Here is a 121,747-nt window from a genome sequence, read left to right as displayed (position 1 = left end):
TATGAGCCAGGAGTTCTCATTTGCGGCCCACACACTGACACAGCATCACTTTTTTTGTTCTCACATGTTCACAGTTATAAAGCCAACAGCAGTTGCATGGCAGCTAAAAATGAGTGTATTTCTTCTCGATAAGGTGCTACACAGTGATACTGCCATGCATATTTTTTAAAGCTAATCTTTTTCTCCATAACTTTGATATACAGCAGATTCAAGCTGGGTTTCTCATAGGTCCTCTTTTTCTGAATGCCCACATAAAAGAAAACTAATGAAATATAGAAAAAAACCTCTCATAATGAGCATGTAGAGCTTAATAATAGAAATGTGATAGGCAGTACTGTTCATTGTGTGACTGATAAATACCTGGAGAAAAATTAGAAGCAATGTCTAAATTTGAGGGTGCATTTTTACAGCAAGTTTCATATTTTTAAGCAAGATGGACAAGTGAATTTTCCACAGAACATTTTGGTGTTCTGTGAAGTTTGCCTTTCTATATAAAGAGCTCATCTATATTTGTTTCCCACATGCTTCCAAGAATGATGTAGCATCTGAAATTAAAAATATTTTTCAGTAACTATCTTATGAAGGCTATCCCTGCTGACAAACAGGAAAAGGAGAGAATTTTAAGCATGCATTTTTGCAGTTGCATGAAACGGCAATTTTTGAAGACATTGTAAATCCCATATACTGTAAAGCTGGAAAACATTTAGTTTACAAACAGGCACAGGAGAAAAGCATGTGAGGGAATAAAACACTGCCATGTTCAACAGCTATTGAGAGGCAGCTCTACTTGTTGCCAGGAGATTTTACCTTTTTTATGTGGTTATCTTTTGTGGATATAAGTTCTTTGGATTTGCATGGGTGATTGAGGAAGAGGCCTCAGAAGCTGAAATCTGGCTTGCTGTCAACAGAGCAGTTTTAAATTTAAGCACTGAATCAGTCAAAGTGCAGTTTCGCTCCCACACTAGTTCCCTTCTTGCAGAGTGAGAGCAACTGGAATCAGATTACCTAATGGCTCAAAGGGGCACGGGTTGAATAGTTTGGGCCTAAAATTTAATCGCCATAAAATAGTTTTTCTTTATTAAAGGCCTGTTCTTGGGATTATTAATATTACCCTTATTATTGTTGAGCACTTCATTAAAGGAATGTTTTTCTTAGTAGCTGCAAAGAGGCCAACCTGTTTATTAAATTGTCCTACTCCTACTCAGTGGCTCCTGTGCTTGCCAGTTTTAGGTGAAAGGTATGCAAGATGTCACTATGTTGCCAGATCATGTAATGGTCATAATTTTGCAGGAAAGTTACGTTGCACCAATGCAGAACATACTACTGTGATTTTTGGCCAAGGGATTTATTACTCCTCCTCTTGTAACAGAAGTAACAGCTTTGCAGACAGGAGCATCTAAACACAAGGCAGACAGAAGAGCTGGAGACCCTCCAGCTCCCTCCTCTCTAGGCCACCCTCTCACCTGTGGGTTTGGATTCTCTCCTGCTTGTCTCAACTGTCACACAAGACGCGATTACCTACTTTTTAAAACAAATTTAGTTTGTAAAACTCAGAAGAATCTCACCCTGATAAACCAAAATAAATAAATTTTGAAAATCAACCCCCAACCAACCAACCAACAAAACAGAAGATGGAGCCAGAGAGCAGCTTTTAAAGCAAATTGCCAGAGAAGATGGGGAATTCAGTTTCCTCCAACTCCTAAGCTTCCAGCAAGACTGCGGATGAGGAATTGGAGAAAGTCTCCCAAGACTCTGGTGCGGTACAAGGGCATGGAAAGTGGTTCCACAGTGTGTGAACGCATCAGTTCAGAGCAGCGCTTCTTCTTCCCAGAGGTCTTCTGTCATCGTCCTGTACATGAATCCATCAGCTGCTATTATTGCTTATAGGCAGGCAGCCTAATTCTGCTCTATCAAATCAAAGGAGTGAAAGGCAACCCACATCAAGAAAATACAAGCCAAAACTAACAGAGGGAAGGATGTTTCATTTAGCATGGTGGCAAGCCAAAACACGGAGTAAGAGAAATGACACTAAGAAACAAAGAGGTGGTAATATTAATTCAAATATAAAGTAAGCCGCATTTTCCAGCTTGTTTCTCACTCCGTGTTACGGATGGAACTTTCTTGCAAGAAAGTTCAAATAATACAAGTATACCATACTAGTAACCACACTTTCTACTGATGCAGAATTTATGAAAAAGAACCTTAAAAAGAAGTGGTCATATGTATTTCCTTCCATGTAATTTTTATGATTAACTGCAAAAGGCATACACCAAAGGAGCATCATATAATTCTTAACCTTACCATTTTTTGAATGTAGAAAAAGAACTGAATAAGCTTGCTTTTCTTGGCTTCAAATTCAGTTACGAAGTCATCTTGCTTTTGGTCCTAGCAATGTTTTAATCCATGCAATTTAACCTGAAAACTATGACAGAAAATGAAAAAAATCTGCTAAGAAGTATTTGTAAGGTTTATTTTTTGTTGCATTTTCCTTTTTTTTTTCAATTATATGGGGAAACACTTTTCTAAACTACCCTAATTTTGCTTCTGTAGGTACTTATTAAACTTGATGTCTACAGCGATTCTAACTTGAAGTCTTTTAGTCCGTTACTTTTTGTCATTAGGGGAAAATTGTTTTTTAAGTTTTTGACTGAATTGTGGCAATGGTAGATCTGGGAGAACACTCAGGTCTTGTTAGTAATTTCAATGCCTTTTCCACCATTACAACAATATTCTTTTAGCGTGTCAGGTAGAATGCAGGAGGAAGCTCCAGGTGTCTGTCTCACTTTGAAATCTTTCTATTTCTTCTCTGATTCCCTTTCTCCTCTCCCCAGTTTTCCATGCATTACTTTTTGTTCCCTCATTCACAGCAAAACTGCTTTTGTGTGCAGTAATTTCCCAACCATATTTACCAATCTTATAAGGGAGAGAGAGTAGAGCACTGACCTCACATTTAGACACCTGGTAAAATGATGTACTAGACCTCAGGACACCTTTCTATTATTCAGATGCCTTCCTGGTCTTGTGGAGGAAGTCACTGTTACAGATAAGCTTTAAAACATGCCCTTAAGATTTTTATCTTGACTGGCTGCTGGAGCCTCTCTTGCATTGTGGTTTTGGTTGAGTTTTTTGGTTTTGGTTTGGTTCTTTTATCCCCAAGGGTAACTTATTTCCAAACCTTTATATAAAGCATGTATTTGATTTCAGCATATTATTATTTGGCTTTGGTCCAAAATGCATGTCCCCTTTCAGTGTTTTCCTCCAAACAGTGTCTTAAACCCTGAAGGAATAGTGCTGGACGTGAAACCTGAAACTGTTTAAGGATATAGGAGAGACAAGGTTAATAGGGAAATGTAATATGTCTCAATAGGCAACTGAAGAAAATACAGCCAATTTGGGGGATACGTAGGAGCTACTTCCAGTCCTGTACACTACGCCTTTGCCTATCAAGACACAAATTTTCTCCATTACTTGCTTCCTTAAGGGCCTGTTTGGCAAAGAGTATTCTGGGTCTCCCAAGAGCCAGCAGTCTCTTGTCTCCAGCACATTTTCGGTCTCCGTTTAACTGTCAGCGATGCACAGTGCCCAGTCTTGAATGCAAGCAACTGCAAAGACAGCAGACCTTGCCAGACTTCATTTTTAAAAGACGTTTTTAGATACGCATCCATTCTGAAAACTATCAAGTATATGGGCATCTTCAAAGAATCTCTCACATGTCTCATCAAGTAGTGAGACAAGCATTTCTCTCTGTAGGTCTAGCCTAGGACCGCAGGATCATCCATAGCAGTAAGAGGACTGGTCTTTGCCTCTATAGTAGTAGTTCCCTTCTAAGAATTGTGAGAAAGAGATGTTATCTAGCGCAATCACACATCCTCTGGGAAATAGCTTGAGACTGCAGATTCATTTCCTATAAGCCATTATACAGCCATCGGCTGTTGCTGACCGGACCTTTCCCTCCACAGCACACTTGTGAACCTCAAATAGTTTAGTTGAGTCTTGCAGATACTGCTTGTTTGTTTAGTATAACACAGATTACTAAACATTGTGAAAATGTTGTTTCTGCCCCAAAGAATTTACTGTATCTTTCCTCTGTTGCCTACACTTACTACATAGGCAACATAAGTGCCGAGCAGGCAGTCAGGATTTTTTCTGTTGCTGACATTGCTGTATATTACTCACAGAGAAAAGGTAAACTTTTGATCTTTGAATTTTTCATACCTGAACTCTTAAAAGTCTCCTCAGTTTTTCTGCTGATGGGCAAGAGCACTGAATTTTTTAATGGAGAGCTGCTGCTCGTCGGCTTAGTGTGGGTAAATTTAAAGTTACAGCTGAAATAACGCTTTCCAATCTGCTGACGACTTCTGCGATGTAGGACAACAGTTGAGACATTGAGCGTGATTTTCCAGAATCTTTTGAGACAGATTATGAAAGTTTGGCGTATACCTCAGGAGGAAGTGCTTTGGAAGTGCTTTTTCACTGGCTTTAGCACAGAGCTTGGGGTAAGTTATCCGACCTTCTTGGACCTCAGTGAATCCGTCAGAAGAAGGGAGTGAAGAGTAGCATCTTGCTGAAAACGAGCTGCTGGAAGTCTGTTGCATTTCCCTTGGGAATAAACTCTCCGACAGTGAATTTCTACTGCCGTAGAAACTGCAAACCTGCTACAAGGCCCTGCCTGCCCGAGGCTTCTACCGGCCTTCACCTCTGCCTGGGCTGGCCCCGTGTTCTATTTCACCCCTTTTCAACACCGAATACTGAAATCCACGTAGAAATCTTTCAATCATGTAAACCTTGCATGGTGCAGAACGTACTACAGAAAGTTTAATGCAAGTTTGCTGTTTTGTGACGGCAGGAATCCCGTCTTTACCTCATGTGCTGACCATCAGTCCCAAGATAAACTCGGACAGGAAAAAGTAATGTAAAAAGAGGGAAGAAATCGCCCCTTTTAATCTTTGCTCCCCTTTCTTTCGCAAATGGGTTGACAGCAATGTGCCTGCAGGGCGGACAGCGAGGCAGCCGAACCGTGCCAAGACAGGAGCACAAGGCTCCTCTTGTCAGAAGCAGGACGCGTTTACCCGGCTGCCCCCTGAGGGGTATTTGCGCTCGGCCCGAACAACGCACACCCCTGGGAGAGCGGCCATTGAAGGAGACGTGTGTTTAAACCGCCGTCTGCCCGAAGGTTTTCCCTCGCAAAAGCGCGGTGCCGCAGCCCGGTCGTATGACATGGCGGCGGACGGCCGCCATTTTCCTCCCCTCCGACCGCTGCGCCCCGCCCCGGCCCGGCCCGGCTCGGGGGCGGTGCCGCCACCGCCTCCACCACTGCCCCGCTAGTTCCTGCTTCCCAGGGACGGCGTCGCCCGGCTCTGGCAAGTCCCTCCTCCGCCTCGGCAGTGCGGGCCGCCTCCCCCTCGGCCGCAGCCTCCTCCGGCCGCAGCGGCGTGCCCACCAGCCCCGCGGCGCCCATGGCGGCGGAGCCTCAGCCCAAGGCGCTGACTCGCAAGCCCCTCCTGCTCAACAAAGTGGAGGGCTCGCAGGAGGTGGTGAACATGGCAGCGATAGTGCCCAAGGAGGATGGGGTCATCAGCGTCTCCGAGGACAGGTACCGGGAGCGGGCGTCCACAGGTCCTGTGGGGCCGTAGCGGTGGTCTGTCACCTCCCGCCATCCCCGACGAGGGATGGCGGGAGGTGACAGGTCCTGCAGTGGTGATCCACCACCGTCGCCGGCGAGCGGTGGTGGTGACGGACCACCACCATCACTGACGCGACGGGAGACTCCACCACCGGAGTCCAGGCGGGTCGCGGTGTTCCCGCATGGGGACGTGGCTTTAGGCGGCCACAGCTGGTCCTGGAGGAGAAGGAGCTTGGGACGGGGGTCTCCCGCTTGGTGTCCATCTCCTCCACCGCCGTGTGGGTCAGGGCGGTGGGTGGGCTGGGGCGCTGCTGAAACTTGCAGGACTTGAGTGACTTCTTTAACGTGGGTAAAATGGGATCTGAGATCGCCTTCATCACAGGAATTGCCGGGGGGCGGGGGGCAGACTGTGGAGATCTTTGACCTTGCCTAAAGGTTGCCGTGGCGTTGGCTAAAACAGTAGTTTTGGTTCCCTTTTCCCCTCTCCAAGCGTTTCTTGGTAATTGTTTAAAAATACCATGTGTCAGTGATAAGATCTTGGAGTTAAATCCCGTGTTGTAAAGCTGCCAAAGAGCAGAGTGTTTTCAGGCCGTTTTGCCGGGGTCTGAGGCTGCCCAGAGGCAGCTTTGTCTCTTCTGAAAGAGCTCAAACTTCGTTCAGCCCTGCAGCCGGAGCTTCAAAACTCCATCCTGAAGGTGCCTTCCTTTAAAGCAAGAGCTTATTTTTCTTGCGGAGTCCGTAAGTAATTATTTTAAGCAGAGTTTCTTTGCAACTCGGGTGCATGGTGTAACCTGTGTCCCCAGCTTGAAAGACAAATGTTGCCCAAAATGTGTGAATATGTTTTGATTCTCAAGGGTTTGTGGGTTTTTTTGGACTGTTTCTCTTGGATGCCTGTTATCCTGTTGAGTGTCTGCTTTTATATCTCTGCTAGCTTTCTGGAAAACTGTCAGTATTTCTTTCATCTTGTTTTTGTCCTCACTGTGAGTTACTCTTCAGCTAGTTGTCAAATATGTGCAAATTTAAGATCATTTAAGTTCATCTAAGCTGTGGTCTTCAGGTGAACTCTCTTGCATCATAGCAAGAGAAACTGAGCTACATAAAACAAGTACGCTGTCACAGGGACTTAAAGCAGAGTTTTATATTGCTATGTGTTCATGATTTTATTGTCTTTACGGTTTTTATGTATTTGTTGTGAAGCTGAATAAAGCTTCAGTGTGTTTTTGCACATTTAGTTTGTTAGGCTTGCTCAGCTGTTTCTTTTTCTCTGTAGTGAAGTATTCCTGAAATTCACTTGCTCTCATATAGGTCTGTCTCTCAATCTCTGCCTCTCCTCTCATCTCAGAAAAAATAAGTAGCTTCTGCTGTTTTAGCACATGTGACTTGTTGAGAATAGATTGATTTTCCAAGTTGATATTTCTATGTAGAGAAAGGGATTGATCAGAGATCTTTGTTTCACCAATAACTGAGATGTCAGGTTCAAGAAACAAGTGGTGAAGTGGAAGCCAGGGGTTTCACACTAAGAAACTTGCTAGTTCATAAGCAACCATCCCTATTCCTTCTCATCCCAGGGCAAACCCCTGGTGTAGTTAGGTCCTGCTTGCTGACGAAACTGGGTGAAGAAATCTGCTGCTAGATGTGCTGATAGATACCTGAAGTTTTGCTCATGATACAGGATAGCTCTACAGACACTAAAATACTGTAGTAAGCCTGGAGGTTCCCAGGCTATTTTCTGACTGAAGGAACTAACCAGGTAATTTGCCTGCTTGTGGGGCTGGTTTGCAGTGTCTTTGAGATGCTATAAGCTACGATCGTGCCTTTTATTTCTTTAGGCATGAAGAGGTTGATTAATGGCTTTTTCTTTCATTTTTCCACCTGCATTAGCATTTTTATTGTAATTAAAAGGTTCAGAGTCTAAAACTTATTTGGAATAGCAGGCTGGGAGTTAAGCTTGGAGATTTCGGGATACCTGGGGTGAAAGCAAAGTTTACCAGATTTTCAATACCTGTGACTTATGGTTAGGCTTGTGCAGATCCTTATGGTACCTTTTCCTGTTTGGACCTGCCTCCTAGTGTTACTGTTGACGCGGTTGTTTAATGGCCTTGGAATGTGGAGAGCTTTTAGAGATTCCTGGAAACTGTAAGGGATGGTTCAGGAGATGTTATCTGTCTTTTGTTAGTGTTTCCCAGCCTGTGATATGTACTGCTCATATGAGAGAAATGTTCTGAAACTTTTGCAGGGAACTTCAGCTGGAATGACTGTCCATCTCCAGCACTTGCTTCAGGCTGGGGAGGACGGGTCTTCTGGAGATGAAGAGGAAGGAGTTCTCCGTTGGTTTGCTAGTTAATGGCTGAACATATATATCATTGTTGAAGTTGCTAGTAGTCTTAACATACACAACAACTAGATACCACTTTAAAGGTTTTCTTCAGTGCATGATGTGGCTCTATACCAGTAAACTCTTCAAGGCGGGAGCTCCATCTCTAGTCTATTTTTATGACACCAGTGGTTTTATTTGGTTTTAAAAGCCACGGAAGTGGTTTCAGCTATAGCTTGCAGACATAGTCATGCATTATGTAGCCCTGAATCGTTGTATTTGTACATGCATGCACATATTTTAGGAAATAAAATGAAAACCAAGTGATAATAGAGAGTGTGGTTATTCCTCATAAAGGATGACATAGATGGAGAAAGAAAGAATCTCATGGCAGGGCCAGGATGGAGGGGGGGTGGGGGCAGGGAGGGGTGTGTACATATTTAGCTAGATTATCTAAACTTTACGTAACCTGCAAGGTTGGAGTTTCTCTTCAGTGTGCATCACCTTTGTGCTCTACATTTTTTTCCTCTTCTGAATCCTAGTCAGTCATGTTAGTTGAATGGTGTGCATTGTGTCCTAATCTTAATTAATTTGGCTGATTCCTTTCTAGGGTAAAACAGTCTGAGCCTCTATCTCCTTACAGTACAGCTGGTGTGCATTGGAAGGGATAACATGTAACTTTTTCTAAGGAAAGGGGATGCACCTGTCTAGGCAGGTGAGAGTTAAAGGAGTGGCAGCATTTGTTATCCAAGAATGTATAAATCTGATGCAGTAGGGCTATAAGAATGAAATTATTAGCTTTCATCCACGCTTTTTCACCTGCCAGCAAATGGGTGGAACTAACAGATACATATATCTGAACGTGTAGAGTCTTGAGTGATCCATAGCATTGAGTACCCTAGGTGCTACGTGTGAAGCTAAAATGGGATTTTCCTAATGTGCACAGCTGGCCCTAAGTTGTCATCAGCTTCCTGTGTGTTAAAAGCATACACTACCTTTTCAAAATTGCCGAACATCCTTGTCTTTTGTTGACTTCAGAGGGAGATGTGGGTGTTGGGCATGTCTGAAAACTAGGTCACTGGCATGTCAAGTTGAGACATATCAACTCTGTGCTCCAGAGCAGATTTAGTGTCATTAATCTTACCTGAGCATGGGGATACGGTGGGAGAAGTGCACTGACTCACACAGCTTTCAGTTCTGCTTGGGAAATACATTTCTGTATTTCCCAGGAGCCTGCCAGTGATGTGAGTGCTCATTCAGCTGGGTGTCCTATGTGATGATTGTGTGTCACCGTGCAAGACTGGCAGGAGGGGGCTAGGTGTCATCGTGGTAAACCTGCGCTTTGCCACTAGCCATCTTTTTTTTCCACTAGCTATATTGTAGGCGAGGAAATCTTAGACACGTGCTGGTGTAGGAAACTTTCCTGATAATTATGAGCTCTGGTCTGTGCCCTCTTTTGGGTGGGAGTTCTGTGCTCACTTCCATGCTACAGAACTTGGAAATGTAAGTGTTGCAGTCAAGAGCTGTTCTCCTTAAAGTATTCATGGGAGGTAAAAGTTTTCATAGTTAACTGAAAGTGGTCAAAATCCTCTCCATTTAAAAAACAGACATTCTAGTCTCCTAGAAGGTGACAAAACCTAGGAGAAAAATATTTATGCCATAGGATTTTTATTTATTTATTTATTTATTTATTTATTTTAAATAAGGGAACAGAGACCTTTGTTTTCTCCCCTACCTCATGTCATTTTAAGTTCTTTTTGAACTGAGATGTCTCAGCTTCTTTATGGATTGCTGTATAAACAGTGAGCCTGGATGGTTTGTCATGCATGTGCATATTGGTATCTTCATCTTACAGAGGGAAAACTGTGCAGAGCTTGTACTGCCAGGTTTGAGTTACAGTTTGAGGTTTTTAAATGTAGATATGCACTTCAGCTGTTGTCCAAGGCTTGTCTTCTGGGTAGGTTAACTAGCAGATATTAGGGGGTACAAAAAATGAATGACCATCTGGTGTAGGTGAAATCTCAACTTTGCTAAACTAATGGTGTACTAGGAAAGGGAATGTGCATGTGTGACAAGAAATGTGGGGGTTTTCTTGTCCAGATCCAGAACATAAAACATACAGCATTATTGTTCATGCTTGTGAAATACCTCTAATGGAAGGTGGGATTCTTCACTCAGCACTGCATCCCAGCAGGATGCGAGGAACTGCCAACCTGTTCGTAAGCTCCTTGGGTTTCCTTTCTCCTGTGGTGGAGTGGTAGAGAGTGATTTCTTTGCAGAGCTATGGTTTCAATACAGGTTTGTCATTCTCATCTAAGCACAGAGCTCCGTCACTGACAGCTGCTCTGCTTTGTGTGTGGCTGTTGGTTTGCAGCAGAGGTGCAGGTGATGCAAGAACTGATTTTGATGCTGGCTCTCTGTGTATGTTCATCAGTCCAAACCTGTAGGTTTCACACCCAGGTTATTGCAGCATAAGCAGTAGTTCAAGCAGCACAGAAGGTGTGGATGCTCTTCGCAGGTGTAAAAAGACATGTCCCTGCCTAAAGGTTCTTTAAATCTTTATAAAAACATCAGTCACTGATCAAATTGTTGAGAGGAAATGAAGGAACTCTACATGAACAGTGCAAAGGTTTGTAAGAGACGTATTGCTGGAGATGCAGCTTGTTTGCTCTGAATGTTTTTTTAAATGCATGTGTTGCAACTTGATGACTGTGTTTGGAATGAAGCTCAGGGTGGAGGTTAGTGCTGGCTGTTTGAGTTAAAGAAGTGGATACTGGCAAGAGGTTTAAGAGCAGACAGAAGGTCCAAAAGCTCTTGGAGTCAGAAATTGTTGCAGATGTTGAAAAGCAACTGTTCTTGATTTGACTAACATGTATCCTGTTGAGATGCCAAAATCCTGGGAGTAGCACATAAAATGTTTTTCTGAGTACTTGTTTGGGATGATAAACTCTACTTAGTATCTTGTGGCAGACCTTCCAATGTATTTTTTTTAACCCCCTGTGGCCCTTCGTACCACCAGGAGTTGACTTCTTGAAGTTTGCCAAAGCACCTTGCCTTATGATGCTCTCCCCCGAGTACTTAGTATCAGTTAAAGATTTAAAGCACAAGCATTTAGTCTTGCCTTGCTGATTTGAGTTATCCTTCAACTGCTAGCTCATACAGGTCAATGCACTAATTGGTGCAACTCCTGCAGTTGTATTAAGTTCATGTCTTAACTGCAAGGTGGCAGCTGCAAAAATGTGATATGATGTGGCTTTGGACCACGACTTGTACAGACCCAATTTCAGCAGCAGAATTAGACATCAAAATAGAGTGGAACGTTAGATGCCCGAGTGTTGTAGAGTCAGAGGTGCGGTGGTTTTTACTTTACTCACCTCTGTGTTTTAGAGATTATTCATATCTTACAAGCTTTATTTGGAATAAGAAGAGCTACTCAATACATCTTCCGTTTGCCTTATGGCAGCCTCTTTTTCTGCCGGTTGCTGAACAATGCTCTTGAGTTGCAGCAAGTTTCAGGATGGAGCATCCGCCTCCCATATTAACCAGTTCTTGTTTTTCTTCTTGTCTTCCCTGACCCCGTCTTAATTTCACTGGCATCTGCTTACACAGAGACTGGCTCTCTCATCAGCGTGTCTTGTATCTGTCAGGCTTGGTGACCTTCCCCTGCAGCCTCTCCAGTTCTGCAGCTGAACAACGCTCCTCGCTGAGAGGAGACTGCACAATGCCACCTCTGTGTGTGCCCTGCGCCCCTGGAAGAAAAACAAATGCTGATTACGGATTATGCGGAACACAGAGACAGCATATAAGTAAAAATGTACTGTTGCGGGAAACTTGTTGGGTTTTCTCCTAAAGCTAAGGATGACTAGAAGAGGCAGTGATGCTACAGAATTAAATGGCTGCAATACCTTAAAATAAAGGTATTGCAACAGTTTTGAAGCTAGCAGGATAGTTCAGTAAGGCTGGCTTTTCATTGAGGGTCACTTAGTGAACTGAAGGTCTCAAACAGCAGGTGAAGTTGTAGCACAACAGAAATTTGTCAGTAGCTTGTTTGACCTACCTTGTAGGATTTTGGTTACTGAGGCAGACTCTTCTTTTCTTTCCCTCTCTCCAGCTGCACCGGTTCCTGCATGGTATCTGCTGACAGTGACCTGTGCACAGGTTTCCCAGCAACATCTTTCAGCTATGTGATAACACATGCAAGAGAACTGCTGGAAAGTGGCACAAGTTTTGTAAAATGTTGTTTGTAACAGCCTTAAGAGAACAAATGGGAAGGAGAAAATGGGAAGGCGTAATGCAGGCACACTACTGCTCCTCTGCTCAGGAGCTCTAAAAGCTTCATAAATGACGTGCAATGCCCTAAGGAGAGCAACTGGCTTTTGCACAAGTTTCTTATGTACATCACTGTGTTCTTGTGCCCTGTAACCTCTCAGACATTGGAAGGCCGTTTGCATTAAAGCCCCCCAGAAACCATGTTTAATTGCCTTGCCCATGGTGCTTCTGTCACATACCTGTCAAATATGATTCATTTTATATAAAACTCTGCCAGTATCTGCGTGTATTTGCCCAGAGATTTGATGAGAATTGCAGTAGTCCCTAGCATAGTCTGTTGCAAAGACAGGAGCAAGAAAAACCACAGCTGTTTCCCTTCTGCATATGGCGTGAGGGAGTGATGGATGCAGCCGTGGTGCCGCAGGATGCGGCAGGCTGGGGTGGGGCACCATGGAAGGGGACGGGAGCAGTGGCCGTGGGGTGCTGAGAATAGCCACAGGCAGCGGGATGCATCTTGTTCAGCAAAGCCTTGTCCTGCATGGGTCATCTTAGGAAAGAGAAAATAAAACTTCCTTCTTTATACTTCTGTGGGGTGAAGTATGAAATGCAGTAGATGGGGAAACTATAAAACAAACATCTGCACAGGACCAGCACGTACCCCAGCAAGTAGGTTGGGTGAGTGGCTGGAACAAGCCCGGAGAAGAAAAAGGACAATTTTGTGAAAGGAGAAGCAGGAGAGGGCAAGTTTACAAAGCAGCCCTCCAGGGATGGAGCTTTACATAATCATGAAACCATATGCATCTCTCAGGGTTCTTCATATGTCACAGTCTGTCTGCCTGATGGCTTGAAACTGCATAAATAATGTTCAAAATGGATATTTGGCCATCAGGAAGCAAGTAAAAAATTTTGCAAATTAGACTGTACTGAGATTTTAGATAGACAAAGTGCAGCCTTCATCCTCATAAAAGGGAGAACAATTGTGGAGCCTGGGTTAAAAAAAGTTGTGTTTTAATTTTTTTCCTAGTCAGGCTGCAGGAAATAGTGTTGTGTAACTAACCTTGGCCAGACTTTGAACATATGGGCTTTGCTTGTCACACCATGTGTATTCACCACTTAAGTTTTTCAGGGAACTCTTAAGGTTTTGAGCACCGAATCGAAGGCGATGCCAAAGCACAGTTCTGGGTAGAAGAGCACTGCTGTTCTGCTGCCAAGTTTACTAAGAAGTTTGATCTAAAGTTGTCTTTTTTTTTTTTCTCCAAATCCTGTACTGTTCCCTCTTACTGTGAGGTAAAAGATCGATGTTCTTAGCAGGTTTTTGAAATAACGGTAGTGATTGATCAGCCCCAGAAGGCAATGCTTTTGACCTTTACAAGTCTGTAATAGCAGTTTCAATAGGAGTTGAGTCCCATGGAGAGAAATCTAAGAAAAATCTGTCCTAATGTGAATTGGCCTATTTTGCCACTAGGTTGAATTATCTGGATTAGAATTATCTGGATTCAGGTGATAGAGCAAATACAGTGCCCTGCCTTGAAGGGATGTGGAGAGAAGATCCTTGCCTATGTTTAGAACATGACAGATAATGAGATTTTGCACCTCCAGCAGAGAGTGCAAAGTTGATAAATTTACCTTCGGCTTCAAATTCACTTATAATAACAAATAAAGGCTTAATTGTATTCTTAAGCAGGTGGTGCATCTGCCTCGTGGAATACTTTAGGGTCTTAAAGTAAACAGCTTTTTTTTTTTTTTAAAGCTCTAGTAAGGTCTAATCATGAGTTGGTGCTAAAGGTTTTACTTTAGCTTAAAAGGTAATAAGGTATAGCAAAAACATAATTACATTTATGCAAGCTAATGCATGCTAGACAATGGGAGATGAGAGAGGGTTTTGCAGTTGGTTCAGATAAGTGGTACGTATCCTCTTAGTACAATAGTTTCAAGATTTAGATGTATAGGTATCAACAGTCTCTGACTTCCACGCTATCCACGGCTTGGAATAAAAAATATATAGACAGTGACTGAAAAAGGAAATCCAGTAGGTTTATTGTGATGCAAGATAAGATGAACCAGGAGAGCACTGAAAATTAGTCTGTTCTGTTGCTTGCTTTCTTGTTGCTGTTTATGTTTTCTGAAGCAGAACAGCAAAGCTTATCTTATAAATGTCTCCTCTGATTTGGACACTTCTCCAAGAACATATACACTGAGTTTTCTTCCCTTGCAGATGTTGGCTGAATATAGTGTTGAACTCAATATTCTGTAAGGTGTTTTGGGGCCAGTTTATTACACAAAGATCTGGAAGGGACTGACTTTTCATTTAAAACAGTAGCCTCTTATCTCTCTTAAGAGACAAGTCCTCATTAAGTATTTTGCCCCCTTCATATATGTTGGAAACTTCAGGAATCTCAGTGCTGTGAAACTGGAAACGGTGGCTTAGATTTTATTTGTAACTAGTTTGCACTCAAGTCACTTATGTGCTGAATTAGCCTCACTTTTAATATTTTCCGCTTGGTACTTAGTGTTATTAAGCTGCATCTTCTCATTCCCCTACTCCGTCCCTGTTTTCCTGTTTGATACAAGGAAATTCTGCCCCCCCCCCCCCAGTTCTGTGTTTTGCTAGAGCAGATGTGGGCTATGGAGTCAGCCAATGAGTGGTTCAAATTGACATTGCGAAGGCCTCATGTTTTCTAGTAGCCTGCGCGTGGCACAGGATGAAAGTAAAATCTCTAAGGTGACCATGATCTCTAAATCTTCTGCTTTGATGGTAAGGACATAGCCTGTGGTCCAACCTAGCTTTTACTGCATGCAGGGTTGACTAAAGACAGCTGCAGCATTTTGATGTCAGGGGAAACACCTCTATGTGGTGTCTTGGCTGGACTTGCCTTTACTGGCTCTACTTTATTGGCTGTTTCAGCAGCTTCACCAGCAATAAGCTGCTGCCAAAGGCCAATTGCACTTCTGCCATTACTGGAAGTCTCATGCCTGTCCTGTTCTCCAACGTCACGCATGCAGCCCTTGTGCCTGCTCTTGTCCTCTTGGTCCCATTGCTTCGAACTCCTGTGGCACAGGAGTCCTTGGTCAGGCTTCAGTGTAGCCTGCTTTCTGACAGCCAGGAGCTCAAGGGGAGGTGGAAGGGCCTTTGCTGAAGAGCCCTGCATTGGCTTCCAGAGCTGAAGGATTGTTTTTAGTGTGCTGTGGTAATGGTTTTCTTCATCAGTACCTGCTTCTGCCTGTACTAAAAGCTAGAGATCAAAATAGAGCAGTACGGTAGGTGTTAACGGGGAAAGAGAGGACTAAAGCTGGCCCAACATGAATTGTGCTGAGGGTGGGAGGTGAGAAGATAATGTATCTATCAAGTCAAAATTGACACCTTTGGCTTTATTGTACCCAAAGCCTGGACTAAAGTTATTTAATGACCGGAATTAAAAAGTTGATGCTTTTTGCTGAAGTGAAATTATACATTTTATTCTGTCCACTGAGCCCTATTTTATGTCCCATTCAGTCAGAATAACTATAATTAAGCTCCAAAAGTGTGTGTCAGGTCTATCAGAGCCTTGCCTTAGTAGCTGAGGCTTTTAGCCCTGTCTGATGAGCAAAAGCCTGTCTGATATTACCTCATGTTTTCTAGATCGCGTTGTATCTGAAGTCGGGAGTAATAGTTTTTGAGACTGCATTAGCTGCCATTGACGGCTAAGAGTGGACATATGCTGGACGTCTTCAGGCAGGAGAAAGCAAGAGAAGCAGCTAGCCTGAGAGTATCAACTGTGATGGGCGGCAGACCACTGTACTTGGCACAGCGTATTACATAGCAATGGCTGGTTACACAATGTATAGGTACTAATCCATTTCCAAAGAAGAGCACAGTCTCTTCCCTTCAGGAAATGAATCAGACTTCATAAGCAAATCTCCTCTTGCTAACTTCTGCAACTGCCAGTAAATGAGTGGGAATACATAAATCCATCTTCATGCTTTCAAAATATCAACTAGGAAGTGATCCTGCTGGACTTCAGCAGGGACATCAGCTCAGACCCATACAAACACAGAACTTTCAGGTTCATGTTCTGAGTCCCATTGTTGCTAGATTTATTTGTAACCAAAAAGCAAAAGCATGTAAAATTTTGGAGAGCATGCTATGTTGCTTGGAGTCCCATGGCAGGCTGAGCTGTGAGGCACTGGCGGATGAGGAGCCCTGTTGAGTGTGGTGGGCTGTTGCAGAGACATGCCCTCAGCCTTGCTGTGGGCAGAGTTTCTGCAGGCTGTGGACATTGCTCTGGGGGACATTTGGGATCTCTGTTGCGTATCCCCTCATCTTCCTCTCTGTACACTCTTTATCATTGCTTGTATGGTGAGGGAGCAAAGGACAAGCAGAAAGGTAGGAAATCCCATGGTAGCTTGTGCTGCCACTTTAGTTCCAAAGTTAATTTTGGAGTGAAAGATTAAAAGCAAAGGTAGGTTTTTTTTTGTTAAACAAGGAATGCTATAAATGCTGGTGGTTATGGTCTTTAGGTTTCCAGTGGTTGACTCTTCCTCAAATACTTTGGCTAACCAATCTTAGATATCAGAAAAAGCAGTAGGAAAAGGGAGTTATGAATGTACTGATTGTTTAAAAAAAATTTATATGCTGTAGTGCCTGAAAATGTGTGAACTTTATCTGAATTCTGAAAGTTTCTGTGATTTAGGATGTTTTTACTCCTCCTTTCCCTCCTCCTCAATAGGTTCTTTGGTAGATAAGAGATAAACTTGGCGAGGTTTTCCTTAATAAGTTTTCATTAACAGGAAACGAAGCCAAGGAGTCTCCATCTCTGACTAGTTTCATCCACAGCATCCTTTTAGTCACAGCTTATATTCATCTTTCTAAAAACCTGATGACTTAGAAACTCTTTTTTGAGGAATCAGGAATAAACATCGTTGTCTGCTTTTTATGAGGTGTGAACACACCTGAATGAACAACCCAAGGAGTGCCAAGGTTGAGGTGACCAGCAGGAAGCTTGGCTAAACCTAACAAATGGGTTGATGTGCCTCGGTCAGTGTCTTCCATGGTCTTTCCTGTGCTCTACAACTGAGCTTGTGTTCACATGCACTTTTTGACACGAACAGACATTTTTACATAGTTTAAAGAGCCAGATTCTTTTAGAAACAAGTATAATTGTTATTCAGCTCTTAATCACAAAGACAGGACTACTAACTATGTAGGTAAGTATTTTGTATACAGTGTCATGTGGGAGAAGTAGGTAAATAACCATTTTGACAAAAATTCTGGATGCGGGTAAAGCAAAGGACATGGGTAACTGCTTAGTGATCTGTGTTCGAGAGTGTTGCATGTGGATTAAAAAGTGCAAACAGTGGTTTCCAAAGGTGGTGTGTATGCATGTATTGACACCTCAGACTCAATGGTGTTCTTCCAGAAATAAATGATACTGCCTGTGTTTGCAGGCGTGCTCCTAATTTGAAAGCCAGGCGTTGTGATACTGTGAAGCATTATCCTGGCAATGGTCATCTTTTTGTTCGTAGTTTGATTTCCCTTTATGGCTGTGCATGATGACTGTAGTTAAGCCAGAAATTTCTGTTTATTCAGTTGCTGGCCAATACCTTTACTCTGACTTCAGGCTAATAAAAATGAAGGGTGGAAAATGGCAAAATATGGACCACCTTGAGATATTATTGCGGTGTGCAAGATAATGAGAAAGGAGGACTCTTGTGAGCAGAAACAGAAAATCCCTTGTTGTTCCGACTTTCCGTTTCTTCTAAACAAGCCCCGTATTGCACAGGGTGGTGTATGTAGGGCAGACTTCAGTGGGATCAATATTGTTCCTCTTTTCAACGACTGCATGAATCATCTGGGAGAGACAGGCAGCTGAACCCAGGGCCACTTGCTATAATGACTGTGTTTCTAACGAATTAAGTAGCATGAGGACATGTATTCAGGCACAGAGATCTGGCTGGCTGTACTGTATGGTTCGTTGGTACCAGGCACTGCTGTTGCCATGAGCCAATTCCCACAGTGTCAAACAATTCCCAGACAGGGTCTGGGAGTCAGCTTGGACCAGGGACCATTCCTCGTACACAGCTTGGATGCAGCTGCTGGTTTCTATGCCAGGTGGCCTTTCTGCCAGAGACTGGTCCCAGCCCTGTGTCATTTGTCAATACAGGTGTGTTTCACATCTCCAGGCCACCCAGATCACGTGGCTGTCCCTGCTGGTGGGGAGTCAAATTTGCCTATGGGAAATTGGTTCTGTGATTTAAAAAACAAAAACAAAAAACAAACAAAAAAACCCCACAAAAAAACCAACCAACCAAAAAAAAAAAAACCAAAAAAACAAAACCAAAAAAAACCAAAAAACCCAACCCAAAGCTGCTAGTTTAAACAAGACACAGACCTTAGAAGTGGTCTGCCTGCCTAAACATTTCTGCTGGTTTGAGATCTGTAACAATAAGTTTAATAAAAAGTCTGAATCTGAGACCAAAAATAGCTTGAGATTCTTAAGGCTGACTTCAACCAGATATCCAGGGGAGGGCAGGTCTCCCAGGGCCACAATACTGAGGAGAAATGCATGCACCACCAAATTCCTGCGTGGGACATCGGCCAGCAACCCATGAGGCCACAGCCAGGGTTGGAACCCAGCTGGAGCACAGAGGTGGCACTCGTTGCCTCTGTGGCCATGTCCTCCGGTCAGACCACTGTGTTCTCTTGCTGCAACTCCATAGGCCCAGGCATTGGACCTGTAACCTGTCTGAGTACATCTCCTCATGTTCCTCAACAGCCGTCAAGATTATTTGTCTCCATGAGCCTTTGTTTCTGACACCCAGGGATGTATCTCTGACTGGGTTGAGAAGCACGTTGTTTCATCATGTCCTGTAGGTCTGGGAGACTGGACGTGGATTTCTTTACACACCAGCTTGTTCCCTGCTTACACGGTCCTAGGGTGACATCCTTACAGTGGGCTTGGTGCCAATGCAGCTGCACTGGAGCTGCTCCACGTACTGCCAGTAGAAGAGTCCAGGCTTCACTTCTGGTAAGTGTGACAGTCCCTCTGCTGTTTCAGGCCAAGTGAAAGCTTTGGTCCTGTATTTTTGAAGTCATAGAGCTAAGCTGTAGTAATGCCCAATTTTGAAATACAAGCCACTAATCATCTACCCCTTTGAAACACATATATAGTTGGGTGTTATGTGCTGAAGAGAGAATTCTTCATTGAGGTGATCCAAATATAGAGAAAAGCTTGGAGAAGATCAAGGAAGTCCAGAGACCCTCTGCAGGGAGGCTTTACCTAAACTTTTCATCTTTGAAAAGACCTTCAGTCATAAAAATGACATTTCTGCTCCTTTCAGTCCCTAAACTACTTGAAAGAAATTGAGCATACAGTTGCCACAGACCTTACTTCAAGCATTGTTTTCCACACATACATCTTTTCATGTAATGAATGCTTCAATAAGATCTTTGATGTTGCTGCCAAATGACTACAGAAAACTCTTAACAGGATACGAAGGTTGTATTAAAGCTTCAAGGTGGACAGAAGATAAGAAACTTTCATTTCCTAATAAAACTGGTGATGCCACAAAGGAACCAAGAAGAGGAAGTGTGCTACTTCAGTAGCTTGTGAGCTCTCTACCTGAGAAAAGCATAGGAATCTTCAAAACATGTTTGCAGTAGAAAGCACTGTACAGCTAGAGATGCTTGTTCTGTAACTATGACGTAGGTCTTTCTGCCTTGTCCAGTTTACCTGACACTGATAATGTAACAGAAATTACATATGTCGTTGGGGCAAAGGCTTGTGGAGAGAAAGTCTCTCTTCTGTCGTCTTGCATAGCTTATTTTTGTACAGGCTGTTTCCATTTGGGTAGTTGGTTGAGGATTAGGATTCACACGGTATTTATTTCAGTCGGTTTTTTTTTTTTCTTTTTTTTCCCACCTCTTTATCCACTAATGTGGGGACACTGATGTGTCTCCCATTAGGAAGAAGTAGTAATTTACTTTTGCTTCAATATATAAGCAAACACTAAAATTATTGGGGTTGGTTTCATCCTGCTCCGGGGTCATTTGAGAGTTTTACTGCTGACCTCATTGTGAGGCGGATCAGATGAGCGTTCCAGAAGCGCAGCTGATATTTGCATTACTGGGGAAGTACATCTACAGCTGCTGCGGTAGGCAGGAGGATGATCGGCATCCCTTACCTGTCACTGACACACTAAGTGGGATGGGGCAGTGGTGGAGTCAGAAAATATGTGTTGGATGTAGCCTTGTTGTTCTGACACTCTTTGGCATGGTGCTACCCCACGGCGGTTGCATTCTCCTCCCGCTCCTGAGCTTGGCCCAGATTGCTAAGCTGGGTTTTGTGTCTTGGAGCCAGGCTTTCCAGTAGTGAAGACTGTTGGGTTTTCCTCATCTTTCATGGTGCGTTATTGTTCCCTCCTGCATTGTGAGGAAAATTATATATTCTAGTTTGGGTTTCTTGTGTGGAATGTCTTGTTATAAGAGCCTTCTGTGTTTACTCCTTTTCTACGAAAAGTTTCTTGGTAAGTTTTTAATATCATTTTGACTGTTCTCAGGATGGTTGGTCTGAAATTATCCTCTGGTATGCATCCTCTGATACTAAGGAAATTGTGTCAGATTATTTTAGCCCAGCTCTAAATTGTTATAAGGTTATTATTGCTTTTTTAAGGTCCAAGATAAGAGGATCAAGAAAGCAACAAGATTTCTTTAGAATCATGTGTACTTTGAATACTCAGGGCGCAAAGGTTTTATAGCAGTCTTTATAGTATTTTTCTACAAAATCTACTGCTTTTGCTGAACCACAAGATTGCACTTTCTCACTCTGGACTCAAACAGAAATTCTACTCGGCCTCCATTGCATCAAATTTTATGGAAACAACAATTTTAACCAGATACTAAGAGACAGAGGCAGATTTGGAGTCAAATAAACTTAAATTATGGATAGCTATCAATTATGCAGAAGTAACATGGAAATAAACAGAACAAGATGTTTAACTTGGCTCCCCTTCCTCCTATGCAACTAAATTGATATTGTTTCCTGAAATCACAGATCGGAGTGACACTGGTGTTGTCATTTGGCGACACATTATGGTTATGTATTATCTGAAAAAAATTAGGCAATTGGGGGGAAAAAAAATCAATTGCTGAAGCTGAAAGTAGAAATTGAAAGTTTCTTTGTAGAGGAAGGGAACATATGATCATCCATCCTCCTTTGCAGAGAAGTTTAATTCTTGTTGGTGCATATCCAGTCTCGATGTTATGTTTTTAACTGCTGTTGAACTAGTTGCTGTGGCTTTGATAAGTTTCTGTAGTGGTTAGTTGCTGTTGCAAGAACTTAGCAGGTACAGGTGACTTCTGAGTCTCCTGGGGAGAAAATGGCCAGGCTAATGTCCATCCTACCAGCTGACTCAGCATCAACTGCTTATTTAATTATCCCCCCCTGCCCCAACTCGTATTTGAGATTTGATTCTGGGGAGGGTGGTGTCAATCTCCGCATGCTCAGGAGATCTTATAGCCTGCCTTGTCCTCCTAGTTGACTGTTCTTACAGCTAAAGTGTTACGGAGTAAAAATGGGTGTCAGGAGGTGAGCATTTGGGAGCCAGGTGTTTACACAGTCCCAATTAGGATTGCAGGAGTATGTCCAGGTCTGTGGAGGATGTGGGATTTCACACACTTGGCATTTTGCGTTGGGTGGCTTGAACTGCCATGTTTAACGAAAGTCCCATTTTTGAGTACCTACCTCTTCAGTAGGAGCAACGCTCCCAGACCTGGGCCCTTACCTTAGACCTGCTGGTGTTTGGTATCCCTGTCCTTAAGTTCTCTTGTGAAGCTGGGTTACGGCGCTGCTTTCTCTACCTGTCCAGGACTGATTTGGAAGGGTCTCAAACATCTGGGTTTTAATTTTGACTAATAGTAATATTTTGTAAATAATCCATGAACAGGACCTAGTTTGACTCTGTGGTGTGTGTTTACTTATTCAAAAGCTAAGCTTCTTTGAACCAAAAAAATGTTTTATTCTTGAGACTCAAGCTGGGGAGGGAACAAGAGGAGAAACTTGTGAAGAGCCAGTGCTGAGACTTGAAACTTTCCATGAGCATTTCAGAGGAAGGCAATTGAAGTGAAACGTTTTCTCTCCCTGAAAAAATATACAGTGAAAATGTTTTATTTCAAGTACAAATTTTGCAGTATGTGGTTGGGAAAAGATCACTTGAAACTGAGTTCAGATAGTCTGCATTGGTCATGACTTCCTTTTTCAAACTATCGTTTATTTTCCTCTATGCTTATTTTGCAATGATAGATAGTGAACCTTTGTTTGCCTTAAATGCCAAAAAAAAAAAAAAAAAAAAAAAATCCTGTTAACAGGAAACTGATAACAGCCTAATGGATTTAGTGTCCCAAGTAGCACAGCCAGAACATCCTATCTGAGGTACCAAGGTAAGTGGAAGTGCATTATCTGGAGAAGCCTTAATGTAGGAAACAATTTCCATGTTAGATATTTGGAGGTTGCTCACAGGGTAATACTCAGGTGTCAAGTGCAACTGGAAGGCTTTTCATTACCGTCTCTTGACTCTTGACACCGCCTCAGTGCTTCATAAATACAAAGTGTGAAGCTGGACTTCTCCCTTCTGGGGTTGGGCTGACTTCATGCAGACTTCTTGATACCCCACCCCAGTAACTGGGATGTATGGAGAGTCTTGAGGTTTGAAGGGTTCATCTTCAGCCTGTTGCCTCAATTTGGATAGATTATTACCAAAATACTGTGCTGTTTCAGTTTTCTTCTCTAGGGATTACCGAGCCAGCTGCTCGCTGCTGTCCCTACTGCAGGCTTTTTATCATTCATACTTTATAACCTGTTCCCTACTGCTTATTCTTCCCATTCATGTTTTATCTCTAACACAGCTCCTTTCAACTCACTCTCTCCTTTCCTCACCTTCCTGTTTATTCATTCTTTTGGTGACCCTGTCTTATCAATTAGAAATTCAAAAAAGGACAGCTGCTTCCTTCCTGCATGAACTCTTGGAGCAGCTGCACATCCTAATGCTGACTGCTGTTAAATACTAATATCAAGCAGTCGTCTGATATGAAAAGTTAAAATGGGGCAGCTTGGATTGGGAAAAACACTGGCACCAGAAATCTGATTAAAATAATCTTGAGCATTGGTGACGTGAAAGGTGTTTGGCATGTTTAGCAGTTTTTATTTGCCAGATGTTGTCTTCTGAAAACCTGAAGTACCCATTGTATCCTTCTGTGTTCCAGCAGCTCCTTTCCCATCAGCAGCCCATAATAATTCCCAGTTTGTTAATGGATTTTTTAAACATGTTTAAATATTATTAAAATGCATTCAATTGTTTTGAGTAATTGAGAGATGGTGAATGTGTGATGCCTTTCAGGTGATGGGGAGTGGGCTGGGATGCTGCAAGCAGTAGAGAAATGGAAATCAAATGGGAAGAGATTCTTTCTTTTGCAACGGAGGGAATGGCGGTATTTGCCTTTGCCTGATCGTTTCAAAGCCATGTTTGACTTAGTGAGGAAAGAGACAACAGCTGCTTGAGCAGGTATGTGGGCTACCTCTGCAGTTGCTTGAGGGTGCACAAATGCTGAAGGCTTGTTACTGCCAAGGAGAGGTGACCTTGGTAGCCTGGTATCTGCTGGTTAACAGGTGTTTCCTGAAAACAGGAGGACTGGGATGCAGAGGGAGTATCTGCACCTTTCACACACACATACGCATCTAAAGCTTATGTTCTTGCCAATAGCATGAGTATTTTTAAAAGGCCAAGTCTTCAGGACTTGCAAATCACTGTCATCCCTTGCTGAACCAGAGTGCTGGAGCCAGAACTCTGGGGAGAGAAATAGTATGGTTCAAATGTGCATAAAAATGAAGGGTGCCAGAGGAGCAGACAGTGTGGGATGACTGGGAGAACTGATGGGAAAAATTTCTCTAAGCTTTTAAGTGCATGATTTGGAGTTTACACTACTGGACTGTCTTTTTGGGTCCTATGTCTGAAGTAGGGGTTACTGGTTGACCACTGGGAAAGCTAGGATGTAGATCCCCAATGTTCAGTGGCATCTAATTAGCATGTAGCTGCCATGCCATGAGCTTTTTTTTCCTTCTACAGACTACAGAAATATTTTCCTTTTGAAAATTTGATCAAACAAAACTATTAAATGCTCTGGCACAACAACAAAAAAAAGTCAATAGGAAAAGCAAAGACAAACCTTGGTCTTTCAGACTTATGTGAATGAAGCATTTTAAAGGTGCAGTGCCAGGGGGGAAAAGATGCATTTGTGAAATGATCTGGTTGTTGCATTTCTAAGAGCCTTTGTTAGCTTGCATTTATTTATATGGTGCAGCACAGATGATGAAAATTTGTGTGTATTTCCAAAACAACCCTTTTGTTCACTGCAGTGTTCAAGGTCATAACTGTTCTGGGTTTTTCTTGTAAACTTGCTATTCCTGTTTATTGGCATGATTTAGAGCAAGCTGTCCAGCTGATCTGTTTTAGGGGCCAGACCCTGTCCACAGGACAGCTCTGTCTAATCTCTTCTCCCTCTTCCCCTCCAACTGGAATAAAAATTGATTATAAAAATTGTTACCTGCTACTGGCCTCTGAGTAAATTTTTAAAATACTGCCTTTCGTGTGTGCTACCTCCCTCCGGGTTCTCAGTAGTTGGGACATCTCCGAATTAAGTAAACTGCTATAACTGCTGCAGATTGTTAATGATTTACATTTCTTGATAACTGCTCACAAATTGTGTATTCCAAAGCTCACTGTGTGTGTTTGATAAGAAGACACAATTCATTTGTATTAGATATGACATGTGCAAGAGACTTACTGGACTGTCAGGTCGTTCCACCTGGATGTTTTCAGCATGTCTCAGATACCAGAGCAGGAGAGTGGGAGGAGGAACTGCTTGACACAGCAGAACACACATGGATTTTGAAACCAAAAGAGTGGGCTTTAGTTTGTGGGAAGTGTATCTTGTGGCTTGAGGTAACTGGATGTATCGTCTCAGCCTTTTTGCATAGTAGCTTAACTGTCTGCAAGGAAAGCTGTTCCTCCCCTCCCTGCCCTCTGTGTAAGAAGCAATCCTGTCTGACCTGTGAATAGCTGAGCCAGAATTACAAACCTGATTTAGCGTTTCAGGCAGTGCTGAGCCTGCAAGGCAGCAGGATCATAAAGGACCCTTCCCTTATGTACTGCCTTTACCCATCTCAGCTCATGTTTTTCCCTGGCAGATGCTGTGATCTGATTTTACGCTTTAACTAATAGCACAAGGATTTACTTGCCCAATGGGTGGTCTCTAGCTGTCTTCTACCTTGTATTACCATTTAAAATCTTGTGTCCTCTGCCAAGGTCAATGATAGATCTAGTCTGCTTTAATCTGCTGCCATCCTCTGCTTTCAATGGCCCTCCAATAGCCCAAAGTCATTATTTCAGACACCTTCTTCGCACTGTCCATGCCTGTGTTAACTAATGGCCTCCTGCTGGAAGGCAACATCTCTGGATTAAGTGGGGTGGAACAAGCTGTGTTCATGTGCATGCAACCCCTCTGCACGTAACTCAGGCCACTGGGCAAATATTACTTAACTCAAAGATTGGCGATGTGTGATCTTGGTTAACACCAAGTTATCCTTTCCTAAAAAGAAACCATACGAATCATCCTCTTGTTGCTAGTAGAATAGCTTATTATCTTCACACCTTTACTTTACTTTAACAAGGATTGCCTGATTCGCTAATAGTAGTAACAGGCACAGCACCATCCTGACTGTGATAGGGGTGGGTGGTACAGTGCTTACATGCAGCATACGCTGTCTCTGATGGTGTAGCACAGTGGATGATGTACTCTTCATACCTGCTGTGCTGCTGTTGTAGGCCAGCTCTGTGGTACGTGTTATGAAGTGGTTTGCATCTGCTGTAATCTCCATATCTGTCAGTGTTCTTTTATGTGAGCTCAAGAATCCTTACCTGTCTGAATTCCGGCAGGCTGGTGCAGGAGCTTATTGAAAGGAAGGAATCCTGTCTTTATTCAGGATGGGGAAAGCTGATCAGCTTTTTCCAGTGGATGTGTACAGTTGCTCAGTAGTTAAATCAGCAATGATATAAAGTCCTTGCTTTGAAAGTACTCTGCCTCAAATCGCTGATTTCTGTGAATATATAAATATTAAGACCTTTATTGTCATCACCATGCCTAATAGCATGACCTAGTAAGAACTTTCTGCTTTTGAATTTCAGGATGTTGCCTTTCGTATTAGCTTGGAATAAGATTTAAATGTGAGGGGTTGCAAAACAGAGGCAGATCAGCTGAGCTGTTTTTTTTTCTCAAGACCTCAACTCTGTTTCTTCCAAGATCAGACTGATACTTCCTCTATGGATGGCAGCAATAAAGATCTGGAGAATGCAAGCTGAGACAGCATCTGGACAGGAATTGCAGAGGACTCTTCTTGTAACCCTCTAGACAAAAATAAGTCTGTGAAATAAGCTAGTAACAAGGTGCTAGAAGAGGGTTTCTAATAATGTTTGATGCTTTTGCCATGAACTGGAAGCTGTCCCTTATTGCAAAGCAGAAGTTACCTATAAGGCAATGACAAGATAAATAAACAGTAGCTGCTACAGGCTTTACGGGTTTGGTGGAGGGGTAGCAGTCACCTAAGCAGTGGCCTCCTATCGGACACAATTCCATCAGATGTCTTTATTGTCATACACTGTAATATATTGCACTGTTTTCACATTCAAATAGTGTATTTTTCCATACCTGGGGAGGGAGTTGGTTGTGTCCTCCCTACACTTATGTAGTAGATGTGGCTTTCCTGTCCCATCTTCACAAGGAGAAAGTGTGTTGTATACCTTCAAGATTTTCTGTGGCCCATGATTGCCTCTGCCTATTTCTCTCTTTTATCATTTTCTTTCTACCTCTCTTTGCCAGGAACATGTGGTTCTGGGATTGCCCTTAGAAGTTGTAGCTGGCAAATCCTCTGTTCCCTCCCCTACCAGTGCAGTCTGCTCCAAATTAGCAGATAAGCTGATTGGGTCTGGAGAGATGTGAAGAACTGCAGGAGAACATAGTAAGTGGACAGCAGTGTATTGCAGAGAAAATCTAATACTGATAAATATACGTTTTTCTCTCATCCATATTTTGTAAGTTTCTAAATCATGCCAGTGTGAATAAAAAACATGTAAAGCTGCTGCCAAATAAGCAAACACTGCTAGGGTATGTACAGGGAGAAGATGGATAAAGAAAAGAATGATAATGCTCTTATAATTCATCAGGTTTGTCTGTGTCTGGATTGCTGTGTTTAGTACAGAAGATGCCAGTTCAGACAGGATATTGTCTCATTAGAGGGACTGGAAGACAGGTAAGGAGAACAGGACACAAGAACAGCTTTCCCAAGAGACTGGAAAGATTGATTACCTTAAAGAGGAAGCATGTAAGAAATGATAGGAGTATACACAGCAACTAATCAGGGGAGAAAGTAGAGACAAAAGAAACTTCTAAGCTTGTAACACAAGAGCAAGAGGATGTTCATTGAAATTAACAATTAACTACCTTAAAGATGATAGAATAAAATTAGCACAGCATGGAGTTTGATGCTGAAGAATGGGAAGGCTGTAACGAGGTTATATGAAAGAAGTAGCTGGATGTGAAGAGGGACGACACGTTTGAGATGAATTTTTTTTAATAATAAAAGCAAAAGTTTAGGCTTGTGATACAGATTTGAAGACCCTTTCTTTTCACTTGTGTTGATTTCCATCTTCCTATGGAAATGCAGAGGTGACAAACTATGACTGTCTTGTAAGCCCTTGAAATGCCAGATCACCTCTAAATTACAGAATCAGAGCTCTGGGCTTTGCTGGCACCTCACGACACTCTCCTCAGTATGTGTGATAAGAAGAAATCTGAGAACCCCTGGCAAGGCACTTCAGGGCTGCAGTTCCTTTGCAGCTGAAGAGCAAACCTTTCAGGACAGGGTTGGGTTTGCATTGCTTTGCCCTCCTTTCTCCGTCCCTTTTTGCTGTCACTAAAGCTGCTAGGCTTGCTGCTTTCCTTCCTGGAGAGTACCATGACTCCTCAACCAAAGCTGTCCTGCTGGGTCAGAGCAACAGGGTGGCTTCTTGCCTCCTCTAGCAGAGCAAAGCAGGTAGGAGAGAGTTGGGTTTGTGCGAGGACGGTGAAAACATCTCTGAGTCAGGCTGCCCTGAGAGGAAAATAGCAATGAGCAGAAAAGCTGAGGGAACATTTTATCACCCATGAATCATTGTTCAAGTTCAATGGTAAACTGGAGGAACTGGAAATGGGATTCCTCTGCAGAAAGTCCTTCTCAAAGGAGAGCATTTCCAGAGGCGCCTTGCTGCGGTGCAGAGTACGCAAATACATTCCAAGGAGATGTGTTTGCTGTCTCTGGAAAAACAGTGCCATAATTGTTCATCAATATTTGAAATACAATAGCCTTTCTGTTCTTAGAGAGGGTGTTTCAGTAAGACTTCAGCATCTACAGCCGCATGTGACCGGCTGATTGTCCTATTTGTCGGCTAAGGAACTTACCTATACCATAGCGGTGTGAGGGTTGGGTTGGGTTTGGTGGGTTGTTTGTTTGGGGTTTTTTTGCACGAAGTACAAAACCAGAGAAAATAAAGTGAAAGTTCACATAGCAACAGAAATAAATGTATAAATTGAGAGATAACAACTTTATGGTAACTGCGGATGTTGGGACTTAACAGCTTCTTGCTTGGAAAGGGGTTCATTTGCATCGGGATATGATTGATGTTCTTCTCAAATCCAGGAAACAGGTTTTCCCCTACAACTTTGTGTTGCATAAATTAAATGTTGGGTGCTTTCTGACTGAGTGTGATAAGTATATTGTCAGTGGAAAATAACACTTTTACAGGTTGTGCATGCTCTTGTCTTTTTGCAGCTAGAACCCTATTTTCCTTACACTAAGTTTCTCAAATATCTGCAATGAATGGTTATACTGTTTAATACATCAAATATCCTCCAAGAAGCAGTGAAGTAGTTAATGATTTAATTTAGTCTTTAGCAATGGATGATGCAGATGACTTACATCCAGAAATTAAAACGCTGACAGAGAGCATCATCCTATGGATGTGGAAATGTGGGTTCCTTCCCCCGCAGTAAAGGCATAAATTACTAGATGCTGCAGTGTATAGTTAACCAAGGAAAACATTTATATGAAAAATAGATTGAGGCCTAAGGGCATGACTGTTTGAGCCAGGATCTCTTGTCTTCCTCCGTATCCCTTTATTACTTGCAGACTTTTTTCTTCTGCATTCATCTCTCCTCCCAGGTGCTGTTCTGTTTTCTTACTGATGTCATGGTATCATTTCAGACCAGAATGGCAAAGAAGAGTAAATCCAAGGAAATTCTTTCTGCTCCCACATACTAGCGTTTATGTTTGTTGTAAATTCCAGCTAGGGACTTAATTTAGTGTTTGGGATCAAATATCAAACTCTTCCTGTAAATTAACCTATATATGAATACAATTTCTAAGAAATGTCGTGCTGGTGTTATGCATATTGAAAATGGATAGGTCCAGATTTCGCTTCATAGATTCAAAAGCATAAGCTTACTTTTTCATCTGTTGAGTAATGAATTCACTTTTATGTAGAGTAAAGCATGCAGAACTTAAAAATTGTCACTAACTTAGTTGATAGCTCATTGCAGCTTTGGAAAAAAAAAAGTGTTGTATTCTTCTGGACAGATGTTCCTACTGGACAGCTGGAAGCGGGCTGATGGCCTGGTACATTCTCGTTCTTCACCTTTGCTATGTGGACAATTTAGAGGGGAGCCGGAGAGTTGCTTTCTTGCAAATTGTTGATCCACTAGGTATTTTTAGCATGGTTCCACTGAGTCACTTATTGCATAGCAGGCCTGTATTTTAATCTAATGAGGATCTTTCTAATAACTTCCATTACTGAAACTTTTGAATGTGGGAAAGAGGTGAAAGTAATTGGATTGCAATGATTAAATCATCCAATGCAATTACCTTCAAAAGGTTGTCTGTTTATGCTTCCCAAATGCAAACGGGAATCAATCAGTACAAGAAGCTGCATCTGTTCTAGAAGCACATTTGGTGGGGCGTAGGCGGGTGAGGTCTGTGGGCAAGAGGGAGGGATGAAGATCATTTTATTACCCCAAAGCTCTGTAAGGAAGACTGATGCACGGGTCTTAATGAGGGAGATAATTTTAAGACTTTGCTTGAAAAAAAAATCCTAGTGTGATATAACACTTGTTGTCTAATAATTTCCAAAGCTGTAGGTTGATGCTCACTGAGAACTCCAGCCCTGCATTTACCTGCATTTGCAGATAAAATTAGCTTCCCTACAGCATTTATGCTGGAATGTGGTGTACTCACTGCACTGCTTTATATGATGCATGATGAGCAGTGCTAGTAACCTCAAGGTAACACAATATTTTTTTCAGTGGTTGTGACCTCTGGTTCATTTTTTGGATCTCTCTTTACTTGCCCAAAGTTTCCGCAGTGGAAAATGGTCAGAATCTGATTTTGGTCCAGTGCCTGAACAGCAGAGCATGCACTGCTTCTAGGCATATGTGCTCGGGTAACTGGAAAAAATCACTGAACTGCGTGGCTCATTGTCCAGAGAACTGAAAAATGGGTGGAAACTGTTTCACAGCTGAGTAGTAAAACTGTTGTGTTGCTATCATTTGGTTTTGAGTCATTAAAATCCATTTCTCCTGAGATTGTCTCCTGTGAATCTTTGTTTTCTAGTCACTTCCCACAAAATACCCAAAAAGCCCTCTATGTAAACCAAAACTGTGTTAAATAAAGTGGTGTCTCTCTTAGGTCTAAGTACCACTGATGGTTATAACAGTTTTTCCTTGACAAACCCGTGCAATTCTATAGCTGCATATAACCTACCAAAACGTTGACATTTTCCCTGTTATGCAATATGCATTTGCATTTAGTTTATGGCAGCATGAATTAAATGAGGAAATATCTTACAAAGCATGGTTTGAGTTAGGATGTTGCGTAAGCTCTGTGTGAAAAATTCCTGCCTTTCAGTCTGTCTGCCTGATTACTTGGCATACTGTTTTGTGCAATGTTTTTTCTGTAGATAGATGGTAATTGTACAGCACTTTAAATCTGTAGTTTCTTCCCTAGTGTACCTTTACGCTGAGCTTTATTCCCAGACTTTTCCACTGTGTTCCTTCTACGCAGAAAGGAACTAGCAAAGTGCTCTGCAAGATCATTAACCTCTGAGCTTTGTTTGTACAACTCTTCAGTAGCTCATTCCCTGTCTTCACTGAGGATGTTGCCTCAAAATGAGATTATTCATGATCAAAAGTTTTATATTTTATTTTTTGTAGGATCAGGGTCTTTCTCTGGGGTCCATGCCAATAAACTATACTAGTGACTCTTGAGAATGGATGAGGCAAGAGACATTCATAGGGGAGGATTATGAAGGAAACCAAATAAGACTATTTAGATTTAATAAGGATCATCATCAACGGTAGCAAAAATCAGATTCGTTGTCAGCAGTTGATGGTTAAAGATGCCCATGAGTGAACCCCTTTGTGCGTTTCCCCCTACCCTACTCTTTGCACCAGGCTGTAGAGTTGCTCCTGAGGTCCCTGTTCAGCATCAGGTGGGTGCTTGCATTGTAAATTCTGCATCTGGCATCATCGTTTTGTGGCAGGAGGAGAAATGAGAAGTCTGGACTTTTATCGACCCCGTCTGACAAGTGCTGCATGGATCATTATCATGGAGATTGCTGTAGTGATGAACCTCACCAAAAACATTCTCTGCTAGCCTAGGCATGGATAAATTCAAAGCAGGGGGATTTTATATCACTGGATGGGATTGACAGTGCCCTTTAACATTCAAGGATTCATCAGACTTCTTCCCCCAGTACAGTTGGTGCCTATGCAACTACTACCAGATCCAGCTGGGTCCATGCAGTTTTTGGCATGCTCCCTGTGCTGGTCACGTCTAGGACTGCATGCAGCCATTATTTGGTTTGGCTCCCTTGCAGCTGTCGTGTCTCTCTGGTGCTTCTGAGCTTTGTGCATAAGGGTTGCTGGCCTGGTGGCAATGGCAGTGGCATTTTGGATACAACAGTAGGATGTCAAAGATGTTGGCTGTTGGGAGCTGGCCCAGCTTCCTCTTGAAGCCGACCATACTGCTCCTATGGCTTTGTTGCAGGGCTTGAGGCATACAGAGTGTAGAGTGCAATTATTGCTCAAAGGGCTTTTATTTTATAGGAAGCATGATGCTTGAGTTACAGACTGAGGTTACAATGAAGATATTGTATCTTCTAGGAATGCCCTGACGTAATCGCTGCTAAGAGAGAACCTCTCTAAAAAAGCCTGTTCTTCAAAACTCTTTAATCTTTTCCACACGTATTTTCTCCCCTTTTCTGAACTAGTAGCTCTTGCACTTCGTTTTAGAAACTGAACCTACCCTTTTTTAATACGAATGAACCTTGAACAGATCTACAGTGAGGTATACTGTATACAGCTGTACACTGTCTCATAGTCATAGAAAAAGTCCAGTGAGTAAACCCTTGACTAGTTTGTTTTAAATTGCACATTTGTTCATCAAAATCAGTGAAAATGAAATAGAACCTGAAATCTGCCCCAAAATCATAGGGTTTATGCAGAACCCTCCGTCAGATTTGTGTGATGGGCTTTGTGGGGACTAGCATGGGTGAGCCTGAGAGACACAGACACACACTTTCCTGGGTCTTTGGGGTTGGCTTTGGGAGTGGTGATAGTGTGGAGGAGTTGGGGGTTTGGGTTTGTTTGTTTGTTTGTTTGTTTGTTTCAGGAGGACATAGGATGAGAACCTGTTAGATAAAGTCCTTTTGGTGCCTGAGGTTTCGACACTCTGTTATTAAATTTCTTTTTGTTTTCCCTGATACACAGGCTGTCTCAGAAATCAGTTCGGGTTTTGACTTTTGCTTTCATATGTTTTCTTTCAAAATTTATCAGAGAAACGAAACTCCTTGTTGCTGGTTCCAGTACACTGACAGGGGTTCATGAGCTGCCACTGAACATGAAAGATCTTCAGAAAATCCCAGTAGCAGCTCATGTCATTAATTGGTGGGAGCTAGAATCTCTTCACATCCCTTGCCCAGAAAAGTCCCCCGAGAAGTTGGGGGGTTTATAGTACTGTAGTGTCTTTAATGTAGTTGTTAAATATTTTTCCTTATCCCACTTCTAATGACAATGCCTCTCTGTTAAAGGCAGTAAAACTGTCAGTGCTGTACATGGACTTCAAATGCTGCTATTGTCATGTTTATTTAATGACAGCAGATAAAGCTTTTGCTGTTTCCAATGCAGTTATTTAGTTTCCAGAGAGACATGGCTTTTGAATATTTCTCAATTGTCTATTATTGGATATTTAGGAACAGGCAAGATTTTTAATTTTTTTGTTTCAACAGTAAAGAAGACTTCAATATATTTATGGTGAGAATATGTGCTAATACTGTATTAGTTATGCCTGAAACCTTACAGACTGCACTAACCCTGGATATAGTATTATCCTAATCTCTTTTCTATAAATTAAATAGCTAGATGAGCATTTTAAAGACTTGTCCAGAATAGTTTAGTGTCTTTCTTTTCCTATTTGGAAACTGTTCTGTAACTGTGTTAAATTGGCTCTCTGGTTAGGACAGCTATCAGAAGGGGATGTCTTTATTTTTAACCATTGTAATGTCATTTGCACTGATGACCCGCCTCCCTTTCCCAAGGAGCAGTAGTGCGCATGGGGCAGGCATTGCTCTCTGCATGAGCCTCATACAACTTAGAGAGTGACAGATGAAAATTTCTGTACCAGGTACTCACTACAAATAGGAATAAAACTCATTGTGAAGCTTGTACTGGGTTTGATACTTACCCCTCTTGGTACCTTGGCAAGACAGGAGATCAAAAATACCCACAATATATGGTCCAAGGTATAAAGAATAATGAGGAGTATGTTAAAATGCCATTTAAAACAATTTCCTGAAGCCCAAGAATACCTACAAAGTGTTGTAGTAAACTGTATGTGTTGAGGGTTACCTCCGCTCTGTTATACAGCTGGCATATGCCTGGGGCATGAAGGCGATAGTGCATTACACAAGTGCACCTCAGCGAAGATAAATGTTTTGAAAAGGCAGGAGCGAGGAAGGAAAACATTCACAAGCAGGACAGGAGGGATCTGTTGTGGGAACTGATATATTGGATTTCTTCACTCACAATTAGAACTGGTAGTTTTATGGATATTCTGGAGGAGTGAAGTGGAATAGGAATAATGTGTTTCTCTAGGTAATGGTGGTGTTGGATCTCCCTACAACAGAGTTGACAGTATTGCAACACGCAGACATTCTTGGGACAACGCTTAGACATGTCCAATATGTCTGTACTCTATGTAATGCCAGTATGTTCTTTTCCCTTTGCCTTAATTTCACACAAGGCACCAAAGAGAAAAGACGAGAGCCCTGCCTATGAGTCAGTCACAGAGACTCAACTTCACAGCTCCAAGCGACACTGAGTTTTCCAGCCGTGAGATGACAAGACGCTGAGGTCAGACTAGGGATCAAGTAGAGAATCTTGCATCCTGCCTGGCAGCATTCTGCAGGTGTCCATTGAGCATGCTGCAAGCTAGGATTTGTATGAGCAAAATGTCTTTATCGGAAAGAAGATACCGTGGCACGTACCGCTGCTTGAATAAGTTTCTGTAGATGGTGAAGCGCAGAGCTGCCATGCTGAGGTGGATATGCTGCTGTTGACATAGGCACCTCCATGAGTCGTAGTTGCTCAGCTGAAGCCTACCTCCTGCACAGCCTAGCAGTGTGTTTGAGATGTGCCGGTACAACCACAGCCACCAGGACTTGAGACACACACTCTTGAGCATAGCAGAGATAAGCCATTTTTCTTTTAAAATATACATTTTCACATCCCCTTAATATATGAAGACGTAGCCTGTCTTTTGCGTGGTGCAATTACTTCTGTATAGCCTGTCTCATTTAAAAATAAATCATTTCTGTTATGAAAAGACTAGAAGAGCATCCATCGATTTGACAGGTTTTAAAAATCTTTCCAAGCCAATTCACTGGCAACAAAATGAAGGGGCAACAAAATGAAGGGACAACTCATTTCCTTGGTGATGCCAACTCAATCACTCTAGAGCAGTTGAAGACCGGATCCTGACCTGGGGTGGGTGCCGTGTTTAAGTCCAGTAACCATACAGCTAGCAAGTATTCTTTGTGACATATATCCTTAAAAATCTTATTTTTGTTCAAGAAAATCTTTCTTCTAAGACCATTTGGCTTCTCCCAAGTTCAGCTGTTGGTGCAGTTTGTTCTTTAGCCCAAATCTACTTTGAGAAAAAGTTACCCAGAAAAGTTTAATGAACTGAGGTGAGTTTTTCTTCTTTCAATAAAACGCCTTATCTAATCCACTGATCTTAAGAGAAGAAAATCATGAGTCATTGTTTTCTGACACGAGGAAGAATTTTTACGTTTACGTCAGCTTCTATGTAGATATCGGAATTCCATTATAATACTTAACATAACTTTCAGATGCTTGTTTTGAAGATATGCATAGTAATCGTCCTTAATTTAAAATAAATTGTTTATGAGATCTTTTGTTTTCCTTTATTTAAAATGATTTACTGGGGAGATAAGTATTTCTGTAATGAGTTACATGAACTGACTCGCTGGTTATGTTCCCTTTCACACACCTTAGAGTTAGATAACATCTTTTCATAGTCTTTTTATTCTTAGAATGCTTTGTTTCTCATTTTGCATGACTTAGTCACTGAATGGAAATATATTTGACAATGTAAAGAAATGAGCGTACTGTGTGCCTACAGAAGAGGCTTACACTAGTAAAAGTAGTTTCACTCTTAACTAGGAACCTTCACCAGGTTTGGGTTTTTTTTTAAACTTAAGCAGAAAATATTTTTTTTGTTTTAATACCATTCATCTAACAGTCTTAACATTGACGTAATTGTCAAATTAATTAGTAAGTCTGCAGTGGCTACAGTTTAAAAAACAACAACAAAACCAACCCAAAGCATCCAAATTATTGCCATTTTTGCAAATAAAATTGATTTTTATTTCCCGCAGCTTTTGAAAGAATTTTTTCTTGTACGTAGTCCTGTTTTAACAAGCAGAATTATCTGTAAGATGTTGTACTGGTTTTATTATCTGCCAGTGCCTTAAAGTGGAGAGGAGAGGCAACTTTGTCAAAGCCTGGGACTCTTGAAACAGGTAGCACTGAATATATAGATTGGGATGGTCAAGAAAGACAAGTCTCTCACAGGATATTGGTGCGCTTCCTCAGGGCTGTTTCATATTGAGTTATTTCAGCTCTCTGTGATTCATCCCATGATTTTTTTTATGCACGCTCATTCATTCCCATGATAACTTCACTTGATGAGGATAAACACATTAATAAGAGCTTGCCTGTTTGGGAAACAGAGCAGCTGATCTGCTTCCAGAATTACAGTGACCACTTCCTTAGCAAAGGTGGATGCCTTTGGGTGTACCCAAAAGTTTTGGACCCTGTCCCAAACCTGGTGTACAACCGTGTGGCTGTGGACGTCTTCCCAGACCTGTGTGCTAAGGTCTGGATGCAGAGTACCACTCTGACAACAGCTATGGTCAGCTACAGCAAGAAATGACAGAAGGATTTGGCCCTATCACTATCAACAATACGATAACCTTGTTATCAGCTGATTTAATGTCCCTGCAAAAGTATTGGTGGTTTTGCTTCAAATCTGCTGAAGAGCTGCTGCAAAAAGGCCGTTAGACTTAGGAGGTAATTATACTGAATTTTATATGTTTTTGAGTAATTTTCGAGAGCTTTGTAACCATGGGACTTGCTGACCCAGTGAAATAGTTTTTAGAGACACATCCCGTGTCAAAGTGTACATTTGAGACATTTCTAAAATGATGAAGTTTGTGTAGTGCCCAATACGCAGGTCTCTGAAATATTTGCTGAAAAATGCATTTGGATGCAGGGCAGGATGAGCAGAAACCTCATTTTGGATATATACAATCCAGGAACACATAGTGGTGTAGCCCTTAGTTTGAAGTTTGCATGACAGATAACTAGTTCTTTAATTACTTTATTATATCGCATGGCATCTCTGTTCAGATTCCTTTTGTGTGTGTGATGTCTTAGATAAAAATATATTACATTATTATATTATATTAACCTATTTTTCTAAACTTTTGCTGGCTAAAAAGGGCTGAAATCTACTTTTCCATGAAAATGAGGTAGCAGTAGGAACGACCATGCGGTCTTCTCCATAAGCTATATTTCCACATTTCATGAACTGGAAAGAGCCATCCTTGGTTGTTTTTTTTTCTCCTTAATACTATCAAGTGCAAGTTATAAATTTTCTACAGGAAAATAAGGCTTATGTTTAACAATAGTTTTTTAGATCCCTCTTGTATTTACTATTGCATACTAACTTTGGTGGAAAAGACTAAATAGAAGTGGATGCCGGGTTAAAATCGATTGTGCTACGCTAACATGATGCTGTCTTGGATAACTAAATTTTCTAGAGAAGGTTAATCCATTTGGTGTAAATCAGTAACGCATGGAATACAGTATTCTATGGAAAGTTTACTAGTTAAAATTGGCGATGATAAGGATTTGAGGAAAAGTAAGGCAGGTAACAGTTGGCTGTAATTGAGACGTCAGTGGGATATGCAGGAACAAGCAGGAAATTACTGGTTGCCTGCTGCTTTAACTGATGACACTGTTACTAGGCATGTTATGATTAAATTAGCTGATGAACTAAAGTTAAGAGAGAGCTTCAATTAGAAAGAGGCTTCAGAGATTGGACCAAAACAAGGGGATGACACTGATGACCGAAATAATAAATGTTTAATGACCCAGATGGTATATCAGTCCAGATCCTCTGCTCAGGAAATGAGCAACAGGTGTCTCAAGTGTGTGAAGGGCATGGATTGAGTGACAGGGAGCTGCCAGTATGACATGATTATGAGAAAGCAAAAGTAATTCTGAGATACGTTGGGATATATTCCTCTCTTCTGGTAGAGATGTGTTTGTGTAGAGACCTGGAGCACAGTGTGGTTCAAGGTGCCTCTATTCGAGGATGGCAACTCCAAACTGATGGGGCAGAGGAGGACTGCCAGGCTGCCTGTCGCCTTGATCAGCCTCTTCAGAGAAGGATAAGAGTTTGGCTTTGTCAGTTTAATGCTCAATGGGCATCTGATAGCACTCTGAGTACACTGAGGAGAGGGAAAGGTCCTGAAGCTGAAGAGCTCATTGTTGTCACAAAAGGACATAATCTTAGTAAATAGAAGCTGAAAATCTCAGAACCTCATTCCTTTGCTTAGAAGTTTTCCTGAGGCAGAACAACAAAACAACAGGCAGCAGATGGACCAAGGCCTACCCTGAGAGCAGAGGGAAGGCTTCTGCAAGGGACCGGATGGGTTGGTACAGATGTGGTTTCCTGGGCTACCTAGGATGTCCCAAATCCTCGTCTGAGGTGTTGAATGAACAGTGGTGTTCCAGTCCTTGTGAAAGGCAAAGAACAAAAACCCATAGCAGTTTCTAAATAGTGTTGTGTTGTGTTCAGCCAAGATATTGCGTACTATGTGGAACCAAGGAATGGGCTACCCTCATCACCTTACAGAGGTTAATCAGGTTGATGTATAAGGCTGCTCCAGAAGGTTGCATGTTTGTTTTTCCTCTCAGCAAAATAATTTAATTTTGAAGAAGGTCTTGTGTATTCATCATCACCACTTTGTTTTCATTCGTGGTTACTTTTTCATTTTTCCTCACGTCTGTGTTGTGTTTTTTTTCTTTTGTAGAACAGTTCGTGTCTGGCTGAAGAGAGACAGTGGGCAGTACTGGCCCAGCATATACCATGCAATGCCATGTAAGTATAAGGAGATGTTCACTATCTACTGTGTATTTGCAAAATGGCTTTTCTGGTTTTGATGAAGCTTCACGTTTATGTTATACAAGCTTACCATTCTGTGTTAAATATTATTCTTGAACAGTCCTCTTGGTTTCTGTGAAGCTTTATCAAGTCTCATGCTAATGCTTCGGAGAGGTATCAGGGATTACAACAGCAAAAGGATACAGATACGCTAGCAAGGCATTTAATGCAAACATAGATTAAAAAATGTGGAGCTCAAAAAGTAGGCTTACATTCTGCTGTTAATGGAGGCCATAAAGCTTTGTAAGTCTCCAGTATAAATCACTCTGCCCCTGAGCATGTGCTCAGTCCATTAGAGTGCAATGGTAAATGGTTTTATTTGATAAGAACTTAATATCCTGTGGCAGCTAATATCATAGAGAGGATACTAGACAGGGAAGGCATCTCTTCCAGTGAAGAAGTAGAATCATTTTGCCCCTGGAATTCAATGTGTAAAACCAAGTCTCCCTGATGGATCCCTCCAGTATGATCTGCTGTTTTGTCTCCTCTCCCAAAGAGAGTGTTCACGCTTTAAAAGAAACTGCAGATCAATGTCCATTTTTTGCCAGAGACGGTTGAAGAAATCACAGCCCTAGCTGCCATAACGCCTGTGGCTGAGTGCAGGAGTATAACTCTGCAGGTCACCAGCAGCAAGGGTATGCTGGTGCTCCTCAATCAGCTTCAGATGTGCTGGGTTAGCCTGTCTTTGGGAAGCTTATGAAGCTTAAATTCACAGCTTTGGGAGTATGTATTAAGTCCCATAGAGGCATTCTTACTGGAGAAAGAATTATTTTAAATTAAGATGTCTAGATTTGGAAGAGACATCTGTCTCCATGATACATAAAATATTTAATAAATATAAGTTTTAATACCACACAACATCAGTTTGGGACCCTAGAGTGGCCATGGTGTTTGATTGCCTGCTCTAAGAGAGTGTTCATTTGTTAGAGAGGAGGATCCTCTCTTCTTCCTTTGGTGATGGATTAGCTCATAAGAGTATGTCCAGCCTCAAAGGTACTTCCTGCTCAATAATTTGCACAAAAAGGTATTGGAAACCAGCTAATGATGTGGCAGTCTGTGGAGCGCTGTCACAGTCACTAGCAGTGGCCTGAGTTCCCTTGACCTGTTCTGTTTTCCCCAGTCAAACTGTTATGAAATTGCTATTTTAGCAGTTTGGCAATGATACTTCTCTTTTTCCATGTGATGCTTTTGCATACATTTGCATTTAAAAATCTTGTTAGGTCCTCCTCTGATCTTAGCAAGGCTGCATTATTGCCAGTAATAACAGCTTCACTGGAAATGATGGAGCAGATCCAGATCCACTCAAAGGGGACTATTTTAAAGCTCCTTCATAAAATTTGAACACCTGACACTGCTCCTTCACTTAGAAGGCTGGTGAGCTTTTAAGCCAAGAGATATTAAAATTATGCTGTGTTATTCACCAATTTCAAGAATGATCAGGTATAATTAACAACTGGAGCAATGCCAATTACATTGTTATCAGCCATGGCTTCAAGCTAGGAAATCATAGGAAGGGCTCTGAGTCAGCCTCTGCACAAGTCTGCACTTGACTTGAAATGATCATTCTGTCTGTTTCTGTGTGGAACACCTTTTTGATGGTCCTCTGCTTTAGGTTCACATTGTTTTTTGTTGTCTAGAGAACAACAACTGCCCAGAGGTTCTCTGTGTAGGCACAATGGGGCCTTTGTGCTGCTTAGCAAGCTGTGAGTGGCTGTGACCCACACACTTTCATGATTTGATATCAGGTAGCCTTAATAACTGCGTTTGTGCTCTGGGTACTCTGGGAGATGGGGACGAGGAGTTGGGCTGAGTCAGCCATGTGCTTTAGTCAAGCTCTACACCCAAATGAGTCCATCAGTGCATTCTGAATGTGAAACCCACTAAATGCCTGGAAAAAAGATCAAGATTATAGTTCCCCTCTTAGTAGGGACAATTGCTGCTGTTAAGAGGTGGGATTTCCCCAGTTATGAAGTTTTATGCCCTACCTATGTGTGTTTCAGTAGCTGGAAAATTCTAGACAACACAGTGGCCATGTATTTGATCATCTCCTCTAGCCCATGAGAAAGAGCGAGTTGTGGGCGTTACACACACTATTAAATCATTGGTAAGGCAAACTAGGTAAGCCAGAAACCTAGCTAACACGTTGTCTTCACGCTAGCCAGCGTTGTCTTCACGCTAGCCAGCGTTGTCTTCACGCTAGCCAGCGTTATCTCAACAGCTGCATTAACAACAGACCTCTGACGAGCAGGTTAACCCTCCTCATGGTTAGATGTGTACCCTTGGTTACACATGTGCAACACAGATTATAGATGTGTAACCATGGTTAGATGTGTGATTTTTGAGCAGTTTCTGTACAGGAGAAAAAAGCCAACTTAGTCGACACAAATTTATGAAAGGGAAAGGAATTGTCGTCACAAGAAGTAAGCTTTGTCCAAAAAAAAAAAAAAAAGCCACCCAAAAAGACCCAAACCCAACCAACCAAAAACCTCTCACAGATGTGAAACAGCGTAAGGATTTATTGTAGTGAAGGACAGTGGAGTATCCATATGCAGTCTTTGAGGAAGACAATACACTGTCTTATGATGGTTTTCCTAGCTAACTCTATGCTTTGAATGTGAGGTTAAAAAAACTGCAAAGCAAAACATACTCCTTCGGTCCTCAGGCACTTCAAAGGGTGGTCCTTGAAACCACAGGTACAGAGTTTCTATTTCTCTTCTACTTCTGTCAGCCTCTAATAACGGTGACACATTGTTGAGAGCATGAGGTATGTAGTTGGGCTTTTCCTCCATAATTAATTTTCCAAAAGCTAAAATCAGTGTGTATGTGCCCTGTATTTAAGATAAAGACTGCAGTCAGACTTCTGCATCAGTAATATCCTGCCTGTCCTCTGTAGTAGTTCAGATCAATATTTTTCCTAGAGGCCCTTCAGAGTGCTGTTATTTTTTCATGACTATTATTTCAAAAGGATCTTAAACATCTCAGAAGCTTAGGGTTTGGGGTTGTTCAGTGGTTTTTTTGTTCATTTTTTTTTGTTGGTTTTTTTTTCCCCTCCCCCTCTTCTTAGTGAGTCTAAGTGCTCAAGTATCTGAATGTCATCTTATTTTCACTAAAGCATAAGCTGCAGCAGTCTTGTTACAACTGGCATCACTTTAACTACATTAGCGTAGCTAGTGTAGACATAGTTTTAGTGCTGACATAATGATTTTTCCAAGAGCACGTGTTACTGAAGAATTCCCTTAGGAAAACAGTTATAGCAAAATAAGTATCTTTACACTGCTATGGCTGTGTACACACAGGGCTGAAATTTAGAAGTGACTTCTTTATAATCAGCTGGTGTCAAGCAGTTGCTTGCACCTTTTGTGTCTGAAGTGTTTCAGGCTATTTGGGAAAAGCATACTTCAAATAGCTAATTTACCTGAGACACTTTCTCTGCGAGCTGTTTACTGCCTTCAGAGTTACTGGTACCTCTTTCAATGTATGCACAGTGTCTAGTGTTTGAAAGCTGATAGGTAGAATATGTCTGTTCTGGCATTAAGTGCCTTTAAAAGGGTTTGATGGGTTTTTCTGCTTAGAATTGCCTTTTTTTTTTTTTCCCCTTTTTTTCCCTGTCTGTTTTTCCTACACCTGTCTCATTCTGATACAACCCTCAAAGCCTCAATATAACAGTAATGCCCCACCATTCGAAGACATGATTCGAGTTTGCCTTTTCTGAGGAAGAGGTATAGGAAGCAGCAATTTTGTCACTGTTAGTAGCCTTAATTTAAGTGTTTCCCTTCTGGCAGTTTCCTTGAAATGAAGCTTTTTCTTTGATTTAATTCAGTCAGCCCTTCCAGGAAATAAATAAATCGAGGTGCCTGCCTGGATGTGGATGTGGTAGGCTTTCTGCTTGCCGTTGGTTGTCCTTTAGGAAATGTTTCAAGGGGGAGTCAATACTGAAGGTAGAACCAGTTTTGTTAAACAGCCAACATACATAGACTGTCTTCATCTTCAAGTAGCTTTGCTGCCAACTAAACTATCAAGGAAGACTTGCTGAGCTATGGACTGTTTAATCCTATGTGAGACATTACACAATTTGAGAATATACCAGATGTATAGTACTGCAAAAGAGAGAGGACTCCGAGGTTGTTAGTAACAAAAGCACTGTGTGTAATCACAGTGGAGACTAGGAACCAAGAAGGCGGGGCAGAAAAGCGGAACTAAAAGCACATCTGACTGTACCCTATATTTATCACAAGAATATGCTTTAAAAAAACATTCTTATCACTATCAAAGAAGTAAAAATGCCTGCTCCTAGCTGCACTTGGCAATTGCTGCTGAAAAATGATTCCAGAAGGTTTCTTCTGTTGGGACAACAGGACTCCCAGCTGCGTGCTGCTGTGTTGAGCAGTAAAAACGATCGCCACCTTCTGAATGCAACTTCACAGTTTCTCAATTCAACCAAGCATAGCTCTTGAATCCTTGCAAGAAAATTCTGGTTTTACCCTTGATGTGAACCTTGCCAGATCCTCGAGGGAACATAGTATGACTGACGTGTGCAATTTAAGAGTATATCCTGATGTTTATTAGAGTGAAAGTGATATAATAAAACAATGGCTAGTTTTCAATACAGTCTTTTAATTTGGCCATAGTATGTGATACTGTCATAGCGTTGTCTGTGGGACAGTCGGACTCACAGTCCTTAATATTGGCTGATATGTTGATTCCTACAAGTTAACTTTCTTACTGCAGGTATAGGATGCAAGCCTCTGACATAGTACAGTGTTTTCTTTTATTGTCGGTAAAGTTCAGGCAAATGTAAAAAACTAAATTCTTCGGTTAAGTAATTTCTCAGATTTATACTGAAATGTCAGGCGCCTCATATCAAAACACCACCATTGCTCTTGTATGACATGACTGTTTTCAGATAACTAATAAGAAAAAATGAAGGAGCTGGAGCAAGAAATAGCCATTGTTCTGTGTCCTAATAGGATAGGGTTGAATGAATTGCAAGAACACTTTTTTTTTTATAATGCTTGTCTATTGGAAGGGGCAAAATGCTGAACAGCATCATAAAGCATGCGAGTTAGTTTTAGGATTTCCAGAACTTCAAGAAAATGAGAATCACAGTTTTGTTAACTTCATCAACATGTTCATTTTTTTCAGCTCCATGTTCATGCATGTCTTTTAACCCGGAAACCAGAAGGCTGTCCATAGGTCTAGACAATGGTACAATCTCAGTAAGTACATCCAAAGATTTCTAGTTGAAATGCTTCCCTTTTGAGAAGTATATGTGTGATGTTGTGGTGAGGATATTTTTGCTAGTGTTTGGGAGAGAGACTTTTTACTGCTAGTGGAACTGAAGCTGTGGTGTAGAAAATGGCAGATTATTACAAATTTCATTCCAGCTGCCACAAAGAGATTGAGTGGGATTTACAATATTTATTAGGCAATTAAACAAACTGTCTCAATTTGCATATCTTCAAAAAAGTAACGCCGATAAACCACTGTTGTTTAATTAAATTTGACTGCCTTGCTAATCATACCATACCAAAGATTTCTGAAAGCAACTATGAAGAGGGGAAAAATCATCTTCAGAGAGGCAGAAAGTGGATTTCTGCACCATGTCTAGCTGCTTTCCCAAACTTCAGGGTTCAGATTTTGTTTTCTTCTCACTTTCTTCAGAGGAGTTGCTCTTAACAGGCAGTGCTGTTGCTGAAAGATTTGGTTCATTAACATCTAAGAGAGATCTATGTGCATGGAAAGGAAGCTGGGTGTTAAAACAAGAGTCTGTCTTTTAGATCTGGGACAGAGGGTAGCAGTTGACCTTATTCACTGAATTTTTCTTGTGGTATGATGAGTTAAAGAGCTATATCACTTTGTGGAAGGGTCATGGGTCAGAGGGCTGTTTTTCACCTATGCCTCATCAATAGGCTCCTCTTCCAGTTTAAGATCGTTTTACCATCATTTCAGATATTTACTACTATTGTCTCTGCCTTATGGGCTTTATAACTGAATGAGTGTTTGCAGGTTGACATAAAGGCAGCTGTCTGCACTGAAGCCAAGATGGTATTTGGAAAAGGCTGTGTGACCCTTTTAGCTGTTGCCTGTGAGCTGGATCAAAGATGTGAAGGTTTTGACCTGTAAAACTATTAATGGCTAGTAGCAGAGATATTTTTTTTTTTTTGTGCCTGTAGATTTCTCCTTTTGTATGTAGGAGATGGGACAGCTGCCATAGAATTCCCTGCACCTCTGAAATTCCCTCCTTCCCACTCTGAAATAGCTGTAATTTGCAAGTCCTACTAGAGACTTTTGTTTTCACTAGGCCTTTGAAGAATGTAGAGGAATGTGAGGACTGTAAATAAGGTATTTAAATACTCCGGCATGATGGAAGAGATGTGTCCTTTGTCTTCGGGGCATTTTGCCTTGAAGAGTCACAGCCACAGCGTGCTTGAGTCTGAATGGAGTCAAATATTTTCCATTCTGAAGCTAAAGAAGGTAAATGAGATATGCAGGTGATAAACCAACATGTGACTTTTGGTACTTATAGGTATATATTGCCATGTCTAAGGCAGGTTCTATTTGTTGCTAAACTGGGCTTTTCTTTTCCCAGTCTTCTGGACACAAGTACGTAGGAGGGGGGAAGAGCTAGTCTATGTTGGTTGATTTAATCCCCTGTAGCTGCAGGCAGTTGCGTGGTAGAAGATAGTGCAGAAAATGTACTCCACAAACTTCCACAAGCGATGAAATGTCTCCCTTTGTAGCAAACCGAAGGCTTGTAAGAGAAGCCACAAGTGTAATGTGCTACAAGAAGTGGTGGAGGTGGGAATGGAAGAAGAGCAAGAGCCCCATATTCAAGTCCCAGTAATATTGGGGTGTAAGATAAAATCCCCAAGTACTTGGAAGTGGGTTACAACCACCCTCTGGAGGAAAGGATAAGTTTTGCTTCCTGGGTACAGCTATGATGATCAGTTTAGCACAGCAGTATACAAGCAGGGCACACTGACTACAAAATAAGAGTACTCCAACAAGGTGACCTTAGTGCCCTTACTTTTAACTGTGTGGCCCTCAAAGGGAAAGTACAGGCAATTTACTTGAGCAGCTCAAAATATCTGGGAATTAGTCAGCTGTTCCATGTTAGTGCTTCTGGTAATGCCCAGCACTCTTGGGTATGCTGGGTGCAGGATGAAAAAAAAATGCTGAAAATCATTCTGCATCTTTGCTTTGTGTAGAAGGAAAGGACTCCTGGCAAGGCCTGTGAGCTGATATAATACTCATGAGAGTGCCACATAATCTCAAACTAATCTTTTTTGCAGTGCAAGGAAGTACTGCTTTTACTTTTGGATGTAAATGGGGATAAGAAAGTGGAACTGCCTTTTTTCTTTTACATGAAATTTTTGTAAGCTGCATGGATTTTGCTTATGAGCCTGGCACATCAGAAATGTGTATGGTACATTTTGAGAAGGAGGGGCAGCAATGCTATTGTCAAAGAAAGACATTCCAGCAAAGCCACCATGTAGTGACCCTGTATGGACACCTTTCCTTGTGAAGCAGGGTGACAATTTTTGCTTCTACAAAGATGAAGGGATTGTTTTCAACCTTTTGTAACTTCTCAACATGAAAGCTGCACTGCACATTTGTGCAGCACAGTAGACCATTCTCTTGGGCGAAACATTGTCTAGCATCTTGCTTGAAGAGCAGTGGCACATGAAGGAAAAAAAAGTTTCTATGATCTTTCTTTTTACACTTTGCAAACTTTTTTTGAGAAGAAATTGCATTTCTGTTACTTTATGTCTTAGGGACTGCCTGAGGTCCCTTTTGGAAGCCAAAAGACTTTATCGTGGTCATAAATTACTTGCTTGGAAGTGGAGAAAAAACATACTTTAATGGGTGCAAGTCTCTCAAGATACCACAACAAGAAGAAACGAAGAAAATGTCTATTATTTTCAATAGACAAGAGAATTCCACAGCCAGTTCCTCTCCCAGTTTTTATATTTTATGAAATGAAAATGCTGTGGTCGTTTTATAGAGCTCTCTTTGCAGCAGACATAGATGTAGGGTCTGACAGTGTATTTAAGAGTCTTCATTCTCTTCCATTTCTGAAGCAGGTTTGTTGTTCTCTGGAAGGCATGGTGAGAGTGCTGTTGCTCACTTGTGCTAACAGGACAAAGTCAAGTCTTTAAGGAGATCCGCAGTGTGCTGTCGAAATGGCGTCATCTATTAGAGTACAAACTGTAAATTCCCTGGGGCGGGAACTAGATTGTGAATTGATAACACCTAACGAATAAATAAAGATTATTAACTCTCAGAAATAGATTCAGCTGCCTAAGCAGAGGTCTGTAGTGGTATTTGGGGATACATTAGTTGGCATCCACCTGCAGCTCTGGAAAGGTGTGCGTCTTTCTTAGACCCTAGGCCTTGTCAGCCATCCCTGTGGCCAAGGATTCTGAAATGGCACACACTTGAATATGGGTTTTGTTTGCCTTAACTAGAGTAATTTGAAACAAGATGCTGATAATTTTGCCAGGATGAGGATTTACAGAGGTCTTAGGCTCAAGAGATGTTTGTGGTGGGTGTGTGTATTTCAGTGTGAAAGGAGTGTGCTCCATGAAGGTATAGTTGAGCCTTTGTACAACAGTGTGCTTTAGACTGGACAGTCTTTTCAGACGCTCAGGACTTCTCCTTACTGCTTTATAAAGGCTTTCATGGTACTAAGTCACTGTTGTAATAAGACGCTTACCTGAAACAGCCAAGACTGATAACTAACATTTTCAGTATGGCAAAAAAGGTAGTAAAGTAGCTCCAAAAACACCCTCTGAAGAGTAGAGAATGATCTTGCCAGAAAAAAATGTTTTTAATCTCTGCAAGAAGACGTTTTGGTTTTGCCATCTTGAGTGCTCTGATATATCCCAGCCCCTCCTGTGCAAAAGGGCTCACACGGGAACTGGAAATCTTTCTCTGTTCTGTTAACAAGCACCGACTGAGCTGGGTGGGTGACCCCAGCCTTTCTAGCTCGTTAAAAAGAGCCAACACTGCCTAATGAGAACCGAGCATCAGCAGCTCTGAGAGGAGCAAAACATCTATGTATGGAAGGATAAAAAGAACAGTTTCTACTGGTACAATGTTAAAGAGATGTAGTCGGTGGTTTTGTAGTGCAGATGACATGATGTATGTGCAACAGGGCATGAATTTCTTGAGCAAGGTGCCCTGTGCTAAAATACCTGTCTATTGACGCAACTAAAACATTTGGCCTTGAGAGGGAGGGGGGAATGTGTGCAATGGAAGAACATGTGATAGTGTAAAGGGGAGCAGGGAGTAAAATACCTGGAGGAAGATTAGAAAATGCAAAACAAGAAAATGCATCGCAAATTATCTCATGCTTTCAAAAGAGAAAATGAGAAGGAAGAAGTCTTCGGGGGGCGGGGAGGGGGAAGAAAGAAAGAAAAAAATTATATCCAGTATTCAGGTTAATGGAACTGTGTTTATTTTGTACTGTGTTTGTTTATCTCTTTGGATGGAGAAGAATGTTAGTAGTACATAGCTGTGGTTTGTATTAGAGCATACAGAGCTAATCAATACTTGGGTAAACCTTACAAACTGCCGTTGTGTTTGATTCACTGTTATTATAATGGAGAGACTCAAAAGCCTTTTCAGTCTTCCACTGAAATTGTGGGACTGTTCAGATCACGGGACAGAATGGCCACATCAAATTTATCAAGGGAAAAATGAAAAAAACCTAATGAAATAGAATGCAAACCACACTCTTCATACCCCCTGAAGTCACCAGCATCTGTGTGGCACCACACTGAAAGCTGGGGTCAGTACCAGGACAGACAAATTGGTGGGAAAGGCAGACATATTCTCCCGCCATGTGTTGCAGTAATTGAAGATGTTTTTCTTTACGTAAAAGCAGCAGAAAGTTAGCATTCATTGCAAAGGGTGTTGTTTCAAGTAGGCTTTGTAGTAAAGCATTTCATGTGGTGGTTTAGCATTCTTCAGGCAGCGGTTAATGAAAACCATTTCCCCTGTAAGTAGCTAGGGAGGTATAGCAGATTTTTAACGTTCTGCTTTGTAGAGTTAAGGTGACCCTGGTATAGAAATCCAGTGGACTTAATTGATTTGTTACTGCTTTTTAAATAATACTCCCCACTGCAGTCCTCAGCTGCTGGGGAAAGCTAATGGGAGGTGGAGCAGATTAGGGAAAGGAAGATGAAGTAAAGCAATTTAAGAGAACATATTTATAACTAATTTAGGAATAGAAACCTAGAAACAGCAAAATGCATGGCTGCCTCAACTCACTCACAGTTGTTTTCCTGGAAGCTGGGATCTGTAGATGTTCTGCAGGTGAGTATTGTAGCTTCTCCACCTTGGTTCCAAGCAGTAGATAGGATGTGTTAGGGTAATCCTGGTACTGGAAAGATTACCTACAGTGGCCCCACAGAAAACGTAGAGTGACTATTTTTTTTTTTAATTCATGGTTGGAAACTGTAGGTAAACAGCGGCTTTTTGGTGGTTAGAATGTCTTTTCATGCTCTTTTGCACTAAAGGTTTGGTTTGCCTTAGATATGGTTTGTAGGCTCCTGAAGTCCAGTCTTCTCTACTGTTGCATAGTGCTTTTGGGAGTGCTTATACATTAATATTTCACAACTGTATGCTTTAAAATTTGGCTTATTTTATGTTTAGAATTCTTCTCTTATTTTCACTCCATTTCCAGATTAAATGAGTTAGGTTTTACTTCTCCTGTCTCTGAGGTAGATTAGAGAAGTTTATGTGATTCAGGGAGTTTCTGTGTAGTTAGGTATAAATTATTAATATAATGTGGTTTTGCACTCCTTGTTTCTTCCTTTGTGTTTCTCTGAGTACGTGGTGTACGCACGTAGATACCTGACAGCAGTTTGAAAGCTAATTCATGCGGCGGTGCTGCAGAGCCTACCCTTTGCCTGGGTGCTTCCTCCAGAGAGATGTTGAAGGAAGGAGTTTTGTTGTGGCCACTCCATTTCCCCTGCTTTGAGCAGCCTCCCCTCTTCAAAACCAGCAGCAGGGACATCCAGGTGCTCAGTCAGTTTAACCACATAGGCTTTTTCCAGGAACCAAGGCTGCCATGCAGACTCTTAGCTACTGTTTTCATCATTTCCTCGTGCCAAAGCCATATCGGCGGTTAAACAGCAGCACCAAGGCAGCAGCACTGTTGAGCCTGTCCCTGTAGGTGTGCTCTTCCCTGGCCGCAAGAGCAAGCCCACAGGCTGGGTCACACCACACGTGGGTGTAGTGTATGCACACACTTGGATACATACCAATCTGATCTCCTTAAAGATGTCTCTGCTTACTGCAGGGGGGTTGGACTAGATGACCTTTAAAGGTCCCTTCCAACCCCACACATTCCATGATTCTGTGTGTATACACACATACTCGCGTGTGCCGCACATAGCTGTGCACACATGCAGGTTTCTGCCCAGGCAGTCCTGAGCAATAGGTGTTTGCTGCATGACAGACCTCAGGTCTCTTTTTGTGGTACCTCGACCTCACAGCCAGCCATTTCTGTCAGCTTTTTTGACTTCTTTTTTAATAGTTCCTCTTTTATCTCCATCATTTTGTTCAGAAGCACTCATGATGTTGTTCCTTAGGCAGCTTTAAAAAGTGAAATAATTTAGCTTTTTAGATGGAGGCACTCAAAATTAGCAAAACTATAGATAGGGCTGTGCTTGCAAAGAAGGGAGAGCTTACCTTTGTAACAAAGTCAAATAAAAACTCTCAAACACTTTACATCTCTAAACCCTGATTCTTTTGTTTTTTCTTTCCGCTCCCTCAGGAATTCATTTTATCGGAAGATTACAACAAGATGACACTAGTGAAAAATTACCAGGGTAAGAACCATGATCCGTGTTAATTGGTTTGTATTGTCATTAATTTTTGTTAATGTTCTCTTAAGGAGTTGTGGTGCCACCCTGGCTCCATTCACTGAAGCCATGTGCGACTTGCTGAGATCAGTGATTTTTTTTTTTTTTTTTAAAACTAATGTAAATACTGGTTTTAGCAATAGATCAATCATGTGTTTTGTTCTGAGATTGCAAGACTTCTAAAGAGCTGTTTCATGTTCTGTTTCTCCTTTTAAATGTTCCTTTGGAATATCATTCTAGACAGAAAACTGTCCAGACCATGTTTGAGAAGAAGAGTGTTAATTTTTAATCTTTAGTAATCCAGTGTATCTAACTAAACAATTTGGGAAACTAACACATCTTTTAGGGATGAGGCATTTAGGACTGTAGCTTTGGGGGTTAGTCTGGCTATATTTCAGTAATTGTCAGCTTCGGTAATCTCAAGATTATCAGTGAATACCTGTCGTAGTAAAAGGTCAAGAAATGCTAATCCATACCTTTTCTAATTATATTCTGATATTCACTAATGTGATGTTTTAAGAAACTTAGCTATTTATCCTGTCAAACCTCGAAAGGACACTGCACTCGGGACAGGTATTCTTGTAAAAGTAACAAACACATGCAATAACTTATTCTTGTATCTCTTTTACTATTAGACTAAGAGGTGGTATGATATTATATTTATCATATCATATTATATGCTAAGCATTATGTTTCTGTATAGAAGCCTCTGACATGTTAGCTTGAGATTTCTCACATGTATTTTAAAATATGTATTTACTCATTTATTTTGAGTTTTATACCTTGAAAGGTTGAGAGGATAATTTAAATGTCTAAATTGAGGCTCTGGGGATCACTTTGTAACATTTAGATTTTAAGGTATGAAGAGAATCTTGATTTTTGCAGGGCATGGCTAACATGCATTGACTTTCAAGTGTTTTACTTCAGGTCTTTCATGAATTCCTGGTGTGTTGTAAAATTAAGCTAGAATGCCTGCATTTTTTCTTGGCTTGTAAAAACTGAAGAAAAACATCCACTGATGATAAAATATGTATGTGAATCTTAAATAAGATTGCTGCAGTCTGACAGTACAAATCTTTAGTATCCGAATTTGTGATTGCTCCGCAGTCACCAAGGTTTGACACAGCTAAGTTTCACATTTAAGGTTTGTTGCACTGAAGAGTCCTACCGACTGTTCTGTCACCCCCTTTGTTATTAGGTCATCCATTTGCATGCTTGGATTCAGTCTTGCAGGCTAATCACAGCCTAGGAAGGGTGAGATGAAGTCTTTTCTTCTGTATATGCAGAACAACACATGCATGAGACACCACCTTTCTTGCCGAGCTCTTCAGGGAAAAGGCTGAAAACTTTGGAAGTGGGAACACGTATCTTGCCAGTACGGCAGAACAGCCAGTTGACCGTGTGTTGGTTTAACCCCAACCGGCAACTAGAATGATAACAGTAATAATAATGACACGGGTGACTCTCACCGCCCGGTGAATTGGCACCATCTGGAACAGGGATCGTAGATTCCCACCCCCTGGCCAACCCCCATTTAAATACTGAGCATGACGTCTATGGTATGGAATATTTCATTGGCCATTCCATCATGAAAAAAGTCCTCGAATAGCGTAAACATCACTTACCAGCAACTAAAAACAATAGGTATTATTGACATTCCTGGAATCACCAGAAAGAAAGTTACTAGAAAGCAATCACTAGAAAGAAAATTAACTCTTTCCCAGCTGAAACCAGGACACTGTGGCAGCCCACCCAAGGCCTGGAGAGCACCCTTACATAAAATTTAAAAAAAAAAAAAAAGGAAAATGAAGGCTGTTCTCATGTCCGTCTCCTGCAGTGTGCCAGATATGCTGCTGCTGCAGAGCATTGGAGGAGGCCTTCGTATAGGAAGATGCTGTAGAGAATCTCCATGGGTTGTCCTGTGGGAGAACCCCAGGAGTTCAGATGGAATCCCCTAAATGGTGGACAACAGAGGATACTAATGAGGATCCATTAACATCAGCAGAGAGGCAGTACAACTGATCACAGTCCCGGCTGGAGTCATCTTCTTCCTAGGCTGCTTGTCTTGGCATGGGAAGGCTCTTGATCAGTTCTGGTTATGTTGTGCTAGGACTGTCAGATGATGTGTTAGAAGATCTTATCTGAAAGCTGTGGACTTATTTTAGGTCAAGAGAAGCAATACTTGTGCCCAGAATAGGCATCATTTCAGTTCTAGCCCAAACCATACCGATTGCTGACAGCAGACGGTGTCTGCCTTCAGACACTTAAGCCAGTGCATGTGACACTCACTCCTGAGAGCCACGTTTTCCTCCCTCACTCCCAGAGTTTGATGTTTGCTCTTTTCCCATTTTAAGCTGATGAAAACTCTCTTCCATTAATTTAAAAAATAGTGGCAGTGTGCAAGTGACCTATTTTGGGGAGTGGAAAGAAAGCGTGGTGACCCCAGGCTGCTGGGATCACCCAAATTCATGTGTGTAGGGGTGTCTGTATAGTAATCCCTTCTGTGAAGCATTAGAGCTGGTGTTCTGCTTTCTGCACATTGCTGGACACGTTGGCAAAAGTTTGGTTTTGGAAAAATACACCCTCAGGTACTGTTGGAGATGCTTTTTTTTTCTTTTCTTTTTTCTCCCCTCACTTCTGGATTAGGAAAGCCAGACCGCTGTTTGGGCTGCAAATGGAGATGGTGACCTGAGATAGGGAAAGACAGGTCCCAGTTCATTGCTACAGGAGGGACAAGACTCAGTGAAGGGCCATTCAGATTCGGTAGGAAACTTTCCCTGCAAAAGCAGTCGACAGCTGCCATAACAGCCAGACAGGACACAGGGATGGAGGAGAGCTTCTGCATGAAGACACACTCTGCCCAGCTTACCAGCAGTGCTGGCAACCCATGATGAGCTACACAAACGCTTCTGGGCCACTCCTCTGTCCAGACCAGCAATGACATGACACTGAGTAGGCTACAGCAACTCAGGGACAATCTCAGCTTGCCTCAGCTCTACTGGAAAGTGTTATTCAAAGTCCCAAGGGGCAATTGCAGCAGGCAGGTTTTTGATGGTGCAAGGAAGGAAAACAAAGCAGAGATTCCCTGCTGTTTGCAGGACGCAGATGACCTGAGGCTGCTGCTGCTCCACAGCACAGTGCCTCCCACCATCCCCATCCATAGAGTTGTGCTTCCTCGTTCTCCACTCCACACCCTGTGTGTTGCTAGGGGAGCGCAGCACCCCTTCCACCACTTGCCTGGAGCTGTACTGGAGGTCTGGGGTGCTGAGCAAGCAAAGTGAGATGCTCTGGGAGATGCTGTCAGTCACAGGCTCCTGCAGCTCCATTGGACTGTGCACCAGGAGGTACTTCTCTGCTCCTTACAGTTGCCTCCGTCCGGGACACTGGATCTGGGCTTACTGGTGATGTCACCAGGACCAGAGTCCAACAGCATTGCTGGGACACAGCAAGGTGGGAAGGGACTCATGTTCACCATGTTCTCTGGGAGAATATGCAAGGAAGGGCCACTTAGTCCTTTGGGTAGGCATGTCATGATCCAACAGAGATGAACCCTCCTCACTTGGTCCAGGGTGACTCTACTCCACAATCCCATCCCTGTAGTACATAATCCTCACATGGGTGTGCCAAGGCATAGGGGTTGGCATACGCACCTCTGCAAAGCCTTCGGGCAAGGAAAAACATAATTAAAAAGAAGGACCATATAGTTTTATTGAGTATGGTGGCCTTCTAGTAGTTCATTTGTTAAAAGCCTTACTTTAAAAAATGTTGGGTGTTTGATTTTTGTCTTAAGTTGTCAAGTAAGGCCTTCATATTCTTTAAAGATATCTGAGGGGGCGTAAATAATTTTATTATTTACTTTATTAATTTCTTATTTACCAAGGAGCTTTAACTTAGCCATGCTGGATGGTTTTGCCAGCAAGTAAATGTTCAGCAATGCTATTAAAAGTGGCACCTTGCCCAGCAACTGGCTGGCTATCGATCGTGTTCCGCAAAAAGGTATTATAAGTAGCTGAAGCTGCTGTAGTGATTAAAGAACACTAATTGCATCTTGAAAGGCCATGAATACGCCCATCAAATGGTCTGCTAGTGACAGAGGGTGACAGCACGTGCATAGGCTGCGCTTTGGTCTTGGCAGGGCTCTGTGGCCAGGTCCAGTGTCATATGGCGACTGAATGTTGGCAGCAGAGGTGGCATGCCATGCTCTGCGGAGGTTTTGCTGCGACACTGTGTCTGGACTTGCGAAATCTGCCTTTTCTCAAAAGGGGATTGAAATGCAGAAATTGGGGATGTAACACGCACTTCTTCTGCCAAGCAGGATTTGTAGGCATGCTTCTGCCCCATGCTTTCTGCAGCCTGCCCATTTCAGGGGTGTTCCCCTGCCTCCTCGCTTTCAGGCCAGTTCACGCCATGCCATTAATTCTGCTTTCCCCTAAGCCTAGCGTCTTCTCTTGTGCTTTTCTTGCACATTTTAAGCTTTTATTTCTTACTACTAACCTCTACCTCTCTTTTGGTGTTTGCTGCTGCTTTTCACTGTTGTAACTCATCCCTGGAGGTATTTAAAAGACGGGTAGACATAGTGCTTAGTGATACGGTTTAGTGATGGTTTTTGTCGGTGTTAGGTTGGTGGTTGGACTAGATGATCTGAAAGGTCCCTTCCAACCTAGACAATTCTATGCTTCTGTGATTCTCCCTTTCACCCAGCACAACCTCTTTGCCCTGCACTGTGCATGGCTGTGCTTCTCAGGCCTTTGCCTTTACACACAGCACAGACCCTCCTTTCCCCTGCCCTCTAGCTGCTGACATCTCAGTGTGCATCTCCTGGCTGCAGCTGCTTCACTCTAGGCATAGCCCTTCCATCCTTTCTCCAACCTGCTCTTAGTGCAGTGCTCAGTGCTGATTTCTCATAGCAGGAGTGCAGCCCCCGTGCTCCCTCCCACCCTCCTGCTGCAGATGGACCTGCTCCCTTCTCCTGGCTGCTGCTTCTTGAACCTGTGTTAATCCTAGGGCCCAGACCTCTTCCTTGCTCTGCTGTCAACTTCCAACCTCCTGACAGCTTGCTTCTTTAAGCCTTACGTGGGTCAAATTCCCTCTAAATGACAAGTGACTTTCTACATGCGTTTGCCCTCCCTTTCCTCACTTAATTAGGTGACCTCCACTGTGCTCTTTCACTTAGTTCAGATGTTTTTGCCATCAGCGTGTGTGTAGTGGTACCGGCTAATACATGCAGCACTTGCAGGTGGGCAACAGAATCCTGAATTGAAAGCTCTTTTTGGGGAGGGAGGATAAGCAAAAGCTATCACGTACACCCCTTCCACCTCTTGGCACGTACATGTTTCTTTTGTGTCCACTCCTTACTTGCCAGAGAGAGCTGCTTCACCATCCACGGGCAGTACTTCTAGCAAAAGGTATAAGCCCTGAATTTTAGAAGTTTTCAGAGGAGATTTAGGAGAGTTGGGTGGTACCAGCTATCCCCATGGCCAGTCAAACCATGGGAAGCTGACACTAACAGTAGCCATTGCCACATGCTGAGACAACATCTCTGGACAGGCCTTGTACAACCTGATCTCAACTAGCTTTGGAGGTCCTGTGGAAGTGGATGGGTCTGTCTACAGCACTGCTGGTGCACACCAGCCCCTGGGACATGTGTATAAACCCATCAGGTGCTTGTAGCAGCACGCATCCCATGCCATCGTGGCTCTTTCTGCAGTGCACCGCTCCACCAGCTAGTGCAGATGCTCCCAGGGAGACCAACAGATAGGTAAAGACAAGCATTAGTCACCCATGGGGTCACTGAATTTCCTCCCAGAGAAGAAATCTGGAGGGTGGAGAGAAGAGAGGATCTGTTTAAAAGAGCTCAAGTGACTCCTGGGTGGTCCCCGTCCCTCTATCCTGATTGCAAACACAGAGTTTAAAAGTGTATGGAAATGAGAGCCAAAATCTGAGTGCTTCTATGGGCATGGGTGAAAGCATCTGGGCACAGTTCAAGTCTGATGCTGTAAACTAGTCCAGCTGCCAATCACAGTTGTGGCAACTTGCACCAGTGCATCTATTGACTTTTCTCCTTGGGGAATCTGCGTCTAAAAAGCAGTGTGGATCAGGGGCAGATGTTAGCTTGTGCAAGCCGCCTCTTCTTTGCTACAGCTGGTTCCCCCTCGTACGGTTTGAACGCAGCTCTCATCTATGCGTATGTGTATTTGTATAGGGCAGGCAGCAATCTTCCCATACTGCTCTGAGGAATTTCTCTGCGTTTCAAACAGAGGTTTCGGGCTTGTTTTTAAGCTTTCAAAGATATTTCATCTTTCCAGCATGTCAGCTTTTACACAAACAAATACAAGCAGCCTGCTTTGTGCGACACATGTTGCTGGGTCTCAGAACAGTAATAAACCAGTAGGGCTGTAGGTTGAGAAGTATGGCATTCACCACTAAGTTACAGTTGGGAATAATTTTGCATGTCTTTCCAGCCACTTGTTTTATTAAATAGCCGGCTCAATCAGCACTTCATGAACAAGCCCACTGGTCATTCATACAAAAAAAGGTCTGTACAAGCCTGGGTTCTCTTACTTTAATGAAAAGCTTTTGATGACTTTATTTAGGTAGTAGTAGAAATTTATTTCTTCAGCTGTTTTATTCATCTTGCCCAGCTGTGATCTTTTTTTGGGAGGTTATTTTATTTCATCGTAACTTCCTTTTTAGCTAGTTTACATGCAACGATAAAACTTCCTTTTGGTGCAGGGTCGTGCCTGTGCTGTAACTCACCATTCTGCTGGGGTACCACAATCTGCAGCCCAGACCCACCAGACCTCACAGCAGCAGCAGCATCTGCACCGCTGTCATAAAACCAGTTCAAAAGAGGTTTAATTAGAGGCCAAAGTGCCTTCCACAATGGCAGCTTTGTTGGCAATGATACAATGATGGAAGGAAGACTTGCGCTACTGTACAAGATAAATGGCTGCAATAGGCACGGAAGGAATTAAGTCTTGCTTCTGCACGTTCTCATGCAAACGCTGAACACGCAGAGCAGGGACCTTACAAGCTTGCACGGTAGCTCGTGTCAACAGGTTTATTAAACACCAGCTTCTGTAGGGAAGGGTGGATGGATGAGTAGGGAGCGGAGGAATTGGGTGCAGTTGGTATTTGCAGTGGTGTTCTGCCCCCATGTTCTTCTCCACAATGCAGTTATACATCTGTCTGCTTAATTTTCAGCTCATCAAAGCAGGGTCATGATGATTCTGTTTGTCCTGGAGATGGAGTGGGTGTTAAGCACCGGACAAGACAAAAACTTCACGTGGCACTGTTCGGAGAGCGGCCAGCGGCTGGGAGGGTACCGCACCAGCGCAGGCGCCTGTGGCCTGCAGTATCCTTTGCTGAGCTCTTGGCTTTATTTCTGCTCTTTGGCACTTAAACAGCCTCTTTGGTTTATTTTTCTGATTGTCCTCCAAATTTTGTGCCCTGTATAGGTTCAGCGCTTTGTGAGAGAAATGGTTACTTAAAACCAATTTTAAAAACTGTCTGTTCTTCTTGCTTTGTCTCCTTAATGCATGGTGGCATATTTAGGTCTAAGCATTTTCGAGCAAAATAATGGGCGATCTGCAACCTATTGTGGTCTGCTTTTGTAATAAATATGGACAGGACCTTCATTTAAACATGCAGTGCATGCTTTCTTCTGAGAATTAACACTAGCAAAGTAGGTCGGTGATCAGGTCAGCTGCCTGTGTGTATGCATGGTAAAAATTAAATTACATTAGTATAAAATAATGAGTACTTGTCCTTCACTCTGGAATAGCCCAGTATGTATTGGGAATTTGGGTTAACTAAGGAGTAAATGGCTCCAGAAACGGCACTCAAGTGGCTTATTCACCTAGAGCTCCCCCGGCTGCCTGACAATAAAAGAAATATTAATTCATCTTTATTGCAAATGAAAAGGGAAGTGGAAAAGTATGAGCTCTTAGGCTGAAACCAAGGGTTAGCATAAACAGACTTTTTAGTGCCCCATGGCGTATGTGGTATAGATGATGTGTGTTTTGCTAGTTCATGGGAAGTGAGACTGACTCTAAATTACTTTCTGGACACGGACTTGCTTTATATCATCTGGTCATTGAGCCAATCTAAATGGCATAAAAATTTAACTTAATTTTTAACTGAATGATAAATACTTTTGAAAGCGTGATGCAGGAATTTATCCTGTATTTCCTAAACCTCTCTAGAGAATCGACCATTTTGAGTGATTCAAAATTTTGGAGGATGCTTTAATTTGGGTCATCAGATCATGATGGCCTAGTTGCCTTCTATGGTGGAGTGACTACCTCAGTGGACAAGGGAAGAGCTATGGATGTCGTCTATTCGGACTTCTGTAAGGCCTTTGACACGGTCCCCAACAACGTCCTTCTCTCTAAATTGGAAACATATGGATTTGATGGATGGACTGTTTAATGCATGAGCAATTGGTTGTATGGTCATATCCAGAGGGTAGTGGTCAACAGCTCAATGTCCACATTGAGATTGCTGGCAAGTGGTGTTCTTCAAGGGTCCATATTGGGACCAGTACTGTTCAATATATTCATCAGTGACATAGACAGTGGGATTGAGTGCACTCTCAGCAGGTTTGCAGACAACACCAAGCTGAGTGATGCGGTTGACACACCTGAGGCATGGAATGCCATCCAGAGAGACCTGGACAAGCTCGAGAAGAGGGCCTGCGTGAACCTCATGGGGTTCAACAAGGCCAAGTGCAAGGTCCTGCACCTGGATCGGGGCAACCCTCATTACCAATACAGGCTGGGGGATGAAGGGATTGAGAGCAGCCCTGCTGCTGTCAAGAAGGACTTGGGGGTGTTGGTGGATGAAGAGCTGAACATGAGCCAACAATGTGTGCTCACAGCCCAAAAAGCCAACTGTATCCTGGGCTGCATCAAAAGCAGGGTGGCCAGCAGGTCAAGGGAGGTGATCCTGCCCCTCTACTCTGCTCTGGTGAGACCCCACCTGGAGTACCACATCCATCTCTGGAGCCCACAGCACAGGAAAGACATAGACCTTTTGGAGCAGGTCCAGAGGAGGGCCACAAAAATGATCAGAGGGCTGGAACACCCCTCCTGTGAGGATGGGCTGAGAGAGTTGGGGTTGTTCAGCCTGGAGAAGAGAAGGCTGCAGGGAGACCTTATTGTGACCTTTCAGTACTTAAAGGGGGCTGATAAGAGAGATGGGGACAAACTTTTTAGCAGGGCCTGTTGCGATAAGACAAGGGGTAATGGTTTCAAACTAAAAGAGGGACGACTTAGACTAGATATAAGGAATAATTTTTTAACAATGAGGGTGATGAAACACTGGCATGGGTTGCCCAAGGAGGTGGTAAATGCCCCATCCCTGGTAACATTCAAGGTTGGGTTGGATGGGGTTCTGAGCAACCAGATCTAGTTGAAGATGTCCCTGCTCCTTGCAGCCCTTCCAACTCAAACTGTTCTATGGTTCTACGAGCATGCGGTTGGAGGGTGGGAGAAGGGAGAATTGTGGTAAATATTGCAAAAAACAGGAATATAGGGTTTTTTCCCAAATGTCCTGTGTCCATAAAATCAGTGCTAAGTAGTTGCTCCTTAAATATCCAGTGTGGACTCTGAATGTGGAATTAAATTGGATGAAGAGGTCAGAATCTGTCCAGATAGATGGTTCCAGTAGGTGGTTGAATGGGTCCAGATTTTATTCAGTTTAGAATATGATGTGTGATGCACCTGATGTGGCTGACACTTCCTAAATACAACATAAAACAATACTCTTTCAATGTACCTGCATATTTAACCATAATGAAGGAGCAAAAAACTAGTAATAGTTATTTTATACAGTTTTTGGAAGGGAAAGAGAGTGAACACAATCCAACTCTAGCACCTAAGTTAGAGGGCCTGGGGAGATGACTCCTCTGTTCATGGCAAAAGGCTACTTCAAAGGTGTTTCATAATAAAAATACAAATTGCATCCTCATTTTTTCCCACTTTTTGGCTTACTCAGGGAGGCTGCACTATTAATATGAACAGGTATGAGCTTGATGCCTAAAAGCACACTCTGAATACCTCCTTGAGACTGAAGTGCTATTTGCAAGGTTGCAGTATACTCGCATGAAAAGAATTAACAAGTCATGAAAGGAATGCAAAGCTTGTATAAGCAATGTATTTTCCTCAGCATTTATCCATCAGATTTGATGTGGAAACCCGGCACGTGTTTGTTGGTGATCATTCTGGGCAAGTGACCATACTCAAACTAGAGCAAGAGTCCTGCAGCCTGGTTACGACATTTAAGGGACACACAGGTAAGGCCTCAGGAGGAGAGCCAATTTGATTCTTCATCTGTGCTCAGCATCACGGTGGTTTGACTCTCCTGTGAAACACTAGGTTGGCTTGTCTCAATGCATAGCATGGAAGGGAGATAGACCTTAAACTTTCTCCACAGCTCAGGGAAATTTATTCTTTATTGGTAAAACCGAGAGTGATCAGACTTCTGATCAGAAAACTTCTATGGCAGAAAACACCACAATCAGTAGCTGCTAATTAAAGCAGAGTGAGAGTAGAACAAGTTGTGGTAACTCTGGGCGGGAGGATGTTCCTCAAGGAAAGACCAATATTGGTAGATGCTTTTGCCCAAGTGGAATAGGCACATTTTGGAGGCATTAACTGCTGTTTCACTGCTGGGACTTGTGCCCCATCACACTTTAAAAACAGCAACTCTAGGATGTGATCCTGTCATCTAACGGAAGAAACAGAGGTTGTTCCTCAGCATTTTCTCTCCATATCCCTCCTCTCTGATTGACTGCTAATAGCTCAATCACAAGGTAGCACAAGGTAGTTCAGTCCTTGTGCTAGGATTACTGTGAAGATGCTCATAATATTCCACACTTGCTTCTCTTCTTAAATAAAATCTATATCCTGGAATGATGGAGATGAAAAGCTGTGTAATCACACTGTGACTGTCCTTGTGCCATGCTTTACTGCTTAGTGAATTCATCCATGCGAGTGGCAGTGGAGCCCTCTGCCCACAGAAAAGCAGGACGGGGCTTCAATCGGTTTTCTAGGCTGTTAGTTTTCAACTGACAAGCCCAGTGACTGCATGGCCTTTGCTAGAGAGACCTGCATTTTAATCACTCTCTGTATTTTTTGTTGTGTGGGTATGTATGTATTTATTTATTTATTTAGCTACATTCCTGTCTTCCACTTTCTGTAATGAAATGACGGTTGTGTGCACCTTCTATTTCAGGTGGTGTCACCGCTCTCTGTTGGGACCCTATACAGCGAGTTTTATTCTCGGGAAGTTCTGATCATTCCATTATAATGTGGGACATTGGAGGAAGAAAAGGAACAGCCATTGAGCTCCAAGGACATAAGTACGTTCAAAGCCCTTCCTCCTGCTTTTATGGGAGCAAAGCTAAAGGCAGAAGCCACATCTGGAAACACACAGCCCAAAGGTTACAGTCTTCACACGCCTCAAGCTTATATGTGTGACTCACTGTGGTCCATATGCAACTGGAATAAGTTGCATATAGTGAGTTTTTCAGTGTTGGGCCCACAGGCTGGTTTGAGAGTCTGCAAAGGGTGGTGAAGGAAAGCACAATATTTACAGTCCTGAATGTGTTATGCCAGAGCCTGCACCTTTGTTGGAAAGAGGAGGATCCTCAAAGAACAGCTGCAAGGAAATTCTTGCTTTTTGGGTGTCAAGGTCTTTCCTTCCCCTAGAGGGAGCATCAGGCTTGGACAATTAGTCCCTTTTATCTTCATGTTAACTTTTTCCATGACACTTTACCTGCAACCTGAATTCTAAGTAATGTGCTTTACGTATAGGGGCCTTCACTGTCTCCTCAATGCAAAGAGGCTTCATCTTTGCACCTACAAATCTCGCCTTTGCATGGCATCGTAGATGTCTTTGAAGAAGAGTAAGCTTGTGCTGGGCGTTGAGCAGAGGTCAGAACGGCTCTAGGTGCAATGACCTCCTGTTAACACTGGCAATGCAGTAAGTTTGTTTCAGTGTACTGGGAGTGCATATACGTGGGATTTGCATGCCAGGCTCAGGTCTGGAGTGGCAAAATCTCATGGTGGTTTTGGTCTAACAGTTTCTTACATATTCATACATTTCTTTTGAGTGATGCTGCACTCTGCTGAGTGATTTGGATGCCGCTGGGATTTCAGAGCACTGCAGAGCTTTTGTTGAAATTCCCAGATCACCCTCGTACCCTACCAGTGGTGCTTGCTAATGGACTGCTGCTAGATTTATTGCCGTGGAAATTAGTTCTCCTGATACGAAGTTAGCCTCCGGATCTTAATCATAGAACAGTTCGGTTGGAAGGGACCTTTAAAGGTCATCTAGTCCAACCCCGCTATAATGAGCAGAGTCATCTTCAACTAGATCTGTAGCATGGCGGTTGGCTGGCACTGTACAGCATAGAGACCTGGTCCTAAGGACAACAGGGACTAAGAAACACTTCACCTGATGGTGCCACTGGCGTTGGCAGGTGGGCACTGTGAAGGGAGGCTGTGTTGTACCAAACTGTCCCAGAAATGCATTCCACTCTGGAGAAGCAGCCATATGCACAAGTAAATGCATTAGCATGAAAGTCCTTTAGGTAGATGAGAACAGTGGTGGCAGCAAAGAAAACCAAATGGTATGGGATAGTTCCAGTCATTGTGTGCTCGGTTACTGGTACTTCTTGATCTTGTTTTTTCCATAACACTGTTATACGGGCTTTGTTTCCCAGGTTGTAAATAGCTTGAGATGAGGCCTGTGTTTTTGTTTTTTTCTTTTATGAAGGAATGAGCACAGCTTTGGGCGTTTAAATTGCATTATTTCTCTCATGTTGCTTTTTCCTTAAAAGAAGAAGCAAAAGCACCTAAATCTTCCACCTTACCTTGGGAAGGCTTAGGAACAATTTAGTGATTCCTATATCATTTTTGAAACTCTCTGTGCTTGTTAGCGCTGAAAGAAAATCTTCAGTAGTTCCTCAGTGCTTCATTGCTAGTTGTTGCAGAGATTTACAAAAACAAAGTTGTTACTGACTTTCTGACAAGAAGGTACCTTACTGGGGCTGTGTTCATGGATCCAGATGTGCCTTCTGAGAGGTCTGGAGCTGCAGCTCTGTCCGAGCTTCCTGGTGCAGCTGGGACCTCCCGTCTCAGGAGCAGCAAAAGCAGTTATCAGAACAGATCTTTGCCTTTGTGGATGCTGCCCAGATGAGCAACACTGGTTCTGGTTCCAGATGGACAGCAAAGACTGATTTGTGTCTGATGGATGCCATGTACACTGAGAGGCAGAGGGAAACATATGGGCAAACAAGTAGTTTATACTGCTTAATTGTATATTCTGTGCTTACTTGTGTGCTAGCCATAGATGGTTGATTAGTAACTGTCTCGTTTCTTTTTCAGCGATAAAGTTCAGTCTCTCTCCTACGCTCACCACACTCGGCAGCTCATCTCCTGTGGTGCAGATGGGGGAATCGTCGTCTGGAACATGGATGTTGAGAGGCAGGAGGTAGATACTCAATTCTTATCAATTTGGTCTGAAACAGTTTTGGGAAGAAGGGGCCTTTCTAAAATGTGAAACTTTCAACCTGAACAAGATCATTCCGGGCTTTAAAAATGTTTTTGGACGTGCTCCAGTTGTTATACAGCAATTATGCTGTGCCTTTGATAATATGGTACCAGGGAAATTGTCTGGCAGAAAATGCTTATTAAGTAGGCTGCTAAATGGCTCTTACCCTTTACATTACTGCTCTGAAAGACATCCTCTAAGGAGAGTACTGTGAGATGTTCTGCCCTGTTTTTCATGACAACATGAGAAATATTATCAGTTCTGAGGTAAATGGATGGATTGATAATTGTTAGGCAGTTTTAAGGAAACCAAACAAGAAAGCTCTTTGTCATCTCTGGAAACCTGCAGCCCCATTTTTTTCTTGTTCTTGCTAAAAAGACATTTAACTAGGGCTTTAATCTCACCCGCTACTCAGTCTTGCTTCCCTCTGGTGTAACCACGTAGAAGTGGAGTAAACGATGACTTTGCCGATCCAGACAGTAAGATTTCACCCACGCGCTCCTAATTGCTTTTGTGCTGCGCGGCCAACCAAATGTAAGAGGGTGCAAAAACGCACCCCGGGTCTTTGGCGCTGTGGGAGCAGCCTCCGCTCAGCAATTTCGGAGACTTGACTCAGAGAGGGGGAGCGAGCGCCATGCTGAGTGAGTCAGACGTCAGCCCTGTTCGGCAGCACGGCAAATCCTGGTTTATGTGAGTCATGGCAAACCTCTGCCCTGCTCCTGCAGGGGGTAGGAAGGCACCCCGAGTCCCCGCAGTGGGTAGATCTGGACAAAGTTTTTGGCAGCATGGGCTTTTGCCAGCTTTGCTGGTTCTCAAGGGTTTTGGCCTCCCCTGGTTGTGAATGTCTCCCTGGAGGAAGGAGGAAAGCTAAGTGGAACATTGGATTAGAAAAAACCGACTGAAACAGGCCTAGGCAGGGACTGAGCTCCCTTTTTTTAATGTGAATTAGCATTCCAGTTGGCTCTCTTTAATTGCTAATCTAATGGCCAATTATGTCATCAGCTCCAAAAATGAAACGAAAGCGGAGTGGCTTCCTCCTTCCCAACAGATGTTTCCTTTTTGCTGCAACTGGAACATCCAGAAATGAAAACCTTTATTTATTTGCTGCCTTCAAAAGGCTACAGTAAGGGTTAAGACTGGCTTGTTGCAAAACAGGCAGCAATGCTGTAAGAAGGCTGGTCTGTAAGAAGGCTGGTTTGAAAAGTGGAGGAGAAATATAATTAGCTAAATGAGGGCTTAGCAGCAGGTGCTAACGAGCACGCTGCTCTCTCTGACTCTGGCTATGTGGGCTTGTTCCTGTTATCAGTAGTGCAATAGAGGGTGTTTGTGGCGCTAAACCACCTCTAAAACATGAACCTTTGAGGTGTTAATCTCAAACCTTGGTTCGGGGTTCTAGAGCATTTTCTTTTGGATTTTGGCTGTGGGATTTTTGCCCTTACTCAAGGGTCTTCTCTACGTGATGTGTGCTTAGTACTCACTTTGATGCAGTCAGATTTTCCCACGTCTCTGAGATGGCACTAGAGTGAATTAAGCCATTTTAGCCCTTGATTCCTTATTTTAATCTCTAGTTTTAAAAAGCTGGGAAGAGGAGGGCATCTGAAAGGTGCTAGAAGCTGTGTTTCTATTTGACTACAAAGCGGTTGCTTGTCACAAGCAAAATGTCTTCGTGTATAGTGTTCAGATGCTTAAGAGATGAAAACTTATATACATGCAGATGTAAATCCATAGGCATTAAATGAAAAGATGGTTGTGGGTAGAAAAGACAGGGATTTGTCCCAGTTGCTCTTCAAAGTAACTGGCAGAAGAAGCTGAAGCAGGCGGTTGCTTTATTGCTGGGGGTCAAAACTATCCTGGGAGGCAAGGGTCTCCATCAGCCTTACCCTATCTTTGCCTGGCTTTTGTATTATTTTTGATTCTTAATCTCAGCTGTGTTTCTTGCCATTTTAAACTCCAGTATGTGAGAAGCCGGTGGCTCTGTTAAACCAACTGCAGTTTGCTAATGGCACTTTCTTATAAAGTATTAAATGTTATTTATTGCTTATTTAATCTCATGGAGTTGGTGGGGCTGGTGGGAGCACATTGCAGGGGTGCTGAGGCAGGGCTGGTCCCATCTGGCTGGGGCTGCCCCACTGCAGGGACAGGATGGACCCGCTTGCCAGCTTTAGGCTGAGCTCTTGTCCTGGTGGGGCTGAGAAAAGAGCAGAAGTCATCTGCTGGGAAGGAGTGTCGCTCTTGCTAGGTCAGACAGACTGACAGGCAGCTGGAGAGGGGTCAAGAACCAAGACTCTTCCCAAGTCCCACATCCCAGGGAGGGTTTCCTAAACGTTGTGGGGAGATGCACTGCATGTCCCCCAGCAGCTCAATGCAGGACAAGTGTCATAGGATCCAAATGTAGGGGAGGAGATTGACTGCCCCCTCCGCATGCCCTCCTGCCGCTTCAGGTGTTCCCTGAGCTTTTTCAGGATCTGACAAGACTTGCTGCCCTACACCAGGGCGTCTGGTCCATGCTACTCTGCACAGTAAAACCTAGCTGCAGGAGAGAGAAGTGCTGTTAGTATTTTCTTTCTTTTCTTTAAATCTTCTTACCTGCTTCATCCACAGAGTGGGTGCAAAGCTACGCGCCTTGTTAGGAAATGGAAGACCTTCTTCCCATCGTCTTAGTGTAAAAGCAGGGAAAAGAGCCAGTGTGGGTTTTGGGCTTGTTCAAGTGAATCTCATCTAGCTCACCCCGATGCGTGATTTGTAGCACAGGCACCTCTGAGAGCAGGAATGCCTCTTACAGTATTAAAAGAAAGAAATAATAATTAGAAAACCAGAGCATTTCGGATACCTCTCCCTTTCTTCCAGATGAGTAGCTTGGCTATTGGAAATACTAATTGCCCACAGTTTCCACCAGAGGCAACAGCAGATGGTAAATGCTGTCCAGACAGGACAGAATATTTTTATATGCTTAATTCCAAACTTGGAGAGGTGGGGGAGGCTTGTTTGTTCCTGGGTTATTTTTGTGGTCTTATAATCGAACTCTGCTTCATGATTTGGGTGAGAAGTGTTCCTCCCATGTTCTTCAAGGCTCAGAGATGAGCCAAAAAAGACATACCACAGAACAGTCAAAATGGCATCTTGTGGTAATGGGGATTTTTAATTAAGTTTAGCTGATCACATTACCACACCCCAATACATCTTTCTTGTCCTGTCTCTGAGCTCCATTGGAAGCCTTTCTGTTTGTTGCTCATTCCCACTTTGTGTCTATGTGTGTGTGTGTGTGTTGCAGACCCCCGAGTGGCTGGATAGTGATTCCTGTCAAAAATGTGACCAACCTTTCTTCTGGAACTTCAAGCAAATGTGGGACAGCAAGAAAATAGGCCTCAGGCAGGTTTGTATGGGTCCTTTGGTGTGTTAACATGGTGCGATTAAGCTTTTCTCTCATAATAGCTCGTGGTAACCTTTTTTCGCCTAAAGCCTTGCGAATTTGCACTTTGTTCTTCCACTGAGTGCTCGATAGTGGGACAGTGAGCTCCCCTCTGGAGAGGCTTGATTTTGTGGTCAGAGCACACTTCAGTTTTCTTCTGTTTTTTTTTCTTCTTTCTTTTTTTTTCCCCTTTTTTTTCTGTCTTTTTTTTCTTTTTTTTTTCTTTTTTTTTTTTTTTTTCCCCCCAGACAGTCCCAATAGCAAATGCATGTAATAGGCCTTGGCCTGAGTAAATTGGTTTTGGGCCTTCCGTGGCTTTAGCCATGTGGGATTTTGCTTATTGTTAGTTGAATGTGTTGTAGAAAGAAATTTGCAGCTGATTTTTGGAGATTGTGCTGGAGCCAAAGTTGTTTTCAATGGGCTTGAGTAAACATCTGTAACTGCTCAGGCTGTGCTGGAAAATGCTTATAGGTCTGCTTGGAACATACCGCTGTGTTTTCCTGCCCGGCAGGAGAGGGCTGGGGATCGCAGACGCTTGGGAGAGGGCCATAAAAATGCTGAGAGGGATGTTCTCATGGAGCTTGGAGAAATCAGGTGTTTGAGGCAGAGCTGATCTGCACCTTCTCCATATGTAATGCTCATTGCCGCAGAGCCTGGCTCTTCTGTGGCCGGTGAGGCAGCCTTGTGGTCCCACACAGCCAGAGCATGAGAAACCATGAGGCAGGTAGCATCAAAATGCAGAAACGCTAGTGCTTTTGATGCTGAAAAAGGAGTTGACCAAGATGATTAGATGGCAGATCTTTCTACTTAGAGGCTGGGATGGGACTCCAGAATGACACTTTGCTAATATAGCCCTGTCCTACCTTGTCCTGGAGATGATTCAATGTGTCACGTGCTGCTGACTGGTGCCGTCATCCCCTACCGCCCCCAAAGTGAGACTCCCAGGGACAGGGGTAATTACAGCTCCCAGCCTTGTGGCCAATGCCTGGCTGGCCGGGACACATCTCTTAGGTGCCTAGGGACCTCCTTGTCTTGTCCTGCCATCTCTAGCTCTGCTAACGAAAAGATGACAGCTGGATTTCCTTCTTCCACCTTCAACCCTGCTGAAACCCCCCTGTAACGCTGGTTGCACTCAGTGAAGAAGCCCTGACCCACAGCTACATCCACAGATGCCAAGTGCTGGAGGCAGTGATGATTTACTGGGTGGTGTATGGTGTCAACCTGGAGCTTAGGAGAAAGGTAGATAGCACCTAGCCTGGGTAGTGTTTTATCTGCCACTTTCCCAGAGTGTCAGTGATTAGCTAGTGATTAGCTGCTGCTTGCCTCAGGTAGTGGAGGAGGTGGGGGGGAAGTAAGATTTTGTTTGTTCCCCTCCCCCCGTTTATTCTGAAGAGCTTGCCTGTTTTCCTTCATCATCCCTGGAAGAGTCACTTTCCTGTTGGCTGCAGCCTTGGCTGGGTCTTGCTGGAGTGAGATGGTAAAGGCAGTGACACCCAAGCAGTGATCTGGGTTTGTGGCTGAAGATGTCTTTCCCTGTGTCGTTTCCTACAGCATCACTGCCGGAAGTGTGGGAAAGCTGTGTGCGGCAAATGCAGCTCCAAGCGCTCCTCCATCCCGCTGATGGGGTTCGAGTTCGAAGTCAGGGTCTGCGACAGCTGTCATGAGTCCATAACGGATGAAGAGTAAGTGTGGACACTGCACCAGCTTGCACTGGAGTGGGACAAAACTCCTGCATCTGGGAGGGCCTGGGCGGACGCGGGGCTCCCAGAGGGAGCAGCCCAGCGGGGTCGTCCCTGGGATCTTTCAGCAAGGCACCCTTTGCTGGCACTCTGCAATGCCAGCAAACCGCGAGGAAAGGAGAACCCTCCACCCCTGCTCCTTTCATGCCAGGGAGGCCTCAAAGTGGAGTTTACAAAGAGATTGCTGAGATTAATGACTGACTTACAGCAGCATTCAAATACTTGTTTCCTCGATAGAGACTATTTTGGGGGAAAATCCTGCAGTCACAGTCTTTGCTGATTTTCGGATTTCTTTCTTCAGGCGGGCGCCCACGGCTACTTTCCACGACAGTAAGCACAACATTGTTCACGTACACTTTGATGCCACCAGGGGATGGCTGTTGACCTCGGGGACAGACAAGGTTATCAAGGTAGGAGCGAGGAGGTTGCTCTAACTCCTGTGTGTCATTTCCCCTTCCTCTCCCATGTAGTTGCAGGTATGTCCTACCTGCTTTCTTCCACCCAGAGACCTCTCACTGATGGACTTGTGCCCAATAAAGACCAAGGAGGTCTTCGTCTATGAAGTTATTGCCCGAAGGGACTGGGACAAGTGCTCACTGTAGCTTTTCCTCTGGGTAGACAAACTGTATTTCAACACGCCAAATCACAGTTTGTGTGGGTGGGTAAAGAAATAGCTAAAACAATGAGTAAGTTTATAACAAAGCTTGAATAATTAAAAAAAAAACACCTTACAATGTGTTATGACTATGCTAATCATTCAAGTTAGCGATATAACGTGCGTTATTTGGTTTCTCTTAAGGCCAGCTATGAATCTGGCTCACAAGGGTAAAGCATAGTGACATAGAGAATGTCATTTGGTCAACCTCCACCAGGCTGACATAAGTGCTGGAAAATGAAATCAAACTTCTGCAGGCTTGCTGCATCCACCTCTAACTAGGTAGCCTCTCTTAAGCAAAAAACAAGGCGCAAATTATTTAGAGATGACATTATGTACTATATTTTATTATCTTTTACCATTGCTGACTATGTTATTATATTTTATTGTATTAACAGCTGTGGGATATGACACCGGTAGTTTCTTGATGGTACATCAGTGGAACTTGAAAGGTGATATTTACAGACGAACCAGATTTCCTAACCCTAATCATACTGCAGAAGATAACGCTGGGCGCATACAGCAGATGAGAAAGGAACTAATGCGTTTACAACGATTTTACGTCCTCTGCTTGATCAAGGCTGAACATTTGCACGAAGACTCTTTCCACTTATTCTCAAAATATACAAGAAGGTATTTTTTTAACTAATGGTTTGTACGATCTGACTTCGGTTGTTTTGAGTTTGTTTGGAAAATCCGTGTGTGGTGCAATTTTTAGTTTTTATATTTCACTGTGTCAAGATACTTGCTGCTTTGTACAGAGGGTTCTCGGGTTGTGTCCTACCGTGTGAGTTTTCGGTATCAACATACTCTATGAGGCAATCGGCTCTCCCCGCAGCGAGTACCTATTGATTTGGGACGTTTCTGCTGACCACGCTGTCTTCAGTGGAGGAACTCCAGGCGCAGCGTCGTGTGTTCTCCAGCTGGGCCACAGAGGAGCTGAGGGACTATTGTAATTCCTAAGAGGGCTCTACCATCTTCTTGTCCTAGCGGACATCATCTGGAGAGCATTTTATTGGTTTCTAGTAGCTAAAATCCAGCTTTCTGCCTCTTTCCTTGCTGCACAAATCGCAAAACCAGGGGGGCAGGTTGCTTAGCAACTAATTTCTACAAAAACTGAAATAGTTTTCCGGCTCAGAGCATTACAAGGAGCACACAGACCCGCTTGAGTTTGATGAGGCTGACAGGCTGATTCAAATTAAATTATTGGCAACAGGAACTTTTGGGAGTATTTGCGGGGGGAACGGGGGGGGGAGTTGGGGGGGGGGGATGGGGGGCCGCAGGCGCAGATCTAAAACTGGTCTAGGTCTGAAAAGTCTGGTTTACCTCTACCTCTACCTTGCGCAGCAACATTTCAGCATTTATACCTGTCTGTGTTGTTGAAGATGAATTTGATTTTTCCCGTTCTCCATATGGTTAGTCATATTTATTTTTTCAAATGCTGATGGTTTTTATTAATTTCCTCTCTAGACCAGAAACTGATAACTGCTGAGTGATGCGCGTTGTCCTGTTGTCATATTTTACGGTTTCTTTTAAAAATAAAAAGTATTTAAAAACCTGGATTGACCAAAATTACCTTTTTAGAAGGATGTCGTCAAGATGAATAGACAAAAAAGCCCTTTTTTCCAAAGGGATCTTCTCTGAAGAGTCAACTGTCTGTTCCTTTAACCCATTTCACTTTTTAGCACGGTATTGCTGATGTGCTTTGAAGGAACTGGTGTAGAGAATAGAACTGCAGACCAGACCTAGGGCTTTCCTGTATCTCCTATTTAAGGAGGCCTTGTGGTCTGTAGCTGCTGTGACACAGCACATCAAGTGGTGCTCAGTCTTGCCCCATTTTGGACTCTACTTTTCTCCTTTAAAGTAAACATAATATCCTATAAATGATGTTTACCACTACAGAGCACATTGCTACCTAGAGAAGCTTTGTGGTTTCGCTTGAGTGATAACACCTAAAGAAAATAAAGCTTCTCCTTTGTTTGCCCAGCAGTAATTCACTTTTGAGGAAACAAAAAGGTTAACACAATCCGTGGCATTAATTCTGGACCAGCGAGCTTCCACAGGAAAGGGTGAGGGGACTTTCATGTGCATGCCGCAGGACTGCTACATATTTTTGGGGAAAATTCTCTTTTTAAACATCCTGTAAACTATGCTTAAGCATTTTGCAGTCATGTTCTCTGAAATGATGCCACCATGGCTTTCCTGGTCACACAGCCTGCTGTTGGTTCCCCTCTAGGCAGCATATTTTAAAGCATATTTTCAAACATAATTCACACAGCATTAAAAGGTTCTTTTTCCAGCTTGAATGCTAATTGTTTTCGAAGTCCTCCCACTTTCTCTTCTGGAAACTAGATGCTTGTTTCCTCTTGGAAGGCTTTTCATTCCACCTTGTCCATGTTTTCTGATGACTGAAGTGTTCTTGGCTGACGGAGCTATGCAAGATGAGCAAGTTGCCTGCCAATATTTCATTCCAGCTGAAGAAGATGTACAAAACTTTGCTGGACTATGCTGTTCCACGTTACCTTGGGCTCAGGGCCTTTTGGCCGAAGATCTGACTTGTTTTGCTGAGTGTATCTCATGGTGGCAGAAACATGGGAGCACCGAAGTGAACTTAAGTCACTGTTCCTGAGGAGACGTAGCGGTTGCAGCAAGCCTGGGACTCCAGCGTGAATTGTGTTTACAGTGATGGACCGGTGGAGTCATCAAGCTGAGGATCTGCCCCATGGTCAATGCCTGGTCCTTCTGCGCACGTAACGTTCAAACAAAGGTGAGGAATTGACTCCAAAGGAGACTAAATTTGGGACCGAGGTGTGTTTGGACTGCTCTGCAGTACACTCCTGGCCAACCCCCCTTCTCTTCCAAGCAGTTGTGGGTTCAGTGTTGTTTACAGATGGATGTTGGGTATACGCATCCATTTTGCAAAATTTCCTTGCTCTTCTTTCTGACTAAACTACCTGCAGGGTTATCTGAGTTTAACCTGAACATTCCCTTATCTTGCAGTCTCAGGGCAGAGTGGTCTTGGCTTAGAAAGTGGTATAAGCTGAAAGCGAAGCTGGCAGAGAAGGGGAGGTGTGTCCCTTTGCCATGACTGTAAGAGCTGTAATGTAGAGATACGAAGGGAAAATAGGCATCTCTAATTCAAACAATAATTCCTTTACCTCCCAAATGAAACAAGAAGCGTTTGAGGTTGGGCGAGTTAAAATGCCTGCCTGCCTCTTCTGCTGTGTTAGGGTAACAGTCTCAATTTCTTCTGCCTTCTAGATCCACACAAAAAGGGATCCCTGTTGCCTGCTCCTTTTATTTCCATTTTAGTTGCTGAACAACAAATCTTGAGGTATTTTTATGAACTGCATTACTGGGGAGGGGGGGCGGCGTGGTTTTTTTGGTACAGATGTAAAGTATGCAGCACCCCCCACACACTCGAATGAAACGAAGTCCCTTTTTCCCCAGGACTTCTGAAGCACAGCAGCAGGCTTTCAGTGATACCTCCTGCTGCGCCAAGGGGCGTGCAAACAGTGCTGGCCTTCCTCTGCGCTCCACTTTAGAGAAATTGATTTTCATTTCTCGCGTAGCTGGTGTTTCCTCGGAGGAAGAAGCAGTGTTCTTCAGAGCATCCACCTGCCATTCTTGGTTTTAAAATGAACAGTATCTGTAGCGCTTGGGCAGGTGGTGGGGCAGGCGCTGGTCGGATACTGTCGCGGTTTGGGCTGGACTGGCCACCAAAACGAAGGACACATGGTCTTCTTTACCTCTCTCCCCTTCAGAGTAGGAAAAGCATCTCCCCTCAGAGGAGAGGAGAGAAAATGAGAGAGAGAGAGACTTATGAGTTGAAAAGAAATGAAACAAAACTACTTTAATGAAATATTAATAATAAAATAATAAAAAGAAAAGATGCTAATACTAATAATAAAATAATGAAATATATACAATATATACAAAACCAGTATCAAGCTCCCAGGATGACAATGACAGTCTAAGTCCCAGACTGGACTCAGTGACAGATGGGAACTGGATTCCAGAACTGGATTCAGGAACGCAGAGATCGGGATCAAAGGCAGGCGAACAGACAGAGTCCTCCTTGGATACCAGCCATTGAAGAAAGAGGCTGAGCCCTTCGATCCCTCACATTTTATACTGAGCAAGATGCAGATGGGATGGAATTCCCCATTGGTCAGGTTTGGGTCACGTCTCCTGTCCGCTCCTCCCCACAGGTGCAACCCCTCTACGCTTTTCCGCTTCTGACCCTCCGACTTTGTGCATAACAAAGTGAGCTGCCCTTGGCCGTTCTAGCACTAAGTACAAGCAGGAGCCTCTCTGCATGCCATTCCTTGGGATTCACTAGAAGCATCAGATCGTATCTGCTAGAAGCAGACGCTGTCTGAAAAATATGCCGTTAATTCCAGAGAGTTAGAAGAGGCTTAACTGAAAAGTAAAATTACCGAAAAGAAAATCGGTTCTGTTTTATCTCAAACCAGGACACATACGCAGTGCCCGAGCAGCTGACTTGAGCCACTTGTGTTCCAGGTGGCTGAAGGAAGATGACCCTGAGCCCCAAGCTTCAGTCTTTTTAAGCTGAAAATACTCAAGTAAAGGGAAAAGTATGTGGGCAACTGCTTGCAAGGATAGCACTGATGGTCCTTCTGTCTATGGGAGACTAACGTGGTTAAAGGTGGCTGAAACGGGGTAGTGCATAGGGCTCAAAGTCAGCCAGCGTAACAGAGGATAATCCTGCAGGGTGACATTAGTGTGCTCAGGTGTTAGCACTCTGGTCTACAGCTGCTCTTCATGGTGAAGCCCAAGTGACTTCCCCACCTCATCTTCTTGAACTTAAGGCCACCCCCTGAATGTCGGCACATTGACTTTTAGCACATGAAAAGTGGCAGCTGCGCTTTGCCTGAGAGGGTGGTATGAGGATCTGCGGTACTGGGAATAGCAGGGATGCGATCCCTCTGCTGGGGGTTGGTTGCTGATAAGAAGGTGGATGGCTGGACACACAAAAAGGTTTGTGCGTGATCCAAAAAAGGTGTGGGGGGAAAAAGTTTGCTTTATGCTGCTGAGGAAATCACTGTTAGAGAAGAATATGCAACTTTTTCCCAACTGTGTCCGGTTCTGGGCTCTCCCGTGCAAAAGAGAGATGAAGCTACTGTGTAAAGTCCAGCAAAGGTCCACTAAGATGATGAAGGTACTGGAGCATGTCTCCTATGAGGAAAGGCTGAAAGAGCTGGGACTGTCCCACCTAGAGAAGAGAAGGCTCAGAGGGGATCTCATCAATGTGTATAAATACCCGAGGCAAGCATGCAAAGAAGATGGAGCCAGGCTCTTTCCAGTGGTCTTCAGAGGCAATGGGCACAAACTGAAACACAGGAGGTTCCCTCTGAATATCAGGAAACACTTTTTCACTGTGAGGGTGACTGCACGCTGGCACAGGTTGCCCAGAGAGTTTGTGGAGTCTCCGCCCTTGGAGATATTCAAAAGCTATCTGGATGTGGTCCTGTGCAACTGTCTGTAGTTGTCCATGCTTGAGCAGGAGGGTTGGACCAGATGACATTTGGAGGTCCTTTCCCACCTCATAGAATCATAGAATGGTTCAGGTTAGAAGGGACTTTAAGGATCGTCTAGTTCTACCCACCCTGCCTTGGGCAGGGACACCTCCCACTAGACCAGGCTGCTCAAAGCCCCATCCAGACTGGCCTTGAACACTTCCAGGGATGGGGCAGATTCTGTAACCATTCTGTAATTTGAAGTCCACTTAAGGTCTGTGTCTACCTTATGGGTTAGAAAATTAAAAAAAAAAAAAAAAGATGTATCTTTCTAAAATACTAGGGCAACTAACCAATACTATGTATGTCTGTCCTCACTGTTCCCAATAGGATTTGGGTAAGAAGAACCAAAATTCTATTTTGTAGCACATAGGAAATAGGTCGACGATGCGTGGTTTTACAGGGCCATGTCCTTTCCAGGAGACCACATTGAGCACACGGGTTGTTTTCAATTAGGATTTAGAAGACTCTGTTCCTATATGTGACAATAGTACGCAGCAGTAACAACAAACTTGATCCTTTTTCAGGCTGGATTAATGTGCTAAATCCCTTCAGCATTGACCTCTTGTGTAATACTGAGGAAGAAACAGATTTTTCTCTTCAAAATTGCATGCGAAATTTGGCAGGAAATCTTTGCTTCTCAGAAGAAAAAAAAAAAGTGGTCCCTAGTTTGACAATAATGTGAAGTTCTGGAGCTTAAGTTTGAGATTAACTCTGTGTGGCCACATGTGACCTTCCGTTGCATTTTCCCAGGTTGAGGGATTTTCCCTTGTGACCGGTCTTCGGCAATCTCTGAAATTTGGTTTGCTGCAGGACAACTTTGTGCTGCTAAGAACAGAAAGAGGTTGAGTTCAAAGGCATTGAAATTGGTGCCATGTGGGGGCACCGAACTAAAAACCAAATGAAAATAGGAGAGCATGGTCTACTCGAAAAGTCTTTGCAAAGAAGAGCTCCCAAGAGAGAATTTTATCAGCGTACCAAAAAAGCCAGTAGTGTAGAAATGAATGTTTATCAGAACCATCCCCTGTCCCGGCATTGTAAGCTGACCCGCAGCCCTGGCCAGGATCCAGAAGCCACGAGAGTATGGAGTTGTTCCGGTGATGGGGTGGTAGATCAAGTCTATGAAGATCCGAGTTTCTTGTCCTTTGGTTTAATCGCCCAATAGTATTTATCTGCCTCCATTAAATGCGTAAGCACTTTGACATTAAAATGATGGGGAAGAAACAGATCGCTACAGAGATGGTGCAGGAGGTGTCAGGCCTTATGATGATACAGGTTTTGCCTCTCTCCAGTGACTTGTTCCCTATACATTAAATAATCTGGATTTATTAAAGGTTTTATCACCTTTGCACTTTCCAGGCTTCTTTACACAATTTTTTCATCCCTGTTCACAGAATTCAGCACCTTTGCAGATACTAATCAAATACAAACATTTTATAACGGGTCAGGGTTTCCCTCAGAGGTGAAAGACCCATCATTAAGTTTTTAAGGCCAGGCTGGATGGGGCTCTGAGCAATCTGATCTAGTGGGAGGTGTCCCTGGCCGTGGCAGGGGGGTTGGAACTAGATGATCTTGAATGACCCTTCCAACCCGAACCATTCTATGATTAACACCTCTGCTTTGTCCTGTCCCAAGAAAATTCGGTGGGGTTTCCACCACCAAGTAATCAAGAAAGTTTCAGGGAAAAAATGAGTTACCAAAACTTAATTCATCTTTGTCGTTGCCACTAGTTTCAGGTGAGGTTTAGTTTTCCAAAGGCTGAGCATTGCTTCTGCCTCTCTGCTCGGTCAGTTACCTTCACCCTACTGACCAGTGTCTTGTGGGCTTTGCTGTCTTTCAGAACAGAGGGATTTTACATTAAAAAAAAATCTTACAGGCTTTTGTTCAGGTCAGTGTTCTCTAGGAATACTGCTCAGCAATTTGACCATCTTTTCTGCTAATTATAGCGTAACACTTTATAGTTCTATTCCATTATGTAAATAAGTGTCTCCAACATAACTGAATGAAGTGCGCTAGTTTAACCCCAACTAAATTAATTTCTGTTCTAGCAACGTTTTGATCTGTGAAATACCGCTGTCGCCGCCGGCACAGCGAAGGTTGGAGCTGTTTCTCACGATGAGGTTTCTCTCAAACCTGGCCAGCTGAAGAGCTTTGTCCAGGCTGGCACCGTGTCTCTTTGAAAGGCCGTGCATTAGCTTTTGTCTTGAGGGAGGACAAGTTTCCTTCACAAGAAGGCATCATTTTTCCTAACGTTTATCTGACGGCTCCCTCTAGAGAGAGAGGAACATAAATACTGACCTACTTCACACACAAAAAAAAAAAAAAAAAAAAAAGTTCTTGGATTTGGTCACTTTTAGTCCCAGAAGTGGATTTGTTACATTTGCTCCCCGTTAGACTCCTTGCCTTTTCAATACCTTCTTTCTCTGGGTGTCTAGATCAGTGCTGTTAGGATGACTGCAGGAACAGAGAGTTTTCGAGTCACCTTATTGACATTTCAAAATTATCTCCCCTGCTCAGTCACTGGGTCTGCCCAAACGCACCCAGAACTACCTCTCCCAACAAAACAAGAGCTATGAGCCTGATGGGCGAACAAGGGAAATACTCCGAGCTGAGCCGGGCGAGACCCGAAGCTTCCCTGCTGCCATTCTAAGCTGTAACAGCTCGTTTAAAAAGCCAGTGGGCGAATGTTGACCAGCGCTAATTTTAGATAAGTAGAACCTGGTGTCATGAGACACTTTATTTTTGCTTGGAGTCTTGAGAGAGCAACGCACCCAGGGAACAGAAGGGCACGGGCAAAAGGAACTTAGGGATTAAACAAGTTTACAGCTGCCCTTCGCCGCTGGAGTCCACGATCACCAGGTTGTTCTCTGAAAGAGTAAACTCCATGTTCAGTCTCCACTCACTGACTTAATGAAAACTAGTGCTGCTCTGGCTTTAAAAACGCGCTCTGTTATTCCGAAACACAATCTGTGACTGAACTGCAAATTGAACTGTCTGGCCCAGGGCTGTGTCCCACCAAATAAATTGTTTACACCGAGTTTTTCAGCACTGACTGAAGTCTGTTTACATTGAAGTCTACAGGAAAACTCCCCTCTTTCTCTCACGTCCAACATCCCACCTGATTCATGTTTCACGGGAAGGGGTGTCCCTCTTGCCTCTCGTCTCGGTGAGTGTGGAGAGACAGGACAGCACAGAAGCTGCCGGGTGTGCTGGTGCGAATGCAAATGGCTGGTATTTGCCTTTTGCTCCAAAATAGTGCGGTATACGTGGGAAGGTCCTGCTATTCAAAGGCAAACAAGAAACAATCGTTTATACCTTTAATCAACCACAGGTTGTTTTGGCTTTTTTTTTTAACAAAGAATAAACATGTCCCAGAAATGAAACTCAGGAGAAGAGGAAATGCAGTTTACAAAATCGTCCGATATCTGTTACAGTGACCTCCTAAAATTTCACCCGTGACAGAGAAATGTTTCAGCGCCACCTGCATCGCTGCAGGGAGTCCCGCTGTGCTGTCGATGGGCCGTGACTTTCCATTAGGGCACGGGGGAATGACTCCACACGTGGTCTGTGGTCCTGCCCCTGGGATGCGGCGCGACATTCCTCTCTGTGCAAAATCCACGAGAGCAAGAAACTTTCCAGGTAGGTGACTTCATGAAATGGCAGAGCAATGTGAAAGCCTTCAGAAGGTGAAAACCAGCTGAGGACGGAGTCATCTGAGCCTGAACGCCGACACAGAAGTGTGGGGCTGAGCGTGGAAAGGGAAGGGCAGCGAGAAGAGCTGCTGAACTTGTCATTCGGCTCCTATAACCCGGGTGCGTAGCGAAGTCCTCAGCGTGCCCTGCTCAGCAAGAATTTGTGCCACCTTGTATTTCTGGTCATTTGTCACTGGGCACATTTTTTTTTCTCTTGCCCCTAAAATTTTACAGGTGGCACTAAACGTATTTGCTTACGTGCAGGTACAAGCCGTTCTGAATTGCATTAACACAAAGCAGCCGCCCAGTGCGTTTGCTCTTGTGGAAAAGGGCTGAAATGAAGCATCATCGCGACCATCATACCAAAGTTTTGTTTCTCATCGGTGTCCTGTGTTTTAATTCTTTTTAAATCACAAGTGCTCTTAAACCATAGCATCTGGCTCTTTTACGCTGTGACCAAACTTTGATTAAAGCAGTTTTCATAGTTTTGGCTTAATTTTTAAGCTGTGACTAAAAAAATAATAATAATAATATAGGTGATTCAAATACCTCAGTACAGAATATGGACTAAAATACATGTTTTATATATATTGCGCACTTTTGTTTTTTTTATGAACTATTCAAATACTAGCCATTAAACTTTTCTTCTATACTTCAGAGCTGAGAAGCAACTTGACTTAAATATTCAAGGATGCAAATGTCTTTCCTAGCTTTGCAGTTACTAGATAGAGAAACGTAGTTACTATATATGCTTTAAGCCATGCTCAGGAACTGTATTTAAGAGTTTGAACCCTGTAAAACGTTAATAGCAGACTTCCAGGAAATAAATGTCTGTACAAGCCTCACTGTTGTTTTCTTTCAATGTAGTGCAAGGAGGAGTTAAGTTACTAAAATGAAGGAATAATCTGAATGCTGATCCAGCCCCTTCAGGAAAAACTGTGACAGCCCGACGTGTCTCCGCTTATCATGGAAAACCTTATTTCGGGGCGTCTCTGACAGTGAAGCCTTTATTTCCAAGGAGACTGACAATAGGCTAAAAAGAGAAGGGTTTTTTTTCTAAATTGATACTTAATAGGATGTCTCTGAATAATGAGTAAATGCCATCAGCCAGGAGGGTATCTTTTGTGAAACTAAATTATATAAAGCGGGCGTAATGAGTTCTCCTCTGCCCATCAGCATGGCCTTCAGGTACCGGTCACTGCAGAGAGCCCAAGAACGCCTGTGTTATATTTGTGTTTAGGTCTTTTGTGCTACCACACGGGTCTGCAGCCACGTGTAGAACAGCAGCACAACCTGGCTGGGTTCTGCATGCAGTTTGCTAGCAAACGCACTCAGCTCAGGAGAAAATGTGTCGCCACTATTGTTATTAACAGCCTTGGCTTTGCAGTAAATCTGAAATATGAATCCCACCTGAACATCTTAGCCTGAGCTGTTGTCTTCACCATCAGTAGGAAGATGTAGGAATGTAGGGCTTGTTTCTTAAACTAGATCCAGTAAATCACTGTGAAAAAGCCTGTTTTCTCTCTACTGATTTACACTGAGAATCCCAATGAATAATTCAAATGTCCACAGGTCAGGTAAGATGAATCTCATCCTCTGTGTCTGAAAATACACAGTTCCAGGCAAAATACAACCCTCTTATCAGGAGCTGGACTTCTCTAAAACCTGTACCCCCAAGCGTTCCCTTCCCCCTCTTAATCCATTCATAATGAAGCAATTCCCTTTGATCCTTCACAGAAATGGCAAGAACATAGGGCTTAGCATGTTCTTTCTGTTCATGCCCGGAGTCATCCAGCCATTTCTCTGCTGAATGCAGCCCTGTCTGGGTGTGGTACGTGTTGAAACCTCCTACTTCACGGTGTCTTGACATAAACGGGATAATATTCAGCCCTGGCTCCATAAAGTAATGTGGAAGGCATTTGGCTGCGTTCCTAAATTCTTGCTGTTTAAACATGAGGAAGCAGATCACTTCTGCATACCAGCACTGATTTATAGAAACCAAAGGCCGTGAGGAATCCTTCCATTTAAATGAGGCAGGCAATGCAAGAGAGAGTTCCCGCGTTCCCGGTTACAGGTTTGAGCCCAGTCACCCTCCCGCAGTGAAGGAAGCCACCGACCTGTGAGATACGGTGGCTAAACGTTGTTTAAAAGATTTACTGCTTCTTTCCTGAGGTCTTTCATGAGGGCTACTGAAGGTACACGCCTCTGCATTTCTCTGTATGCTGAGTGTCTTAAAAGCTTCTGAGTAACTTCACAGAGCCTTGGGTTTTATTTTAATGTCTCCTAATTTTTTTTCCAATTCAAAGAATGAAACCTTACTGTGTCTTGAGACAGCAGGTGCATGTTCACAATGGGAGAGACACTCAGCAGCAGAAAAAAAAGTCACAGGCACCACTCTGCTCCATGATGGGAACACCTGAACACAATTTATTTTTAACAGGCTTATGGCATCCTACTTCCCCTCAACAGCAGGCACACTACAGTACTGCTACTGTGTAATTAGAAGCTTTGGCTATGCTTTGTCAGTAGTGACACTAAGTTCCTGGAGAAGTAGATTTAAACTTCTGGGAGAATTCTTCCAGCACCTCCATTAGCTTCTCCTCATCCTCCGGTGGACTGTGGGTGCTTGCCAAGGGTAAGTGCGTAGGGACTGGTTGCCTGTCTGGAAGAGAAAAAATTAAAACACCTTATGGATACATTTAACTACCTCTTCTAGCACAAAGGAGATTTTTTTCTGCTGGGCTCTATACTGCCCAAACACACCTCATGGTCCTGAAGCCAGGAAACTTACCTTCTAGGTATCTGTAAATAATCTTAGTTAAGTATATCTTCCAAAACTGAACTTATTTCATTTGTACTCTGGAACCACAGCGATTGTCCTTTAGCACGATATGACTTAAGAGCGAGGAGCAAGAATACCTCACTTGTAGCTAGGGACAGTATAGATAAAGGAAGGCCTTACTGGGGGGTTTACACCCGCTCCCTGTAACTAGCACAACTCCTGTAGACAAAGACCAGTAACTTGAGATTATTGCTGCAGGCACAGGTTGCTTTTTCAGCACGAGACAGGGTTTTTCCTTGCCTCCTAGACAACGTTTCTAGTGCTACACGAATTCCCCAGCTGGGACTTCGTAGTTTGGATTATATCTTAAAATGCTTATTTTTTATCCTTAAAAAGAAATAGTTACGTTCTAATTGCTAAAGAACTTACACTAATTGCTCGCTGCAATTAGTACGATGTATCCAACATAAAAATGTTCGACCAAATGTGCTCAATTTGATGCTTTGATTTGTTTTCCAAATCTCGCCCTCCTCACCCACTCTGTGTAAATATAGCTGTATCACCATCCATTCTAGGGGATTTTTCTCTCCAAAAATATGGTATCCAGAGCCTGGGAAACTTATGACAGTGCTCTCAGATGTCTATGAAGCAACTGTCAGGGCGCTGGTGCAGCACTGTTAGTCTATTTTAATAAGTCCAACTTCAGTGGTAGCCAGCTGAGACTAAAAGAGCAAGCTGTTGCAACACTGGGCAGCAGATTTCTCTGAAAACCTATCAGGCTGCCATCAGGCTTCCCAGGGGAGCAGAGATGTTTGCTCTCTTAAGAGCAAATGTTGTAACTGGCTGCGCACACACCACATAACCTCTGCTTATGGAAAACTATGGAGAGAGAAACATGCAGAGGAACGTTCCCTTCTCTGAATATGAACTGCTTCCTACCTAACTGTAGTGCTTCTAGTAGCCTGTGCTAAAGTTTCGGAACTATGTGTGACAGCCAAGTTCAGCATCACGGAGAAGATGCTTCTTTCTAGTCTTTGGAAAGCTGGACTCCGTCAAACAATTTTATTTATTTTGGCAGATGTAGAAAATTGTGGTTGTAGAAGTCATGTTCTCACTTCCCTTTTGTTTTTTACTCGGGAAAAAAAAAAATATGCTGGCTCTAATTTGCACTCAAAGGGAACAGAATAAGAGAACCGAGGAAATGGAGGGAAGGTGTGGCTGATTCAGGAAATGGCCGTCTAGGACCAGAAGAGCAGGGGCTGTGGTAAAGTGCTCCTGCACACAAAGCCCTTTACTGAAAGAGCCTGAAGAGGGCCAATACACCAAAGGGCAGCAGGAGAGAAAAATAACTGACTTCCTCACTATTTTATAAGCATGGTACATGGAAACAGGACTTCTTGTGCAGCCTTTGGAGCAGTCATGCCAAGACCAAAGCTCTCAAAAATCACAATCTACAGCTAAAGAGCCAAGGCATGTCCCCTGTTTACTAAAGCTGGGGGTAGATAAAGGGCAAAGGCAAGAGCCTGGTGCAATTATGTTCTAGAGCAAAAACAACTGAGCAGAGCATTAGGGCGAGATGAAGGTGATAGGAGTATGAAAAAGGCAAAACCTGGTTCTACAAAGAAGACTGACCAGCTGGGATGTAGGGTTTCGGCATGCATCACATGATGACACGAAAAAGATCTGGTTAAATATCTGTCAGCTAACCCTGTGTGAATGTCTGGGAGGGGACAGAAGGAACAAAGTCAATCCAACTCCAGAAAAGTCTGAACTTCCTGCATGCTCAGCCTAGAAATTCAGTGAATCAGGATTTGAGTGCCACATCCAACAGAAATACTAGACTTCGCAAGCAATTACCCTGTGCTTTCCCTTCTCCTACTGGACTGACCTGCATCACCACCGAGACATCTATGCTTCCACCTGGTCCTACTAAGACACCTGTCATTTGCCTGGGAGAAACGAAAGGCTCTGCCCTATTTTTCTATTCCCTATGCTCACAGTGCCAAAAAATGCCACTGTGCTCAAGTCTCTGCTCAGCGTTAGAGAAAGAGGGAACTGGCAGTTTTAACTAGCATGGAACAGTAGGAAGTAGAGCCTGTCAAAGCAAAGCCAGCCCCCAGCGCTCTGTGAGAAGGATGCTAGTTTCCCAACATCATAAAAGATGCCGTTTGACTTCTGTGATTCACCTTCACTGGGCACAGTCCTGTATATAGCCATTTTATTTATATAGAACCATTCTGTGATTTTTCACTAAAAAAACCCAACCCTCCGTAAAGACATGCTTTGAAGCATCTATCAGCTCCTTTAGAGGACAAAAGCAGGAACATAACAACTTAACACAGTCGTTTTCTGGTTGCACAATGCTCACTTGAACCTTCAGTCTTAGAACCATGTTAAGAAATACTTTATCCGTTACACAAAGGTTGCCCGTGGAGCCTTCATCCCCTTCCAGGCCAGATGGGGATCCGACAGTTCAGGCAGCTTAGGGATCTCCAGTGCTATGCAACATAAGACGCTGCCGCCTTACCTTGGAAGAACAAGCCGCTCGGTAACTTCGTTGCTTCAGATGATATTGCCAACCATACGACAGTATCAGCTCCCTGGGCCTCTGTGCGCAGACTATTCTTCATCTTCTGATAGAAATCTGGCATTGCCGATCTCACAGCTAAAAAGAATAACAACAGAATGGTTGTTGGCCATGCAAGGCTTTTTTGATTAAAAAAAAAAAAAAAAAAGAGCCACTTAAAATTGACATTGTGAGTGTAGAAAGAAGAGAAGGCATCTCAATTTATGAAAGAGAATGAGTATTTCCCCATAGCTAGGAGTACGATGACTTGTGGTGAAATAGTGCTAAAACGCCAGATGATCCACCAGTTGTTTGTTTGGGTCAAATTACAGGGACAAAACTAGTAGGAACTGAGAACAGGATCAGCAAGAAGTTCCTGAGCCAATTCCATTCTAAACTGCAAAGAACTAAGACATGAGGGAAACAGAAATACAAAACTCCACGTATTCTAAGAGGACTTTTAGCTTTTATTTTCTCACCAGTTTTAGGAAAACAGTTGCGGCATTGTATTTAAAAACTGCATGATGAACAGTACCTATAACAACATAATTCATGTTTAAACTCTGGTTTCTTTTTATTTTGTCCAACAGGTGATGACTGAAGGCCCATCCCCTGCAGCTGTTTATTTTGGGGGGTTGGAGAGTCCTTGAACTTTAAGGTGGAATAACTTTATGGTTCATTCAGTTTGAATCCCACAAAGGGTATGCAAAAATAAATGTATTTAAAGAAATACTAGGATATTTAGTTGGAAAGAGCAGCTTTCAAGCATGAAGTGGACGGGGTAAATGCTTCTGTCATCAGAAGCAAATCTGGGAAACTGCATCCCTAGAAAAGACCTAGAGATCGGATTGCTAGTCTGCATCCCAAGCTTGGGTGTTTGGAGCTGGTAAGGTATTGCGGAACGCAACGTGCATACTGGGTAACTGATGCTGGCCCGCCTGCTGAGACACTCGCTGAAGAACAGCTGCAGCTCAGACAAAGCGCTGTCTGGCCAAACACGCTGCTTGTCGACAGCAATAAATGTTTAGAGGAAGAGCAGAGGAACAGGGCTTCCACAACGGTGCGTGCTCCATTTTCCTATATGCCCTTGCAAACTCCCAACAGCTGCACGTTGGTACTTACAGAGGCAAAAGCTCTTCTCTGTGTGTTTAACAGTCCCACTACAAATGTAACTTAAAGGTGAGCTTAATGCACTACGGTTCTGCTGTGCATTTGTGTGTGGGGCTGGATTCATTCATTGCCCATTATTATTCTCTGGCTATACACAGATGGCAGACACTGTGCAGAACAGAGCTACCAAGGGGGTAACAAAACTACTTGCTGCACCTGCTGGAGAAATCTACCAGAAAGTCTCATTTCTCTTTGCTTTTAGACTAGACCTGAAAAGAAAAAAAAAAATAAAAAATAGAGTGTCAAGCAGATGTTACCTGGAGTGTCTGCCCAGCCGGGGTGCATAACAGAGAAATGGATGTTTCTGTGAGCTTTTGCCCATTGTTCCGTCAAAACAACTTGCTGTCTCTACGATAGAGCAAAAAGAGACAGACTAGCATCAGGTCTAGGAGGACTACGACCTCCTAGTCTAGGACTAGCAGGTCCAAGTTAGTTCTGAAGGAGATAAACTACATCAAATGTGCTGTAAATACCAGGGCATTTATGTATATGCCCTTGCTCGTCCTGATTGGATTTATTGGATAATTTTGTCAGAGACCACCACGGTCATTGCAATCCATATCCTGGCCACATGCTTACTTTTAAAGTGGTTATACTGCTTTTACTGACCACCTCTACTTGCTGCAGACTGTAGGTAAGAACCAAGCAGGCAGAAACGATTTGTTAGCCAAAGACAGTTTTCCCCCTTGAGACTTAAATCAAATTAAACGGAAGTCTAGCCACGGTCTCCATGCAAGATGGTATGTGCTCGTAAGTGCATGCCATCATACTCCCGAAGATTGTTGCTCGTGCGTACGGGTTGGACGCAAGGGGAAAGCAACAGTGAAATAACAGGCTTTTTGCAAAGCAGATGGTATAAGCCGCCTAGCAAACAAGTGCTGGGCTTTGTTCTCGAAACCATGGACTGTACCTTGTTTTGTGCATACACCATAGTTCCATCAAATGTCCCATTTCCCGACTGCAAGTCAGACACGTTTAATTTTTGAACTAGCATGCCCCCAGAAGAGACAGTTATCTGTAATCAAATGAATGGAAAGCAAGGGAATGAAAAACAAAACCAGGAACGCCCCACAATCACACTCATGCATGTAATGTGGTCTTCAGGCCATATTTTGAAGTCCCTAGTGAGCAGGATTCCTCTGTGTGCTCTTTGCACTACGCTTGTGCTCATGCATGGCGCATACCTGGAGACGAGGTGGAAGAAATAGAATGTTTTTTAGAAAGTGATTTTCATTCAAAGTGGTGCTGACTCCTTCAGAGAACTTTGTGCTTCTTCCTTTTGAAAAGTAATCGGGAGAAAGAAAATAGGAGAATAGCACTATTTGTAGTTTATATATTTAGCATTTATAGAAGCTAATTAGAAAACAAGAGACTGTACAAAACTTAGGAAATTTCGTTTAAAAAAAATAAAAATGTACCTGCTATCCTATTTTACACTGAAAGGTTCCATTAAGCCTGTACTACTGTTATAGGTATTTTGCACTACGCTGCAGGAGATTACTTGCCCCAGGGAAAGTTAAAGGGGAAGTTTCCAAAGGAAGGGTTTTACTCTGATTTTCAATGAAGTGTAGAGAGTAGAAGGCAGGAGCTCTGCCTTCGAGGAGGAGGTGGCTGTTAGCAAAATCCAAGAGGATTCTAGAGATGCTTACAGCATTATAACTAACCCCGCGTTGCTAGCACAGTAAAAGAAATGCTGTCACCAACCGGAAGGTAAGAATAGTAAAACACCACTTCTCAACAGCGTCACAGACTCACCACTCTGGCATCAGCTTCTTTTTCCAGGAGGGGCAGCAGGGCAGTTGTCAGAATGTATGTACCTAAAAGACACACAAGCACCAACATTAACTTTTCTTTTTTAAAAAAGCTTTCTTCTCTCCCCACGCTCCGTAACAACCCAAAAACCCAAAGTCTCTTTATTTCTGAAAGTTGATCTGAATTTAATGCTGATTTTTTTGCTGCTTTACCTGCCATATGCCAACTCAACTTGTAGTGGTCCACGTTGCTGCGTATTTATCAAAAGGCACGTCAGTTATTTTATAGACCTTTATGTTTATTGTACCTATACAGCAAACTGCTCACTACATTGAGCCATGACTCTGAAGGCAAAATGGCTCAGGTATGGATTTCCTTGGGGGTGAAGTGATGCCAGTGAAGAAACAGGGAATGCATTTCCCCTCCATGTGTGGCACATATATACATCTCTATGCCGCGTCACAAATAAGAGAAGGAAACTGTGCTTCACGCTTGTGTTTCTTAGGCCCTTGCATATGCACTTAAGACTCACCCATTTTTACCTTCTCACTGTGAAATCTCCCAGAGTACCCGATACTTTTGATTCGTGTTGCCCACAAAAACTGACTCTTGAATCCTCAGCGTGATGATTACAAAAGATAAGGAACCCTTGGGGGAAAAAATACTAATGTTGCGTGCCCGAGGCTGAGCTAAGATTACATGAGGAAACCGAACTGTGTCCGTCCCCACTGTAATCGTGTTCATTTAGCATAGATTTGTACACACCACACAAATATATTCCGTTACAGCTGTTACCATGACCAGCAAAGTTTGTTATCCAAAACATTGTTCAACTGCTAATGTATTTGACTCAGACACACCTAGTGATGTTTCACCCACTCAAGTGCTACACAGGGATTTTTGTTTGGTTTTATCACTTCAGAGATATTTTTTAATTTTTTCCCCTTTCAACTGTATTTTAAAAGAATTGTTTAATTCAAAATGAATCTAGCCCCCATTTAGTCTAGCTTTTTTGTTGAGTATAATACTTCCCTCTCATCTCTTCACAAATGGCTCTAGTTCAACAATTCTATGTCAGCGATAAATGTATTTTTTTCCATGAGCTACCGAGGCCATGTTTTTCACTAGACATGAAGACTTCAGCATGTGTCTTTATAACCTCTCTTCCACAGAGGCAATGAGATCACCCAGCTAAAATACAGCATGTTTATAAATAAGCTACCAAACGCAAACATGTTACATGCTTGGTGAACAAACTGTTCATTTCCCCTGTCGGTCACAGCAGTCTTCATTTTCTCTATGTAATCAGAGGGACATCCATATGCACACAATATATTTCAAACCCTGGCAAACCAAACAAAGCAAATGCACAGCAGATGAGCGAATGCAGCCCGTCTTCAGCAGAAAATGCGAGCAAAGGCAGGCGCCAGTGAATACGAGAGCCCGTACATCTCCCCTGATAGTGGTGGAGAGGCTAAACGATGACATCATTAGGACAAGAACTACTGTTGATTGTCATGGGAGACTGCCATGATGGAAAAATAAAAAAAAAAAAAAAAAAAAAAATCACTTCAGTACAAGCTGAGAGCCTGGATTAAATTTTGATTTGCTATGGATTCTTCAAATGCAAAGTAACATCATGTCTCGGTTAAATACGCTGCATTTCCTAAAGGCAGAGCTGCAATGCACCAGCTATATATGAGGATGCTTCATTTTACCATTCTGCAGATCAATTTACACGTTTAAGGGGCTTCATGTTGGTTTGTTAATTCTAAAGGGATGCAAAGATGAATGCATTAACATTGCCTCATTAACAACTGGGGTTTGTTTTGTTTTCCAGCTGGATGAGAGAAATGTTCTATGCCAAAAATCCTGCTTATTGCAACTACAGCTTGTCAGAAGTTTATGTGCTTATTTCAAACCACAAACTAACTGCAAAGCCAGCGTCTCCTCTCTTCCTCAAGTTTATTAGGAATTCAGTAAATCCCACAGAGCCAGAGCATTCAGTCTTTTTGCCCCACAAACCACTTGCTCATTTGCTTTGAGACAGAGCCCAAAAAGACCAGTTTTGATCCCAGCTTCCTGTGGTAAGCACTAGTATCTCACAACACACCCAGACGTGACACGTCAGGCAGTAAGACTGAAGCATTTAATTTCTCCCATTACTAAATATTTCACCAACTATTGCCTCCATTTTAAGTGTTCAGACATAAACTCCTTAGTACTTTAACAAATATACTTGGGTATTATCCGTGCTTATTTGCATGGGCTGGTCTGTCAGGCAAAATAGCCTGGACAAGAAATTTAGTACAATAATAGCAAAATAGATACACCTTATTAATAGGGTGTATTGTTGGTGGGCATACATCATCAACTGAAACCTCCACATTTTTAGTCACGTAAAAGCTGGCACGTAGTTTCATGGTTACGCTCAAACAAATAGGACTGAACAATGTGAAGTACAGCCAGCGTAGAGGCCTGGCACAGCCTCGCACCTCATGACATGTGTTTGGCCAAGCACAGCTGTATTGCAGCATGCAGTAACACAGAAATGAATTTCTAAGTAAAAGGGGAAGCCGCAAATGAATGCATTGCCTGCCACAGTCCTTATGAAAACATGAATTGCATTAACAGTATAAAAACAAAAAAGGAAAATTTTCTTATTTTTAGTAAAAAAAAAATTTCCAAGGGAAACCAAGACTGATTTGGTAGAAGAAACTGCATTCCCATCTCCTCCCACTTAAGGAAATCAAGACAACATCCAAATTATATATCCTTTTGCTAGTAATTGATTATTAATATAGATGTACTGGACATCTGCCTTTCCAAAATGAACACTTCAGCATTCCAGTACTTTTCCTTGACACAAAAATCATTTTTGTCTGTTAAAGGAGAAACCTCCTCCCACAGAACTTAGTTAAAAATGGTAAAGCGTAACAAATATGATTAATGCTTAGTTATCACTGTGTGCAAACCCTACAGATCTTCTGAGGGTGTTTTCTTTCCTTTTTTTTTTTTTTTTTAATTGCTTAAAAAGACCAAGAGAGAACACAAAGGTGCATGGAGGGAAAGATGATGATAAACACTGAATGCACTGAAAGCATTAAGCACTGGGTATCTTGGTGAACCTGCCCCTCCTCTGAGACGGCCTTTGGGATTCTGCAGAAACAAAGGAAGACCTTTTTTCCCAGAAAACGAGAACTGCCACTATTGCTGGGGCATTCTGGAAAAAACACGTCCTTGTCTCAAGCAGATACTCTGTACATGGAGATGCTCAGCCTTGAGGCCACCACGTTTCCCAGTGCCTGTTCCCCAGCAGTCCTCTCAGAGGAGGACCTGAGAGACTTCTGGGACACACGGCAACTCAGAGCAGGATGTTTCTGTCTGAACAGTTCTCCTGGACTATGGCCCATTTCTTGCCCAGGTCTGAGTGCCTGTGGAAAAGCGCAGCCTGTGTTGAACTACTCTCACGGCAGAAACTGGAGCAGCTGCCTCTCCCTCACATGCATCTCAGACGCCGCAGGCAGGGAGCTACGTGCTCGACGTATGGCTGTACTACCTGCATCTACGACTGTGTGACAGAGGCCAGACTCTTATACATCACCTTTTTCCTGCCACTGGAGGGTATATTGTCTACGTGGCCTGAAAGATTGACTCCCACTGGTTTAACAGTGGGGAAAAAAAAAAAAATTGCAGTGAAATGGTATACAACACTTCCCTTTGAAAAGGAATATTTCCTGTGCCAATATTCTTGCTGAAATATTCATCTGTCCAGAAAGATGAATTCAGGAGCTTGCTCAGAAGCAGCAGGAATGCAGAAGGCAGTGAATAACCATCCGGTCTGTCGCCCCCACATACAGGATTTCATCTTGCCCTCGCTGAACTCCGCTGAGGTGAGGAGTTGACCAGAGAAACCTACTGGACAAGCTACAGCCCTGTTCCGTGTAATGAGGTTTGACACAGTACTTGCTGGCCATGTTTTCTCCAGTTAAAGAGGCTCTTGGAATTGATACACAATTTCTTTTAAAGGTAAACATCCTCTCAACATTTATTTGTCTTTGGAAAAATTCCTGTAAATTTTATGTCTTGAAGCTGAGCTCACATAATAGGAAATCACTTACAATACAGTGTAATAAATAAAACCTTCCTATAAGGATACAGCAACTCCACCATTACACACCATTCAACCAACTCTATCATATGGCAGATCAGACAGGGTGGGTTGTCAGTCTGTGCATTACACATGGTAATTCCAGTAAAAGCAATGAGCATGGCACTTAATGAGAACACACATTGTTCACACACACTCCCTCCCAAGTGTTGATCACATTAATGTTGAAGTTTCATGTTTACTTGCTCAAAAAAAAAAAAAAAAAAAAAGCATTCCCGTGTGGCTCCACTTGCTCTGAGATCTTCTCAATGTAGTTGTGTTCTAATTAACAACTCCCAGTTTTGACCCCATACAGCGAACCCCTCCGTCAACCTGTATGAGCAGTAATTCAGAGGTTTCACAATCACAGAGTGAAATTTTAATGATGCAAGTGTAGAAAATGAGGAGTTGTTACGGAGTTAAACATTCAATTCGAACACCAAGTTGTTTTAAAAAACCTCAAAAAAACTACAAAAATCAGCCTGTCTGCTTCATAAAACTCCTAAATAAAATTAGGCTACCTTTCGCATGACTGTAAGTAGAAGCTGAGGGGACTTTCTTAGGGGACACTATTCTTAGGTCTTGCAGGAAGGTAGCTCTGCACGTTCTTGCAACAGTTAGTTCACTGTGGATCTCAGCATCTCTACCACGGCATAACCAAAGTGAAAGCTATCCCCATGCAAGGGACAGAAGCCTTCAGCATATTATACACTGGTCTTTCCCACAGAAGGCTACAAATCTTTCTGTACAAGAACATGAAACTAAACAAACCACAGAATAGCCCTAACAGAAAATATAAACAAACACGGTGAAGGCAGATTTCCAAAATGCTGGTGTTGTAACTCAGCCTTAGCCTTCTAAAACCTGAAAGACTCCTTAGGATCCATATACTTCAGACTTGGAAATCAACAGGGTATGATGTATAATTGGAGTATGTGTTCATGTACTACTATCTGCTTTACAGATTTAAAGTGACCCCAGAACCTGTACTTTAAAATCAATTTATAAAGAAAATCATGGTTTCAGCAGAAGTAATATTGTAAAGCCACTACCTGTTTATAACATCAAATTAATTGATGATGCAATTATTGCAGACCCAAGTGTCTTGGTGGATTCTAGAATAGTTTTCGCTTGAGGTTCTATCTGGCAATTAGTGGTAAATTGTTGGTGAGGTTTTTAATCTGCTAACATTCAGATAAGGGCAGGCAGCCAGCACCACACTCAGTGAAGTTTCCCATCTGCCTGAGCTTTGCAGTATTATTAGGAACAGTGTTATTTCAACTGTGAAAAAAGCGGGAACAAAAAATAAAGTTTTATTGTACAGATTTCAATGGCTCATTCCTCTGGTACAAATCAGTTAAATTGGCTTGCTTTTCTTACGTCCAAGTCTTTAAAAAAAAAGAAAAAGAACAAACTGACATTTTTCCTTGACCTGGTTATCTTTTCAAGCCTTCAGTCTATGCAGTTCCAAGTAAGAGACATCCCTGAGTCTGTTTCCTGAGTACAAGATCAGGATTGAACATTTCAGTGTGCTGTCTCTGAGGGCCAATTCCACACCACTAGCAATAACCAAGAGTGTACGGGAAGAGCTAATGAACATGAAAGACAAAACAAAGGTTTATGTTTCCCTTGAATTATAAAGCTCAGCTCAATAAGGGTTTGTCTGTGTCCTGGGAACCCAGGCTTCAGTATAGCTAGTGGATGTGTGATTATATTCAACCTTATCCTTTCACACAGCACTTCTCATCCGTAACTCTCAAAGCTCTTTAGAAAGAAAATTGGTGTCATGGTCTCCTTTTCACAGGCAAGGTTGTCTTGCCAAAGATGAGCCACTGACCTTATGGTAGACTGACAGCTGCTACCCAAGTTGCCTGACCCAGTAGTTCAGAACACAGTCCACCAGACGATGCTGGCTTGTGTGAAACACTAGTTAGACATGGTTTATGTGCAGGGAAGAGACTGACAAATATTCATACAGGTTAGACAATTTCCCGTTGATGGGCCATACTGGTACCGTGGTAGAAAAGCATCTTGTTTCCTCCAGCCCTACCTCTTCTTGCACATGGAGGAAATGTATATGGCTGTATCATTAAAACATGAGCACACATTAGACTGAAGAAAAAGAGGCATACTGGGAGCATTATTTATTTATCTCTGAGTGTGTTTTAGCATCCCCTTGGCTGGTTAAGTAGCAATAAAAATGTAACATATATGCCATTTTTCCATGTCAAGCAAGAAGATGTGTTGAGTAAAAGTAAAGTGAGGCAGGCTATAAAACAGAGGAACAAGGATTGTTTCATCTAAACGTCTTGTGATTCAATGAGAACAGGCTTCTGTTGCCTCCACTTGCCTACCTCTGCTGACAGGTTTTTTTTTCCATAATGACTGAATACTGTCAGTTTGAATAGTTTTTGTCGACAGTTTTACTAAAACAAGTAAAATAAAATTAAATTGAAAAAAAAAAAAACAACCAACAACAACCAAAAAACCCCAAAACTGAAGCGTTGACTCAGAAGTCTGCAAGTCTCATCAGAAATGATCGCTTGTCACTGCCCAGCTCCTGGATACAACCCTGAGTACAATGCCAACCCACAGGAGGAAACACAGGGGCAACAACACACAAACTAAAGGATGCACAAATAAAATCTGCCCATCGGGAGCGGCAGCTCCCCAGGAAACCAGCCCACATAACCCCAAGCCAGTCACTCAACTTCATACTGAAGGTGTGATTCAATCAGCAATGTGCCATTTCAGACTTGTGCCTGGCTAGCGCTCCCACATTACGGTCTAAGCGCTCCATAGCTATTGTGCTCTCTGCACCTTTATTGAGCTCCAGCAATCAGAGCAACAATTTTGGGGGATCTAGCAGGGGAAAAAAGGTAAGACATTTCATGTGAGAGCAACAACAGAACCACAACAAGCCACATGGCGTTTGTGCCTGAGCCCCACTTTAAGGATCCTAGGCACCTGCGCAGATAGAGCTGCCACTGCCTGCTCAAAGCAGCTTACAGTTTGAACTTGAGTATTTGAGAAACCATACGTATGATCCTGAACTATCAACCTGAATTTTGCATTTCCATGACCTTCACCCACCTGTATATTCTGACAATACCAGAGAGGACTCTGCACATCCTATTTCAGTGAGCCATTCTCAACCAGCCAGTCGGTGGTTATTTCACATTAAGGGAAGTTTACTTTCTATGCTAACCAGTATTATTTTTGTGCATATTCATCTTATCTACCTTATGCATTCATTTTTGTCCCATGTATGTTCAAGAAAAGATCAGGATATGAAGAATGTTTCACGAGTCAGATTATCAATTAGAACTGAACTCTAACATCCATTATGCTTGAAAACACACTAACAAGTCAGTCAAGAGGAAAATATTCTTAATTTGGATTTAAAAGCTCCACAGCATTTTAGACACCTAAATAAGCAATTCTACAGCTTATATAAACATTAATCAGATATCAGCTACAGAATTCAAAGACTCTGTCTTGCATTTAAAGCATGTTATAGTTCAGAGTCTTGCATTTTTAGATAATTACAACTTACACTATCCTTTTCTAGACCAGAGCTAAGACCCAGGGTAGAAACAAACAGTGAAAGAAAGATGCAAGGAACACTCTGCATGTGAAGATCTGAAAAAAATATTAATATTATTCCATCTTATTTCTGCAGAAATCAGGCAGTCATGAGTTATTGTCTCGATGCTGCTGCTGAGGGGGATAACTGCAGATTTTCAAAACAGGGGCCTTGAGCCCACGTCACCCATCAGGCTTTAGCTTTTCTGTGGAAAGAAGCAGAGAGGGGAATTTTGTTTGTTCTCTCAGACCACATTCTAGTTTACAGGCAACCTATACACCAGCTATATCTAATTTAGCCAAGTTTTTCTCTGGGAACCTATAACCACAGATAGTTACAGATACAGAAGTAACTTCTCCAAAGTAACGCATGCCCAAAGGTACCTAGTGCTGAGGGAAATGACTTAACACAGTATCTACTCTGATATGTATTTCTCCATACAGCTTTCTCCTACCATGACTCCAGCAGATATGATTTATTACCCCATCTCTGAAGAAAAAAAAACCCTGCACTGTTGATAGCATTGGTCCTTCATGTGTCTGACCTGCAAGCACAGCTTTCTTTTGCAGACAGCCTCTTCCAGCTCAACCAAGTCCCACTCAGCTCTAAAAGCTTCAAAATGTAACCCTTATTGCTGCCTAGAGAGAACCAGTCTAAGCAAACAACCCAGTCCTTGTCTGAACTCTGCAGAAGTTGGACAACAGAGGATGAGTTATCTGCTTTACCTTATCTGCTCAAATGTGCAGTCACCTCCTTGACTTTCTTGTACAGTCATACAGCTAGTGATACACTAATGAATAAAGGAGACCTATACGTAACACTCACAAAAGATAATACAGGCATTTTCCTAGTTCGCTACAATTGTAATTCAGCTTCCTCTCTGCAGCTGTATATCTCTAGTGAGGCTGATTTACAGCTGGGAAAGGAGAACTTGCTGCTTCTACTTCTGTGATAAAATCCAAATTCAAGTGATGCAGCAGTACAGTTCCTCAGCAATTAATTTTCTCAATGTTTAGAATTAAACCAAAACACTTCCACATTCAGACTCTTGAATTTGTTTCACTCTTCTTCTGTCTGGAAGAACTGCACCTTTGCGCGTTGCTGGATTTTTGTTTGAAAGACCACAGGAGGGTTAAACTAAGGTGAATAAATTTCTCAAGGTAGAAGGTTCTTGTACTTCTGCAGACAGGGCAAATTTGATGGCAAAATAAAATTCAGTTTGAATTTTGGCCATGAGAAACAGAAGAATGTCAGCAGAAGATTAACTTGAAGAAAATGAATCTGTGCCCTTATACTTGAGTTAATTGTCAGTTTGATGTAGTCAGACTTACAGAAAAAACAAGCTGCATGCACCATATCAGCTAAGCACAAGACATTTATGCCCAAAATGTTAGTTTTCAAAAGTAAATAGGAATTAAGGAAGCAATGAGGGAAAAAGGCTAAGAATAAAACCCAACAATGGTTTCCAGGCTACATTAGCTCTATAAATGCCCAATCTTTATAGCCTAAGCTTCCCCCTTCCTTGTCCCAGATACTGATGAACAAGAGGAAAACAGTCACAGAAACAGGAAACAAAGACAGTCTCTTGAGAAAGTCTCCTACCTTGCATGGAGGCAGAGGGAACAGAGTGTCAGGACTGTTGGTTGATGGAAGCACACCTCTCTGCAAGAGGTGCAGCTTTCAGCCCTACAGATATCCGTGGCAGCAGACAGCTATTCTCTCTGCTGACTGGCTGTTTGCTCAAATCTTTTCCATAGCTTTTATGGGGGTAACCTTCCACTTTGCTCACCGTCTTCCCTGCTCATGCACATCTCCCCTTTCCCTCTTCATTTGCTTCCCTTAATTTGTCTCTCATATAAGTCTGCCACACAGTTCATGGGATACCCCCCTTATATGTGGAGTACCTAAGACCTACCCAGTACTGCTCAATCACTCGACTAGATGTTGCGACTGTTTGAGAGCGTCCAGAGCACTACAAGGCACAGTCTTCCTACACAGTGCCTCTGTCACATCAAATGGGGCTGTTCAGGCCTACTAAGAAATTCTTTACTGTGAGGGTGGTGAGGCACTGGAACAGGTTGCCCAGGGAAGTTGTTAGTGCCCCATCCCTGGAAGTGTTCAAGGCCAGGCTGGATGAGGCTTTGAGCAGCCTGGTCTAGTGGGGGTGTCCCTGCCCAGGGCAGGGGGGCTGGAACTTGATTCTGTGAAAAATTTTCATGTCTTTTTAAATATATGAACATACTCCAACCTCTATCCAAGCCACCGGCACACTTACTACAAAGAGTATCATTAGCAGCACTGTTTGGAACAAAGCTTCCTAGCAAATTTCAGAATAATTTTAATTAAATCTTATCCGCAACTGTCCACTGCTACTATGATAAACAAAGGCACTGACAGGAGAACAACTGAAAAATGGAGAAATTAAAAACTGACACTCCAAACAAGCTGTAATATTGCCTCTTTTCCTTTCCCCACTCCTTCCCTGGTACAGCAATGGTAGAACGCCTCTTTGAGTGGGAGTACACACCTCACACATCCAGCTGTAAACACATACTTCTGTAACCAAAATAAGTACCGTATTTCAGAACTAAGCCTTCAACACTCACCCAGAGTGTTTGTTGCGAAGTTTTTTTCAAGTCCATCTCCAGTTAATTCTCTGTTATTCACCATACATCCTGCATTGTTGATCTGTAAGACAACTCCTGTAAACAAAAATAATCTACACAAATTTCTACAAACAAAACCATACACACAAGCAGTCCAGGCTAGTTTGCTGTTTTCTGACACTGTAACACAAAGTTACAAACTGTTTCAATAAACCATGCCATTCCAAGTCACACTACTCTGCCACTGACCACAAAAGTTTTTCACAAAAGAAAGGATCTTCAGAGAAATGGATCAGTGCAAATGTATTACCCTAAGAGCCAACAGTCCTCTTAAGTGCCTTACTCCATGTTTTTAAACTCTTTTCTTACAGAAAATACTAAGCAAGTGGTAAAGCAGATATTAGAACATAAATATGCAGTGTAGTTTGTTAGTCTCATCTGAGAGACCACACTGACCCCACACAATCTACGCTATGTGGTGATGTATTCTCCATTAGGGGAAGTTCGCTATGGGAAGCTGTGCAACATGCGGTAGAACGGCCCCCAGGAACTCCCACCCTCAGTAAATTAAATAAATTAGCTCCAAACTTGGCAGATTATCCAGGTCAGCAAGTTGCAGCAGCCTAGTTAGCCCTGAGAAGAGTAGAGCTAACCAGCAGAGGTACTTTATACTGACTTCACGCCAAGGTTGTAGGGACCCCAGCTTTTCTCTCTGCCTGATAATCCTGCACAGATAACCCACCTGACTCACACATTGCTAAAACAACGCTGCCCCACACAGCATGGATGCACTGTAAGGTAAAACCTCAGGAAGGGCCTGAAGCTTGCAAGCTGTGTGAAGCTAGCATATTCTCTGACACACTTCTTTCTTTGCATTACCTTTCAGAGGAAGCTCACGCTTTTATTTCCCACCTCAAAAAGAGACTTGCCCCTACATACCTTCCTGCTCATTCACTGCCACTCCTCAAAAGCAAATTTCCCATTTCTGCCAGAATTTCCCCATCTAGTAAGCAGCTAAACAACTGCTCCAGGTGCCTCAGTTTTAGTTCAGCCCCCAGAGCAAATTTTCACAGCTCAGTAAAGGGGAAGGAGGACTGAACTCCTTACCAGTCATGCTGCTTAACTGCTTGCTCTCTCCCTGGCTCTGTTTTAGACTGCTCTAACTAGATTTTCTATAAAAGTTTAATCTTTAAGAGAGACGAGCTCAAAGCAAATGTAATCATCTCTTGGGAGGAGGCATCAGTCCTTGCCATATTCTGTTTAGCAGAATGTGCATAGCCTGACATGCAACCTAAAGGCTACAATGTTTGCGTGGTGAGAACCTCAAAAGATGCAGCTAAAAAACTACTGCATTTCTCTATTATTTTTTTAATGTCATATCTGTGTATGTGAACTGAGAACAGACAAGGGCAAATGGACCACAGAGACTACTGCAGCAACATCTAGAGAAAATTAAGTACAGAACTGCAGGTCAAATTGTAAAATCTAGACTATCCATTGAACAAGTTCAGAGGCTACACACTCCAAAGACAGACAGGTGATTTAACTATGCAAACTTACCAACACGTTTAATTTATGTTCGTTTTTGAATTTTTCAGCAAACCTCCAGATTTCTCTGGGATTAGATATATCCACAATATGCAAGAAGATATTCTAAAGGAAAGAAAAAGTACATTACAATCAGCATGGAGAGTGAAGAGACCCTGTTCACTGCTAAGGCCTGTCTAGGTAAAAAGGTATTTGAGCAGTATCAAAAAATATTATCTCCAGAACACAAATAAAATACAGTTAACGTGCACAACTGGGAACTCTAATTCTAGTCTTTAAAACATGTTTAGTCATTTGAATCAGTTGCTTCTGAGCCATCGTGTTTTAATGCCGAATTTATTAAAAGAGAGTGCTACTTAGATAAATATAGGTGACAGACAGTCAGGCACAGCAGAGAACTAGAAAAATATTGCAAAGCTTGCAAACCTTCTGTTTAAACAATTCATACAGCAGTTTCCTCTTTAGCTGAAAGCAACTTTCTAAAGTAACGCTCAAGGTCACAGCATTAGAGAATAATTTAGGTTGGAAGGGACCTCTGGAGGCTGCTTGGTCCCACCACCGTCTCAAGGCAGGTAACTGAGATTAGGTTGTCCAGGGAAGTTTTATTTCCTAGTACAGAGATTCACCAGCCTCTCCGAGTACCCTGCTCCAGTGTTTGACCACCCTCATGGTGAAAAAAAAATAATCCTACTATATAGTCAGAAATTTTCCCTGATACAATCTGTGTCTGCTACCTCTTGTCCTTTCACTGCAGACCTCCAAGAGGAGCATGGCACTGCCTTCCCTTCACCCTCCCATCACATGGCTGCAGACTACAGTAAGACCCATCTCAGCCTTCTCTTCTTAGTACTGAGCGAAGTCAGCCCTCTCAGCCTCTCCTTGCACATCACATGTCCCATCTCCCTAGTCACATTGGCAGCCCTCCACTGGACTCACTCCAGGACATCAATGACCTCCTTATCCTGCAGAGACCAAAACTGGGCACAGGACTCCTGCTGTGGTCTAACAAAGGCTTAATAGAGAGGAAGATGCACCTCCCTCAGCCTGCTGGCTACACTTGTGTTCATACAGCTTGAGATGTGGTTGCCCTTCCTTGCCCCAGGGCACACACACTGCGCACTTAGGGACAACTTGTCACTCCAGGTCCTTTTTCTGCAAAGCTGCTTTCCAGCCAGCTAGTCCCAACCTGTACTGCTCCATGGGGTCACTCCATCCCAGGCCACTTCCTTACCTGTTAAATCCCTCTGAATAGCAGCCCTGCTCTCCAGTTCCCCCACTTGAGATCATCTGCCATCTGACAAAGATTGCACTTCACTCCATCATCCAAGTTGTTCAAAGAGACGTTGAACAGTTTTTGCCCCTGTGTTGACTCATGGGGGGTGCCACTATAAAATGGTTAACAGATCAGCTTTGTACTGTGGTTGCTACTTTCTGAGCCAAATTGTCCTCAATGCTCTCCAGAAATCTCCTAGATTGTTTATGCCCTGCCGTGTTGCCAGCAGGTATGAGGGTGGTTCAAGTGCTCCATGAGTACCAGGACCTGTGATCACAGGGCTTCCCTAGCCTTCTAAAAAAGGCTCCATCTACTGCCTCTACAACATCAGGCAGTCTGTAGCAGACACCCACCATGATGTCATCCACATTGATCTGACCTCTGTGGCTTACCCATAAGCTCTCAACTGGCTCATTACCTGTTTCAGAGCAAAGCTCCGTGCATTCAAGCGACTCCTTTGCATAGAGCACAACTCCTTCTCCTTGTCTTCCCAGCTTGCACTTCTAAAAGGGCCTGTATACATCCATTCCAGCAGTCTATAGTCATGGCAACCATACCTCTCTAATTCCAGTGAGATCACAGCTCAGCAACTATGCATGGATTCCTGTTTGTTGCCTATGCTATGCATACTCATGTACAGGCATCTGAGATGGGCTCCCAGTCATATTGTTTTCACATGAAAACTGCGAGAGCCTCCTCCATTTTGCTGTCCCCTAGACACATACTCACTGTCCCGTGACTCCAGTACTCTTCTGGGTTTGGTCACTATCCCCCAGTGAAACCAGTTTAAAGCCCTCCTCACTAGCTTAGCAAATCTGTTGGCAAAGATACTCTTGCTTCCCTTTGTCATTCCTGCTCAGCAATGCTCATTTCTCAGAGAAGGTCAAAGAGGTCATAAAGGTCAAAGACAAAGTGACAAAGGCCAAAGTGACACCAGCTGCACATTCAGGTGTTGACCTGCAGGGTGCATATGCATCTACCCAAGCCCTTCCCTTCCACTGGAAGGATTTGGGAGAGCACTATTTGGGCTCCCATGCCCTTCACCCTCTATAAGCTCTCCTGATGAACTCAAGGTCACTCCTGACAATGTCATGGGTGCCCATGTGGTTGGGCAACAAAAGGTATTAGTCTGACATCCACATGAGCCTCAGCAGACTCTCTACAATTCCCTAGATCTGAGTCCTCAGGAAGTGACAAATCTCTCAACATATCAAGCCAAGACTGCAGATGGGTGCCTCCATCCCCCACAGGAGGGAGCCTCCAGCCATTATCACCCATCACTTCCTCCCAGTGCCAACAATGGTTCGGGCTCATCTGGCTACAACACCTCCCCTGACAGAGCTTGTTCTTCCTCATCTGTTACCATGGCACCATACCTATCCTATAAACGCACATCTGCAGACAGAGAATGAGCCTGCCTTCTGGTGCCAGCAGTCACAAGCTTCCATTCCTCCCCATCTTAGAAGTCTCTATCCACCGCTTACTCGAGCTTCCTTCTAGCTGTCCCTCCATCCATGCAATGTGGGATTTGTGCTCTTCTACTCTCTGCAGAGACCCTGTCAATCTCCTGTTTCTGTTCTGTTCCCTACAGTTATGCAGCCAGCTCATCTCCTGCAGTCACTTCACCTGGCAGCCCAGCACCTTGACCACAGCAGAACCCAACAGATGAGGCCACCATCAAGCCCTGCCCCAGGCTCAGGGAAAAATACCAGTCTCCCTGCAGTCCAACATCTGCCACATCATTTCTCTGAAGCTCTGTCTGGGTTAGCCTCCCATGTGCCAGGCACAGTCACTCCAACCAGGGCAGGAGAACATCACTGCACTCACTCCAGCTGCCTCAGAGCGTCAGGTGCCTTCTGCACCCCCTTCCATGCTAACTGCTGCATTAACTGCTAAGTCCTTGTTAGCCACCCCATGTCACAACAATCTTGCAACGTTTTGAAATACTACAGCCAGGGATGCGGGTGCAAGAAAATAAAGAAAGGAAAAGACTGACATAGAGCAAAGTTATAATTTTCTAAACCACTAAAGCTAGAAATATCTCCTCTCTCCAAAACATCCAAAACCTTTTACTGTTTGTTACAGGCAAGTCTCTTGCTTTGTGCAAATTTGTGTTCTACCAAGTACAAGCACAGTGGCATTTATCAGCACACAAAAGGCATGTGAACTCCTACTCTTCTCCTAGATAGCACTTAGTCTCAAAAACGTACCAGATAGTCTTATGGCGTATCCCAGGAAAAGGCAGTTCTAAAATAATTATGCAGAGGATGTGTTCTCATGCAAAACAACAAATAATCATTAAAAGACCTCCTCTCTTTCAAAGCTGTTTCTTTAAATACTTATTATACAAGCAAATGAGGTAAGTGAAGAAGCTGAGAAAATTATAAGGCATCATTCCCTGCCTGTAATTCTGCTTCCCTGCAGATAAAAACCACATTACTTTTTTCTCTCTAGCCACTGGATTTCGGCTCCTTAGTTCAGTTAGGTCAGAATTTTCTCATCATAATGTTCATTTCTGACCAAAATCTTGACACTGCTCTACTGTGTCTAACTGGATACCTCTACTTTCAACGCTACTACCATTATCTACTGAAACAGAAGAGCTGAAGTTTTCTGGGCAGATGTTCAATATTACAAGTGATTTCAGAGACTGAAAAAGATCTAAATCAACACTTATCTGCTGAAGACTGTCAAATTGACTCAGAAAAAGGACCCAGAGGCCTGTTCCCAATAAAAGTCCTCAATGGCGGCAAAGTCATTTTCAAAGTGAAACCTCATCTTTGTGACTAGATCTACTTACTTTAACAGATTAGGAGAACTTCCCAGCTCCCAGGTCTAGGTGCAGGTGCCTGCCAAATAATAGCTCTATTTCAACACTGAACTCCAGCTTGTGTTGCTGTGGAAGATGGAAAAAATCTATGGCATATACAACAACAGGATCTCTGTCCATATGATCAGGAAAAACAAGTCCGGACACAGCTTGTCACATTGCAGATAAAGCATTTTATTATCTCCCTGGATTGCTTCTGAATAAGTACTTATAAAGAAGGATGTTCTTGTGGACTCCTTATTAAAATGACTCTTCCTAGTACAGTCACATGTCCCACAGGGCCTCTCGTACAGCTCATCTAACACTTCACTGAATGCTGCTTTCTATACAAGTGCTCTGTCCCCAGGGTCACGAACAAGTTCTGCAGTGCTCTCATACCCTTTCATTACTAGAGAAACCACAGGTTTGCAGTCTACCAAGAACTGGGAATGCAGCAATTGTGCTGCTGTTAGACGAAGAACATTATTTGCCTCGAGTTTTGTTTCACCAAATGACAGAAAACAGACCATGAAGGATCCATCAGAGGTCATCGAACTCACCCCTCTTCAAAAGCTGTCTGACTGCAGTTAGAAAAGGAGGTAACACAGATAATCACCAGTCTTACTATAGCCATAGGATTACACAGTTATAGACAGCTGGAAAGTATTTATTTCTACATAAGGACTGATCTAATTCACCACCATTCAAGAACCAAGTGTAATGCTCGTTGTGACACACTAGGGAGCTGAAACCAAAGAGCAGAAATTTAGTGAATATGGTATCTCTAACCATAAAAAGTCTTCAGAATTTTTGATCCACATTAAAAACTATTATTGGAATCAAAATACTGTGCTCAGGAGCCAAGTCACTATTTAAAATGAAGATAGCTCTCCATCCAAGCATTGTGGGCTAACCCCGGTAGGCAGTTAAGCCCCACACAGCCACTTGCTCACTCCCCTCCCAGTAGGATGGGGGAGAGAATCAGAAGGGTAAAACAGACAAAACTTGGGGCTTGAGTACAGTTTAATAAGTGAAGCAGAGCTGTGTATGCAAACAAAGCAAAATAAAGAATTCATTCACTACTTCCCATTGTCAGGCAGGTGTTTAGCAATCCCCAGGAAAGCAGGTCTTCATCACGTGCAACAGCCAAAGCCAAACACCATAAATGTGAACGTCCCCATGTCCCCCCTTCCTCCTTCTTCCCCCGGCTTTTATTGCTGAACACAACATCATACAGTATTGGGATATCTCTTTGGTCAGCTGGGGTCAACTGTCCCAGTGTGTCCCCTCCCAACTTCTTGTGGAATCCCCAGCCTGCTCACTGGTGGGGCAGGGTGAGAAGCAGAAAAGGCTGTGCGAGCACTGTTCAGCAATAACTAAAACATGGGTTGTCAACACCGTTTTGGTCGCAAATCCAAAACATAGCACCATAGGAGCTGCTATGAAGAAAATTAACTCTATCCCAACCAAAACCAGTACACCAAGATAGAAAGACAATGACTGCACTTCTCCATAAGCACACCCTCCTAACTAATTAGCAAAAGTAACAGTGACAGCTACCGGGCTATACTGTAGAGTGATATATGTGGAAGCAAAAAGAATCTGTAACAAAAGGGAAGAGGTAAGGAAGAGATACTATATGAAAAGGAGATGGAAAAGTCTGTAGAGCGTGGAACTAGGACCACACAGGATTTCACAGAGCAGCCAACCTTAGCAAATCAAAAGCATGTTATTCAGACACATAAAACCTTCAACTCCAATGCTGTAAACTCATAAACGTTATTGCAAGTGTTGCAATGCATTAATTGTTAAAAGTCCCAGCCACATAGTTAGGAATAGTAAGTAGGACAAAACAAAGCACATCGACAACAAACATTAAATAAAACAGCATGCTGCTGGTGATGCTATAGTCACAGAAACCATCACCTAGTGAAATTAAATCACTTCAAATCATATGGATGATAAACTACTAGATGCTTCCACGTCCACATGGAAATACTGTTAAAAACACAACAGCAAAATGACAAAACAGAATATATCAAGGCCTCTGAAGTCTTTCATATTAACAATCTTTCTAAGAGTAAAAAAAAGACTGAAAAAAACCTCACCTGATTGCCCGTTTCTGTCACTATTTCTCCTTTGGCAACCTCAGCCCGTTCCTTATTTCGGCAAACCAGATGAACCGTGCCACCTGGTGGATTTTGACGAGAAATACATTTGGTTATTATTAACTGCATTTGGGGGAGGCATCAGTGAAAAAGGAGAGGCAGGATGGGATGTATAATTTGCAGTTCTTGTTCAGCGTTAGTTTTTAATACAATCCAAATTAAACAAAAAACCTATTGTAATTGCATTCCAGTTTGTGGGACATCTATAGCCTGCTAGTAACAGCGGCAACGCTGGTCAGATGGTCACTGAAATATCACAAGAGCTTCCCAGCAGGCAGAATGTTCCTGAGCTGCGCACAACCAACAGTCCCATTTCTCTATGCCAAGAACTAAGTGGTGGCTTTTCATTAATCCTACTGCAGCTCATGTCTGTGGAGCTCTCATGGCTCCTGTTACACTTGCTGGTGAGCTGAGAGCTGGTTAGGGCCGTGGCACCCCGTAGCATTTCCAGGTCCACCACCTTTGGGCCATTCCTAGAGTCAAACTCCCCCCAAAAAGCACCGACCCAGCAGCACCATCAGGCAGACCAGAGATACCAAGAATCCCAACAGGGTCTGTCAAAGGACTAAGGTACAGGTCCTTCAAACAAAAGGTTTAGGATACAAAGAGCAGATGTAGTAAGAAAGCTAGAAGATTTCTGCTTGGCTCTGGTCCCTATGAAGGCACGCAGAAGGGAGAAAGCACCATGCTGTAATAGGGTCCTCAGGCACGGCTGGAGAATGCCGCTGCATTCCAGGTACTGTCCACCCAAACTATTTACTATCAAGTTTGCGCATCCTGTTTAGTGTTGATAAAATACCAGAGCTACACTGGCAATTGAAGCAAAGGCATCCGTATCATAAATACTTCTTTTGACACATACCTTAGAAAGATCAATAAAGGCCTTGAACAACACAAGTGAGTGGAATTGCTCTGTGAAAAGGAAATAAAAATGCCAGATACCAGAATTCTTCTCAGCAGTGAGAGCTATGACAAGGACCACAGCTACAAATTGCAGCTTGGGATGTTTAGGTCAAGCATCAAGAAAAAATTTTTCACTGGTTTTCTTCTAAATAGATCAGGCTGTCCCAAGAGGCTGCATAATTTCCATCCTTGCAAGACGCAGTGAGACAAAACAATCTAGTGCTGGCAAAAGTCTTGCTTCAAGTGGCATGCTGGACGAGATGACCTCTAGAGGTCCCTTCCAACCAGCTTTTCTATGAAAAGGAATAAACAAGGCAAGGTTCCTCTTAAAGGCCTGGATACTTTCCTCATAGCTTAGCCACATTAAAGAGAGCCTTCGAAAACAGGGCTGAAGTACAGGTAGGCGTAATCCATTTTTATGCTATGTATTTGTATCATTATGTATTTGTGATCATTACAAGTAATGTGTTAATCTCAACCATACTCTATACTTTAACCTATCGTTAAAGGTGTTTTAGGGGTTGCTAGCAGTCCACCACTAGAAGGCTCAAGCAATGTAATCCCAAAGGCATGATAATAGAAACAACAGTGCCGGGTCACTCTTCTAGTGCCCAGAACCCAAACGTAAGACACCAAGTCTAACCTAGGGATAGAGCAGTCACACACTGCACAGCTTAGTGTGCAGTCTGATAATGAAGTTTTCTGTCCAAGAGAGATGTTTTTCCACTAACCACCATTACAGCAAGTATACTTGGCATGCAGCTGATGCAGGCAACAAGCCTCAAGGTTCTTCTGAAAATTTCCAACAGGGTATGATTCCTCTACTGCACTGTCAGAGCTGGTTGCGTTACTTTTAACAAGTGCACAACCACAGTGGCGAAACTCCTTAATTTGGGATAGTCATACAAATGACACTAACCAATGTTTAATAAAAGGTTCATCTTCACTTTGTGTTACACATACACCATGCATGGAAGGGACTGTGCACAGACAGGTACCGAATATATACAGATCAGAATGAAAGACAGTTTTTGCCCCAGAGAAAGCAGATTTCATGAGTGAGAGAAAAGACAATCAGAAGGGGCAGTGTCCAATGCTCATCTCTGGATATTCTCACAGTGATTGCAGGCTTCACTGCAAAAGGCGGCTTTAATTGCAGATCTTAAGGCAGTTAAGGATGTGCATTTGCAGTTGTTTAAGGAACTCTTCCCAAAGCACAAGGGACAGCACAAGTAACATGTGCAGATACAAATTAAACACGTGGAAGAAGTAGCTGGTCTTCAAGCTGATCAGGAACATTCCGATGTTCACCGACATCAGACGGTCACCATTCTGATGGTCACCAACACATTGGTGACCCTGCTCTGGCAGGGGGGGGTTGGACTAGATGATCTCCAGAGGTCCCTTCCAACCCTACCATTCTGTGATTCTCATAGTTTACAGTGTAAAACATTCAATAAAAATAGAGGTGGGTTTTAAGGGCTTTGAATATCAACTTTTTTCTTGCTGTTAAGGGGAGAGGGAAGTTTTGGTGTGACCTATGGGCTAGGAAAGGGATTTAAATGTATTTTCCGTGGCAAAGATTGAAATTATTTGAACTTAAACAACACATGGGAATTGTAAGAGTGCTTGTGGGACGAATGCATCAAACTGGAAGTGCAATACACAAGACATACAGGAAAGCCTGGATCTGTAATACCCATAAGACACTGATTCAGAGGAAAGCTGAACTCAGGCTAAAGAAATTGTCATCATGACTGTCATTATTTACAGAGATCTGAAGCGCTTGAAGGTAAACCTAACATAACTTGGTTATTCTTTTGCTTCAAATTCCTTATTTTCTTGTCATGATATACTTGAAGAGTTTCAACTAGAAGCCAGAGCCCCAACAGCTGACATTGAGTTTCAGAGCAACAGGCACAAGGATAGGATCAGGAAGGCACCGTTGAGTCATTTTAACTTCATATGCACAGCAACACCCACACGAGGTACCAGACAAGCAGTGTGAGCCCAAGGTTGTTCTTTGGGCTCCAAATACTAGACAGGGTGACCAAATCCTATGCAGATCCAGTCAGCTTGACAGCTTGCAAAACCTGGCAGACATATCCATTTGTGAGCAAAAGAGTCATCAGATGAGGCAATACTTACATAAGGCTATTATACATAATGGCAGTGGTGGGAACCCGAAATCAATCACATACTGGCACTGATGGGGATCTTTAACCCAAAGGCTCTTTGATGCTAATGATTTTGAATTGGTTTAATTTAACTGAGTCACCACTTTCCCTTGTAAGATTGTTATGAAACCTAAGCAGGCAAAAAGAGAGCAAGGAGCTGCAAGCTCCTCCCTTCTATCCTACATGCCAAAACTCTTATCACTCTTGCACAACAGGAATTATTTTGCCCACTCTGGAAGGGAGTAGGTTTATCCTTCAACAGTAGCTAGTTCTAGTTCATACCATTTCCTCACTTACAGAGAGAGACAGAAAAAATGGTTGCGTGCAATCAGTTAAAGGGCACAGGTTATTATTGTTAAGACCAAGCACAACTTTTGCTCCTTTTACACTCTCCTGTCTCAGATTAGTAAAGTCAATTGTTTTCTTTCATCATATGATACAGTTGCAAGTTCTCCAAAACAGTTCAAATTCAGACAGGCTGCTACTAGTACCAAATCAGCCTTAAGCAGACCTTGATCCGTCACTAACACCCTCAGATGCCACTGTAATAAAGACAGTTTTGGTAAACGTGCACTTCAGAAACACTTTGCAAATATTCTCCATTAATTTTGTTTCACCATTCCAGTTTTCACAGCACAGATGATGCTTAAACCTCTAACCTACACTAACAGCTTTGTAAGTTAACATGCCTGACCCTTTGTCCCCGGGAACTGTGCCTTTGTGGTTGTGCTGGAAGGCCAAACTGGCTTCCTCCCATCTTCTCTGCATGGACCCCTCAGATCTCCTCATCTTGTCCCGTCTCACCTCTCCTTGCTATCTCTGTGGCTGTGGCCTTGCCGATGCCACTGTTGGCGCCGGTGACCAGAAAGGATCTTCCAGCCACGTTCACCTCCACATCAGCTGGATTGAAGTGCTTGGAAGCAGACTCGTAGCCGCTCCTGAGTAAATGAGAGACACCTGTGAGAAAACTAGAAAAAAGTACTTCCAAAAAACCCAGTTAAAAAGCACTCTCCCTTCACGGCTCAGCACACCCCCCCTCCCCACGACTCTCCGTACTCGTGGGACAGGCCACCTACAGCACCAGTGGCACTGCAAGGAGTGATGTAGCAACAACTTGAGGCGTTTGCTCGCCACAAGCCACACAGCCCAAACTTTGTCACTTGGGAGGTGGCCCAGATGCAGCCCCGGGGCGAGGCAGGCCCAGGCAGCGCCGCTGGGCACCTCCCAGATAAAGCCTTAAAATTTGTCCGCGCCGTCGGCGACAGGGAGGCTACCATTAAAAACATTTTAAAAATACAACACCTCGAAATGGTTAAACGCCCCACGGTCGCAGAGAAACGCCCCCGGCCTGACCGCAGCGCGGCGCCCGCCCCGCCCGCAGCCGCCCCGGGCCCCACAGCCCGGGGTCAGCGGTGGCCGTACCTCGTGTACTCCCGTAGCCCCTTCACGAACCACACGGTGTTGCGGTACCAGGACATGGCGGTGGAGCTCCTGCTGCCGCCACCACAGCCGGGCTGGCCCCGCCTCTGCCCTTACATAAGGCGCCCGGCCCGGCCCTGCCCGCCCGCCCTTAGGGTAAGGGCCGAGGGGCGGCCCTGCCCTGCCCGCTGCCGCCGCCATTACTGGGTGCCCCCCCACACCTGATGTGAGGGAGGGTAACGTGTGTCTAGGGGGGCGCGTTTAGCTCTCCCTCTTTCCCCACAGTGGCTTGTGCGTTGTTTTTTCTTTATCCTTTCCATTTTCCCCAGGGAAGGGGGGCTGCTTTTAGCCACGCAGGTGGGATGTCCCCAGCCCGCCGGGTGTTGTAGTGGTCGATGTGGGTAAGCCCCCTGCACTCTGTGGGCTGCAACAGCGGGTGCCATGTTGCCGTGTGAAGGCTGTGGCAGAGGAGGGAAGGAATGAGAGTTTTATGGAGTACCTGCTCAGGATAAATGCTGTTCTCAGCTGAGCCGGGGCTGGAAAGGGGATGTTCAGTTTTGGGAATGAATTTTGGTGCTACAGACCTGGGCCTGCATCCTCTGCTCTGGAAAGCTGTCAAAGGGACACTCTTTGCAGAAACATAAGAGACTGTGTTGAGCCACACTAAGTAGCGTTTTATGTAACGAATAAACCTGTGAAATTCCTGTCCCCTACTAATGGGGCAAAGTATACCAATAGGAAAGGGTACACAAGTGACAGCTGGGGAAATGAAATTTAAAATGTGTTTTCAGTTCCTGTGGTATGTGCATTGGGGCTACGAAGCCTGAGAGAATCACTTGGAGTTGCGTATCTGGACAGCCCATGTTTGCCATAAGGAAGTTGTCATTATAGGTATAATTATGTTTTAAAGCACATTAAAGAACTATATGTTTACAAAGTTTGGTGTGCAAGCTAGATAAATTCATGTATTTTATGTGGCGTGCAGAGAAGCTAGTTTAGGAACCCTATGTAAGATTTCAGGAGCTTATGTTAGCTGGTTTCAATAGCAGAGATAGGGGAGGAATGGAAATATTCTGTCTTTTTTGACCCTGTACGGTAGCCTAATAATTCTTTTTCTAAATCTCTTCACTCTGGCAAAGGCCTTGTACTCAAGTCTTCCACTTTCTCAGTATGTTGTGTTAAGTATTAGGCTCTCACACAAAAGGTACTTCCCACCATGAAGTTAAAACTTTTGAACTCAGCACTGTCTGCTCGTACTAGGTATTGTGTGTGAAATAAGAGTTTATAGAGGGCAAAAAGACACACTTTCACAGCGATATTTTCTTCCCTACAGAGACCATCCAGCTAAATGTCATACCTTTGCACCAAATCTGAAAATGCTTGTTCTTATTAAAACAGATGAAAGAATCTATTTAAAACCAGCAGCCTGAGTCAGTTGTAACTGATTTTGTTCTTGGACATGGCTAGGAGTTTTTGACTGAAGTGTTCCTAAACAATTCATCCTGATTCCGATGCTCAAAATGGAGGCTTCTGGCCCAGAAAGGAACAGCTTGGCAATAGTCTGAGTGGCAGAATGTTATTTCCTACAATGAAAAATGAATGGCAGCCTGAACTAGAGATACATACTATGATATCTGTAAGTATATAATTGTGAACTATATGGAAATAGTTTTGTGATCATCACCTACAACATGCAATTAGCAACCAAAACTGTACAGCCTAGACTGCTGTAATGATGCTAGATAATCACACTTGCTGTGAACAGAGCAGATGTTAGGCTTGTGCGAGTCCTGCGTACAGGCTGAGATAATGTCCCCTCTTCCTACTTTCAGTCCCTTGCCCTGTTAGCCCTTGAGCTTCTCCCTTTCCCTCACAGCCTGTACAAGCCTGCCTGGTTACTTTCCTCTAACCCTGGCACAGGGAAAAGGCACAGCAGGGGAAAACCAGAGAATTAAGTGGTCACATCTGCTGTTATGAATGTCCAGGCAGAAAACTGCAGCGCTGCCCCACATTCCTATGCTAGTTAGAGAATGTCTCACCTTGGACTTTGTAACCCTCAGCGCACTTCAGTGTAGGAGTACAGTAACGTTCCATGGTTGCTTATGCCACAGAATTGGCTGCATTCTTTACAGGAAATATGGTTTCAGTTTGAAAAACATTAGCAAACCCCAAACAAAACAAAAACCCTGTGTAAGTTCCTGTGAGTAAATGCAATAAGGCAGGTTGTGCTTTATTCCCATGTCATTTCTCTGTTTACCCTGTTTATTTCATAAGCACTGAGACTATAGCTTAGTACAAGCAAAACCGGATGATGGCTCTGGTGTGTTTTGTTTAGTTTCAGTCTATGTTCTCCTAAATTGGGGGGTACATGCCTGCAGTCTGCTGACCTCTGAGAGTAAATAAGGTGTATGCAGATACATAGAATTCCTTGCAGGCTAAACCATTTGGACTGTAATCAGCAAGATGCTGGATGGTGCAGCCCTGAGGTACTAACCAATGTGAGTATGCATGGCAGAAGCTGTCCACGAGTTAAACACAAAAATATACTATGGCAGCCAGACAATGGGAGCAGCTTGTAATATTTTGGGAATAAAGCAGTAATGAACAATTACAGCATATTACTGCTATTAACATTAGAGAAGATAAGATTGTTAGGAAGATATTTGAATGTAGGGTTAGGAACCGACGTCACTCTGGTACACACACAAAATTCTCTGAGACCATGATACAAATACTGTAGCACCACTACTGTGGTGTTAGCCTTACCCTTCCAAGAAATACCATTTTCAGGAGATTTTGTAAACACTGAGAAATTATGCCATTGCCAGAGTGCAGCAATCCCTGAGCACACTCAGCTGGGAGATTTCTGCTTAGAAACACTTTCTTTTTCCATAGTGAGGCCCTAAGCTTGCACCCAGAAAGGAATCATCACAGCACGGCGTTGACACATCCATGCATAAATATTTCAGCCATGAAATCTCTCTCTGTCTGTCTGAACAGCTTTACATCAGAAGCGAGCTGTTGCACACTGTCCTAACACCTAGATGTTTCTGCTACCTCATTTCACCCCCTGTGACCTTTTGCTTTTGTATTGTTGTTCCAGAGGCAGGAGACTGTAGAGAGTGTACGAGTGCTCTCTGCTAACCCAGCCATCACAGTGATAAGGCAGTATGGGTTGTGTGCAGGAGAAAGGTAAGACATAGTTTTGCTAAGAACTGGCTGGTGCTAATAAAGGGTCTGCCTCACAGTACTCTCACGGGCAAAATTTTTGCCCACATCAAGAGTTTTGGCTGCATGTTGCCTTTTGTACTGAATTCTAGGTTGATACACCTTCTTAGCTGAATTAGAATCCATTCTGGAGCTTTGGAAATTTGAAAAGTTACATCTTTTGGTTTCTTTCGTGATTGCTACTAGCTTAACATTAAAATCCGATAGGACACTGCTCTGAATGTGAGGGATTTTTTAGACAAGGAATTCTTCTCATGGATTAGTAGCCAGCATCTCAGATAGTTATCACAGCCAGCAACTGATATATGTGTGTAGCCTAGCTTCCCCACTGGAAGGGGGGGGATCAAGAGAGCCACAAGTCTGTTAAGCTCCTAGCATTTCCCTTATATGATCACAGAACAAAATGGCTTCTCCCTGTCAGTGTTTAGTCCTGATATAACACACCCAAGTTAACTGTTCCCCTTGAGGACTACAACCCTCAGGGTGTATCTACACTGTCAAATAACTTATAGCATATTCCCAGGTCCTGATCCTCTTATTGCCCAAACTAGGCAAACCTTTATTGATGCCCAGGCTCACTTTAGGTGTTAAACAGCTACTTCTATCCAAAACAAGCTCAAATATTGTCAGGGGGATAGTTTGCTCAAGGGATAATTCGTTACCAAGCACTATGGATGAGACTGCACCAGGGTTAACGCTGCACAGCTTGGCACGGCACTGGCAATCCTGCATTCGGGTAGATGCATTTACAAGTGTAGAAATAGCCCCCAACTCTGTTATGTAGGGCCTCCATGAATGCAAATAATCCTCAAAGTGAATAAAAATTCTGGAGTGTTGTGACTGTGAGCCTCCAGATATTAGGATTTTTCATACAGTAATGAATTGGGAATCTTAGTATTTTATTAAAACACACGAGGTGGTGAAAAGTGCCTCTCTGGCCCACAGCTGGACTAACATGAAAAACACACTTTAGACTTGATCCATCTTTGTACCTGTCAAAAAGCAAGGGGTTTTAAGCAAGGTTTTAATTGCCTCCCAACACAAAAGAAAAGTTAAAAATACTGATTGCTGTTAAGGGCTGTGTGTTTCAGCATGTTTCATATTTTCTTCCCAGGGGACAGATCTAAAAGGTAGGTAGAGTACTCAAGAGCTGAAAAGCAATTATATATTATACAGGATGTTTAAGAGCAGCTTCAAGGCCATCTTGCCAATCTCTTTTATTATCCTTTTTTTTTTTTGAGAGAGAGAGGCTAAAATCTCGGTCTTAAGGACAACTGTCTCCTTTGCTTGCTTCCTACCAGAGATCTGGTAGGCTGTTGTGCATTCTCTTCTTTCCTTGCAGTTACCAATTTTCTAATTAAATCTGTATGCCTACCCCCATTAAATCAATCAGAACGTCACCACTGATTGCAGTGGGAACAGGAGCAGGCTTTAAGGGCCAGATTTGCAGAAAAGCTCAGCATCTCTGATTGGGGCCAGGTTTTCAAAGGAAGTGGCAACCATGTGCGAGCCACTCCCAACCCTGCGTTTGCCATGCTGGCCTCAGATCTGGGTGCAGAACACTTAAAAACTCCAGCTTTAGAAATTAGCTCTGCCCCAGTGAGTGTAATAGCAATTAAGAGCTGTCAGCAGCTTGGGGAGAGGCAGTCAGCACTCTTCCTTTTGCCTGGCTGAAGCAGAAGGTTTGGCGAGTGGTCGAAGAGGAACATCCAGGCCCTGAGGTCTCAGACACATGTCTGAAGTGCTTATGTTGTTAGCAGGGGGAGAGAAGCAAAAGCTGCGCATCCTGAACGCAGGGAGGGGTCAAAGTCCTGGCATGTGTGGTGTTTTTATGAACAGTAGGGTATTTTCTTTGTTGTGTGCTCTTATGCCCAAGTCATCGCTAAGTTTGCCAGCTGCTGTCATCAGCAGTGTTGTTTCCAATGAACAGTCAAGCTTTCCCCAGACCAAATAGCCTTTTGTTCTCGAGAAACAAATGTGGCAGTATGTCATCAGCTCAGTTCAATCACTCCTTTTTACTCAGGGGCCAGTAAAATGAATTTCTTACTTTGCCTTATCAGAAGTATAGGTTTGCTCTGTCACTTGCTGAGGGCTCTGGTCTCTGAGAGCCTGCGGGGCTTCCCAGGGACAGGCATGTCCTGGCAGGGAGAGGGACTGCTGAGTGTCCTCCCAAAGGGAAAAGAATTGACTGGGAACAGCAGGTCAACCTGCTGCTAACCTAATTAATCTCCTATGTATTAAATAGTTTATGCATGCTTTAGTATATAACTTTTTTAAACATAATAGGAGCTTTATAGTTGATTTTCATCTTAGAAAGTAAATTTTTAAGTCAATAAAAGATCAGTTTTATGATTCCCATGACTGAAAAATTATCTTTATGCCCTTACAGTAGGCAACATACTTGAATGCACACGATTGTTGCTAGGCTGTGACAGTAATGTAGTTATCTGTACTAATATTTTCTTCAGCTATGTTTCTGTTCTTTCTGCTCTTCTGCTCTTCTACTGGATCTCACTGTTCCTACTAACAGTTGTTTGGCAGGGATGCTCATGGGCTTATTGACTCTTCTTTTATCTTACTTTTCTTATTCTTTTGCAAATCGTATAGCTTATTAGCATTTATTATTCTAGCACAGTTGTTACCAATTTGCAGATACTATCTAGTAGTATGTATCCACCAAGAGATAACTACAAGCAGGGCAACAGACACACCTCGGCCTATATGGTTGCTGTACATTGTGCTCAAATGCCAAAGGAATGGACTGAACTTCTGTGTCTGCGAGCAGTCCACATGCTGTGCTAACAGAACCCACAGAGATGTAAAACTTATCCATGTAAAGCTGTGGAGCCAAACCCTCCCCTGCAAATAACCATCCGACCTGCAAACTAAAGGTCTTCTTTCACCTGTTGTTGGACACATTTTTTTAAAAGTCCATTAAAAACAATGAAGCAACTCTTTTGCTGAAAAATAAATAGAATTTATGAACTAGTAGTGTGAAATCCATGCAGAAGTAGAATAGCAGTACAGAGTGCAAAAATAAGCAATGATAATAAAAAGGTGTTGTCTATAGCAACTTGTGAATAAGTGTGTATCGTGGATTTTTTTTCTCCACTGTTTGCACCCTGTGTACTCATTTCATATTGATCCTGAAAGGCTAAATGTTTTCTTCCAAAGGGCTGAGAATCAAATCCATAAGATATGCAGGTACCTAACTCGCATGGACATCAAGAGGACCTTTTTCAAAAAAGATTTCATGTATATTGGTCTACAGGCCCACCGTTTGCATCTCAGAGCATCTCTGACATTTCAGCTGTTATGCTGCAGCACAGAGAAAGGTATCACAGAGTCCCCCTTTGCTTGAGCGTTAGCAATCATGCATAAGAGTCAGTTTGGCTTAGATTCAAATCTGTGGGCAAAATCAGCCTCTGATATAACTATTCATCTCAGTGAAATTGCAGCAGGGTTGATTATAATTAACGTGACTGGTAAATGTAAAGTACCGTAATTTTTAAACTCTGATCGCACAGGCTCATGCAATTACGCTGGTCAATATCTTCCTGCATTTTTATTGAAATGAGACGTTTGGTATAAATTTGCTGTTACAAACATGTATATGTGATTTCTCAGAACTTCATACAATTTTCTCAGAAACCTGTTCTTGCAATATAAATTGTTCTTGTTAGCAGTTTTCTTGTACTTTGTTTTCTTGTACTGTGCAATATCAGATGACATTTGTGATTCTTTTGTATTTCCCCTCAAATATTATACTTTCTAAAAATGTTTTCTTTTTCCTCTTATGGCTAGCATCTATGGGACTTTCCTGTACTGCAGTAGTGAAGAGGAGCCTCAAGAAACATAAGCCAAGAAGCAACAATTTCAAATTGCGGTCCTGATGTAACAATCCTTTCTATATTATATGGAGAATATACATGGGTCTTCATAATGATGCAAAATCCCTATCAACTAGAATCTCAGGAAGATGAATAATCAGAGATAAAATTAAAGATAACTTACAAAAACTGATCTAGATTAGAATGTTGTACAGTGGATGGAAGTTATCACTGGTTTAATGTTTGTAGCCCTTTGCCTGTAAAGTCAAAGCATTTAGGCTCATTTACATCCACTGTTCACATTTTAGGATCTGAGACTTTCAGAACAGCTCTTGACATAACCTAGAATAGCTTCTGCATCTTTATTTTTTTCTGCACAGGCACCTTCTAGTTTTAAAGTCTGATTTCTTGGGACCTCATAAAGCTCCGAGCAAGTCCTGTGTGAGAGAGGTCTACTTCTCTTCTCCAACAGCACAACATTCCTGTTTCTGCTCCTGAGGAGATGAGGTCTGTGATATGTCTGATGCTAATCTTTCCTCTCTTCTGTGGGTCTGGAGGCAGGAGCTATCTGTGTTCAACATTTGGAATAAAGGAACAAAGCATTTGCCTGTCTGGATGCAGCTTTTAAAATAGCTGTGGGAGGCTGCTCCCTAGAGCTTTGGAATACTGTGCCCATTGCTGAAGAAGGTGGAGTAGTGGGAGGAGAAATATACTGTGGGCAATGAACTGTAATAAGTGTGATTTATTTCATGGCTGCTACCATTGCATTTATGATATGTAGATGTCTAGAGTCTGTGTGTGCATGCAGAAGTGTCTTTCTGTCTTTATATTACTAGATTTCTGTAGTACCCCCAGCTAGCAGTGAGCAGGCTGTCTAATCCATTGAAATCATGTACATTTTTTCCTTTAAAAGCTAGAAATAGATCTTTGCTTCCCAAGAAGGGGAGGTGATTTAACTGGAACAGTTACATCTGGTTTCCTGCATTGTAATCAACAAATTTCTGAGTTCATAAAAATTAGCTTAAGGGTGTATTTTTTTCCATTTCCAGAAGACATTTATATTATTGTGAAAAAAAAAAATGAACATTTTCTATCTGTAATTTTAATCTAGTGGCAAAATATTAATCATTTTCACACCAAGGTGTAGTTTGTATTTTCAGCCGTTTGACCTTTGGGCTGTAATGACTTAATTCTCCCACAGCTGTTTGCTGAGGAAGTGTGCCTGCTTCTTCAGAGGCTGAGCATATGTCTGGGACACCATCAGTTTGTGGCAATTTAAAAAGTTGCTGTTTGCAAGTTAAGGTGCTGTGGACCATCCACATGTTCCTAGCTTACCCCAAAGTGAGATAAAGTGCCTTCAATTAAACTACTTTAATTTGTGTTTTAACTGAGTGCTTTATTTATCCACTGGAGCAACCCAAGAGAAACTATGCTGCTGATGGTGGGTCAGGAGAAGAGTGGTAGCTTAATAAGTCACTGTAATTCAGTTGTATTTAATCATATGCCCAAAACCAGGTGTCCCCGCTCCACACCTGCATGATTCCAGCCTGCTGAAGGAGGCAGTAGCAGTGAAAGTGCAGAAGGTCTGCACAGATCACTCTGGATACACAATTGATGGCTCCAACAATTTTGGAAGTGTTGATGTTCACACTTGCATGTGCCATTGCTTATTGATGTACACAAGTAAAGGTAAATACTATCAATTCAGAATTTTCCTCTCCCAGTCATAACAAAGGATTTTGTTTACTCTGTATAACTTCAAAATATTTCACAAATGCCTTTTTCTTCGTAAATACCTCCTTTATCATTTTGCATTTGTGCCAACCAGGTACTGAACACTGGCACTGTGATTTGGCAGCACTTTCCCAAGATGTCAGTGAATGCACTGTGTTCTCATCCCTAAAGAATTAAGCCTCCATGGTGGACTGTGGAGAATTAGTCCGTCTAACCCTCCTGTGAATGAGACATAGGCCTCAGGCTTACTGTTGTGTGGCTGAAGTTTGATAAATCATTGCACATCTGCTGAGCTGCTGTAACTATGCTCACACAGGCACAGAGAAAACGCAAGGCAATGTGACTTAGCTTACATCTCTTCTCCTCCGGGCTGGGCTAAAATCACCTCATATTTGCTCAGATAGGAGCGCACGCACCATCACTTGCTGCAAGGTCACTGGATGTGCAGCGGCATGAGAATCAATTCAGACTTAATCACGAGTATGAGCCCTTAATTCTTTGTCATCAAGAATGATTCTAGCAGCATTTTGCTAGAACAGGGAAGTTCGTGCTGGAATTCTATGGGTGGAACGTACGTAGCTTCTTTCTTCTTAAATTTATTTTGCGTTATCAACTGAGTATAATTTTCTTTTTTTTTTATGCCAGTTCCAAGCTTTTGGGTAAAGTTCATGTGTAATGATAAACAGCTGCTTTGTTGCATTCGAGTGATGGATGGAGTTATGCCTGCTGGTAGGCAATTTCTTAAAGACTTTGGCATCTTAATGAATGAAAGATGCTCTCCACTGAAGGTAAAATCACTTACACCAGTTCAGAACTGAATACTGAAATCCAGGAGCCCAGGTGCTGAGCCAGTGAAGTATTTGGGGTGGGAAGGAGGAATTCTAGCATTCCACCATTGGCAGCAGTTGTGTTTCAGAAATGTGTAGAACCTTTAGAGAGGCAGTGGAGAGCGTGGGCTGGAGCAGCTCTTGGGAAAACACAACCTGTGATTTCTCCCAGACATGATCTGAGGCCCACGAATAAAAGGAAAGATTTGCATTGGTCATATGCAACCGTGCATGGCCTAAGTCAGCCAGCAGTGTTAGTAATTGCCATTCCATGGGTTTTTGAGCAGGGACAGCCTGACTGTGATTTCTCCTGAGTGGCTGCTGCAGAGCAGGGGAATGCTACACTGATGCTGCCATCTTGTCAGATTATTTCACCCTTTATCCTACCTTCTTTCTAAGATTAGTTTTCTGGAAATGAACAATTCTTACAGCCAGGGCCTGAATTAAAATCATTATGAACCAAATGCACCCTTAGTTATCTATACAATAGCCCCTGAGATAAATGTTCGTGGTTGAAGACAGGTGGTTCCCACAGATGTTACGCTGTGTTCAGCCTCCGTCCCAGGAAGGATGGTTGAGCGGAGCCGGTTCAGCTGTGGCATATTGTTGAGGTTCTTTTACAGATGTCACCCTTCCACAGGCATAGTATAACTCTTTTAGGTTTCTCTAAAACATAGGTTTCAGCTGTGTGGGTTTTAATAGAAAAAATACCCAAAACGAACATCCTCTTCCTGTGCCTGGGGCCACCCTCGTGCTTATTGAGAGGGGAACCCCTCCGTTTTGACCACATTAGCAGAGGTGCATAAAGCAAAAGCAGAAAGAGCACTTTTACACTGCATTCATCAACACATGAAAAAACAATCTACCAGGACTGGTTATGGGCTTGTTCCACTACATGTCACAAAACAATTGTCTCTGTGCATGCTGGTGCTTTTAAAGCTGACACTGCTCTTGGCTTAAAAGCTCTTCGCATTACATCTGTCCATTAAGTATAGATTTCAGTATGTGCAGCACCAAGGTGAACAAATCAAATGTACACTCACACCACAACCAGAGAACTGCTGTAGTGAACACATCCTCCTGAAATTCTCACATCCCTGCCTTATCATCATTTTATATTTAAAATACCAACATAACATCATCAGTTTTTCTATGAACTTGATCACAGTGGTTTGATAACCATCTTTGTGTTGGTGTGGTGCTGACAAATTGCTGCTGTACAAAAAGTAGAGGAGTCTCCCCAGACTGGGGAATGCTGGGCCCTGGTTAAAGCACTGATCTGATACTCAGTAGCTCAGTTCCTTGTTCTGCCGAGGACTTGCAAAGTGGCTGTGGCTCAGTTTGGATGTATTGGATATATGTGGATATATTCAGACTGTTTTAGCACCAACGTTAGTTACAGATGCTTTCTAATCCAAGTTCAGAAGAGACCTGGGGGTCATATTCAGGCTGCCTTTTATACATGCTTGTATTGCTATCGTAGCTACTTACTGGCTGGTCTAACAGTGGCCTGAATAGCTCTCTGGTGAGCATCTAAGTTAGTCAAAGTCCATGCGCCATGCAAAGTGGTCTGAATACAGCCCTTTATCTCGTTGTCTCAGCTCCCTCGTCTGTAATGCAGGGA

At 42.9% G+C, this 121,747-nt stretch overlaps 2 protein-coding genes across 6 annotated transcripts; one reads left to right on the top strand and one right to left on the bottom strand.

Annotated features, from left to right (window-relative positions):
* Window positions 1-5,334: 5,334 nt before the first annotated feature.
* WDFY2 (WD repeat and FYVE domain containing 2) lies at window positions 5,335-71,596 on the top strand. 3 transcript variants are annotated; one of them, XM_054217941.1, is made up of 12 exons: window positions 5,335-5,593; window positions 39,000-39,067; window positions 44,273-44,346; window positions 50,916-50,970; window positions 58,207-58,357; window positions 61,185-61,297; window positions 62,239-62,365; window positions 64,395-64,500; window positions 67,832-67,933; window positions 69,521-69,651; window positions 70,010-70,118; window positions 70,762-71,596. In XM_054217941.1, exons 1-12 carry the CDS (start codon window positions 5,457-5,459, stop codon window positions 70,789-70,791), a joined length of 1,203 nt encoding a protein of 400 aa, XP_054073916.1. In that variant the 5' UTR covers window positions 5,335-5,456; the 3' UTR covers window positions 70,792-71,596. The 3 variants fall into 3 exon arrangements, with proteins under 3 accessions (XP_054073916.1, XP_054073924.1, XP_054073934.1); XM_054217949.1 differs by lacking the exon at window positions 5,335-5,593 and adding an exon at window positions 6,056-6,361; XM_054217959.1 differs by lacking the exon at window positions 5,335-5,593 and adding an exon at window positions 12,097-27,250.
* A 6,691-nt stretch (window positions 71,597-78,287) lies between these two features.
* Window positions 78,288-110,631, bottom strand: DHRS12 (dehydrogenase/reductase 12). 3 transcript variants are annotated; one of them, XM_054212307.1, is made up of 10 exons: window positions 110,508-110,631; window positions 109,890-110,023; window positions 105,946-106,028; window positions 99,768-99,860; window positions 98,208-98,289; window positions 87,869-87,930; window positions 87,024-87,128; window positions 86,371-86,461; window positions 84,905-85,042; window positions 78,293-82,257 (listed from the first exon to the last, which is right to left on the bottom strand). In XM_054212307.1, the coding sequence occupies exons 1-10, from the start codon at window positions 110,561-110,563 to the stop codon at window positions 82,130-82,132; spliced, it is 972 nt and encodes a 323-aa protein (XP_054068282.1). In that variant the 5' UTR covers window positions 110,564-110,631; the 3' UTR covers window positions 78,293-82,129. The 3 variants fall into 3 exon arrangements, with proteins under 3 accessions (XP_054068301.1, XP_054068282.1, XP_054068292.1); XM_054212317.1 differs by lacking the exons at window positions 78,293-82,257; window positions 86,371-86,461 and having other exon boundaries at window positions 84,921-85,042; window positions 110,508-110,612; XM_054212326.1 differs by lacking the exons at window positions 105,946-106,028; window positions 109,890-110,023; window positions 110,508-110,631 and having other exon boundaries at window positions 78,288-82,257; window positions 98,208-98,303.
* Window positions 110,632-121,747: the final 11,116 nt, after the last annotated feature.

Source organism: Rissa tridactyla, chromosome 1, assembly GCF_028500815.1.
Source record: "Rissa tridactyla isolate bRisTri1 chromosome 1, bRisTri1.patW.cur.20221130, whole genome shotgun sequence".
NCBI classification, from domain to species: domain Eukaryota; kingdom Metazoa; phylum Chordata; class Aves; order Charadriiformes; family Laridae; genus Rissa; species Rissa tridactyla.
This window is presented reverse-complemented; position numbering and strand designations above follow the sequence as displayed.

Excerpts from the sequence above, each read along its gene's own strand:
- WDFY2 (XM_054217941.1), top strand. The coding sequence starts at position 5,457 with ATGGCGGCGGAGCCTCAGCCCAAGGCGCTGACTCGCAAGCCCCTCCTG. Across the intron at positions 5,594-38,999 it reads ATCAGCGTCTCCGAGGACAG|AACAGTTCGTGTCTGGCTGA; the intron begins GTACCGGGAGCG and ends TTTCTTTTGTAG. Across the intron at positions 69,652-70,009 it reads GAGTCCATAACGGATGAAGA|GCGGGCGCCCACGGCTACTT; the intron begins GTAAGTGTGGAC and ends TTCTTTCTTCAG.
- DHRS12 (XM_054212307.1), bottom strand. The coding sequence starts at position 110,563 with ATGTCCTGGTACCGCAACACCGTGTGGTTCGTGAAGGGGCTACGGGAG. Across the intron at positions 99,861-105,945 it reads TGACAGAAACGGGCAATCAG|AATATCTTCTTGCATATTGT; the intron begins GTGAGGTTTTTT and ends TCTTTCCTTTAG. Across the intron at positions 87,931-98,207 it reads CTTCGCAACAAACACTCTGG|GTACATACATTCTGACAACT; the intron begins GTGAGTGTTGAA and ends TGTGTCTTTTAG.